The 144179-nt window shown below is 34.5% G+C and overlaps 1 non-coding gene and 2 pseudogenes across 1 annotated transcript; all 3 read left to right on the forward strand.

The window, feature by feature from the left end:
• The first annotated feature begins 21212 nt into the window (after positions 1-21212).
• Positions 21213-57839, forward strand: LOC129502382 (uncharacterized; annotated as a pseudogene).
• Positions 57840-60610: 2771 nt separating this feature from the next.
• LOC129502590 (peptidyl-prolyl cis-trans isomerase A-like) lies at positions 60611-61079 on the forward strand (annotated as a pseudogene).
• Positions 61080-65301: 4222 nt separating this feature from the next.
• Positions 65302-65408, forward strand: LOC129502682 (U6 spliceosomal RNA). Its single transcript, XR_008663006.1, has one exon. It is a non-coding gene; the product is annotated as a U6 spliceosomal RNA (small nuclear RNA).
• Positions 65409-144179: the final 78771 nt, after the last annotated feature.

The following is a 144179-nucleotide window of genomic DNA, read 5'->3' on the forward strand; positions in this document are numbered from 1 at the left end:
AACTTTAAAGAACATCTAAAGAGACTCTTGTAGGGGTACTTGTGTGGGCTAAGCATCTGCCTTTGGCTCAGGTCATACTTCTAGGGTCCTAGGATCAAGCACTGCATTGGATTCTCTACTCAGCAGGGAGCCAGCTTCTCCCTCTCCTTCTGTGCCTTTCTTGTGCATGCTTGTTCTGTCTCTCTAGTGCTTTTTCACTCTCAGATAAATAAATCTAAATTAAAAAAATACAGAGACTCATGTAATTAAGCTGAAGTCCTCTATTATAGATTTCAGAAATACATTTACAAACATGAATGAATATCCGTAATTTTATCAGCAAGAATATAATAGAATCACAGAGACATGGATGAGTATCATCAATATGGCTAGCTAGCTAAAACACAGATACAACATAGGGCACCGGGGTGGCTCAGTTGGTTAAGCATCCTACTCTTGATTTCAGCTCAGATCTGATCTCAAAGTTCTGAGAACAAGCCCCGTGTCAGACTCATGCTGAGCATGGAGCTGCTTAGGACTCTCTCTGTCCTTTACACCTATCTCTAAAATGAATGAATAAATAAATAAATAAATAAATAAATGAATAAATAAATAAATTTAATTAAATGAAAGGCAGATATTACTTGACATTTTTTTCTCAAGGCAGTTCAAAGTTCTTTAAGGAAATTTTTGATAAAATATCTACAATAAGAAGTTATGAATTTATTAATAACATAAGATATATGGGAAAATGCACTATTTCTTTCTCCTCCTCCCTTAAGAGGATTAAAAAATATATATTCCCTGCTCATTGTGGTGTGACTTGCAATACCTTCCCATAATAGGAGTATACTTCTCGGTGAAACAGGGGAGACCAATGGAACCTAATCAGAAGTGATAATATGGTTATTCTTAGCAGAAATTTTAGGAGCCATTACTTTTTTTCTCCAGCTTTCTTTCTGTTATTCCTTGTGAAAAATGTTTATTATATGTGGAAGTTTCTTCAGTTTGGATCCTGGAATGAGGGCAATAGAGGAGAGCCAGGCAACAGAGATACAGCTGATATGGGACTATGAGGAAGACATAATCCCTTGTTTGTGTAATGTCATTATTTTTTTTAAAGATTTTATTTATTTATTCATGAGAGACACCGAGGGAGAGAAGCACAAACACAGGCAGAGGGAGAAGCAGGCTCCATGCAGGGAACCCTACATGGGACTTGATCCCAGGTCTCCAGGATCACACCCTGGGCTGAAGGCAGGTGCTAAACCGCTGAGCCACCCAAGCTGCCCTGTGTAATGTCATTATTGAGTTGCTATTACCCAATAATTTTATATTTTTAAAACACTAAGGATTATATATACAAACAAAATAGAAATGAAAGAAACCATAAAGTGCAATATTGTGTTTATCTTCTGACTACCACAATGTTCAGACTGAGAAAAGATAAATCACATATTAAAAACAAAGAGACTCTAGGGATGCCTGGGTTGCTCAGTGGTTGAGAGTCTGTCTTTGGCTCAGGGTATGATCCCGGAGTCCCAGGATCAAGTCCCCTATCGGGCTCCCTGCAGGGAGCCTGCTTCTCCCTCTGCCGGTGTTTCTGCCTCTCTCTCTCTGTCTCTCTCTGTGTCTCATGAATAAAAAAATAAACTCTTTATATAAAAAAAAGAACAGAGACTATTGGTAAGTGAGGAGCCATTAAGAGACCATGTATATTATTTTAAATAAGTCATATTTCCTAGCTTGTACAGGAGATAGCCATTTTTAAGTTCTTAGGTAGAAAAGTAGGAGTGGAGTCTAAAAGCTAGAATTAAAGAGATTTTGTCTGAAGTTGTATTTTATTTTTTAAAAGATTTTATTTGTTTATTCATGAGAGACACACAGAGAGAGGCAGAGACATAGTCAGAGGGAGAGGCAGGCTCCCTGTGGGGAGCCTGTTGCAGGACTTGGTCCCAGGAGTCCAGGATCAAGCCCTGAGCCAAAGGCAGACACTCAACCACTGAGCCACCCAGGTGTCCCTGAATTTGTATTTTAGAGGAGGAAATGGATTATCTTTAAGTCAATAGTAAGTAAAAAAATTCTAGGGACGCCTGAGTGGCTCAGTGGTCGAGCGTCTGCCTTCGGCTCAGGGCGTGATCCTGGGATCTGGGATTGAGTCCCATATCGGGCTCCCTGCATGGAGCCTGCTTCCCCCTCTGCCTATGTCTCTGCCCCCCTCTCTGTCTCTCATGAATAGATAGATAAAATCTTAAAAAAAAATCTAAGTTCATTATGTATGTCCTGTGGTTATTTAGCAAATAAATATGTAATTAAAAAAGAGGATAAATTCATAGAGGATAATTGAGACTTAAGATATTACTGTTGAGATAGAGCTGTTCCATTTGTGAATGAAAGAAACCTGAAATATATCTGAATTTCAACAAAGTCAATTGAAAAATATAAATGTGTTTAAGTACCAATTGACCATAAGTATTATATATTGATTTTCTAGCCACCTTATAACCCTACTCAAAAGCTGGATATTGAATTTGTACATTGCTATTTAGATGTTAGTATAGCACTCACCTTCTTAGAGAAGCTTTCCATAACCACCCATGCTAAACTTTCCTCCCTCATGAACTGACATATTATACTATTTATATATGTACTTTTAAAAAACCATCTTTATTGAGTTATATAATCTACATACCATACATCATACCATATATTTTATCTACTTAAATTCTAGAGTTCATTTTTATTAGTATATTCATATATATATATATATATATATATATGTAACCATCATCACAGTCAATTTTAGAATATTTCATCACCTCCAAAATAAACTCTGTATTCTTTAGCTATACCTCCTCTAGCCCATATAGACATAGTTTTACTTCTTCCTTTCCCATATGGATGCTTTTAAAAGCCTTATGCCAAATTTTCCTGGCTAGAACCACAAGTACAATGTTAATAGAAGTGTGGAAAGCAGACATCCTTATCTTGTTATTCATCCTATGAGGAAAAGATCCAGTCTTTCACCATTAAGTAAGATGTTAGTTAGCTGTGAGTTTTTCATAGATGTCCTTTATCAAGTTGAGCAAGTTCCCTTCTGTGACTAATTTCTTGAGCATTTTTATTATAAAAAGTTGATTTTTATCAGATGTTTTCACTGTGTGTATTAAGATGATCATGTAATTTTTATTTTTAATTATATTGATTGAAGACTTTGCATTAATTGATTTTTAACTAGTAAATCTACCTAGCATCCCTGGGACTAATCACTTGGAAATAGTGTATAGTTTCTTTTGTGTTTTGATGGATTCACTTTGTTAGAACTTTGTTTTGGATTTTGTGTTCATATTCATAATATATATTGCATACTGATTTTCTTTCATTCTTTTTAAATTTAGACGCTTTGTTAAGAAATGTTCTTAACAAATTTTTAAGTGTGTAACACACATTTGATAACCAAAGACACAATGCTGTACCATATATCTCTATATTTACTCATCTTGCATAACCAAAACTTTATACTCATTGAACAGCAACTACCCATTTACCCCTTCCCCCATCCTGACAACCACCACTCTATTATCTGTTTCTATGAGTTTGATGAATTTAGATACTTCACATAAATGGAATCAGGCAGCATTTATCCTTTCATGACTGGCTTATGTTTTCATCATAATATATTCCAGAAATTCATGTCGTCATATATGGCAGGATTTCCTTCTTTTTAAAGATTGGATAGTATGCCATTGCATATATACACCACATTTTCTTTATCCATTCCCTTGTCAATGTATATTTAGGTTGTTTTCATATCTGGATATTGTGAATAGTACTGTAATGAACATAAGAGTGCAGATAACTCTTCTACGTCCTGATTTCAATCCATTTGAATAAATAACCAAGAGTGAGATTACTGGGTCACATAGGAGTTTGTTACTTTTTTTTGAGGAACTTTCAGATTGTTTTTCATAGTGTCTGTACCATAGTACATTTGTACCTTCAGTGCATAAGATTTCTATTTTTTTCTGTATCCTTGCCAACTACTCTCACTTTTTTCTTGATAATAGCCATTCTGACAGACATGAAGTTATATCCATTGTAGTTTTAATCTGCATTTCCCTGATGATTAGTGATACAGATCATCTTTTCATATACCTGTTGACAATTTATATGTGTTCCTTGGAGATAGGTATACTCTTTAGCCCATCTTTTTAATTGGGTTATTTGATTTTTATTTGCTATTGATTTTTTAATGTATTTTGGATATTAACCTGTTATCAAATATACAGTTCACAAATATTCTCTCCCACTCTGTACATTGCCTTTTCATTATGTTGTTTCCGTTGCTGTATGGAAGCTTCTTAGTTTGATGTAGTATCATTTGACTATTTTGCCTTTGTTGCTTGGGCTTTTAGTGTCATATCCAAGATATCATTGCTAAGACAAATGTCCTGAAGGTTTTCTTCTATGTTTTCTTCCAGAAGTTTTACAGTTTCAGTTCTTATGTTTAAGTGTTTAATACATTTTGAGTTGATTTTTGTGTATGGTATAAGATAGAGGTCCATTTTCATTGTTTTGCATGTGAATATCTATCTTACCCACCAATGTTTGTTGAGGAGACTTATCTTTTCCTCACTGTGTATTCTTAACACTCTTGCCAAATATCAATTAATTGTATATGTTTAATTCTGGGCTTTCAGTTTGGTTCCATAGGTCTCTGTGCCTTTTTTTTTTAAAGTCATTTCTATAAATTTATTACCACAGCTTTATAATATATTATGAAACTAGGAATTGTGATACCTCCTGCTTTGTTCTTTTTAAATTGCTTTTGCTATTTGGGTCTTTATGGTCTTATCTGAATTTTAGGATTATTTTTTCTATCTGTGCAATTTTTATGTATTTATTCCTGGCATTTTCCTCTAGATACTGTGCTAAAATATATTGAGATCTTGTCTGTCTGATTAACATTGTTTTCTCAGTCCTAAGGACAGAGCTGGAGAAACAGTGGGTTTCTCAAAAATATTTCTTGAATATAAGGAAGGGAAGCAAGAAAGGGAAGAAGGAAGGAAGAGATAGAGAGGATCATTGTACAGAAAGTCTCTGATTATTCTCATTAGTGAAGACGATCAGATAATGATATGATAAAGATTATGATAAAGACAATGGTGACAATGGCAACCAACAGTGATGATTGAATCAACACTGGAAAATGCTTAGGGCCCTTGGGAAGATCTAAGGATGGTTATAAATTCTAGAAAACTAAATGACAAATTTAGCAATCATGTAACAAATGGTATTCTGAGTCATTCACATGTTAAACTAATGTTTCTTGAACACAGGGTATGTGCCAGCTGCTAGTGATCAGAGCTAAAACTATACGTTAACTAACTTTTTAAGGAGCTTAGAAAATATGTCTCCTCCATTCTTGGCGGGGAAGAACTTAGGAAGGCCAGAGCCCAATAACTAAATAAGGATAAATGCAAATACCAATGACATGTTTCTAAAGTCAAAAAACTCATAAGATATGAAAATTTTCTGTCTACAGAGTTTGAAGCATAAGCCTTGTATTTTCCTAAAGCATTTTGTCAACCATTAAGATGTTATAATCTTTTTAACACTAAAGTTGTAAGTATCCTGTAATTATATTCCTTTTTTAAAGTAGTGTTTAATAAATTTATCAACAAGCTAATTAGTCCATATTTTTGAATTACTCAGCATACTCATTTAATACTATGTGTTATATGCCTAATAGCAAAAATTATTTTAATCACTACTAAATTATTATTATTTTTTTTTTACTTTATGCATTGTACTAAAGTTAAAGAACTTCACATTTGGGACGCCTGGGTGGCTCAGCGGTTGAGTGCATCTGCCTTCGGCTCAGGGCATGATCCTGGAGTTCTGGGATCTAGTCCCACATTGGGCTCCCTGAATGGAGCCTGCTTCTCCCTCTGCCTATGTCTCTGCCTCTCTCTCTCTCTCTCTCTCTCTCTCTCTCTCTGTGTCTCTCAAGAGAACTTCAGGTTTAAATTTGTTTTGAAAATTAAATGTTTTCCTAATTTTCTTATTCAAAATATCCCATTGTGTTCTAGTAGATACATATTGCATATGTGATATTTGGTGTTTAATGCATTTTTACTTACATTTAATTTAAAATACATGAGAAGTTAGTGTATCCCATGAATCATCACTTTGGTGTAATGAAAATTTATGCACTTCTCTATTTCAATTAATGAATGGTTATGTGAGGCAAAATAACGTCAGAACTTGTTGATTATATTTTAGAACCAGACCTAAACAGAATAGCAAACATGAACATGAAAAAAAAAAAAGTCTCATAGTGAGTACAAACATAATCTATTTAGAATAAATAGTTCAGGACACAGATGCTTTATCAATGGCTTTAATTAGAAGAAAGGAGGTTTGTAACCACTCAAAGTAAAATACGATGGCTTGTGTCATAGTGTTATAAAACATATTCTTAAGAGCACAGGGGGAAAAAGAATGAAAAACATGATGGACCTTGAATAACAGCTCAACAGTAATGTTTTATAATTGCCTTTTCATCCTTTCTATCAGCAGCAGAGTTTTAAAACATTGATCAAAGATGATGACTGTCACAAAGTGCTTAAAGTGCAGCACATTGTTAAATTTCCTCAGCCTCTGAAATAATTATAGCATGAGCAAGCATAAAAATGATTCCCCCACCTTCACCCGCCTTCCTCAAATGATTTTCCAGCCAAGGTAGATGGGATTAAAAGAAATCTGACATGAATGAGCTATATTAGAACATCAATGTCAAAAGATATATCACCAACACTTACCTCAAAAGGATAAAAATACCGTGAACATTTCTCATTAATGCACACCAGAATTCCGTCACTTTCCTTACTGACAAACACATGACTATAATAAAGGACACAAAGCGTACCCAATGGATGAGAAAGTGCAACACAGAAATGGAAAGTGTTTATTAATGATGTAAAGGAGATAGCTGTCTACTAAGACTTTACAGCTAAAGAAATGATCAAGGTAGAAAATCTTTTTATCCATTTGAGTATAGTAGGTAAAGGAGTTTTTCCTAATAATTTAGTAGCTTATGCTAGATTAATATTTTAAGCTCATGGTTTCATTAGAATTTAATTGTATTATTTTATTCATCATTTAATGAATTTAAATATAATTATTGAAATCTTACTAAATACCAGGCATTGCAGAGGAACACAGGTTTTTTGTTGTTGTAAGAGTTGCACATGTCGCTCTGTGTCATGTGCTCTTAGCCTATCTGATTTCAGTACCCACAGCTGGTATAGGTAGTCACACACCTTTGCCAGTTTTCTTTCTTTTTTAAAAAATATTTTATTTATTCATGAGAGACACAGAGAGAGATGCAGAGACATAGGAGGAGGGAGAAGCAGACTTTTCACAGGGAGCCCAATATGTGACTCGATCCCAAGACCACGGGATCACAACCTGAGCCAAAGGCAGACGCTCAGCCAGTGAACCACCCAGGCGTTCCCTTTGCCAGTTTTCTAGATCAAGTACTCACTCTGATGTCTCCCTGCTATGGAATGCCATTCAATTATAATTAGAGGAATTAGGAAGTAGATGGAAATTAATGCCCTTCAAGAGACTCTCAACCAATGGTATGAATGGATAGATGTTTTATTTCCCTGTATTCTCTGGAAGGATAATTGTAAGATGCGTTCCAGGTAGTTTCTCAAATGATTCCCTGAGAGAGGGTTGAGCCGTTATTGCTTACAACAGTAACTAGTTCATTAGTGCCCAGTTACTGGCCTTTTTTCTCCCTTCTCATTTTTCCTCCCACATTTGCTTCTCTACTCTCCCCCAAAACCTACATGTTTCTAAGTGCTTGTTTCAGGATCTGCTTCCAGGAAGAAACCTAAACCAAATCAGTTGGTAGTGGTAATAACAATAGAAAGTAGCCCCCCCTCCCCCAATAAGGAATTCTGAATTGGGCTCTTTGTATGTCAGAGGAAAAAAAAAAAAAAAAAAAAAAAAAAAAAAAAAAAAAAAAAAACATTGCTGGTGATAAATGAGTTGCCGGATTCTCTGGGTTTGCTCTACTACCATATTTTGTAAGGCAGGTTTACATAATAGCTCAGGCACTTGAAAGCTATGAGGGCAAGGTGTTTATAAGGCTTGTGGAAATGCTTACCTTCTCTCAGCTGTTTCAGAAGCCCCGAAGTAAGACAATGGCAGGCCCAAGTTAGCTAACTATCATCTCCTGACATGTTAGAAAATCTAGAGTTTCTTCTACTTCTTATAGTGTTCATTATCTGCAACTGGAAGACAGCATTGAAGAAGCAGGTCCAGGATTTACTTGAACAAATGTAAAAGATACAGAATGCTCAGCCTCTGGGGGTTTCCTGATATCAGGGCTGTGATAGTGAACATATAACACCCTCGAAAATTGGATGGAATTCTGGGAAAGATTGGTGAATGTTGCACCCCCCAGATTTCCTGATATCTGTGGGCTTTGTGAGCAGTATCATTACTTGCTAGAGGGAAATCTTGACCTTGATAGAAGATAATGTGAAGAAATCACCTGATGTGAGTGTATTGCAATATATTTCTCCTCCTTTAGGCTATCCACATACTTCATAATTTGGCTCAAATCTATGAATATGCTAAAATCTCAGTCTAAAAGGGATATACAGTCTCTACTATGAGTAAGCTATCTCATTAGAAGAGCTTCAGAACCAGGATAATAGGTAAATATGTAGCAGCAGAAACTCAGAAACATGTATAGGAATGGCTATCAAAAGTTTCACTAGATAGTAAGATTATATTTACCTGGAGACACACTCCAGTGGCATAAAATGTAATATGCTGTGTCAACACCTGGAGCTGATTTTAATCTGATGCTTAAAGGAGGGCTGCTTACAGTTTGCATGCAGTAGTACTTTACAGTCAGTGATATGGGGATGCCACAGTTACCTTCATGAAGTGTTAAGACTGTTTCCTTTGGAAAGCCCAAAGGACATTAAGTGATAGGATGCACTACAAAGAGTGCCATCAATGTATTTAAGAAGGCAATTAATTTAATGTTGGCAATTGTCTGTAGTCTAGAATTGACCATGAGTGATGTTTCCATGGTGCATAGTCTGCTAGAATCCCATTCTAGGAGAAGATAGGTAGTAGTAGCACTTAGAGGCAAGATGGACATAATGGTAATTGTGGGAACAAAATAGAGTGATAGGTTATTTTTACTCAAGGAAACCATGACTATGACTATTAGACCACAGTGATCTCAGTGGGGTGAGAGATAAGCAAGAAGATAAGCTATTGTTTGACTTATTTTGCTAGAATATGTTGACATTATTTCTTTCGATGAGAAATTGTGTTCCCTTGCCTAATTACCAGATTGAATCACTTAGATGCAGAGCCCACGGATTAAAGAAAACTCTAAATATTCCTGAGGAAGAAGCCTACAATGTCACCACATGTATTACATAGGAAGTACATATTTCCCCATTTCCTCTATAGAGGGCCTGCAACTCTTTACAAAAGAAATTGTATCTCATGGAAAGGGGAATTGCTTTGGATTCTTAAATATAGGATCTAAGCCAACAATGATATCAGTGGAACCTAAGTAGTATCACAGTCCCTGTCTAAGATTGAGCCTTAGAGAGGCCAGGTGCTATATGAAGTTATAGCCCAAGTCTAAAGAATCCACAGACCCAATTTCTGATTATTTTCTTGACTTTTAAGTATATATTTATGTTGGACATACCTAGCAACTGGAAGAACATTTGCACTGATTCTTTGGTTACAATAGAGACAAGATAGTATTTCAAAGGAAGGCCTTGAAATTACCCATTCCTGACTAAGAAAATAAATCAGAAGCAATCCTGTGTAGAATGGCAGATAATAATGCTGTTCTCATAGACTGAGAGAAGAGGTGGCAGACCTTGTCCCTTCTCAATTCCCTTTTTTCACCCCTTCAAAAATCAGATGAGTTCTGGCTAATGACACTGGATTGTGTTATCTTAGCAAGTAGTTGCCTCCATCTTAGTCACTGTGTTTAATGTGATATATTTTCAGAAGAAATCAGTACAGCCCCTGGCATGGTGTCTGTTTTATTGATTTAGAAAATGTACTGGAATCCAAATCAAAATTAGTTGTTACATAGTGAGAATAGTAGTGGGCTAGAGATATCTTAAGCACTATCCTCATAGGAGTAGTGAAATATATAGAACCCTAAATTTGGGGGCACATAGCAATGTCTTCTGGAAATCCATTCTCACCATTTCTGTGTAACATTGTATTGGAGATCCTAAACAGTACAAAAGAGAAAAAAAAAGTAATAAAAATGACTTTGTTCACAGAAAATATGATTGTATATGTGTAAAATCCCAAGAGATTTGCAGAAAAATCTAGAACTATTAAGTGGATTTACCAGAGGTCAAAGGACAGAAAAGTATACTGAGAAATTATTTGTATTTTTACTAAATATACACAATTAGATAATGTTTAGGTGAAGGACATTCTCAATGAAAATTACAAAACATTACAAAAAAGAAATTAAAAAGGAACTAAATAGTGAAAAGTTTTATTAGCTACATGAATTGGCAAACACAATAATTAATTCCATTATCCACATATGATCTTTAGATTTAACAAAATAACAATTAAAATAATAATAAGAGTTTTTGGTTGAAAAAACTTTTACAGGCTGGTACAAAATTAATATGAAAATGCAATGGAGGGCAGCCCGGGTGGCTCAGCGGTTTAGCACCGCCTTCAGTCCAGGGTGTGATCCTGGAGACCCGGGATCGAGTCCCATGTTGGGCTCCCATGTCCTCCCTGCATGGAGCCTGCTTCTCCCTCTGCCTATGTCTCTGCCTCTCTCTCTCTCTCTCTCTCTCTCTCTCCTGTGTTTCTCATGAATAAATAAATAAAATCTTAAAAAAAAAAAAAGAAAATGCAATGGAACTAGAATAGCCAAAATAATTAGGAAAAAGAAGAGCAAAGTTGGTACTTAGACTAAATATAATAAATATATTTAGTTATATCAGTAAAGTGAAATATTACTTAGTGATAACAACAATAAAATACCATTGATACATAAAACAAAGATGAATCTCAACTGTATTCTGAGCTCAAGAAGCCAAATACAAAATAGTACAAACTGTATTATTTTATTTAAATTAAATGATACAATATGATTCCACCTTAAATCTTAGAACAAGCAAAATTAAAATGTAGGGACAGAAATAATGAAAGTATGTTCCTGGGGACTGACCACAATGAGACACAAGATATTTGGGGAGAAAGGAAATGTATGCATGAGTATACTACTGTTATAACTCTTTGAATTATATGTTTAAAATTGCTGAATATTGTTTTAAGCAAATAATACTTCAAAGTTTATTTAAAATAAATAGACAATAAAATAAATGGTTGAAACTATACTACTGTGTAAGCAACAGAATCATTGGTTAATTAAGTTTTGTGAAAACGGAATTACTGAATGAGTATTAATGAAAGTGACAAGTTATTAAATGGATGTTATTAAAGTCATTTATGATACTTGAAATTTATTTGAAATATTAACTAGTGTCAATTTTCAACTAGAAATATGATTTAGCACTTTAACATTTCTTCCTCCTATTATTGAAATCCCTAACCTCACAATCATGCAGTGTGTATTTACACAAAATATTTTTTTTTCTGGAGAATGATATTCTATATATATAGAATCTCCCATATAACTCTATATCTCCCATATAACTTTGAAATATGAAGTTGAAATCAATCTATATAGGTTTACTCTCTACAAAGTGTAAGAAATTAGTCATCAGATGGTACAAACCAAAGATGGTATTGAAAACATGTCTGAGAGTATGAGAACTTAAAACATTCTAAATGTTGCAAATTGGGGGAGACATGATTACAATGTATGTATAATTTAAAAAGATAAAAAACAGGGATCCCTGGGTGGCGCAGCGGTTTGGCGCCTGCCTTTGGCCCAGGGCGCGATCCTGGAGACCCGGGATCGAATCCCACGTCAGGCTCCCGGTGCATGGAGCCTGCTTCTCCCTCTGCCTATGTCTCTACCTCTCTCTCTCTCTGTGTGTGACTATCATAAATAAAAAAAAAAAAAAAAAAAATTTAAAAAAAAAAAAAAAGATAAAAAACATATTTTACCTTGCATAAAGAAAGACCATTTGAATAGTATTGTGGGATTCTCAGATTGCAATACAGAACATGTATTGGTCATTTCAGATTCTCTCCTCTGGGATTTTGAAACATAAAGGAGTGTTAGAAAAGCATGGAGCTAGCTAGAAGTCGCTTTGATCTCTGCCACAGCAGCAACAGGTGGACCAGGCAAATTCTTTGCTGTGGTTCTTGCTGCCTTGCCTTGCAGAGCTTGTCTGGAGCCTGCCTGCTTCCTAAGCCTCGGTTCAGTCTGATATCCTTCCAATAAATCCGTTTTTGGCTTAAGCTGGTTAGATTCACTTCCTGGCAGGTACACTGGAATATCTCTTTACTAGATTACATTTTTAGGAAGTAGAAAATACATTTTATTTGTCATTTTGTTTCCAGTGATCCAATATAGGCATAATGCCTAATGCATGGCTTAATCTCCATAAATATTTGGTGGGTATAAATATTGAAGTATGTAAGACTGGTATGCCTAGAACTTTTTTTGTGGAACTGTAAATTCCCCTGTTTGATTGTAGTGTGAGTGCATTAAGAGGAATAATGGGATAAATAATTTGAATTGTAGGAAATAATCACAATGTGGCCATATTTAAAAGCCAGATTGAGAAGTTTGTGTTTAATTTACTGGCAAGGTTATGAGATGATTGTTATTTTTAAAGAAATACATCAGCAACTAAAATTAAAATAAAAATACATCAAAAGAAGTGTATAGTATGAATCTGAGAGAGATTTTTCATGAGGAAAATAACAGTTTTGGTTACTGTGTTTCTCTCTCTCTCTCTCTCTCTCTCTTTTTTTTTTGGTTACTGTTCTTCAATTAGATATCTCAACACACTGGAGAGAGAGAGAAAGAGAGGCAGGATTAGCACTAAGACATTTGGAAGTGTGTATCACAATGTAATCTAGAGTTTAGGATGAGCAAATTATAGACTATCCATTGGAATGACTTCCACATGTGTATCCATACAAGAAAAAAAAGTCATCCATTATTTTAGTGAGAAGTAATAAGAAATGGAGTTAGAGTGTGATGTATTTCTAAGCTGCGTATCTGACATAGCCCTTCTCTTGATAAGTAGGATTTAATGTTTTCACAAGATGCACAATAAAATTCAGTGTCTTAACATTACCAATTCATTGCCCCACCAAGCCTGTGTGTACACAGTAATCTGCTTTGAGTTCTAATACCAAACTATTTGATAGATAGGACTATTTGGAGTGTCTTAAGTGAATTTCCTGGTCAATTTCATTTAAAATGTTCAGTTTATAGGGTTAGATTTGTTCAGAGTGTTTCTTTCTTTCTATTTTCTACTGGCTATATGATCAGCGGTGATGTCTACTCTTTCATTCCTGATATTTTTGAGACACCTCCCACCTTTCATCCGCAAGTTACCTAGGGATTGTTTATGTTTTGGTATTTTACACATATCTCTCTGTTATTGATTTCTAGTTGAAATTTGTTATAGTCTGAGGACAAATTTTGTATGATTTCTATTCTTTTCAGTTTCTTAGACTCCACTTTTTGCTTTTGTTGAGCATAGAGATCAAACAAAAGTGAAACCTTACATTTTTCTCAGGTTTTTTCTACCCACACTCTTCCTTGGCCATGTATGGTGGCTTTTTAAATTCTCAAGTATACACAGGCACCTTTGAATGCCCCTCATGCCCTGTAGAAACTTGCTCCTAAGCTTTTCTTCCAAGGCTCAAGGCTGTTTCTTAAATGTCACAAGTATAATCTTTTGCCCCAGATTGACTATGGATGTTTTGTTTGCCTCACGATGTTTTTGAACAGGTCCTGCTGCTTTTCCACCCTGGGTGAGTTCTCAGTTAGGCGGAATAGGGACACATATCTTTTATCATTGCTACAGGTGGCTCCCAGATAATTTAGAGCAGACAAGCACAATAATCTATAAAAATGGTTGGCTCTTCTTCCTCTGGGTCCAGTGACCAGTGTCACACCATTAGAGGGGAACAGAGACTGCTGCCTTCAAGACTGCTGTGTCAAGCTATGGAGAGTTGAGGGCAAGGAAAATGAAAAGTACTGCTAGATTTTCCTACCATTTTTATGGTGCTTTTTTTTTTTCCAATCAGCATTTGCTTGGTTGCTGCAAACCCTTGACTGCTTTCCAGAGTTCTGAATAATTTGGCTCATTTAAAGTGATTATTGACATGGTTGGAATAAAATAAAAGTTTCTCCAGCTATTGTGTGTGTGTATGTGTGTATGTATTCTTTGAACACTTCAGTGGTTTTATCTTCCATTAGTTATTTGTCCATCAAACCTGAAATGAATGTGTCTTATTCAATCTTAGCTGCTTTACACCATAAGTTCTTATAAGTTTATTTAGAAAGCTTTTTCCTGAACAACTGGTGCACCCTGTATGTCTATTTTTAGATCATTTAGATCTTTGGTTTTCCTTCTTCCCTAGGTTTCATCTTAGGCATTACTTCACAGATGGGCAGAGAAGACAAATAAATGAACAGATGACACTTATGAAACTACTGGAGGAAAACATATATGTTATCCAAAAGCAAAATGAAGTTATTAGGGTCTTATCACTGCTAGAGATCTGTCTCTTTAGGATATCACCATGTTTGTCAATCTTATGTTCGTATTTCACATTATTTTCTTCTGTGAAGATTATAAACATTTATCAATGTTCACGTCTTAGCTCCTTTATTTTATATGATTCATTTGGTGATATGACAGTTTTCAAATCTAAATTGGAAAGTAACTTCTTCTGGCATTCTGGTTATAGTTATAAACATCAAATTCAAAACATATGATTAGTGGAGTCATGGCATATGCGCACTTAACATAAAATTCAACCATATATGCCATGCCAACTTAAAGACTTCTCTACCTGTTTTCTATTTCAATTGTTCTTTATTTCTTAAACTATTCTGGTTATACCTTCTATTCTAATTCAGTATGTTTTATAATTCAGGTTTATTTTTCTATTGATGAAGTATTAAAAAAATTTCCAATGTTTTAGTGTCTGTGTTAAGGTTAGTTAGTATTGTACATTTCAAAATAATCTTTGTATACCTTCAAAGATGTTTTATAATTTTATATAGTATAAGGACTTTCTAACAGTGTTTTCCCAATTTCTTCCATTTATCCCTGCTACTATTGTTGTTGTTTATTTAATTTTTGTATATGCACTAAAAATATAACACATTGTTACTATTTTTTTATTTAAATGACCAGGGGGGATTAAGATAATAATTATTTTCTTTTCTATTTCTAATACTTTTCATTTATGTCTGTAGATCTGAGTATCTGACCTGCATCATATTTCTTCTTGAACATTTCTCACAGACTAGATAAACTGGCAATGATTTTTTCATTTTCATCTGAGAAAGTCTTTTTTCCTTGTTTCAGCACTTTTTTTTCTTCTGACTTTATTGAGTTATAATTGAACTGCATGTATTTAGAGTGTACACTTGGTCAATTTTTACATATGTCTGTATTTATGAAACTATCACCACATTCTTATCTCTTAATTTATAGCTTATAGCTTTCATTTCCCTCTTTTTGATTTCTTTACTTGCAGTTTATTTGTAAAGAAACCAAATTGTTTACTCTAGAATTTTTCTCAACGAATTGCCTTTTGTTGATTGTAGTACAGTAGTATTTAACATATTGCCTTGTTTTCTTTATTTTTTTAATTGATAGTTAAATCTAGATGTTTTACTGGATTCAGTCCTGATGTTTTTGAGAGCATAGGCAAGGCTACTTTATAATCTTCCTTTTATACAGCAGGTTTTACCTTGAGTTGGCATTCTCCTTCATATTTGACAAATATTTATTCTAGGCACAAATTTCTGGGAGAATAGGATTTTTCTCTTAGAATTTTATAGTTTCACCCTATTTTCTACTTGTTTTCATAGTTTTGATGAGAAGTCTGCTGTAATTTTTGATATTTTTGTTCTCTATAAGGAATGTGTCTGTTTTCTTCTTACAGTTTTAAAGGGTTTCTCTGACTTTTCCAGTAGTTTGAATATAATATACATAGATGTTTTTGTTTGTTGTTGTTTTGGGGTGTGCGTTTTATATTACTTAGTGTTCTTTAATCTAGGATCTGTGGTTTGGAGTCTGTCACAAATATTTGAAAATTCCCATTTTTCTTTAAATATCTCTTCTGTCATCTTTTTTCTTTGTTAAGTGACATATGTGTTCCTTTTACTATTATCCTACTGCTGTTAGATGCTTTTCTATGTTTTCATTTTTTTCTCTTTGCATCTGTTTGTGTAATTTCTCTTGACTTGTCTTCACGTATACTGATTCTTTTGTTGACTGTGTCATCTACTGATTTTTGTTACTGTGTTTTATTTCTAATATCTTCATTTGATTCTTAGACTTTTTCTCTCTTTGTTGAAACTACCTGAGTACTGATGTGATCTAATTTTTTCATTAGAAACTTTCACATGAAAAAAGATAAATAAAAAATAAATAAAAAATAAAATAAAATAAAGAAACTTTCACATGTCAAATATAGTTACATGAAATTTCCTGTCTGTTAGTTACAACATCTTTTAATTTTTGAAGTTAGTTTTCATGATTGTTTTGTCTCTTGAAACTGTAAAAAACATTTTTATGTGCCTCGTTGGTGAAAGTTGGACAAGTTGCATAGAACATAAGATACTGAGGTAAATGATTTTTAAGATTTACTTTTTCAAGGTGTTCAGTGTTTACTTTTCTATTAATATACTCAGGTGTTGAACTTGTTTTGAAATTCTTATTACTGTGGTCACCCTGGGTGTACCAGATGCTTCAAATTCTTCTGGTAATAGTTGTGTTTATGGAGTGTCCTAATTTGTTAGAAGGTTTGTCTGAATGCCTGACTTTTGTTTGGCTCTGGGCCTAGGGTCTTTTGTGCTGAACCCTAGAAAAAAATCAGTTTCTTGCAGCTTTCTCAATTGTTTTACACTTTTATTTTTGCTGGACCTTGTTAGCACAGTAATAGGGATGGATGATAGAAATATTTGATTGTACTGCCTTAGCCTCAATCTTAGGCAGGCAATGAGAACCTAAGTCTTAGGAGTTTGGTGTGTACAAGTGCTCCTATTCCCCCTCAGGTGTAATACTAAGTCTAGCATATATTCTTGCCTATACCTAAGGTGTTAAGTTTTCTTTCTTTCTTTTTTTTTTTTCCATTTCTTATTTCCTCTCTCCTAGAAGCAATGGGTTTCTATCCGTGCTCTGAGGTTGCAGTTTTTAACTGTTCCTTTTGCAGATTAAGTCTTTTGTTCCAGAGGAGTATAGGAAGATGAGTCTGTGTGAGGTGTCAGCAGTAGCAGCCATTACCCTACAGTCCCCATAGGAGTTTTCTTAGAATTTTGCTTGATCTTGTTAGAATTTAGTAGGATTCCAGAAGGAAAAGCCCACAAGAGGGTATTAATCTCCATTTGTCTGCATCTGTAATGGGCCTCACAGGCTCATGCTAGCCCACACTTGGCCCTTAGCAATTAGTTAAAAATTACTAAGCTGACTCATTTTACTGGCTTATATGACATTTAGATACTTCTGTCCTAGATAACCAAATGGCTGAATCCTGTCTCTACCTTCAGTCACTTGTTGCTCTCCAGATTTTAGGTTAGTTGTTTGTCCTGTAATCTCCATTCCCTCATGTAAAGTAGTTCTAGATTTCCAGCTTTTTTTCTTGTTGTGTATAAACCATATTCCACAGCTCTCAACATCTCTGAGCTGAAACTGAAAGTGTCCTCTAAGACTGTTTTGAACCTAAATTTTATAGGAAGCTTTGTGATGGAGTTGAAACTGTTTATATTTTAGAATCCACATAGTTGATTCAAATTCTGACTCTTCCTGCTACATATTCATGTAGGCTGATCAACTCTAGGTTGATGACCTCTGATCAACACCAAAAGGAAACTGATCCTAACCTTGTAGAGCCATTGAGAGACATAAATGACAACAAGCAATATGAAGAATCTGGTACAGAGAAAGCACCCATTATATAATTGTTTCCTTCTCTTTCTTGCTATGGCAAAATCTTAACTTTACATTGTTTATGTGTCTGAGTGTTCTAACTAAATACTGAATTTTCTACAATTACAAATGTTTTTGTATTTAGATTAGACTGATTAACTTATTGCACAGTTTTTGGAACATAAAAATTTTGCTGAAGAAATATTCTCATCCAGTTCTGTTTAAAGCTATGGAGTAGGTGGTGCTTAGGAAAAGATTTACCAGATGTATTTTAGGTATAAAAAGCTCCTGCAAGAAGAGCATAGCATTAAATAGTTGGGAAAATCATGTACAGAAGAGTGAACCATTACCTCTCAAAGTAACTTGTCCTGTTTGGAGACCTTCAGGAAATGAGGAGATAACACAGGTTTTGTTGTTAGAAAACTTTTGTTTTTATCTTGATTTCTCTAACTTGTGTGAATTTAGACATATTAGTTAATCTCTCTGTGGCTTCAGTTTTTGTTTTTCCTGTTGGTGCCTTATAGAATTTTGAGAACTAGAAATATAATTAATGTAAAGTTTCTGGCACATAGAAATACTTAATAAATATAATTCTTAATTTTATATAAAATCTTGTCCTGAGTAAATCATATTCTTTTAGTAGAAAAGACTTTCCATATTTAAAAAAAATGTTCTATGCACAAAGGAGCTTTCTATTTACAGAATTTAGGAAAACATACATGTTTTGATCCATAGAAAATAGGTTCTGTGAATTCTATTCAAATCTTGTTTCCTGGGCCAACCGTCGGGGTGATAAAACAATTATGCTGAAAACTTATAACAGCCAATTTTGAAAACATAAACAAATATGCCTGTGTTTATATCTAAATTTTAAATAAAGCATTGAATTTAAAATCATATACAGTAGCTAGAAGTTTGTATCAAATAGATCTCCAGAATTTTATTAGCTAAAGTTCTAGCTAATAAAGACATGAAAAAAACTGCCAAAATATTCACTTTTTAAAAAATGGAAAGAGGAAGGGAAAAAAGAAATGTTTTGAACTTATGGAATATTTATATCACAGACTATGAAGTAGATTCTAGAGAATATTGAGCTGGTTTAGTCTGTGTCCCCAGACAGAAAAACTATTAGCATTTTTGAGACATTGTATTTCAATTATTTAATAAAAAATATTAATTTATCCCCTATCTATCAGTTCAAAACTCAATATTAAAAATGCTATTGCTAGGGTGCCTAGGTGTTTCAGTCAGTTAAGCGTTTGCCTTCAGCCCAGATCATGATCCCAGGGTCCTGGGATTGAGCCCCTCAGCTTCTGCTGAGCAGGGAGCCTGCTTCTCCCTCTCCCTTTCCCTCTGCCTACCACTCTTCTGCTTGTTCTCTCTCTCTCTCTCTCTCTCTCTCTCTCTGTCAAATAAATAAATAAAGTTGCTAAAAATAATTCTGTTGCTTTGACAAAAAACTTCCTTTTGGATCCTTCACATATAACTTCTTTCATTAAAATATTTCATTTATTTAGATTAATTATGACATGAATTCCAAAATTTTCTGGAGTTTATATTCAAAATAATTTATTACAAGGATTTTTTAAACTTAAACCTTGTCATTTTTTTGAATAATTTCTAGTTTTTGCCATCTTTTTAATTTTTTTTCATTTTCTAAACTTTAGTTATTGTTTTTAGGTATATTAAAACATTTATATTTGAGAAAGAAATAAAAGCAGTTTTATCCAGAGAAGAAGAAAAATAATTACTAAACGTTTGCTTAAACATTTATAAATTGCAGAGTGTTTTCTCTGTACTTATTCTAGGTGATTCTCAAAGCAGTTCTAGCAATGGATAAATAATTTTTTCTAAGACCACATAACTAATAAATGGAAGAACTACTTATTCTAAGAAAGAATTCAGATCTTAGCTCTGTCCACTAAATGTATCTACTCTGCCTTCCATAACTCTTTATATTTTCCCACTCCATATTGGATTTTAAAATTTAATCTTGCTCTGAAAACAAATATTTAACTTTTTACTTATCTTTGATTTTCAAAGTTTTGGTCATGATAGTTTTTCTTTGCTGCTAATATTGCTACATACTTTTCCAGAGTATTACTATTCATCCCAAAATCATCAAGGTAATATAAATTAAAACTTTTACCTCCAAAATATTTGAACAGAATCTTATTGATAAAACTCTTGGTTTTTATTTTTATTAAACATTCGTTAGCAGAGTGCTCCTACTATAAAAATCTTTTAGCCAGTTTTGTATTCTTTTAATTTGCCACATCCCTCCCTCCCTTCTTCCCTCCTTCCTCCATTCTTCCCTTTTTTGTCAAACAACATAACATTCATGTTTTCATACAGTATGACTTCAGAGTTCTATTCTGTAGAATAGGCACCTAGTAAATCAATCACTTAGCATTGATATCGCATTAGGGGAGTTTTGTGTTAGGGGAGTGAGGGAATATGGAGTTCCAATCCATGATGAGAAATAAATTCTGAGAAGAAAATTGTTTATAAGTAAAAATGTATGTCTTATATAGATATTCATTTTTGAAAGCTAATGTTTCATTTATTTATAATAAATATTGCTGAAATTAAAATTGACTTATTAGGGAAAATAAAGCGGCAGGGCCAACTTGGTTTACTTTATAGAGCTTCAAACACAAAATTATGATTTAAACAACAAGCATAGACTTCAGCCCAACCACAATATCACTTAAGTAACCCCAATTCTCTCTCTATAGGATTCACATAATGAAAATATGTGATTTTATTTTAATTGATAGTAAAATAGCACACATTTCATTAGATTTCTGTGAAATTCATATTTTTACTTCATACTGTTATGCATAACACTATCATAGATTTATCTTAAAAGATAAGTGGCATAGTTTCAGAGAGTTATTTGGAAATCTAATGGCCTATTCTAATTTTACTCGTGAGTGCATTGTTCTCATTCTCAGAAATGAATCTTTAAAAGAAACATATGTTCAACATTTCCTTTAGGAAAGGATGACAGCTAAATGTCTGAAAGAGGAAAGAGTGGATCAAAGAGGAAATAGAGAAAGATGTACTTAGTTGTTGAATAAGAGGCTCGCCATGAAATTTATCTGGAAAGCTCTCAAGGATAGACAGTCTAAAGAGGAGTTAATTAAAATAAATGTAAGCATCACTACCTAATTGTGATCATTTTCCTCCTGTATCTACTTGATCTCACTTTAATCCTAACAATCTAAATATAAAATAATGATCAGGTTGAGCAATTGCTTTGCCAATCTAATCCATCAATGACATAGAAACCAAGGGATCTGGAAGGGATTTTTGTTTTTGTAAAATAGATTGCTTCTTTACTTTTTAACCTGAAGTATAAATTGGACATGGACCCAACTCATTTTTATTTGGGAGATGAGTTTTCATATCTTTGCAGTGTTACCTAGGAAACCATATCCTTGCTACATTTAGACACCTGCATGATTGCTCTATGTATATTATCTCAGGTCACTTGTGAGGCAAATCAGAGAAAATCATCTAACCAAATAAGCTTCTGATAAATGGAATGATTGCAAAATATTTGAGGTTTTGTGTTAAGTATTTTTATATTATTCAGAAAAAGAAAAACTACATTTTTCCAGTATAAGTTTTTACATCAAAATTTGCCCCAAATAATACTTACTGACTATATTTCTAACTTTATTATCAAAGCACTATGACTAAAATTGGTGACACTGTTGTTGACTATAATGTTGATGCCAATTATGAAAAAGTCTAATTTGTTCTAATTTATAGGTTGAAGTCAATAATAATTTTTAAGAAATACTCTTGAATAAGATTTTGATAGTTTTAACATAAGCAAGGGAACTAAATCCCTAAGAAAAATTTAATTATAAAGGAATATAAATTTTATCTCAGAAATAGTTATTGTATTGTAAAACTATGTAGTGTTTTCTTACTTATCTCTCTAACTTGCTTCATCTCTAGGAATATTCATTCCAGTAAATCCTACCATGATTCAGTTAAATAGTACATCTTGTCAGTTGTATCCCAATAGATTCACACTTACTCAACTCCACAAAATAATCATATTCAAGTTACAGACAATTCATATTTTGGACTTTTCCAGTAGGATTTTAAAGGATATTCCTGCTTCTACTTTCCTAGTGTCTATTTCTACATAGCAGCAAGAATACTGTTTTCAGAAAGAAAATTAGTACTCCATCACTCACCTAGGTTAAATCTTCTGCTTCTCATTGTACTTAATGTATAATCCAAACTCTTTATGTTGGCTTGCAAAATTCTGTTTGATTTGTCCCTGGCTATTTCTCTGAATGCATCTTTTATTATGTGCTATCTCACCCATCATACGTCAGCCATGCTGGTTATTGGGTGGTTCACACAAAAGCCAATTTTCATCAGGGTGGGGTTGTTTTCAATAGTGATAGTGTCTGTCTGGATTGGAGGTTATACTTTAGACCTGTTTTAGGTCTGGTAATAGGAAAAAAGACTGAGGTGAAGATTTATTTGCAGATAATTTACCCAAGAGGCTATGGAAAGGATAATGGGGGAAAAGAGAGCAGTTGCAATAGAGATCTCATGCAGTTACTCAGATTAGTTGGGCCTTATTGATGCATGGATTAGACCTTTGTACCCAACCTGGACCAATCTTTGGAGGCAGGGTTCTCCTTGAGGACAGGCTGAAAACTTGAGCAAGTTATTTTCTTTTGGAAAAGACCAATGTTATCTTTTGAGAATAGGTTCTCTGGTCTTCTGATTGTTTTCCCTCACCCATCCATCCTAGGAAAATTTAGAAGAAGATAGCGGAATTATAACCCTGGATACTGCAGCTGATCTCAGGGTTGCAACTTACTCATATCACTTTGCTCCCCTACTAATTTAATCTAGATTCTCACCTTTAGCCACCACCTCTGCATGCCTGATTGGGTTTAGTTACCATATACTTCTTAGGCTGGTTGCTGCTCTTGCCCATTTAGCATAAAAATTTTGTAGAACAATAACAGACACCCCAATGGATAATCCAGATTACCTAAATATCAAACGTATTTCTTCCTGCCCCATATGTAACAACTTCCTTTTGCAAATCAGACCAACATGATGGTTTCTCTTTTTTTTTTTTTTTTTTTTTTACCATAGAAACTGTACAGATTACCAGGTGGCAGATATGGCTTTGCTTTTAAATGGACTATTGCCCTTTCCTCTGGCAAAATTCCACCTCTGGTAACCAGAAGATCTCTACATATGAAACTTAATTGTGGCAACAGAAAGTAAAACCCCTAAGTGAGTCACTGAGATGTTGGTGAAAGAGTCCATAGTTATGATTCTTGGTTCCCTGACCCATGTATTATTCATATTGTATACAAACAATATATATTTTTTGTGTTTTTTATTGGAGTTTGATTTGCCAACATACAGTATAGCACCCAGTGCTTATCCTGTCAAGTGCCCTCCTCAGTGCCCATCCCATCACCCAGTCACCCCATCCCCCCCACCCACCTCCCTTTCCACTACCCCTTGTTTGTTTCCCAGAGTTAGGAGTCTCTCATGTTTTGTCACCCTCTCTGATTTTTCCCATTCATTTTCTCTCCTTTTCCCTACAATATGTCTTTCACTAATCTTGATTTAAGGTATATATTAAATCCCAAAGGGTGATTGTTCATACTTATGAGGTACTATCTTCAAGCTGGAATCTTAGGTAAACTTTCAAAAGTGTATTCCATTTCCTCATCGGGCCAGTGCTTGCTGAGTGTGTGGTGGGTGATGGAATGCATGTCATGATCATTTCCTCACCGATACAGATCCTCTACTTGGTCTCATGTGATATAATGAGGGACCTCAGCAGATCACTACAGAAATCTATAGATAGTGATGCTAGCTGAAGTCCTATGAGAAAGAAAGACAAACCCATGTCCAGAATGTGAGTTAGTTCTAGTCATAATGAAAGGAACCTAATTGTGAAAGGAGCCTAGTATAAACACTTTGGCACTGAGTAGCTCACTGACATCTTCTAATAATGAATTCGTAACATGTTATATATTGGATTCTGTTGGATATTAGAGGCATTAGTAGTTATTATTAGTAGTTATATTAGCCTTAGTGAGTGGGACTAGCTCTATTACTGTCATCAGATTGCCACAGCACTGGAGTTGCTGAAGATAGGCTGACTGACCTGAATTTGTCAAGTCAAAACTTTATCAATTGGGAGATTGTTTTCAAGCCATTCTTGAGTGTGGTTTCCAGGGCCATGCCAGAGTATGGTTATAACACAGAAGAGTGCATCTTCAGTTTGCACGTACATGAACTGACTCATGTAAAACAATCTCATCCTTGTACTTCTTTCATCATCTGTTTTAAGTGCTCCCCTGTCACTCAAATACCACCCAGGAACCTCTTATGCCCTGAGGGAGAGGTGTTCAAATCACATGGGAGGACATTAGAGTCTTTATCACTTGCTTGTGCAGTTTATTTCTGCCCTATGGACCTAGCCATACCCTATACTTCATGTGATACTTCTGTCTTATGATGCGTTGCTCCTGGGCCTCCTCAACCTTTTGACCTGCTACCTTGGTAAGTCTGACAAAGCCTGTTCATGATAGGCATTCTTAATTAAAGGTCATTTGATATCTCTTAATCAGGTTTTGCATTTTTATTAGCGTACAGTAACATTCACATGATGGCATGACCTTGCTATAGAAAATTAAGGCTTTACTGTATGATGATCCTTCTCGTACTTGCCATACTTTATAACTGGTGTTATTTCTGCAGGGTCATATGGCCCAGAAGAAGACCCAAGAAGGTCTGCTTGAATCACAACCTATTTCTTCTGTAGATACCTTTTCTGCTGTGGGTTCCCCTAAAACCTGTCAGCCTTCCAAATCATCTGGGAAATTTATCAAAGTGGCAATACCCAGTGTGGAATATGCTGCATCCAGAATACAAAATTTCTACCAAGTACTGTGCTTTGTTTGTACTTATAAGTGGTACAAGATGCAATCTATTGTCCTTTACTTTTGAGAAAAATATACCCTAGGGCATTGGCTAACTAAAAACTTAATTGGTATGATAAGTCCTATAGCTTTTTTATTCCTCATTCTCTAGAACACATGGATCTTATCAAGTTCTCAAATATACTTGCTTTTTTTTTTGCTTAGTTGGTTTGCATATTATGTCATTGATAAAGTGAACCAATTTAATACTATTCACAGTATCTCAATGGTTTAGGTGCTCTGAAGTACTTTATGAGAGAGATGGAGTGAGTTAACATAGTCTTGTGGCATCTGATGTAAATGTGAACTGATTCTGGCCCTCTTTCACAGTAAAGTTTAAGGAGAATGCATTGACTAGATAAATTACTACATACCATGTACCTAAGACCATGCTTATATGCTTTCAAAAAGATACCTCCTCTTGAGGCATCTGGGTGGTTCAGTCGGTTAAAAGTCTGTCTGCCTTCATCCCAGGTCATGATTCTAGGGTCCTGGGATTGAGCCCTGCATCATATTCCTTGCTCAGTAGTGAGACTGCTTGTCCTTTTCCCTTTATCCCTCTCCCCTCTCATGCTCTGTCTCTCTCATATATATAAATAAAATCTTTAAAAAAAGAGAGACATACCTCCTTCTAGGAATATTGATATTATTTGCTTAAATTTGATGTAGCTGACTGTCATTCTGTAGGACCCATCTCATTTTTCTAAGTGCTAGCATGAAGATATAATAGAGACCACAATCCTAGAATTCTTTAGATACTTAAAGGTGGCATTGACCTTCCCTATATCCTCTCACTATTCCTCTTAAATATATTTTACATTAATAAGTTGGCTGGGAGAATGGCTTTACTTACAAAAGGCTCTTAACTACATAGCTCAAGGAACCAACCTGGGGACTGGTTTACTGACTAGAATGTCCAGTTAAATTCTACACTCAAGGATTGGGTGGGAAAATGAATAATTTGTGATAATGAGTCTGTGAAGTTAGTTGATCTCATTATAGGCCAGACCTGGGCTATTTCTGTACTTACTACTTGGTCCCCATTCTAGCAAGGATTGTGATGCTTCAGGTACCATGTATATGCATCAACTAAGACTCTTACCCTCAGTACTTCAGAGATTTATGTATTCCCCTACCTTCATGTATGATCCTGGATATTTTTGGAAACAGGCTAGGTGAGTTATTACTATTTACACAAACTGTGGCTTTTCAGTATCCTTCCTTCTGTATCTCCCCTTTAATCAAATAGTTCTGGCCTGAAAACCAGCCCAGGACCAAAAAGTGGTCACAGCATATTTTTTTAAATATTTTATTTATTTATCCATGAGAGACACAGTGAGAGAGACAGAGACATAGGCAGAGGGAGAAGCAGGCTCCCTGCAGGAAGCCTGATGCGGAACTCGATCCCAGGACCCCAGAATCTCGCCCTGGGCCAAAGGCAGATGCTCAACCGCTGAGCCACCCAGGTGTCCAATCACATCATAATTTTGCGAGTGACTATCCCAAGCCTCCCAGTTGTGCCCTCTTAATTCATCTTGCTTGTTTAGTTTAGCCTGATTGTACAGATTAAGCCATCTCTCCTGCCCTATGTATCTTTTCCCCAAGGATGCCATATCTCACTCTAAAGCGGGATGCTAGCCTCTACCCTAGTTTTACTATGACATTGTTGCTTTTTTCAGTAATTGTAACCATCTTGTTTTTGACTATTAAGAATCATCACATGGTCGTCTTTCAGGGAACTCTCATTACCATTCCTATTGCTGTCTAGGAACCCAATTCTGTAATAGCTTTTCCAGCTGTCAGACCTGAACTCCAGAGTCTTATGGAGAAACCACTGCTTAGTTTCTCAGAAGTACATGCCTATTGACTGAGTAATTGGAGTGTCATTTAGGCTTCCTTTACAGTTGACTAGTGGTCTTCAGCCTTACATAATATCCATTCCAACATTCCATTTTGCTGAGCCTCTCAATTCCTTTTACACTGCTTGCATTGCAGTTATGGCTTTTATTTTTCATTTAATGAGGAACATCGACTTTTTCAGGCTTTAAACTGGATCCCACTAGGACAGCAAGATCTCTTGTATCCTTGACTGAGTTTTACATACAAGTTTCTTAGGAGATTATTCCTAATTTTACCATCCTCCTCCTTTATTTGACTCCATGTCATGATAGTCTTAACAACATATTTTCTGCATCCACTCTCTTTTGGAGGCCCTGACTCCTGGTAGTACATCTGACAAGGCTGTATAGCTTTTAGTTACAGTGCTTTTACTCCATTAGTAGGTCAGGTGCCATCCTCTCTGAGTTATGCCGACACTGAATACTGGTTATTGCTGTCATGGACAGAAGTGCAGAAGTGGAGGCTCTGTAGGACACATGTTATCTTTTCAGAAGCAACTGGTAGATTTTCTTCAAACAAGGTGCTTGTAAAATGTGGACATGGAGGTAGGCCAGAGGACTATGGTAAGTAATGAGAATTTCCAAGATCTGAGAAATTCTGTAGTCTCAGAGTTCAGAAAGTATATGGAGATTCCAGATGTTCATACATATTGGTACACATGTCTCCATCCCAATTATAAGAATCCCATACCTTCTTAATTAAGGCTTGGATCATGGTGTAATGGAATTGTTAGAGTGGGATTTCTTGTCTTCTCAGAAGCTGTGTTACCATTATAACTAAGTGCTGATTTTTGAGCCTCAGCTTTCTGCTTTCTAGCTACAGGAAACAAAATTCTCCATTTATGTTGCCAAGAAGGCATGATGACTTTTAAATACATTGTCTTAAAATAATGAATTAATTATTTTGATCTCTTTCTCTAACTCATTAATCACCCCTAGAAATACCTCTAAAAATTATGTTTCTCATAATTATTACTACCATGAACCTCTCAAACACCTAAGATATTGATGCATTCTTTTCACCCATATAACATTCCAGTTCACCATTGGTAAGAGTATTAACAACAGCACTGCTATATCATGCGGAGGTTATCAGTACTCCACCTATTCCAGTATTTGGAATCCTCATTGCCAACTGGCCAATGAATAATTCATCTCCAAATTCCCATTTTTAGAGATTGCTTCTTCCTCCTGTAACCATTTATCATTAGCCTGGTTCTGCAGAAAACTAAATCCTAAGGATACTGGGGAATATTCTAAAAAATAAAAATAAAAATAAATAAAAATAAAAACCTTTAAGAAGTTGAAGAAAGCAGGACAGGGCAGAGGGAAAAGTTGACATACAATGCAGTTGAAGTAAGATTCTCAACCAGTCACATGGGTTGATCTGAAGCTGGAGTACTTCTTCAGGGATATCCTGCATCAGATCTGAGGTGTAGGTGGTGGTCAGAGAGGCTTTGTACACTTGCATCAAATAGCCATTGGAGGTAAGTTACCCGTGGAGAGGAATAGTAATTTTGGGAGGGCAATTCTTTTTGCTTAATAATAAGTCTTGCAGAGATTCAGCTATGACTCATCAGCAAACAACACTTTTAGTCCTGGGGGTAATATCTGGGTGGTGTGCCACAGTATTTTCAACAGGACCCATAGTAAAATAGTTCTACCACAGTTATGCCCCATATACCCTTATGTATTTATTTCTTCCCCTCTTCTACATACAGAATCTTGCAGAATAAGTCTTGCCATTTTTCATGTAGAATATCAGAGAACTTGTGAATTCTGAAGACAGATTATTAAAAGATGAGAAAATGTAGTAAGGGTTACATTAAGATATCTTAATCTTTTATTCTAGCTCCCCAATCATAGAGGTCACACCTTTCCCATGGAAATGGAGAAATATGGTGTTAGCAAATAGATGTTGACTGAAAAAAAATGGAAGAATGGGGAATGGTATTCCATTTTACATTATCTGTTTTTTTTTTGCATTAACAGTGGACTTAAACATAGTACATTAGAATCTTCTCTAGTGTATTTTAAAATATACTAATACCTAGGTCCATCACTGGCCAATTAAATCAGAATCTCTGAGAGTGGTGCTCAGCAACCTGGAGGTTGTAAATGGTTACTAATAATTCTAAAGTTCAGTCAGTATTGCAGTTTATTGGGCTTATTGGTTAAGCTTCCAATAAACTAATCTTGCTGCTTTCCTTAGAAAAGACCAGTAATTCTATGTCTATATGTATACTTCTAGTCTGCTAATATCAACCACTGGTTCTTTGTATATCTTTCTGGAATCACTAAAAGACAGTTTTTATTTTGTCTTTGCTGGTCTACAACATGGATCAAGGATATAATGTTCCCTGATGAAAATGTGCTTTTTTTCTATATTCTATCTTGAATTATTCCCAAACAGAAGTTATGCATTGAATCTAAATGACAGAATACAAATTCTACAAATATTTTAAGATTATTAATATTAAATAATTATGATAAACACGTTGTTTCCATATCTTAGCTATTGTGAATAACACTGCAATAAACATAAAGAGTGGAGATATTTCATCAATATTTTTTTTAAAGATTTCTTTATTTACTTTACACAGAGAGAGAGCATGAGTGTTAGGGGAAGAGGGAGAGGGAGAGGGAGAGAGAATCTCCAGCAGACTCTATGCAGAGAGCAGAGCCAGACATGGGGTTCCATCTCAGGACCCTGAGATCATGATCTTCAAGGAAACCAAGTCTGACACTTAACCTGCTGTGCCACCAGGTGACCCTTTCTTCAAGATTTGATTTTCTTTGGAGATTTATCCAGAAGTGAGACTGCTGGATTATATAACATCCTGTTTTCCATAATGGCTGTACTGATTTACATTTCCACTAACAGTTCCTTTTTCTCCATATTCTCACCAACACTTACCTTGGATTCTTTGATAGCTACCCTAACAGATCAGGTGACATCTATCTCATTGGGGATTGATTTCCTGATAATTAGTCATGTTGAACACCTTTTCATTTGCCTATTGGCCATTTGTATTAGTAAATAGATGTTGGGAAAAAATGTCTAATTGGGTCCTTTTCCACTTTTTATTCATATTATTTTATTTTATTGCTATTGTATTATAGGAGTTCCTTATATATTTTGAACTCTTTATCATATAAATGGTTTGCAAATATTTTGTCTCATTCTGTAGGTTGCATTTTTACTCTGTGGATTGTTTTCTTTGCTGTGCAGAAACTTTTTGGTTTCATGTAGATCTACTAGTTTATTTTTGCTTTTTTTTGCCTGTGCTCTTGGTGTCATATTTTAGAAATCATTGCCATGACCTATATCAATACACTTTTTCCCTATGTTTTTTTTTTTCTACAAGGTTAATGGTTTAGGTCTTATGTTTAAGTGTTCAATCCATTCTGAGCTGATTATTATTATTTTTTTAATTTTAGATACTCACACTGGTATCTTATTGTGGTTTTAATTGGGTTTTATCTATTGGCCAGTAAATTTCAGCATTTTAATGAGTTTATTTTTCCATCCATAAATACAATTTTTGGTGAAGTATATGGTTTTTTTGTGCATTTATTTAAGTTGTTTGGTTGCTTATAACTGAAGTTTGAGAGTTCTTTACATATTCTGGATGTAACTCCTTTATTAGGTATGTGCCTTGCAATCATTTTTACATGTTCTAGAGCCTGTTTTACCTTTTGATATTCCTAATTGTGTGTTTTTAAAAAATCTATTTATTTGAAAGAGAGAGAGTGGAGGAGGGACAGAGGGAGAGAGGGGGAGAGGAGAGAATCTCAAGTATGCTCCCCACTGAGTGCAGAGCCCTAAGATGGGGTTTGATCCCAGGACCCTGGGAACATGACCTGAGCTAAGATCAAGAGTTGCACATTTAACTGACTGAGCACCCAGGTGCCTCCCTAATTGTGTTTTGTGAAGAGCAGGCATTTTAAATTTTGATGAAATCCCATTGACTAATTTTTGATCATAAATTATAAGGAACTTCCAAGTCTCTCAAAAATGTAAAAGTTATGTATATATTCCATTATATGTATATATACATATCTGTTGTTAAGAATCAATATGCAAAAAATGACAGGATAGTATATTTTGAATAACTGAAGATTAAATCCAGAAATTTGGGATTTAAATATTGTTTTCAAAATCAATTAAACTGCATTAAGAGCATATGATAATTAAAGAAAAAAATTTCATGATCATCTTAATCATCTTCAAAAACTACAAATAAAGAACTTTCTTTATCTTATCCTAGTGTTTACTAAAAATAAACATCACATATTCAGTTTGCCTCATGGCAGTACTTACATTCATCATTGCACTGGAATTCTGAGAAGTGTAAACAGGAAAATATAAAATAAAATACAATCTATGTAGATTTAAAAGAAAAACATAAAATTTTTTAAATCTATAGACAACATAGTGTGGACATTGAAAGATCAAATAATCTTCCAAGAGACTCTTAGAATTTATATATATATCAAGCAGTTTTCTGAGTGTAAAAAAAGGAGCAATCAAAATCAATTTTAATTTTAGGTATTAGCAATTGACAATTAAAACTAAAAGTTTAAGGGGATCCCTGGGTGGCTCAGCAGTTTAGCACGTGCCTTGAGCCTAGGGAGTGATCCTGGAGTCCTGGGATCGAGTCCCACGTCGGGCTCCCTGCATGCAGCCTGCTTCTCCCTCTGCCTGTGTCTCTGCCTCTCTCTCTCTCTCTCTCTCTCTCTCTCTCTCTCTCTCTGTCTGTCTCTTATGAATAAATAAAATAAAATCTTAAAAAAAATAAAAGTCTAAGAAAGGATTTAATTTACTATGGTATTGAAAATAAAGTCCTTAAGAACACACCTTTTGAAATATGCAAGTCATCTCTACTGGAGACTGTACAAAATCACTGAGGCAAATTAATATAGAAAGCTCAAATGGAAAGCTAAGCCTTGTTTGTATAATGGAAAACAATTTTTTAACACAATGTTAATTCTTCCCAAATCAATTCATAGACAAGACAATCCAATTCAGTATCACTGTTTTTCATAAATTAACATTATTCTAAAATTTTATCGAAATGCCAAATGCCCACCATAGCTAAGAAAATAGTGGTTAAAAGAAGATTGTTGGAAAAACTTACATGATGAGATATCAATAAATCATGAAGTCATAGCAATTGCTGATGGTGTAATATCAGGACAAACACAGATAGGTAAATGAGACAGAAAATAAAAATCTATAAATCATGCTGTGTCAGCTAGATATTGAAAAGTTAAAAAAGAACATCGACTTCTATCGCATACTATAAACACAATTAATTTGAAATATACTATGGACATAAAAATGAAATCTAAAGGAGTAATGTATCTAGGAAAAAATATAGAATATTTTATGCCCATTAAGTTGGCAACATTTTCTGAAACAGAACACTAAAAGCATTACTATCAAATAAAAGGGCAATAAACTGGACTGTATTGAAATTTAGAAATTAGTTACCTCAAATGTACCATTAAGAAAATGAAAAGGCAAGCCAAGGGAAGTTTTGACAGTATTGTCTGGCAAAGGCCTTGTGTCCTGAATATACAAAGATGTTTCATCATTAATACATTCAAACAACCCAATTTTTTAAAGAAATGGTCAATATATATGGAAAAAGTATTTTGTGAAAGACAGTATCCATGTAATTAATATGAAAAGCCATTCTACATTATCTGAGAGAACAGGAAAAAAACATATCAAACCATTAACAAAACCAAAAGGCAACCTACTGAATAGGAGAAGATATTTGTGAATGATATAATCAATAAGGAGTTAATATCCAAAATATATAAAAAACTTATACAATTTAACACCCCAAAACCAAATCTAATTAAAACATGGACAGAAGACCTGAATAGACATTTTTCCAAAGAAGATACACACATGGCCAATAGACATATGAGAAGGTGCTCAATGTCACTCATCATCAGGGAAATGCAAATTAGAACTACAGTGAGATACCACTTCATCCTTGTCAAAATAGCTAAAATCATAAACACAAGGAACAGCAAGTGTTATAAGTATGTCTGGAGAAAAGGGAACTCTCATGTTGTGTTGATGAGAATGTAAATTGGTGCAGCCACTGTAGAAAACAGTGTGTTCCTGAAATATTTAAAAATAGAATTACTGGGATCCCTGGGTGGCGCAGCGGTTTGGCGCCTGCCTTTGGCCCAGGGCGCGATCCTGGAGACCCAGGATCGAATCCCACATCGGGCTCCTGGTGCATGGAGCCTGCTTCTTCCTCTGCCTGTGTCTCTGCCTCTCTCTCTCTCTCTCTGTGACTATCATAAATAAATAAAAATTAAAAAAAATTAAAAATAGAATTACTATATGACCCAGTAATTCCACTATAGGGTATTTAACCCAAACAATGAAAACACTAATTAAAAAGATATATGCACCCCTATGTTTATTTCAGCATTATTTACAATAGCCAAAATATGGAAGCAACTGAAGTATCCATCCATAGATTAATGGATAAAGAAAATATAGTGTGCACACAATGTAATATTACTCATCCATTAAAAAAAATGAGATCTTGATATTTGAAACAACACTAGAAGAAATGCTAAGTGAAATAAGCCAATTGGAGAAAGACAAATTCAATGTGATTTCACTTATATGTGGAAGTTAAACAAAACAAATGAACAAAGAAAAGGAGACAATAAACAGATTGCTGTTGTGGAAAACAAACTGGTAGTTACTAGAAGAGAGGAGGATCAGGGGATGGATGAAATAGATAAAGGGGATTGTGAGTATTTGATTAGTACTGATGTATAGAATTGTTGAATCATTATTAAAAAAAACATGTTAAATTCAGGATGAGATCCTAATATGCACACAAAAAAATCTAAAATTAAAGACTGACAGCAGCAATGGGGTAGAAGGTGGAGCAATCAGAATGTTCATACATTGTTGGTGGGACTGTGAATAAGTACAAACTCTTCAGAAACTCTTGGGCAGTATATTTTGAAGCTAAGTTCATGATTTCACTGTGTCTCAGAAATTGCACACATTGATTTATACCCAAAAGGAAGTGCCGTTTCCTTCAAAAGATATACACAGATGTATCTTCAGGTAGTGTTATTCATAATAGCCCAAAACTTGAATCAAACTAAATGTTTGACATGAGATAATTGAGAAATATTTATAAGATTTAATACCACAATACTAATATAATATCAAAAATTTAAAAAAAATTTAAACTGTCTAGCTTCTAAGTTTTTGAGATTTTTTTGATCATTGTTGCTGCAATACGTTTTGGTTAAAGTAATATAAATGAATTAATATTTATCTTATAAAAGAAAGATAAAAGAAATATTAATTTAAAGCTATAGTATATATAGTTCCTTCTAACAATATTTTATTACTGATTTCTAATTAATTTCTGATTTTATTTTTTTCAATCATAAGTTACTTAGACTATATTGCAAATAAAAATTTAAATTTTTGTGTTTCGTTTGAACTATTGTGGTTTGTTTTTATTTAATATGACTAGTAGGTGTAGAAAAAAGTGATCCTCGGTGCCTGGATGGCTCAGAGGTTGAGCATCTGCCTTCGGCTCAGGTCGTGATCCCGGGATCCTGGGATCAAGTCCCACATCAGCGCCCCAGAGGGAGTTTGCTTCTCCCTCTGCCTATGTCTCTGCCTCTCTCTGTGTCTCTCATGAATAAATAAATAAAATCTTTAAAAAAAGAAAAAAAGAAAAAAGTGATCTCTTTCTTAGGTTATGAAGAAATTTTAAGGCTTTTGTGGGGTTAATTTTTAGAAATTACATCAAATACATAATTTTCTTTTATAGTTATAAAGTGCTCTCTTGATGGATGTATGAGTATGCATATATCTTATTTGTATTATTCAAATCATCTTTATTTTGTATTTTATCATGTTATGTTATATTGTTTTTAATAAATTGGACAAATATTTTAACCCAACCTCAGTTAAACATTTTTGTATTTCTCCTTGTTTTGCTACTAAATTTGCTTTACATATATTTGAGGCTGTTTGCTTATACAATTTCATAGCTATTCTATATTCTTGGTGAATTGTATTTTTTAAGATTTTATTTGTTAATGAGAGACAGAGAGAGAGAGGCAGAGACATAGACAGAAGGAGAATCAGGGAGCCCGGTGTGGGACTTGATCCCAGGACCCCTGATCACACCCTGAGCCAAAAGCAGATGCTCAACTACTGAGCCACCCAGGTGTCCTGGTGAATTGTACTGAATCCTTTATTCTGTGTCCTTTTGTCTAGGTCTCCCAAAAAGTATCATAAAGTACAATTAAATGTGTAAGGATTATGTTAAGGGAAATTCCTTGTTATAGGAAAAAGAGAAAAAGCTGGAAAAGGGTGGAGAAAGGGTCCAATAATATTCACTTCAAATTTTGAGTGAAGGAAAGAGGGAGAATGTTGGGTGAAAGCATCCTAGACTGAGCAGTCTGGGGAAAATTCTGCAAATCCATTAGAGTCCTTGAACAAAAGGAAACTGACAAAGGGATCCTGACTCTCCCAAGAATTCATCTACTCTGGTATATCAGATGCATTACAGTATGACATTGTTTCTGTGCATATGAGGTGATGGAATCTAATGTGGGAATACCCCTTGGTCATTTATATTACCTACAATAGTGTCAGCAAGGCATGTTCACATGACTTCCACATCTTTTTTTTTTTTAATTCTTTTTTAAAGATTTTATTTATTTATTCATAGAGACACACAGAGAGAGAGAGGCAGAGACACAGGCAGAGGGAGAAGCAGGCTCCCTGCAGGGAGCCCGACGTGGGACTCAATCCCAGGACCCCAGGATCATAACTTGTGCCAAGGCAGATGCTCAACCACTGAGCCACCCAGGTGCCCCAGGAATGGAGTATTTCTATAATACATGGATAGATTTTTATTTTGCTTTAGTAAGAAGAGTTTAGAATAACTCATGTAATGTGGGTATATAACTCTATTTGGCTCAGTAAGAATAAAATTATTTTACACTGTCAGATTTTAAATCGATTAGAAACAGGAGTATCATTACCTTGACCTTCTCTTTAAATATGTCTTCCACCTAAAAAGAAAACTTAAAAAAAAAAAAACACTAGCATAGCTTTCTAAATATTTGCAAAGTTAATGAAGTGTACATTACAAAAACTGATCAATATTCTTAAAATTACTTTGAAAATACTCAAAACAATGAATGTAATCTTTATATCCACCTGGTGCATGACTCCTTTGGTTTATTTTTTTTTTAATTTATGATAGTCACACAGAATGAGACAGAGAGAGGCAGAGACACAGGCAGAGGGAGAAGCAGGCTCCATGCACTGGGAGCCTGACGTGGGATTCGATCCCGGGTCTCCAGGATCGCGCCCTGGGCCAAAGGCAGGCGCCAAACCGCTGCGCCACCCAGGGATTCCCCTCCTTTGGTTTATAATATGACAAAGTACAGAGAACATAGCTTTTTCTTTTGTTCTGAATAACTGGAAAGTAATAGTGTCAGGTTGTCAGTCTGAAAATTGCACCCAGAAAGACTGCTACCACAGTGTAATTAAAAAGATTATTGTCATATTTTCTTTCTTTGTGTGTGGTCTTTACCATGAGTTTAGTTATTGACATTTTGTGCCAGATAGCAATGCTATTTTTGAATGTCATCTCCTAATAATTAAGATATATTGTCAAATTACTTTTTAGTTTCTTTTGATACCAAGTGGATTTTCTCATTTCTGTTTATTTTCACTTTTCTCTTTGTGAAGGTAAACAACTCAATATAGTCTGTAGATTACTTCTAATTTATTTAAAAAATATCAGAGACTAAAACACAGATTAAATATCTAAATATAGTCTTTACAAGATTAGAAGCCTTTCAATCTAATATAATTATTATAACTTTTGAAGATCAGTCTTATAGAATCTAGAAGGCATCAACAATACAAACAGTAAAAAAAAAAAAACTAGCTATAACAGCATAAAAAGACAAATACTTTATCCATTGATTCAAAAGAATACATTGAACATCCACTACATGCAATATGCAATGTAATTATTTGGGTAATAAAAATGACACATGACTCATATAATGGGACACAAAAATAATTGCAAAATATGATTTTGACTATAATTGCATATGTAATGGAAATCTCAAAGATTTAAAGAAGAGAAAATTTTGTATGCCAAAAAGGGCCACATTAATAGAGAAGATTTTATCAATCAGTAGAGAGGAAAATACCAAAACATTTTACATCTAATTTCTAATACTATGGAGTCTTAGAGCAGCAAAAACCCTGGAGTAAGATGCTTAAATTCGGGATAAATAGGGTAGCCCCGGTGGCTCAGCGGTTTAGCGCCGCCTGCAGCCCGGGGCGTGATCCTGGAGACCTGGGATCGAGTCCCACCTCGGGCTCTCTGTGTGGTGCCTGCTTCTTCCTCTGCCTGTGTCTCTGCCTCTCTCTCTCTCTCTCTGTCTCTATGAATAAATAAAATAAAATAAAATCTTTTAAAAAATTTGGGATAAATATTGGATAAAGCCAATTGACAATTTAACAGTTTCTTACTGTTATATCCAATTTAAAAAAATAGTTTGAGACCTATTATTATGATTTTCTCTGTTAAACAATACTAGTTATAGAAAATGTAGTTTGTCTTGATGGTTTTTTATTTTTAGAATTTCTTTTTAAATTATGTTTTTTCTAATATTATCCCTAAGTATTAGATTTCTATTCTTTCTACTTATAATATTACAAGTTCAAAAGGAATAAGGGCAAATATATGCAAATGTATAAAAAGAAGAGGAGATTTGGCCATTTGCAACAACATGGTTGAATCTAGAGGATATTGTGCTAAGTAAAATAAATCAAACTGAGAAATACAAATACCATATAATTTCACTCTTATAGGGAATCTTAAAAAAAAACAAAAACACATAATAAACAAAAAGCATAATCAGACATAAATACAAAAAACAAACTAATGGTAAGGGAATGGGCAAAATGGGTGAAAGGTAGTGGCAGTACAGGCTTTGAGTTAGGAATGAATAAGTCATGGGAAGAAAGATATAACATAGGAAATATAGTCAATGATATTATAATAGCAATATATGGTGACAAATGGTAGTAGCATTTGTGAGCATAGGATGATGATGTATAGAAAAGTTGAATCACTATGTTGCACACCTGAAACTGATGTAACATGTGTCAAATATACTCAAAATTAAAAAAATAAAAATAAAACCAGGTGGCTCAGTGGTTTAGCATTTGCCTTCAGCTCAGGGAATGATCCCCGGGGTCCAGGGATTGAGTCCCACATCAGGCTCCCTGTGGAGAGCTTGCTTTTCCCTCTGCCTGTGTCTCTGTCCCTCTCTTTTAGTGTCTTTCATGAATGAATAAATAAAATCTTAAAAAAACTAATATTTTAGTTATAATAATAAATATAAATGTTAATATTTTGATTATGTTGTATTTTTGTTTATTTATTTTTTATTAGCATCGATTTGAAAATCCATTTTCTTGAATTCCTTGCTTAGTATCTTATTCTTTACTCAGGCATACTAAGCCATGTAATTTTACTATAATTCTTGTCTTCTGAGTTTGTCAGAAATACTGAAATAAATTTAATCCATTACAATATGGAGATTCCTCAGAAAGTTAAAAATAGAACTACCCTATTATAAAATAACTGCACTATGTCTATTTACCCAAAGGAAACAAAAATACTGATTTGAAGGATACATGTACCTCAATGTTATAGCAGCAGTGTCAACAATAGCCAAATGATGGAAAGAATCCAAATGTCCATTGACTATGAATGGGCAAAGAAAAATATAAAAATATGGATTATTACTCAGCCATCAAAAAAGAATGAAATTGTGCCATTTGCAATGATGTGAATGAAGCTAGAGAGTATTATGCTAAGCATAATACTAGCAAATATGTCAGTCCCAGAAATACATATACCATATGATTTCACTCAGTGTGGAATTTAAGAAACAAAACATGAACATAAGAGGAGAAATGAGGGGCGTCTGGGTGGTTCAGCGGTTGAGCATCTGCCTTTGACTTAGGTCATGATTCCAGAGTCATGGGATCGAGTCCCACATTGGGCTCCCTGCGAGGAACCTGCTTCTCCCTCTGCCTATGTCTCTGCCTCTTTCTGTCTCTCATGAATAAATAAATAAAATCTTTAAAAAAAATAAGAGGAGAAAAGAGAGAAAGGCAAACCAAGAAACAGACTCTTGAAGAAAATAAACTGAGGGTTGCTGTAGAGATGGTGAGCAGGGAGATGGGCTAAATGGGTAATGAGTATTAAGGAGGGTACTTGTTTTGATGAGCAATGGATGCTGTATGTCAGTGATGAACCACTAAATCCTACACATAAAACGAATATTACACTGTATATTAATTAACTGGAATTTAAATAAAAAGAAGAAAATAAAAATCAATCCATTGCTATCAATGACATGAGTCAGGAAAAGTGTTTTGTTTGTTTGTTTGTTTGTTTTAACCTTTTGAAACATCAATAAAATAAATTGACTCAACAAGGAGACTTTATCTCCTGTAAAATTGGAAAATAAAATGTATTAGCTCATATATATGCTAAAGAATTATTTGCAACAATGAATTTTAATTTCATAGTTTCTGTACGCTAAGTGGCTTTTATAAAAATATAATTTCTACCTGATGATGCTCTTTAACACAGAGGGTTTTGTTTTGTTTTCTATTCTTTTTTTTTTTTTTCTTTTCATCCTCAGTGGAAAAAAACTGAGAGCTTTTCCTCTCTGGTTAGGAACAAGACAAGGATGTCCACTCTCACCATTGTTATTTAATATAGTACTGGAAGTCCCAGACTCAGCAATCAGACAACAAAAAGAAATAAAAGGCATCCAAATTGGCAAGGAAGAAGTCAAACTTTCACTGTTTGCAGATGATATGAATGGCTACATAGAAAACCCAAACGGCTCCACCAAAAAAATTGCTAGAACTGATACATGAATTCAGTACCATATTAACAAACCATGCAATGGTCTGCTTGTGGAATGAGATCTCTCCCCATTCCTAATGGACCCGAGGTCCTACAAAAAGTTATGGATCAAGAGATGTGATGTTGCTAGAGTTTGTCCTGGTCTTCTGGGGGGGGGGGGAGCTCGCAGTGCCAGGACAAGTTCCTGTTTGACTGGGAAGGATGGATCTGCTGAAAGTGCATTTGGGGACTGGGGCTTGGTGAAGCAGATTAGGTAAGGAATATAAGCATTGAGCCACTGATTTTTAGAATTCCAGGCTTTTAAGTCACATTGTTTGTAAGATCTCACAAAATTTGGCCCCTCTTGCTTTCAAAACAAATATTATGGGGAACTGTCCTCCCCATTTATGGGCCTCCAGTGTAAAAATCCATTTTCTACCATTCTCCACACCACTGGCTCCCTCTCCACCACAGGTTTCCAGCATACTGTTTGTTCCCAGGCCATATTTTCACCCTTCCTAAGTGGCCTCTTCTCTACCTTTAGATATAATTTGTTCTATCAGTCTTTGGGTTTCCCTAGGTTATTTATGCTGATGTGAGTTTTATCTAGTTGTATCCATGAGGCATGACAAACTTAGGGTCCTCCTACTCTGCCATTTTCCAGTATATGATCCTTTTAATGTGTTGTTGAATTTGGTTTCTTGATATTTTATTTAAGATTTTTTGCATTTATGTTCATTATGAATGTGGATTTGTAATTTTCTTTGCTTAGGGTTTTTTGTCTGGTTTTTGTATCAGGACAATACTGGCCTTGTAAAATTAGTTTGGAAGTATTCCTTTCTCTTCTATTTTTTGGAAGAGTCTGAAAAGGATTTGTATTTATTTTTCTTTTAATGTTTGATGGAATTCACCAGTGAAGATGACTGGTCCTGGACTTTTGTTGGGACTTTTGTTTGTTGGAACTCTTGTTTGTTATTGATTCAGTTCCCTTATTAGTAATTGATTTGTTCAGATTTTTTATTGCATTTTATTTTGGTCTCAGAAGTTTGTATGTTTCAAGGAATTTATCCATTTCTTCTAGGTTGCCCAGTTTGTTAATTTTTCATAGCATAGTTGCCCACAGTAGTCTCTTATGATCTTTTTATTTCTATGGTATCATTTGTAACATCTTGTCTTCCATTTGTGATTTTATTTATTTGAATCTTTTTATTCTTGGTGAGTTTACTTAAAGATTTGTCAACTTAGTTTATCTTTTTAAAGAAGAAGCTCTTAATTTCATTGATCTTCTCTATTACGTTTTTTAGAATTTATTTCTGCTCTAATCTTTATTTCCTTCTTTGGAAATAAAGACATTTATTTGTTTTTATAAAGCCCATTTGGACATTGGGCTTTTTTCTTCTTTTTCTATTTTCTTAAGATGTAAAAGTAGGTTGTTTATTTGGAATTTTTTTTAAAAATTAGTTTATTCATTTATTTATTTAAGAGAAAGAGAGCGTGAGTGGGGGTGAGGAGCAGAGGAAGAGGGACAAGCAGACTCCATGCTCAGCAAGAATGACATGGGGCTTTATCTGACAGCCCTGAGATCATCACCTGAGCCAAGATCAAGAGTCAGACAATTAACTGACTGAGCCACCGAGATACCCCAGGTTTTTTGAGATTTTTCTTATTTCTTGAGGTAGGCATTTATCACTATGAGCTCTCTTAGAACTACTTTTCCTATATCTTACAAAGTTTGGGATATTATATGTCCATTTTCTTTTGTCTCAAAAGTATTTTTTCTTTTTTCTTTTGATTTCTTCTATGACCCATTGGTTTAGTCTCCACATATTTGTGAATTACTAGTGTTATTTATGCGATTAATTTCTAATTTCATAGTATTGTGGTTGGAAAATATGCTTAATATGATTTCAGTCCTCTTAGTTTATTGAGACTTGTTTTGTGGCCTAATATGATCTATCTGGGAAAATGTTCTATGTGTTCTTGAGAAGATTATGTATTCTATTGCTTTTAGATGGAATGTTTAGTATGTATCTGTTAAGAAGATGGATTTTTTAAATTGATTTTTTAGTCTGTGTGATCTGTTCATTGATATAAATGGAGTATCAAATTCACCTACTATTATTGTATTACTGCCTATTTTTCCCTTTAGATTTGTTAATATTTGTTTTATACATTTAGGTGCTCTTATGGTAGATGCAAAAATATTTTAAAATGTTATATCCTCTTGTTTGATTGACCCTTTTATCATTATGTAACACTTATCTTCATCTCTTACTATAGTCTTTCTTTTAAGATCTATTTTTTCTGGTAAGTACAGGTATTCCAGCATTCTTTTGATTTTCATTTGCACAGAGTAATCCCTTTCTTTTCAGTCTGCATGTTTCCTTACATCTAAAGTAAGTCGCTTGAAAGCAGCATGTAGAATGGGTTGTATTATTATTACTCATTCACCCATTCTATGTCTTGGAGAATTTGGTTCACTTATATTAAAGTAATTATTGATATGTATGTACTTATTGCTATTTTGCTAATTGTTTTGGTTATTCCTGTAGTTCCTCTCTGTTCCTTTCTTCTTTCTTTCCTTCTTTTTTGTGATTTGATAACTTTCTTTAGTAGTATACATATATTCCTTGATCTTTATCTTCTGTGTATTCACTATTGTTTTTTTCTTTATGGTTATCATGAGATTTACATATAACATATATAAACATAACATAAAATATAATTATTTAAGTTAATAGCAATTTTTAAAATTCCATTCAAATCTCAACATTTTCATTGTTCCCCATCATGTTTTATGTTTTTTGTGTCACATTTTATAAGTTTTTATCTTGTTCATTAAATAATTATCAAAATAATGGTTATTTTACTACTTGTACCTTTTAACTTTCATCTTTTAAAATTTCATTTTTAAAAATATTTATTTATTTGTCTATTTATTTTAAAGATTTTTATTTATTTATTCATGAGAGACAGAGAGAGAGAGAGAGGCAGAGACATAGCAGAGAGAGAAGCAGGCTCCATGCAGGGAGCCCAATTTGGGACTCGATCCTGGGACTCTGGGATCACACCCTGACCCAAAGTCAGACGCCCAACCGCTGAGCCACCCAGGTGTCCCTATTTTTATTTTTTTTTAATTTTTTAATTTAAATTTAATTTGCCAACATATAGTATAACACCCAGTGCTCATCACATCATGTGCCCTCCTTAATGCCTGTCACTCAGTTACTCCATCTTCCCACCCACCTCCCCTTCAACAATCTGTTTCCCAGAGTTAAGACTGTCTCTTTTTATTTTTTTTTTTTAAGACTGTCTCATGATTTGTTTTCCTCTCTTGATTTTTCCCCAGTTTTCTCTCCTTAACTTATGGTCTCTTTCACTATTTCTTATATTCCACATATGAGTAAAACCATATGATAATTGTCTTTCTCTGATTGACTTAAATCACTCAGCATAATCCTCTCCAGTTCCATCCAAATGGTAGGTATTCATCCTTTCTGGCGGCTGAGTAATATTCCACTGTTGATATAGACCACAACTGCTTTAGCCATTCATCTGTTGAAGAACATCTTGGCTCCTTCCACAATTTGGCTATTGTTGACATTGCTGCTATGAGTTTTATGGTGTAGTTGTCCTGTTGTTTCACTACATCTCTATCTTTGGGATAAATACCCAGTATTTCAAGTGGTGGGTTGTAGGGTAGCTCTATTTTTAACTTCTTGAGGAACCTCCATAATGTTTTCCAAAGTGGTTTCACCAGCTTGCATTCCCACCAACAGGGTAAGGGGGTTCCCCTTTCTCCACATCCTCCCAACATTTGTTGATTCCTGTCTTGTTAATTTTAGCCATTGTCGCTCATGTAAAATGGTATTTCATTGTGGTTTTGATTTGTATTTCCTTCATGATGAATGATGTGGAACATTTTTTCATGTACTTGTTAGCCATGTGTAGATCTTCTGTGAAGAAATGTGTGTTCATCTCTTCTGCCCATTTCTTGACTGGACTGTTTGTTTTTTGGGTGGTGAGTTTGATAAATTCTTTTTAGATCTTAGATACTAGACCTTTATCTGATGTCATTTGCAAATATCTTCTCCCATTCAGTAGGTTACCTTTTAGCTTTGTTGACTCTTTCATTTGCTGTGCAGGAGCTTTTTATCTTAATGAAGTCCGAATAGTTCATTTTTGCTTTTGTTTCTCTTGCCTTTAGAGATATGTTGTGGTTTTTTTTTGTTTGTTTTTTGTTTTTTTTTGTTGTTGTTGTTGTTGTTTGTTTGTTTGTTTGTTTATTCATGAGAAACAGAGAGAGAGAAAGGTAGAGGCACAGGCAGAGGGAGAAGCAGGCTCCATGCAGGGAGCCCAACATGGAACTCGATCCCGGGTCTCCAGGATCACACCCTGGACTGAAGGCAGCAATAAAGTGCTGAGCCACTCAGGCTGCCCTAGAGACATGTAGGGAGTTGCTGTGGCTGAGGTCAAAAAAGTTGCTGCCTGTGTTCGTCCATAGGATTTTGATGGATTCTTGTCTCACATTTAGATCTTTCATCCATTTTGAGTTTCTATTGAGTTTATCTTTGTGTATGGTATAAGATAATTATCTAATTTTATTTTTCTGCATGTGGCTGTCCAATTTTTCCAATACCATTTATTGAAGAGACTATCTTTTTTTCAATTGGATATTCTTTCCTGCTTTGTTGAAGATTAGTTGACCATATTGTTGAGAGTCCTTTTCTGGGTTCTCTATTCTGTTCCATTGATCTATGTGTCTGTTTTTGTGCTGGTACCATGCTATCTTGATGATCACAGCTTTGTAATAGTTTAAAGTCAGGCATTTTGATTTTCTTTTTTAGCATTCCTCTGGCTATTCAGGGTCTTTTCTGGTTCTATACAAATCTTAGGATTATTTGTTCCAACTCTGTGAAAAAAAAGTCCATGGTATTTTGATAGGGATTGCATCAAATGTGTAAATTGCCCTGGGTAGCATTGACATTTTCACAATATTTATTCTTCTAATCTGTAAGCATGGAATGTTTCTCCATCTCTTTATATCTTCCTTAATTTCTTATGTAAGTGTTCTGTAGTTTTTAGAGTACAGATCATTTACCTCTTTGGTTAGGTTTATTCCTAGGTATCTTATGGTTTTGGGTGCAATTATAAATGGGATTGATGCCTTAATTTCTCTTTCTTCAATCTCCTTGTTAGCGTATAGAAATTCAATTGATTTCTGAGCATTAGTTTCGTATCCTGCCACATTGGTGAATTTCTGTATGAGTTCTAGCAATTATGGAGTAGAGTCTTTTGAACTCTCCATATACAGTATCATGTCATATGCGAAGAATGAAAGTTTGACTTCTTTGCCAATTTGAATGCCTTTTATTTATTTTTGTTTTCTGATTGCTGAGGCTAGAATTCCTAGAACTACATTGAACAGTGGTGAGTGGGCATCACTGTTGTGTTCCTAACTTTAGGGAAAAGCTCTCAGTCTTTCCCCATTGAGAATGATATTCACTGTGGGCTTTTCATAGATGTCCATCTCAGACATTTTACATAAATCCATCACCATTAGATCTGTGGCAGGGTATTCTGATTGTGTGTGTGTGTGTGTGTGTGTGTGTGTGTGTGTGGTGAATTCCTCCTTCTAGTCATTTTATCCAGTGCAGAATGGCTGTACAAGTAAACGGAGGCAAAAATATCAACCACGCACCAAAAAATACACACTAGACAATTCTGAAAAGGTCAGAAAACAGAAAATCAAAGAATAAGGTCAAAGAAAAAGAAATAAAAAAAGAAACAAAAACAAAAACAAAGAGGAGGATGGGCAGGGGAGAGAGAATATAATCTCACAGATTGGACAAACACAGCGATCCACTCAATTCTGAGTGTATTTTGGTCCCTATTAGAAGATACTAAATTCCAAAATGATAAAAAAGCAATATATATATATATATATATATATATATATATATATATATATAAAATATATATGTTAAATAATATATATATATTTATATAATAATGTATAAAATAAAATTGAATATGGTGAAAGGAAGCCAAAAGTGAAGAATCTATCTATAACATGCAATTGTAAAATATGAAAGTTAAAAAATAAAAAACTTAAAAATAAAGAGTTGGTAAAATAGGAAGCTAGTTGAGATGGGGAAAAATTGAAAAAATAATGGAAAATTTTAACCTGAAAGATAAATGAATCATATGAGAGAAACCTCGAATTCTGTATACTATTTTCTCCCAGTCTTGGAGATTTCCACTCCTATTTGGTTAGTAAACGTACTGTTCACCTGTTTTTCCAGCTGGTCTTCTGGGGAAGAGGCCTGCTGCATTCTCAGGTGTCTTTGCGTGGGAGAGGTTGTACCACCCCTTGCCAGGTGGCAGGGCTCAGTACAAGCTGTTTGCTGTGTGGAGTCTTTGTTCCCTGAAGGCTTTCCTCACCTATTTTGAGGGTGAAAGGGGGAAAAAATGGCCACGCCCAGATGTCCAGCCTGGAACTAAGTGATGGCAGTGTGTGCAAAACTCTGAAGAGTCCTATGGTGCCTGCCCACTCAGACCCTCTCTGGGAGCAGATGGGGGGACGCTGATTTGTGCAATTTGTGGGGGTGGCAGGGAGAGATTTCGCCTGCTTGTGTGTGCACCTGTTACACCTCTCCTGGAGGGAGCAGAGGGATGCCCCATTTCTGTCCCCATTTCTGTCCTTGCCCCATTTCATATGTATTCTTGCCCCATTTCTGTCCTTGCAGGGCCCTGGCACAGAGAGCATTCATCCCATCAAGTGGGCACCTGCTCTGCCTCTTCTAGAGGAAAGGGTTTCAGTTCTTTGCGGGGACCCAACATGGAGAGAAGTCACCCCGTCTGGCCACGGTTTTCGATTTATGACACATGAAACTGAGCCTTCTCCCAGGCTTGCTGACCTAAACCCTTTTCCTGCTCCAATGTTTGGGAACTCTGCCAGCTCAGGAACCCCTGTTCTTTCTGTTCCTTTGGCAATAGAGACCCCACTGTCCCTCGTGTGGTTCTGCACTACTTCACTGCTGAGCAGCTTTCAGGCAGGGAAGTCTCTCACAACAGATTTCTAAAGGTCCCAGTTTTGTGCCTCAGGGCTGTATCACTTTCCCGCAGCTTACTTCCAAAGGCTCTCTCCCCACCCCCACCCCAACTGTTTATCTTCTGATGTATTCCCTCAGTTTCTCTTCTGTACACTCCTACCTTGCAAAAAGTGGTCACTTTTCTATTTGTAGGGTTCCAGCCATTCTTTCTTTATATCTCAGGTTGAAATTCATAGGTGTTCAGTATGGTTTGATAGTTATCTAGCTAAATTTAGGGGACCAGATGAAATAGGGACCCCTCCTCTTCTGCCATCTTGTCTATCCTCTCCAGAGCACACTTTCTAGTAGCCTTAACCTTTGTTTTTGATTTATAAAGGATTAATCCACTGTTTTTAGTATATATTTACCTTTCTAGTGAGAGTTTTTCTTTTATATGTATTCTTGTTAGAACCCTTTCTTTATAACAAATTTTGTTCATATTTATAACAACCTTTTTAAAAAATTTATAACAAGCCAGGTAAAAGTAAATGGTGGAAGTGAAGAATAAATTTCATTAAGACCATATGCTTGGACTACTTTCAATATATGTAGTGAAATTAGTCAACAATCTATAATTGGAGGAAAATTATAATATAATTTTCCATATTTACAATGAAATATGGAAAACATGATTCTTGCTATTCAACAGATGGTTTGATTGGATTATGTCATAGGAAATATGAATCTTACACTTGTAAATTATAAACATAAGTGAAAAGAGACAACAGCACTACCAGATACCTTCCATTAAGCAAATATGAAACACAATGAACTCAAATAATAGTGAATACAATTTCAGACAAATTAAGATCTGACAATGTTAAGTAACATTATTTTTTTTATTTTTTAATTTCAAGTTTGTTATTGCCTTAATCTAGAATTCCTCAAAATTTTAGTTCCATATCATCAGCAAGTTACAATTAGCTCATAGACTCTATTTTCTCTGCTATTCATTTGTTTACTTTTATATCTATCTATGTGTTTTGGCTTGTTAAAAAAATTGCAGCTATACGGTTTTTAAGGACAAGGGATTATGTTTATAGTGTGAATACCTAACATAGTGTTTTACATTTTTTAGCTATTCAAATACTATTTGTGTGAATAAATTAAGCTATTTATTATTTATTCTCTGCATATCACTTATATTTTCTACCCTCTTGTTGCAGGGAATTATACTGCTGCAAGATTTATAGTCAAAATATATTTTTTTACATCGATAAGCTTGGTTTCCTATCTTTGTATAAACTAATAAAGAAATAAACATAATAACTGTGGAGGCCGAGAAAATTAAGGCCATTCCACTTTAAGTTCAGCGATAGTACAAGTACAGGCATCCCAGGCCCCTGTGAATAAGAGCTGAAATTTACATTACTTCATTTACAGGAAAAAACAGTTTACAGCTTAACGTCCCAGAAGCCTCTATTAGAATGAGAACAGAGCCCAAGCCAGTGGCAGGAAGCCCCATATTAGAATAAGAACAGAGCTCAATGCTCTTGAAAGCCCCATATCAAAATGTAAACAGAACTTGAGAAATTCCTCCACCCCTTCTAGAGGTCCCCTAGACCAGCCCTTAAAACTAAGCTAAAACCCACCTCGGGGTCCAAGTCCCTGCCCCACTGTGTCGAGTACACTTGGACCCAAGCTGGAGCTTGTAAATAAACCCTCGTGTGTTTGCGTTGGTGTCGGCTCCTTGGTGGTTTCTCGGATTCGCAATCTTGGGCACAACAATAACAAAACTTCCTTAGCTCTATCCCCAGCAGGTACCTGACTAAAGACTTAAAAACTGTAGATATTTAATATTACTCATATACTATTTGGTATTACTATTTCAGTTTTCCACTCTGCCAAGTATTAGCTTAAAAATGAATTATTGAAACTAAAATCAACTGTAATGTTGCAGCTATTTTTGGTACATTAAATGCCAAGTGCCTATAGGTGACTCCATTAGAAAGGATGGATAGGGTTTCATTTACAGCATTGGCTAAATGAAATTAGCATCCTTACTATCTTTAATGAACATAATGTCTATCTTTTATTATGCTAAATTTAACAACCACCCTTTCTTGAGTGTTTATTTTTATTTTCAGAAAATTAAATGAAGTAATGACTCAGTATGTAGTATTTAAAATATGAATGTTATATGGAAATAATCTGGTTCATATAAATGAGTGCTTTCTAAAACTAAATATGTTTTCTTAGAAACCTTATTTTAAAAAAGTAACAGTTTTGATGGTAAAATTTAGTCAATGTAGGAGTCTTCTATCTTTGTAGGGTTCCCACATGTGTGTACATAATTAAAATTGTGTGTATTTTTTCTGTTTGAAAGAATTAGTCACTTTAGTCAGTCTGATAATTTCTATATTTTTTTGTCTTCAGCTTTTAACACACTGTTATGCATTAATATTTTAAGTGTAAAGTAAGTCTGTTTTTCAGGATTTGGATAATGTGTTATGCTTTTGCATAGCATGATCCTAAGTATTAATAAAGAGGAATCAAATTCAGTTTCAAGGCCATCATTCAATAAGTGCAGTATCTATCAATTAAGTCCCTGACAATTTTAGAATCAAAGACTGCTCAGATAAACCAATCAGAACTGATTTATTTGCCATTAAAAATTTTGAATTATGTTGTTTTTTAATAATCCTGTCTCCTCTAAATTTGCTTTACAATGCTTTTTATAGCAGTTTCTGAAACTATTACATTTATGTATGGTATATCATCATCACCATTTCACTGATAGGCTAGAAATCAATGTTTTATTCAAGTGATTTTCTTAGATTTTATGTAATGATTTACTGAAAGACATGAAAAGACTGGATAAGAACCATATTAATTTTCTTATCTCTCATGTATTGCTGTTAAATTTTGAAAGAATTTTAAGAAACTAACTCGATTAGATTTTGTTTGTTTAAAATATATCACAACTGGTACATACAATAGTAATATTGTCCCAATGCCTAATTTGATTTGGGAGTCCATGTATGAGTAAAAGGCAATTAGATCAAATTCGATCTTACAAGAGGAAAGACAAAAAAGTTTAAGTTTTTTAGTGTCATTCGTAGGGATATAATCTCTGATCTAAAAAGCATTTTGCCAGATGACTGAGCCCAGAATCTAGCATGCTGATTATAATTGCTAATTATTTACCAAACATTGCTAATTGCTAATTGCTAATACATTGTACCAAACCCATATGAAAATATAATATTGAAATAAAGAGAATGTCTCCAAAGTACTTGTCCCAGAACCCATGACCTCAAAATCACCCAGAATCTGATGGGTAATATATGTGAAACTTTGATATGATAAAGGATTATATAAACAACTCTAAATTTTTATTGTTAGGTCCCGCCTTTATTATTAGGTCCCCTTGCGCCTTATACTCCTCCTTGCTAAACTACTTTCATTGGTCTGCTCCCTTTTGGCATAAGGTTAGATATCACTTTTTCAGGCAATCTTTCCAGACCTACAGAGATACACTGGTAAACTGTTTCTGTCTAGCATGTCTTTTTTTTTTTTTTACATTATATTGGCATTTATAATTTATTTCCTTGAGAGTAGCAACTGAGATCTATAATATAATTCATATTTTAACCTAAGATTAGGTATTCAATACATGTTCCTTGAAAGAATGAGTTAATAAATGAATTAATGGAAGAAAACACAAATTAGTTAAGTGAGAATGAGTCACTTAACTGAGTCTGTATTTGGAAAATACCAGTATCAACTGGCTAAGAATTAAGATTTGATTCAATGGCATCAGATTCTAAATGAGAAAATAACACAGTGCTTCTGTAGACACTCAAAAGTATAACCTTTATATTACAATTATAGGTGTTTTAAATCAGAAACAAATGGGAGGGGTAGCTAAGGAAATCTATGTGGCATAGAATGCTTAGAAATTCTTACTTTTAAAAAAAGAACTTGAATGAATATTTTTTAACAATTTTTATTTATTTTTATTTTTAAAAGTGATTTATTTGAGAAAGAGAAAGAGCATGCCAGTGTGCATGAACATGACTGGGTGGAAGGGGCAGCTAGAGAGGAAAAGAGAGAATCTCAAGTAGGCTCCCCAGTGAGCACAGAGTTCAGAGGTGGGGCTTGACCCCAGGACACTGAGATCATGACTTGAGCTGAAATCAAGAATTGGATGCTTAACCAACTGAGCTATCAGGTGCCCCTTGGATGAATGATTTTTTTTTAAGTATAGTTATTCTTGAGGAAAAATATCTAGTTATGAATCATTTCAAATAATTTAGATATGGTCATAAAGATAGAATAGAGTTGGAGTGAAAATCTTTGGAATTCACTGAAGGAACTGATTTGACAACCCTTAAAGAATAAAGGGACCTCAAAACTAACTAGAGAAAGCTGGAAGTCAGGCATAGACATAGGTAAATTTAGGAAGATTTGTGAAAACATTAAAATTATTTCCTTAGGATTACAATCAATTTCAGACTTAGTTTTCTCAGAGAAAATTATGTTGCAAACAGCCCAAGCATCTGAAAGTGACTTTGGTTTTATTAGAGTAATTACAATACCTGTAATAGAACTTATTTTTTTGTATTTAATACATTTAAAAATATACTCATGTATATACTTATTATGAACTCACAGTACTGGACCTATGTTTACTTTTTTAAGAAATTCTTCAATTAGTATCAATTAGTATCAACGTAGCATTGAAAAAGTTCAAGCTGGTGATCTCTGTCCTAGAATTAGGATAAATGTCTAAGGGTTTCTCTAAATCAAGTGAAATCATTGTTTACATGCTACTTATAATCTGTTATGCCAAAGAAAGCTACCAAGGAACACTACTGTTATCCTAAAATTTCACTGGAAAATTACTTTTATAAATGCATATATATTTGTATACAAATATAGTTCAATCATGGAAGAAGTCAAAGGTTCATATTTATTGTGATAATTTATTCTTATATAATTCAAGTTTATAAATTGTCACTTTTTGTGCAATTTGAAACATTTTGAATGCAACATGTTTTGGCTAATAGGCCTTTATTTTCTCTGATGTGAACACTAAACATTGAGAAAATGGTTTTGTTCTTAAAAATCATATGCTATATAGTTATAAAATTAATACTTGAATTATATTTTAGGTCTCTTTTCCAAATAGGAGAAGAATATGACATCATCATAATTATTTATAAGATATATACATTAAATGTTGTGGAAAATCACTCAACTCAGTTAGCTAAAGTTATATAATAAAAATAAAGCACCTTGCTAGAAATATAATACCGAATAAATATAACACATTTGGAAAATGGATCTTCGATCAAGTCTAAAAGCAGACATTTTAATTTTTCAAAGAAAATGAAACTGAGTTTAGATGGTTCAGAATATATTTATCTTACAATTTAATTTATAACTTAAGATCATTTGTGGATGATTCATGACAGAATCCATGACCCATAGCAAAATTACAAGTTTGGCTTATCTCTGTTTAAACCAAGAGCTTCATTCATTTAACAGTTATATATTGTCATATACTGTGCTGGGCTCATTATACACAAAATACATAATAGGTAGGCAAGATTATCCCAATTACTAGGGAAAAAAAGTGCTCAGAAAAATTGGATATCTTTCCCAAAGTAAAATGTTCAATAAATGGCAGAGTTGGAATTTAAATGCAGGAATTTTTGTCCTCAAACTTAAGGCCATTTTCTCTCTACTAAACTGCCTGTTTAGGATCATATCTTATTTTTTTCTTTCCCAACTCATTTTCTACTAAAGCAATGTAAAAATATACTACTTTTTTGAAAATCTCATGATCTTTCATGCCTTACTCTCTTTTTAATTTTTTTTTTCTTTTTTTAGTTTATGTTCCTTAGGAACATCTAAGGAACTTCCTTCCTTAGGTTCTTTCTACTTTTAAACACATGACAAACTTCTATTTTCCTGCAAGAGTATCTTCATATTACAAATTCATAATAAATCCCTTCTTGACTACCCCATTTTTCTCCAAAGGGGCATTTGCTTTCGAATTAACCTCTGTGCCTTTTTTGTTTTCTGTACTTTGTATGTGTGCATCCTATTTTTAAAACTTCACATGTATATCTAAGTTTTCTGATAATGTGTTAGCTTCTTCAGAGATTATGTATATTATACTCATATTTGGATCCACAGTGCCTAGTACATTGTCTGATATATAATAGGTGCTGGATAAGTATTGAACTAAAGTAAAGGCCTTTGATGTTGGTTGTTTGTTTTGTTTTTATAATCCTTTGATGAGGGAAAGAGGCCAAATGTAAGTAAGAGGGGAATATCACTGTTTTTGACTTTAGATGATTGGAATTATGATTCAAAATTTTAAAGTTTGACTATTTCCTAGGATACTAAACTTGAAATCAGAAGTCCTAATAAATAATTACTTTTTCATATGTAAGCAGTGGTAACTTGGGTATTTTATTTCTCTCTAAGCTATAATTATTTCACCCATAAAATGTGACTTATACAATTATTTTTTTATTTTTTTAATCTTTTTTTTAAAGATTTTATTTATTTATTCATGAGAGACACAGAGAAAGAGAGAGAGAGACAGAGACACAGGCAGAGGGAGAAGCAGGCTCCATGCAGGGAGCCCAATGTGGGACTCGATCTCAGGTCTCCAGGATCATGCCCTGGGCTGAAAGCAGCACTAAACCACTGAGCCACCAGGGCTGCCCCTACAATTCTTTTTTAAATCACATGGGTATTTTGGAGAATCAAATGAAAATGGAATAATGCATATGAAAACACTTGCAGAGTGTAAATCATTATACATAATACTCCTATTATTACTTTAAGGAGAGAAAGTGAACCAAGAAAGATTAGCAAAGTATAGTGAGGTTGGGCTACCAGTCTAGTTGTTTTGTATAATTAGGTGCCATGGACTGTCCTAACTGAATTCTTAGGAAGTCTACCAAAGCTTCAGTGATGAAAATTGTCAGGTAACTGTGTTTCACCTGCTATGTAGTTGTTAGTGGCATTCCATAGACTGAATTTCATCGTCATCTGTTTAGGAATCACATCTAAAGTAAAATGAGATGTAAAAACCATGACTATTATTTGTCTCTTATTTCCAAAACTGACCACCAAAAGGTACTGAGATTTTTGAGAAGAGAAAAAAAAAGTTAGAATAATTTAGGATCATCCCATCCCATATCCTCTTGTGATGATTCAAAATATCTATATTCAAGTTAAATATTTATTCCTTTTCAAAGTTTAGCAATTTTCAGAAATTGAGTTTTATTTTAAGCAATCTTAACACAAGCTACTATCTTACAAAAAAGCAGTTTGGGAAAAATCTGTCCTAGAGATTTTTTAGCAAATAAACAAGACGATAAGAGAGGAGAGACTGACAATTTGAAGATCAAGTATAACTAAGAGTTCATCTCCAGCTAGATTCAAATTAGGAAGGATGAATAGTGAGATTTCCTGCTTAGAATTATTTCATTATTCCTCTGTGGATGCTTCAGTTTTTAGTAGTAGTAATGAAAGTAGCAGTGTGATCTGTCAATCAAGTATATTCAGCAGAGTCATCTCAAGGTCTAGGCAAGCCAATAGCTATACATTTTATGACTCTATTCATCTCTTGATTACTGCTTTACTAGTGAATGAAAACAAACTGTATGCTGGGATATAATGGTAGTTCAAGGGATAAGAGAGAGCATACTATTGCACACAGCTAGTATATAATGATAGATACCCTTAGGGAGTAATTGCTTCATATTAATCCATAAGTAAGCAAAACTTGTCTAAATAGCTCTTTAAAAGCAAAACTAATTCATAATTAGGAAATGATGGAGTTCTTAACTGTCATGTATAAGAAAACCCATGAGCAAGCTCTATTCTAAGTAGACTTTAAAAAAAAAAGCAGTTGATATTAAAACAAGACAATTCATTAAATTTCACAAGGGAACTTGCAGTATACAGATGTAGGCCAAAACAGGGGTCTTTAAGTCAAATGTGAAATTATTTTAAATTAATTCTTGGCACCAAACTAAAATGACTTTTGAATGGTAATTATTTTTTACTTTCATTATCAATGGTTCTTAAACTTTAATTCTAAAGTGTGATACAGCAAAGTTCTTAGTATGCATTTCTAGTAAATGTCGGCTCTCTTCTAGCATTTAAAATCTCTTAACAGGTCTTTCCTTTTCTGCAGAATTTCACTAGCTGAATGTTAATATTTCTCTTGGTTGTGGAAAGGAATATATTAAAATTTCTTTGCCTATTAATGTCTTTTTAACAGAAGTTTAATATTTAGATAAAGCATTCAGATTCTATGCCTGCAATAACATTAGAAGCTTGATAATTTATTAGACAAGGTAATATAAAATGTGTAATTTTGAAAAATCCAGTTTGAGGAATAATATAAACTTTCATTTTGAGATTTACATTATTTATAATCAGTTACTTTGTAAGTAAAAACTGAAAAAGATATTTTGATTTAGATTTTCTATAATTGTTCCATAGGAATTCAAAACTTATTGAAAGATAAAATATTTGGGAAGAATGAAAGGAAGATGGAGAATAAAAATGATAAAAAAATTAAAATGATTCTAAGATTGAGGAAAGTTCTAGAAGGAATAATTAAAGTAATGTCATCTTGGAAAAGAGGATGATCAGTAAACATAAATAAGATTTTATTAAAAACACATTATGCTAGTAATATGACACAATGTTTTTCTCTAAAATCTTATGACTAAGTGTACCTGGGTGGCTCAGTTGGTTAAGTGGCTGCCTTTAGCTTGGATCATGATCCCAGGGTCCTGGGATGGAGTCCTGCTTAGGGCTCCCTGCTTGGCGGGAAGTCTGCTTCTCCTTCTGCTCTTCCCCCTCTGCTCATGATCTCTCTTTATCACTCTCTTTCTCAAATAAATATATAAAATCTTAAAAAAATAAAATGCTAAGACTAATAACAGTCATATATACATTCACTTGCAAATAGTCATCTGTGTTTATTATTTCCAAGCCCTCCCTTAGATCCTGTGAGCACAATTAAAATAAACAAACAAGAACAACAACAAATCAGCAAATGAAACCTTTGCTCTCATGGAACTTACATTCTAAAGAAGAGGACTAATTGACAAACAAATGTAGAATGAAAAAAATGAAGAAAGGTAAAGAAGGAACCAGGAAATATCTGAGTTAAAGTAACCAGGGAGTGTCTGGGGAAATTATACTTCTTAAAATAATTGGATTTATACTAACAATAATAAACTTGGCAGATATAAATATTAGATCTTGTGTTTGAGAAAAATCAACTTTGTAAGTATAGGATTATTGAGGCCTGACTAAACAAAAACTTTATTTAAAATACTTGAAAATTTTAGATGACCACAAACTTAATATACTTTTGAATTTTGTCAGAGTAAGAAATAGTTATATTAAATTAGGCTGTACTATAATGAGAAAAATTATTCAGACGTTACTTTTTATGGTGTTTATTATGTCAGAAAATATGTTCAATCTTAAAAATGATATTAAAAGCGGTCACTAAAATATTGATATTAATCTAGGAAGGAAAAGTAACTCTAGAAGAGTATTTAAAACTTTGAATGTAGTCTCCCAGATACACTTAATACAGTTAATAGGTATATTAAATATTCATTTCCTCCAAAGTCTTCTTAGGTGGTCAGGAGAGATATTTATGTCATTCACCTACACACATTGCTTTTAATCAGTGATTTGAGGCTTGCTGGACAAGCCCAGTGGGTAAAGGGTTATAAACATTTATTTCCATAAATGAGGCATTGTTTTGGGAATAAGATGTGAATATGAGAAAAAAAAAAGTAGATCATTAAGTGAGGATTTGAGGTGATAACTCAAAAAAATCAATAAATCTGAGTGAAAAATTATAATAAGAACACCTTTGGAGACTGTATTTACTTTTGAAAGCAAAGATTTCAAATAAATGCATGCATTTATTTGGGAAATTATTACAGACTTTGAGGAATGGCATATGGTCAAGCAATAAGTAGCAAACCGGAAAAAAAAAAAGAGAAACTCCCTCATAAATGTTGAAGTTAGTTCTCCTGCGTGAGGGGGCCACATGTTAAGAAACTGCAAACAGTCTACAGGTGCCAAGACTGGTCCCTGACTAGTAGCCAGGAAGAAGAGGGACACCTCACCCTTATGTTCACAAGAAATGAGCTCTCTGTCCTCCACGCACTGGGAGCAGCTCTGCTGCCACAGCCCCTTGTCCCCTGAAAATGTACACCTGTGTAAAGTTCATCTCTACCCTCTTCTTTATCAGGAACACCTCTCAGCTGTGGAGTTGATCACTGTCTGCAGTAGTGCTAAACCCACTGGAGACACTGACAGATGAGAGCCTTGGTAGCTTGGCAGCCTTACATTCCCTGACTTCGCTTATTCCTAACCACAGCTTCTGAGCCAGCACCATTTCAAGGGATATTGACACAGCAGCCAAGTGCATTGGGACTGGGGCTGCCAATGGTACGGGTGGCTGACTCTGGGGCTGGAATTGGGACTGCATCTGGGAGCCTCATCATTGCATATACCAGGAGACTCTCTGAAGCAACAGCTCTTCTCTTACACTATTCTGGGTTTTCCCTTCTCAGACGTCATGAGGCTCTTTTGCCTGATGGTGGCCTTTCTCATCCTTTTTGCCATGGGAAGAAGCTATCTCCACCCCCCCATAGGTCCTTCTCCTGTGTCTTATCTGCCTTGTATGTTCATTTTCCTATACCTCCTCAAGCAGCCTGAGGAAAGTGATTGGCTCAGGGTTTGACAGAGGGAAGACAAATACTGTATTAATAAGAAAAAAAAAAGAAATGAATTCTGCCAACAACCTGAAGTGTTAAAGTAGATTATTCCCTAGTCTAGTTTCCACATTACTGTGACTTTGTTAAATTAATGTTTATAAAGTAGAGTCTGAGAGTGTCAGATGGTAATCAGTGATTTAACAGAAGACCACAAGAGAAAGTGAAATAGAGATGTTTATTATCCACAGGTCCTAGACAAGATATAGGTTACACCCCCATGCAGGGAATTCAAGGCAGGACCTGTGGCACATGCCATCATTAGGGTCTAAGGGTTGCATGCTTTGGGGTTCCCAGGCTGAGGTGGATTGGTCAGTTCAAACCAAGAGAAGCAGGGTTTTGGTAAGATTCTAGGGGCGGGGTGTCTTATCAAGGGGCTCACAGTGGTAAAGGCCTAGGAGTCAGGAGAGAGTGCCTATAAAAAGGGATGTTGGAGGGACTCTTATCAGGAACTTGTGACTCTAAGGGCTGTTGTTTAGAGCACATACTTGCACTCACCAGAGAGGCTAGTGTCAGTTCAAGGCCTCCAGTCCACTTGGCCACAAAAATGGATGCCAAGGTAGAATAATGTGGACTACTTTAGCTAAACTCTCAGTAGAGATGGCCATTTAGCCCCTGAAAAAAGGACCCACCTAAATTGCCTATACTCCCAACCATGGAAACTATCACACAACAATTGTGTGTTATATTATGTTTCTAAGTTTGTGTCAATTTGTTATTCAGCAAGGAGAATCAAATACAAACCATTGGAACAATTTCAACAGCAGGGTGGTGTAGTGTTGGTTATATAACCTAAGTCAAACCAAATGGAACTCCATTCCCTTAGCCAGAAAAAAATTGATTTAGAAATGAACATGTGAATCAAGCTGAGTTGATCAAAATTCTTTCTAAGGCATTTTCTGCTACGGCAGATAGAACATTTTTTGCTAGAGATTTTTTTTTTTTTGCTAATCATCATGCTACCTGAAAAGAGAAGCAAAAAGCAAAACTAATGTTATATTTCCTCAACCTAGCTATATATAAACAGTCTCTAATAAGCTGCACTTCTTAGAATTCCATAGGTCCATAATAGATAGGAGTTGCTAATGATGAATGGTGGCTAATACAAAGACTAAAGATTGGGTCTATTATTCTTCCCTACCAAATCCTTCATAATCACTAAATTCTGGCCAAGTTTAACTATATGCCATTTCTGTAACTCATCACTTATACTTAACTTCTGTGCCTTTGCTCACAATATTTCTTTTACTACAATGCATTTCCCTGCATACACTTTCCTTGGCTTTTTATATCCAATTCCTATCCATTCATCAATGATGTAGGTTGAAGTTGCTTGTCGTAGAATATCTTTGTTCAAAAAGTCAAAATAAATTTCTAGAATAATCTTATCTTGGTCATGCAAACTAAATTCCACATTTGGAATTTATTAAAAATGTCTCTGTGGCTTAGTACATGATCATTCTGTAATAATTCATCAAGCTTACTTAAAATGAATGTGTATTCCGTTTATAGGCTTTCTCTTTTTTAAAAAAAATCACTTACCTACTTAAAGTCCTACTTCTAGATTTTTAGTCCTGGTATAAACAAATCTATTCTAATTTAAATTTTAAAAATGTTATTTCTAATTAATGTTGATATTTTTAAGAGGATTAAATTTAAAATTTGGGGAAATGTGTGATTATAAATATAGCTTTAGTCAGGGAAAATGCCAGCATCTTGACTTCTAAGAATGAAGTCTACCATATACTGTCCTACTGGAATGAGATGTAAACTACTTCCTCTTGCTTTGGCTAGTCATTTCACTCTTGATACAGAATATTCTACTGACTCATGATCTTGGGACACTGGTGTTTAACTCTGCTTAAAACACTGAGTCTGACAGTTTTTATATATAGCTAACAATCTACGCATCTCTTTCCATACTCTAATTAATAATTTCACACTTGTAGGGATCCCTGGGTGGCGCAGTGGTTTGGCGCCTGCCTTTGGCCCAGGGCATGATCCTGGAGACCCGAGATCGAATCCCACGTCAGGCTCCCGGTGCATAGAGCCTGCTTCTCCCTCTGCCTGTGTCTCTGCCTCTCTCTCTCTCTCTCTCTCTCTGTATGACTATCGGAAATAAATAAAAAAAATTAAAAAAAAATTTCACACTTGTATAAATTTATGCCTCATTCTCTAGACTGTAAAATTTTTTGCATGACAGGGATATTATCTGGTATACCTTTATTATATATTTTCTTAGTCATGCCCTAGCAATAGGCACTTAGTTTTTACTGAACACATTATTGGTACATAAAATAATAACAAAAGTAGCAGTATTAACAGCTCAGAACTGAATACTCTAGTGAAAATGCTTCTACTTGGTGGCAGCCTATGGGACTTGCCATGAATTTAATAAGAGCAGTGAATTAATCTGCTGAGGAACAGGAGGGAAAATGTGTACTATGATGATAAGTTTGCAGTGTACATACTTACTGATTTTTTAAAATCAGACTTTAGGACCTTCCTTAACTGACATATTTAACTTGATCACAACGTATGCTCCATAAGGGTGGGGACTTTGTGGTTAGTGTTTTTCTGTCTATCCTCAGCATCTATTCTTTGCATGTATTTGGCCCTTGATAAATATTGGTTACATAGATTGATTAATAATTACAACAATTATTAGAAATATGAATTAGAAGATAGTTATCTGGCCTTGCAGACAGTGGTGCCCTGGAGCCATCTGCACTGCCCAGCCATGGTCAGCCCCATCATGTTTTTTGACATAGCCCTGGACAGCGAGTCCTTGCACTGCATCTCCTTCTAACTGTTTCCAGACAAAGTTCCAAATACAACAGAGAACTTTGGTGCCTGAACACTGGGGAGAAAAGATTTGATTATAAAGTTTCCTGCTTTCATAGGATTATTCCAGAATTTATGTGCCAGGGTGGTAGTGGCAAGTCCATTGATGGGGAGAAATTTGATGATGAGAATTTCATCCTGAAGCACAAGGCTCCTGGCATCTTGTCCATGACAAATGCTGAACCCAACACATATGGTTCCCAGTTTTTCATCTGCACTGCCAAGCCTGAGTGGTTGGGTGGCAAGCATGTGGTCTTTGGCAAGGTAGAAGAGGGCATGAATATTGTGGAAGCCTGGAGTGCTTTGGTTCCAGAAATGGCAAGACTAGCAAGAAAATCACAGTTGCTGACTGTGGACAAATCTAATAAATTTGACTCCTGTTTTATCTTAACTGCCAGACCATTCCTTCTGTAGCTCAGAGAGCACCCTTCCACCCCCATCTCCTGGAAATAGCCTATAATCTTTGTGCTCTGACTGCAGTTCTATGAGTTCCATATTTTCCTTACTCACCTCCAAGTCTAACTGGATTGTAGAGTTAAGTTTATGATGGTGAAATAAAAATGAAACAACAACAAAATGAAGATAATTTGCTAAAAATGTGTTCCTGATTTGTTTCATCAACCTCTGGCTGTCATTATAGCAAGAAAACCCAGTAAATTTAAAGAGCATATACTTTATGGGCAGCGCGGATGGCTCAGCGGTTTAGCGCTGACTTCAGCCCAGGGCCTGATCCTGGAGACCGGTGATCAAGTCCCATGTTGGGCTCCCTGCATGGAGCCTGCTTCTCCCTCTGCCTGTGTCCCTGCCTCTCTCTCTCTCTCTGTCTCTGTCTCTGTCTCTCATGAGTAAATAAATAAAATTGTTTTTAAAAAAGAGCATCTACTTTTATTTGTTTATAAAAACTCTCAGTTTATATTAAGAAACGTTCAATCCTCACCCTGAGTTCTAGCATTTTTATATCTGTGTTCCACTTAGTCTTCAACATAACATGTCCAATCCTCTTTGATATCATCTTTCACTCAAAATGAATTGACCTTCTTGTCTTCCTCATTTTATTACAGGCACTACAGTTTTTCTAACCACCAAATCCTGCAAACTTATGACAATTTTAAAATGTCTTCTTGTTTCATCATCTCCAATTAATTGTCTTAGACATTGAGGACATCTGTTAACCACATTTATTTTGATAACAACCCAATTGGACATGGCAGAAATCCATATACAGATGGGGAGATGGTGAGTCACTCCCAAGAAGGTTTAAATAACCATTATTCAGGGCCAGATCCTTTCACAATTTCCCCATTAGCTCTTTCTATAGCATTTACTCTATTTTATGTTTTTCCTGACATAAACAATGCATTTAATATCCTATATTTTAATTTTATGGATCTGTGTTTTAGTTGAATTGTGTCACTTGTGCTTAACATGTTTTGAGCTACAGTAAGCCCTTTGATGTCTCAGCCTATGGCTTCTGTGGGGCCACCCCATAAGGTGGCTCTTTTTACCAACTCTGAAAGGTGAATAGCTATAGCATATCCTATTTACTATATTCCTTCTGGACAGTTCCTTTCAGGGCAATTACCATTATCATTTTGAATCTGCCTAATGATCACAGGTAAATCTCTAGCAAGCATCTACAAGATTCTATTACACATTTTTCTGCTGTGCTGTATTTGTACCTCAAGAGCAATTCTAACTATTAGGCTAAGGAGAATTATCACTAATCCCCTTGAATCCACAGTCAAGGTGAAAAGACATGCCAACAAACACCAATTTCAGGAGAATCTGGTGGAGATGTGTAATGGGAACCTATGATACCTATAAGGAGTACCAAAGACAATGTTCAAAAGTCTGGAAAGCTTCTTTTGGGAGGCAGGGCACTCATATTTTTATTGATATATATTCACATAACCTAAAATTCACCACTTAACCATTTTAAATTGTACTATGTAGTGCTATGTAGCATATTCACAATGTCGTACAACCATCACCAGTACTTAAGTCCAGAAAGTTTTCATCACCCCAAAAAGAAATCCCATACCCGTTTTAAGGAGTCATTTCTCATTTTCCCCCTGTCCCGTTTCCCTAGAAACCACTAATCTATTTTCTGTCTCAATGCATTTGCTTATTCTGGACATTTCCTATAAATAGAAACATATGAGTAGATTAGTCTTTATCTAGTAAGTTCAATGTTTGGCTTCCTTAGGGACAGTTTCTATTTATTGCTACTCCCCTCCTGTTTGTGGACAATACTCTCTTAATTATTAGTATGCATCATATTTTTTGTTGAAAATTGAAAAATTTTAACATGATAACGTGGCAACTCTGGAAATCAGGATGTCTGGAAGCCACTGCCCCCAAGCCGCCCCCCCCAAGGTTTTATGTTGTTCCTTATTGTTGCTATTGTATGGAAATCTGGTGGCTTTTCTCAAATAATTTGTGAAGCCTATATTATCTGTCAGGTGTGGCCACTAATGTTTCTGTAAGTTTAAGTGGGAGTCAGAGGCTGGACTGAGATTCGCTTAAACACCTGCAAACAATAAACTCCCAGTCTTTGCCAGTGGCCTGGGTGTGTGTTGGGCATACCTTCAACACTCAGCTAAGTAGTTTACAACTCTGCCTTAGCCTTTACTTCCTGTGTAGATCCTTAAGATCAGTCAGAATGAGAACTTGGGGACTTCTTAATTCTTTCTTGAGCATGTGCTCTCTGGGAATTCACATGACTTTCTAGATTTCTGTGAATATATTGGAGCTTTTAAAAATATGTGTTTCCTGGGGCACGAGGGTAGCTCAGTTGGTTAAGCAACCGACTTAATTTAGGCTCAGGTCATGATCTCAGGGTCCTGAGATCCCCACTTGGGCTCCACATTCAGTGGAGAATCTGCTTCTCTCTCTCTCTCTCTCCTTTTCCCTGTTTCCCTCCCCTCACTTGTGTGCGTGCGCTCTCTCTCTCAAATAAATAAATAAATCTTAAAATAAAACATGTATTTCCTCAAAGCATCTCATTCCCTGGTCTTGTCTCCCAAGCTTTTTAATTAAAAAGTGATTTTCTCCAAGTGTTATCCATTGTTTCAGACAGCTAATACACCTCCCTATTAAGTGTTTTTGACAAATGCCCCAGAAGGCTGCCACAGCACTGGTACAGTTCTAAGGTAAGATAAAGGCAAAGCCATCAGCTGGTCTTCCAGGGAGCCATTTGAAAGGTCAAAGCAAATGGCCACAATTCTTTGTTAATGAGTTCTTTTCTGTTCCCTCTGGTACTGGTACCAATCCAAGAATTGTGGATTAACTGGGGAATGTGAAATGAAAACAGCTTAAGTTTGGGGTGCCTGGGTGGCTTAGTCAGTTAAGCACCTGACTCTTGATTTCAGTTCATGTCATGATTTCAGGGTTGTGAATTCGAGCCCTGTGTCGGGCTCACACTGGGCATGGAGCCAGCTTGGGATTCTCTCTCCCTCACTTTTCCTCCCCTCCATACCCCCCCCAAAAAAAAGAACAGCATAAGTTAAAACATCACAAAGCTCTGTTTTTACCAAGATTCAGATGATTTTTCTTACTTAAATCTTACTCTCATTGTTGCAAGCTGTTGGTCTGTTTCCAGAATTCAGAAAAGGTTGATTCTGACAGTTTTTATAAGATTCCATTGCCTTTATGGAAGGATGAACTTTTGGATTTCTTTACTCTGCCATTTTCACTGACAACACTAGAAAAACTTTTAAGATGATGTTACAATTAAGCTGGGTTTTAAAAATCCAGCAGGAATTAGTCAGGTAGAAAGTTGAGAGAATAAACCAGATAGAGCATTTAATCAAAAGGCCCAGAAGTACAATGAGAAGACTAACATATGCTGGGAAATGACCCTAGTTCAAAAAGGTTGAATTATAGAATATGATTTAGTAAAAATATATGCATTTTAGAGGAGGTAGGATGAAGTTTCACAGTTCCTTATACCATAATACAATACTTCGACTTAATTTGGGCAATGCGTACTGGATTATTTAAGGCAAACGTGTTAATAAAGCAGACTTGTTAAGTCATTTCTGTAAGCATTATGGAAAATGATAGTTTGAGATTGAGTTTAGGCAAGGGATTTAGTAAAGAGACTAATACAGGCATTATAAGCATAAGAGATGATGAATGAAACTGAGGGTGTGACAGAAAATGGAGTGGAGAGAGTACTTAGAAACTTAGTACATAGAGTGAGAGATAGTAACATCCAGTTGTTTCAGTGTATGGAGAGAGGGAAGGCATGGCAATGAGGAATAAGTGTAAGGAAAATGTCTAGAATGATGCTGATATTTTGGCTTCAGAAAAGTGAGAGGGCATTGATATTGTTCACTGAAATTAAGAAAATTCAGCATGAAGTAAATTTGGAGAAGAAAAGGAAAGCTATCTGAATTCAGATTTGAACATTATGAGATTAAGTTGTTCATGAAACATGCAGAGGCATATCCAATGGACCCTAGAAGACACAGGTTTGATGTTCAAGAGGGAATTTGAAGCTGCCAAAGTTGATTTTGGAGACTAACACATATCTGTGATAAGAGAAATTGTGGATAAAATAAAATCATTAGAGATAAAAATATAGTGCTCACTTTGGCAACACATATACTAAAACTAGAATGATATAGAGAAGATTAGCATAGTCCCTCTACAAGGATGACACACAAATTCATGAAACGGTCCATATTTTTAATCCGTGGATATGGTATTTTGTGATCTTTTAAATAAAAGAAAACCTTACAAAGAAAAAAGGGAATAAGAATATAGTGAGAGAAGATGATTAAGGCTACCCTAGAACTCTAACAATTGAATAGATAATTTATTATTACTATTCCTAGCCAAATTGCATCATACAATAAGGTCAATGAATAAATTTATTCACACTAATGTATGAAGCAATTACACCATTCTTTCCAAACTTTAGAACTAGTAAAGTTTTCATATAGGCAATCTAGAAAATTTTCTGATGGGAGATTAAGTCTGAAGGGAGTTTTGTCCCAATATTATAGAACTATAGTTCTCATTTATATGATAGAACAGTTTACCTGGGACAACCATTGTTTTGTTCTTTTTTTTTTTTAAATCTAGGTCATCAGTATGAATTTAATTTTTAATATTGTGAGCTGCAAGAAAATTAAACTCTTCTAAGAAAATAAGCCAAGAGAGTCCCGAAATATAATTGAGAGGAAAACGGCTCTTGGAAAATGTGAGGTAGGGTTAAATCTCCCAGGATTAGCCTTAATCCCAATTTTAATGCATCCTAACATTACAGATTAAAAAATTACATCGAAAGACATAGCCCAAGCTTTGACTAATAAATGATAAATTTCTTTCTATTTAAACGTTCAGGTTTTTGTGGACAAGAACTACACTTTAGATTTTTTTTAACTAGCATCATGATTACATCTTGTAATATTGCAATGTATGCCACAAAATACTATATATTTGAAAACAGAAATATGTTACTTGTACTTAAATAAAGATTGTAAAGATGAGTGTGTCTAGTGTCTTAAAAAATAAGCCTTATATATAGCCACTAAATTTTGGTTTCCTGTAATTTTCATGTGTCACACAATAGGATACTTTTGATTCTTTTCAATATCGAGGGTATAAAATACCCTCAATTCACCATGCAAAACAAGCAGAAGGTCACATTGGGTATTTGGAATATAGCTTGTTGACTTCTGATCTAGGACCTAAAATCTCCGTTTTTCTTTTCTTTTTTTTTCTTCAAACTGAATATATGCAAGTAGCATATGCACAGGCTAGGATCTAGCACCTAAAATCTCCGCTTTTCTTTTCTTTTTTTTCTTCAAACGAATATATGCAAGTAGCATATACACAGGCTAGGATTGAGTTTTCTGGATTCTGAACACTCCGAGGTTGGAACAGTTTGCTTCTCCCCACCCCACCCCCCACCTGGCATCATCCTATTCCTCTTATTTGACGTGAAATAAATGATTTCGTTGTTTTTCTTATTGTGCTTCATAGGCTCAAAAACGTAGTTTTTGAAATTACTGCGTACATTATGACTAAATAAAAATATCGATGACATTTTTGTTCTGGCTGGGTACTAGACATTATCCAAAATCAAATGATTCAGATTTCTTTTTTCTGAATATCTTTAATGTAGCAATATTATGAGAAGCCCAATTTATTTACTGATATTGACTTAACCCACAATGTGGATGCATAATCAGTTTAAAATTTCATATGCATTTTAATTGTTCACAAAGGAGCATAGTAACAGAGTTTATCACAGGGTCAAAATAAATAAAGCACATTATTTGTTCTGTGCTTACAAAGCTTAGGTGTTTAAAGACCGGAGAGGGGATCCCTGGGCAGGCACAGCGGTTTGGCGCCTGCCTTTGGCCCAGGGCGCGATCCTGGAGACCCGGGATCGAATCCCACATCGGGCTCCCGGTGCATGGAGCCTGCTTCTCCCTCTGCCTGTGTCTCTGCCTCTCTCTCTCTCTGTGTGACTATCGTAAATAAAATAAAATAAAGACCGGAGAGGTGTTTTTTTTTTTTTTTTTTTTATGGCTATAAAGCACAATTAGCTTATATCTGTCATTACTTAATAAATACATATATAAAAAAAACAGATAATTGTATTGATTTTATTTTGGCTACTTAAATAGTGTACTAAACATTGAAACATTTGTTTCCCTGAATTATGTGTTTAGTTGTGCTAACATTTCTATATATTTAATTATATAGGTGATAATACTTTAACAGACCTTGATATATTAAAGCATAATGGTTAAGAGCACCAGGTCTGCAATTAAGCAAAATTATAGATCTCAAATCTACTTCTTACTAGCCATAGGATCGTGTTTTTTTTTGTTTTTTTTTTTTTTTTTTTTTTGCCATAGGATCTTGTACAATTTACTTATATGTGACTTGGATTCCTCTTCTTTGCATAGAGGCAACAATTTAGCTCAGAGAACGTTAACATTTAGAAGAGTTAATATGTACAAGTTGTTCACAACTGTTTCTGTTAAATTTTCAGGACAATACATGTGAACTTTTTACATATATTTAAATAAGTTGATAAAATATAGTCATAAACATGCTTATTTTTAGTTATCTATTTCATCCCACCCAGCAAGTATAATATAGGAGAAAATAATTAGGATCCATTAGAGAAGATTTCAGGCAAATTATTCGATGCATTAGGAATATTTTTACATCATACAAGTAACCTACATTGAAAATGAGATCTGAAGGAAAATTCCTACCAGCAGAAAGCAGTTAAAGGCACTGTGGAATTTTATTCCAAATCCTTTTAAAAAGACATACTCATATCCATCCATAAGCATGCTTTTGTTTGTATTGAGTTTCTTTTACCTTCAAATATTTTAAGTTAGAAGACTGATCTGTCTTCTTTTGATGTGAATAAATCCCCTTTGGTTGAATGCTGCCATCTCCTTGGTTGTGGAAGCATGTTAATGAGAAGGTTATATATAAAACTCTAAATTATCTTGTATCATGATCAAGAATATATAGTGGTCACAAAAGTGGATAGAAATAATAAGGTGTCAAAATAGAATTAAAAAGGGATGGGCAGCCTAGGTGGCTCAGCGGTTTAGCACCACCTTTGGCCCAGGGAGTGATCCTGGAGACAGGGCTCCCTGCATGGAGCCTGCGTCTCCCTCTGCCTTTGTCTCTGCTTCTCTCTCTTTGAGTTTCTCATGAATACATAAATAAAATCTTAAAAAAAAAAGAAAAAGGGAAAGCATGAACTTTTTATTAGAAAATATTGCCATATATCTTTAATCTATTAATGAAGATTCATTGTAAAGAAATTTATAGTTTGGAATCTTCCAGAACAAGCATAAGGCAAATAAATACCTCTTGATAAAAAGCAAATAATCCCCAAATATTTTATTTCTTTCTTTTTTTTTTTAAGTTTTATTTATCTATTCATGAGAGACAGAGAAAGAGAGAGAGAGAGAGAGAGAGAGAGGCAGAAACACAGGCAGAGGGAGAAGCAGGCTCCATGCAGGGAGCCTGATGTGGGACTCAGTCCTTGGACTCCAGGATCACGCACTGGGCTGAAGGCAGGCACTAAACCGCTGAGCCACCCAGGGATCCCCCCAAATATTTTCATATACAGCTGGTTGCGTTTTGTTGTTGTTTGGGAGTACCTTGCTGTCATTGTTGCCATTGTTCTTTTTAAGGGACTATAAAATATTTGGCAGTGATTGGTTTTCAGTGTCTAAGATAAATGTACCATCTCTAAGGTAAATCTCTCCTAACATCTTAAAATTAATTCCTATTTTATAATTTTGAGAATATCAATTCATACATTTCAAAATCAATTTTTCTTTAAAGGCGTAATTGAATGGCATCAAACAATTGCTATTTAATCATATCAGTGGTAAATTTTGACAAAACATTTTTCGTGACAGCTTATGAACCCATTTCCCAATGTAAGAACTATTCATTAATAATGGCTTATCTATATCTAGATGCTACATTGTCATCACTTATCTACCTCTCCCCACACCCAAATAACCATTTTTTTAAAGATTTTATTTATTTATTCATGAGAAACAGAGAGACAGAGAGGTAGAGATACAGGCAGAGGGAGAAGCAGGCTCCAAGCAGGGAACCTGACATGGGACTTGATCTTGGGTCTCCAGGATCATGCCCAGGGCCAAAGGTGATGCTAAACCACTGAGCCACCCAGGCTGCCCCCATTAATTTTATTATATTGCTTCTTTTTATATTTTCATCAAATTATATAATTTGTGCTAGTCATTTGTAACTTAAAAAAGTTATGCCATAATGTACATTTCAATTTTGCTTATTTTACTCATTATTTCACCAACCTGTGTTGTTATATGTATAAGCATATATAGAGAAAATAGTGTTTATTTTTTTCATTTTTGCTTTAAAAATATTCTTTTTTTTGATTTGTTGGTTGTTAGAAATTTTATTTAAAATTAACATTTGCTATGCTTATTTACAGAGAATTTCTACCCAAGAAAGCATTTTATAGCTTGACTTTTTTTTGGCTATATGCTGCTAAATGCAGCAAGGTAAACTGATTTCTAATCTAGTTTTAGAGATGATATATTTATTATAAATAAATAAAATTCATTCCAAGAACAATTGATAAGGTTCTCCTAAATCTACATTTCTTCCTTATTGAATTAGATAGGCAACCAAAATTTCTTTTGGTGGCTTTAGTTAATGGTCTCAGTGGGAAGAGAATAATGCAAACCTAAGTGTAAAAAATGCACTTTTACTAAATTAAAAAGAAATTTAATACTGTTCAAAATACCAAATTTAATAAGTCTTACCAAAAGGTTTAAAACTAGGGTTGCCTGGGTGGCTGGGACTTCTGGGTGGCTCAGCGGTTTAGTGCCTGCCTCTGGCTCAGGGCGTGATCTTGGAAACCCAGGATGGAGTCCCACATCAGGCTCCCTGCATGGAGCCTGCTTCTCTCTCTGCCTATGTCTCTGTGCCCCCCTCCCCCCCCCGTGTCTCTCATGAATAAATAAATAAAATCTTAAAAAAAAAGGTTTAAAAGTAATGTAACCATTTCTTTTAATTTACATCTGACACTTCAATATAAGATTTGGCTCAGACGCATGGTTCATTTAATCAAGTAGGCTTTTGTCAACACAAGTCCACTGACATCTAGTTGTTTATATTATACAGAGGTCTCAAGTTTTATAGCCTAAGTATCATCTGGGAGATTATTTTTAAAAGTGAATGTTCATGGATTTCATTTTCAGATTCATTTCAGTAGGTCCGCATTAGGGCTGAAGTTTGAACTTTTGGCTGAAGTTTGATCTAGAATCTTTAAATGCAGATTTTCCACCCAACCTACTTGAAAACCACTGTGGCTGGTCCTTTCTCTGGAGTTGCTATAATTCACTTGTATCTCTTGTGAGAAATGAAGCACATAGTTCAGTATTGTGAACTGTTTTTTTTGGTAAGGAAATAACATAATTTTATCAATGGTCAGAAAAAGGTTTATATTGTTTCTATTCTTTTCTGATGTTAAATTTTATTTTGTAAACAAAATATTAAGCACATGAATTCTTAAAGAATGACTTAAATACCTCCCATATCCTTCTTAGATGTCAAATTAAACTTAGAATGCTTCATTTATATCTTCTTTTTTCTTAAGTTTACTTGTGTTTGTCCATAGAACCGCCATTTTTGTGTAAATCATTCGCATTGATTTTTTTTTTTAATTAAAAAATACTGAGTACTTACAAAATACCATATATGGTTCTTGAGTTGCTAGGATTACAGATAAATGAATTCTTCTCCTGGAGTAAACTACCTGTTTGAGTCCTATCTAGTAGAGACAGAAGAAAGGCTGTAGACATAAATTACTACATATCAGGTCGTAATAGGAATTTTAAAGAGTAAAAATTGGTTGGATCACAAGTGGTGTAAAGGGTAGCTATTTTATAGAGTTATCTGTAGAGGACTCTGTGGAAGTGACATTTTAGCAGATACCAGAATAAAGTGAGGACAACCACTATAGACATCTGGAGAAAATATTCAAGTCAAAGGAGTAGCAACTGATAGCCCCTAAAGTAGAAAGGAGCTTAATGATCAAGATAATGAGAGAACATTGTGAAAGTAGCAGAGTTAAGGAGGAGAAAGCGATTTTAAAAAAATAAATGAATAAGCCAGTGACATATCTGGTTACCTTATAGATCATTTAAAAACTTTGGCTTATGTGACACCGGGGTGGCTCAGTGATTGAGCATCTGCCTTTGGCCCAGGGCATGATCCCAGATCCCGGGATGGAGTCCCCCATCAGGCTCCCTGTGAGGAGCCTGCTTCTCCCTCTGTCTGTGCCTCTGTCTCTCTCTTTGGTTGCTCACGAATAAATAGAATCTTAAAATAAAAGTAAAAAAATAAAGACTTTGGCTTAATGTGTAGAGCTGGGAAGCTACTTGATTGTTGTTAAACCTATCTGATCTTTCTGGTTCCTGGATGGAGAACAGGCCCCTGGGGCAAGGGTGGAGGCAGGGACACCAGTTTGGAAGCTATCCCAATGACCTACATAAGGGCTGACAGTGACTTAAACAGGGGGTTGTTTTAGTGACTTTGAGAAATAATAGCTGGATTCTGGGTTTATTTTCAAGATAGATTGGACAGAATATGGATGAGAAATAGGAAAGAGATGAGTGGAAATGACTGAAAAATTTGGGCCTGAAACTGAAAGAATAGATTTCTATTTACTGAGAAATATCAGATCGCAGCAGAAGCACATTGAAGGTAGATTTAACCAAAACATTTACTCTGTGCATATTGAGATACCTGTTAGACATTGAAGTGGACATGACTGTGAGAATTCCCTCCGGCTTGCCCATATTATGTTTATTAGTTACCACTGGAATTTAGTGTCCTCCACAACCTTGAATATTTGAATGCGATAGCTGTTATTGGCAGTGTATACAACCAGAAAATACATGGTATCAAGCCTGGATCTGAGATAATCATCCTTTAAAATTGTGTACCCAAATAAGTCTGTATTAATGTCTACCTTTTGTTTCTGCTTCTAAATAATCTTTCTACCAATAAAAAGAATGAAACATCTGTCCCTCATTTTTTTTTTTTTTTAGATTTTATTTATTGATTCATAGAGACGCAGGCAGAGACACAGGCAGAAGGAGAAGCAGGCTCCATGCAGGGAGCCTGACGTGGGACTCGATCCCGGGTCTCCAGGATCACACCCCGGGCTGCAGGCGGTGCTAAACCGCTGTGCCACCGGGGCTGCCCACATCTGTCCCTCATTATTCTCTTACCCTATCCCCAGCCCAGCACACATATATCCTAACATACACACCCCACAAAAACACCACTCCAAACTTGCACCGCCGGCATACCCCAACTCCAACACACACACATACATACCCAACAACCCCCCACATGCATTCTCACATATATTAAACTGTTATTATCTACAATTTCATTTTGTTCATAAATAGATAATTTCTTACAAGCTTTTAAATTCTATTAAAGATCAATTAAGTAGATATATAATAAAGTAGGACTTCAAATTATGTTTGTATTTATACATAAGTTATTGTTGAAACAAAAAAGGAAAGCAAGTATTAACCTGGAATTTGGGGATTTTTCTCAAAAGCATAATATTTATATTTTCTATTCTCATCTTTATAAAAATGAAACACAGTTTAATGTTCAAAAAACAAATGTAACTAACATTTTGTTTTAGTGATGAAAAGGAATAGAGATAATTCTGTCAACATAATATGGCTATAGAAGTGTTTTGCTTGTAGGCAGAGCAATTTTTTTTAATCTAGGTAATAATAATTAACATTTGCTAAAACCTACTACACACAGGCATTGTGCTAAGGGCTTTGTGTGAGTTATTAAATCTTCACACAGGTCTTGTGAAGCTGATTTCATGATCATTCATTTTCTAGATTAGAAATGGAAGACACTGAGCAGCAAAGAAACTGGAATGTGGTAACACAGTGTAATAGGTACACCTTGAACATGATCCCACTTCTATCTTACTCTATCATCTGTTTTTATAAGCATGAAGCCACACAAAAGTGAAGCATATGAAAAAAAATACCTCTGTATGTACAATTTTGATACAGAGCTTTATATGAGAGAATCCAATAGACTAGCCTTATTTCGATGGTTGGTATTTGGACAACAGCAGGGTTGCCATCCCTGGGAGAATTATTTGCAAGGTAGACCAACAGTTGGCACAGGTCACTTTGCAGATAATGATTTGAGACTCAGCACTCAATAATCTCTTCCTTTACTACGCAAATGAGGCAAGAAAATAACTGGGACAGCAGTTTCTTAAGGATTTTTATATAAAATAACATAATTTATAACCCACATTAGGCTTAAAATAGCATTCCCTTGTTCTGGTTTTCACTCAGTTGTGGAATGCGTCGAGCTCTCCTATCCCGGTTTTTGCACATGTTTTGTCTTCTGAGGATGCTCTTCCTTGATTTCTTTCATTTTTTAAATTAGCCTTCTAAGCTCAAATGTCATGTCTTCAGAGAGAAATTTTTTGACTACCTGATCAAGAGACTTCCCCTTACCGTGCGCATTATTAACTTTTTAAAATATCATAGTCTTGTGTTTATTTCCTTAACAACACTGCATGCATTATTTATAAATTTATTTCCCTGTGTACTTATTGATTGCATGCCTCTGTCTCTAAAAAATAAGCTTACTTCACTTTTCAATGCGTAACACTTGCTTGTCACAGCATCCTGCACATCACAGATGATCAATAAGTACTTATTAAATTAATGAATCAATAGTGCCACTGCTCTCTCATAACCATCCCACCCAATAAATAGAATTTTCCTCACTTTTTAGTGCCTGGTGTTCAAGAGTACTTTCTGTGATTGACAAATGTGGGTGAGAATGTAAGAAATTAACCAAGCTTTCTACAGACTAGGTTAGCTCACTAACCATTTGCTGCAAATAGATTTGGAGTTTGTATCAAAATTATTCCAAATTTTCTGTTAAAAATCTTTCTTAAAAGCCTTATTATCACATCACACTTATAATAATTAAAAGAAGGCCTGCCATATGGGACCTAGTAGATTTCTTCAATCCATAGACCTGCTCCTGTATACTATAAATTTCTTTCTCTCTTTTGATTTCCTTTTGGCAGACTGAGGAAGTATGCACTTATTCCTAGGGTGTGGAGAGTTTTTATTATGGACGCATCTCTGCATTTATTGAGATGATCATATACTTTTATTTATAATGCTAATACAACAAAATTGATTTTTAAATGTAAAATGAGTTTTTCATTATTGAGATAACTCTCATTCGATCATGCTTTCTGTATAATAGGACAATTTGCTAATATTTTTTTAAAGAGTTTTGCATGTATGATGATAAGAAATTATTCTTTGATTTTATTTTTTGCCATATTTTCATGTCAGATTATATTGGCCTCATAATATGAATTGGGAATTGTTCCAATCTGATGGATTTTCTGGAAGAGTTTGTTTAAGACATCTGTTTTTTTCTTTAAAGTATTAATAAAATTTACCAGTGAAGTAATCTAGTCTAAGAGTTCTCTTCATAGTTTTGTTGTTGTTGTTGTTTTTAATATTTCATTTACTTATTTGACAGAGAAAGAGACAGCACAAGCAGGGGGAGCTACAGGCAGAAGGAGAGGGAGAAGCAAGCTTCCCATTGAGCAAGGGGCCTGACATGGTGCTCCATCCTAGGACCTTGGGATCATGACCTGAGCTGAAGGCAGATGCCTAACTGACTAAGCCACCACACAGCCCCCCCCCCTTCATTGTTTTCAACCTTGTTGATTGATATAGAGCTATTTACACTTCTTATTTTGTTTGGGCTAGTTCAGATAATTTGAGTTTTGTTTTATTTATTTTTTTTTCTACAAAAATTTTGTCTTTGATATTTTCAAATTTATTGACATAATGTTTGCTTATGTCCTTAGCATCTTTTTAATTACTGTGTTATCTGTACTGGTGTCTGTACTTTCATTGTTGAAATTATAAGTGGTTTCTTTCTTCTTGATTTGTCTTGCATGGAATTTGGTTAGTTATACTAATCTTAAAAAAAAAAGTTAACTATATTTACTTCCTATCCCTTGAGATAGTGCAAACCTGCTCTATTAATGATGACTCAAAGCAGTGATCTATAATGAGATGGACAATGCCTGTAATGAGCACGTTAAAGTGAATGCACTATCCATTCTCCAAAGCTCACGTTCCATAGGAAGTGTTTGGAGGCCACTCCATTTACCACAGTAATAAGGGTTGGAGTGGGTAAGACAGAGACCAGCATAGTGACAGTTAATTGGTGGCTTCCCCAAGTTAACTGAAAACAATTATTCTAATAACTCTGTGCTGAAAGGAGAATTAGGGGACTATCTAAATACTTTAAGGGCTGCTGGCCACACGGTTCAATCTGACATGTATTTCTGGAAATCTGAAGTGATATTATGATGTTGGCAAACAATTCTCGATGGTCCTCTCAATTTTTGCTTACCTTGAATCAACTTTTATTCTGTAGTATGTTTCCAAATTATGTTTGTATAGTAAATGGCCTTAGAAAATAAAGATATTGTCCCTTTCCAGGGCACAGGGCACAGACCTAATATATGTTATATATATATATATTTTTTTTTTTCTTACTGTAATGATAAAAGTATTGTCCTCCTCTGGGAAGGTATTTGAGCAAGTTTCCTAACAGCCTGCTCATTGTAGATTTGGATTTTGAAAGCTGAAGTCCCTCAGTTTTTTTTTTTTAATTTTTATTTATTTATGATAGTCAGAGAGAGAGAGAGAGGCAGAGACACAGGCAGAGGGAGAAGCAGAAGCAGGCTCCATGCACCGGGAGCCCGATGTGGGATTCAATCCCGGGTCTCCAGGATCACGCCCTGGGCCAAAGGCAGGCGCCAAACCGCTGTGCCACCCAGGGATCCCATGAAGTCCCTCAGTTGTGATGCAAATTCACTCTGTGCAATATGTGTACTGGGTCACTCCATATGAACCCTGACAAGTATTTTTTTTTAATTTTTATTTATTTATGATAGTCACACACACAGAGAGAGAGAGGCAGAGACATAGGCAAAGGGAGAAGCAGGCTCCATGCACCGGGAGCCCGACGTGGGATTCGATCCCGGGTCTCCAGGATCGCGCCCTGGGCCAAAGGCAGGCGCCAAACCCCTGCGCCACCCAGGGATCCCAACTCTGACGAGTATTTGAGAACAGGGACAACTGATGTAAACATGAAGCACAAGATTCTTTCTGTGCTGAGTAATGAAACACTTAGTCTTTGTCTTTGACCTGAGTTTTATGTCTTTTGCTAGCATCCATGCACTTATGACAGGTTGACTTGTTAGCTTGCAAATAGAAAACCTCAGATACTTTGTAGTTCTTGTCAATTATCCCCTACCCCCTTACATATTCAGGACATAAAGGGAGCAAGTTTTAAATTGAATTCAGAGTAAGTGGACTGTGCGTCCACAGACCCACTCAGGGATCATTTCTCTAACCACTAACCACTAGATGTATAATCAGAATTAACTTACTTGGCAAAAGGCGTAAACACTACATTTGGTCCTTCACCCGTGTAGTGGGGATTAATTCACAAGGCCAGACCTTGCAAAAATCAGACAGAATATGGAGAATGAAAATTATATGCTATTACTTCAAGAAAGTAGTAACTTCAGATACTCGACCAGATGCAGTATCTGCACTACAGAAAATTAACATGATCTCAGAAACATGGCATGAGGCAAAGTATGATTTATATCATTAATTTATTTAGATGTATGTTAGGAGAGAGAATCAGGATGAGTTTACAATCACTTGGAAGAAGTAATGGTGTATAGTTACAGTTTGCCCAGGACTATGTTAATTCCTTTGCTCCCTTTCATATCATCCAAAGAGATCTAGATTCTTTGGACATTCCGTGGAATATTACTGGTATGCTGAATTGATAATATCACAAATAAGATTGGATGAGCAAGAACAGAGGCCTTGGTGAAACATGTGGTCCATGAGGTAGAAACTAAAGATTCAGAGACTTCCTACATTGGTAAAATGTCTAAAGCCTAATGCTTTTAGCATTCTGGGAAATCCTCTCCAAAGTGAAAACAAATTATTTCATCTGACTCTCCACCATGAGGACTTTTTAGATTTATTTCTCTTACTTTATAGTGATTCCAGAAATAAAAATGTCTTATTAGATTTTGTCTTCAAATAACATTATACTATTTCATGAACAATATAAGGAACTTACAATTGTGTAATTCCATTTACTCTTCTCTCATAGTTTGTTCTCTTTATGTCATATATTTTACTTCTTCATGTACTATAAATCTCACTGAATGTATAAAATTACCATAAAATAGTCTAATATTTAATAATATATCCACTGAATGTATAGCAAAATGATGGTCCCTTGGCCTTTGTCTCCTGTTTGCCCAAGACTAAGTTCCATTAAAGGGGAGAAATGACATTGTAGATGTTACTAAGGTTATTGATCACTTGACTTTAAAATAAGGTTATTCTGGATTATCCAAGTGGGTTCAATGTAGTAATATGATCCCATAAAACTAGAAAATGACTAAAGAAGGGGAAGTTAGAGAGATTAAGACCACAAGAAAAATTTGACCTTCATTGCGGCTTGAAGATAGAGGGGCATTGTGGAAAGCGTGAGAAGGAAAAAAAAATTCTGGCATCAATCACTGCACTTAAAAGTGGATCCTAAGCATAGAAAATAACTGTAACCAGGCTGATAACTTTATTTTAGCTAAGTGTGACTAAGATCTATATATTACATATCAGGTTTTTGACCTTCACAGCTGTTAATATAATAAGTTTATATTAAGGGGCTGATAATGTATTATACATTGATAGAAAGCTAATTAAGTATAAACACATAAATACGTCTATTACTTATGTATATTACTAATTATATATTATATACATTGTATATAATTAAATACATGTGTATGTATATTTGATAGGTAAATAACATATCATTTTCTATTGGTTTTTACTCCTTTTATTCTGTGACTTAATATGTTTTCTCAAAATTCAAATGTTGAAACCTAAGCCCAAAGGTGCTGGTATTAGGGGATTGGGGCCTTCGAACGGTGTTTAGGTCATGAGGGTGGAGCCCTCATGAATGGGATTAGTGCTTTTATAAAAGAGCCCCCAACACTTTCTACCAAGTGAAAATACAGCAAGAAGTCACTAATTATGAACAAGGAAGGGGGCCCTTACTAGCGGGTGACCATGCTGGCACCTTGATCATGGACTTCCTGATCTCTAGAACTGTAAGGAATTTCTGTTGTTTATGGGCCATCCAGACAATGGCATATTGTTATAGCAGTTATATGAACAATCTAAGACATACTCCTTGTAGATGTAGGTTTCTGGCTTTTATCACTTTTCATTAGCTTGAAGAATTTAATATTTATTGAAGTGTATATTTGTTAAAATTGCAATCTCTTAGATACTGTTTGTCAGAAAATGGTTTTATTTCACCTTCAGTTTTGAAGGATATATTCACTGAATATATAATTCTAGGTTGAATTTTATTTTCATACAGCATTTTAAAGATATCTTTCTCCTGGGTTAATTTGTCATGAGAAGTCAGCTGTCATTTGTATCCTTTTTTCCCTTTGTGGAATATGACATTTCCTTCTGCTGCTTTAAGAATTTTCCCATAACTGTGATGCTTTTAACATTAATCTGCAATATGCCTATCTGTACATTTTTTATCTTCCTTAGGGTTTCTTTAATCTATTAGTCTTCCACTAGTTTTTTTGGAAAATTCTCACACATCTTCAAACATTACATCTTGTCCATTATTTCTCTTCTTTGGAGATGCCAATAATATATATATATATATATTTTTTGAAGGCCTCTAAAAACAACATTTACTGTCTTATTAGGGACTAAATGAAGAGACAAGTTCCCAGGCTGATCCTTTAGCTTTCCTAAGGCCATATGGTCACGGCTCATGGTTCAAAAGTAGCATGTATCCAGGGTGGGGTAGGGGAGGACAGCATCAACCTGGAGGTCCCCACCACCACAGATCTCCGTCTCTGGATGGATGTGGCTAAAGACTATATATATATATATATATATAATATATATATATAAATATATATATATAAATTTGATTTGTGCCATATATCTCTGACCTTTTCTATTTTGTTTTCACATTTTTTCACTTTAATTCTATAATGAGGTCTCTGGATGGATGTGGCTAAAGACTATATATATATATATATATATATATATATATATATATATATATAAATTTGATTTGTGCCATATATCTCTGACCTTTTCTATTTTGTTTTCACATTTTTTCACTTTAATTCTATAATGAGGTCAGTAGAGACTATCCAAACTTATCTTCAGTGTAGCTATGTTTTGTGTGCTGTTTCCAACATGTTGCTAGGTACATAAATTTTTTTTTATTTCTGATAATTTCTTTAAATTTCTATCATTTCCACTTTATTCTATTTTTTTTTAATTTTTATTTATTTATTATAGTCACACACAGAGAGAGAGAGAGAGACAGAGGCACAGGCAGAGGGAGAAGCAGGCTCCATGCAGGGAGCCCGACGCGGGACTCGATCCAGGGTCTCCAGATCATGCCCTGGGCTGAAGGCAGCGCTAAACCGCTGAGCCACCTGAGCTGCCCCACTTTATTCCATTTTTAAAATAATTTCTCCCTATAGACATTTTCCATTTGTTCATGTGTATTCTCAGTCTTTCCTACTAAGTCATTTAACACATTTATTGTATTTTATTTTAATGTTCTTATGTGATCATTATATTCCAAGGACCATATCTTGGTCCCTTTCTATTGACCTTGGGTTATATTTTCTTTCTTTTTTGTGTGTCTCACAGGTTTTAAAAATTTTATTCTTAACTATACTAGAATTACATTGAAAAAAAATTGAAAAAAAAATTCCCAAAATAGTCTTAAAAACTAAGTAGATACTGAAGTAAAGCCTAGGCTTCATTGCAGATTTATTTAGAAGCATTTCAACATTGGCTTCAACTGTTTTAGTGTCAGGATCTGGGCTTGCTCCTCAGCAGGGCTTGGGTTCTGAACACCAGAAAACTTTGGTGATCTTTGTGCATTTGATATAATAATAAAACTACTCACCTTACTAAAGCTCTTATGGTTCCTCCTACTTTAGAGTAGGATGCCTACTTCTTGGCGCCTTTGGAAATTTTCTTTGCACATAAGGCCAACTTCCCATCCTAGTTTTTTTGCTGTCAGGCTATCTCTCTTGACAATCTGTTCAACATCAAACTTTTGACCTATCATGACTTGAATGATTTTTTTCTTAGCTCTCCTATACTTTAATAGGCTTCTACCCTTTACTTTGTATATAGGTTTTAAGGTGGTCCCCATGCTCTCCACTTCCTGCTATTAATGCCTTTGTGCAATTTTCTCTGATTCAGTATGGACAGGACCAGTAATTTCTTCTAGCCAACGGATGTGGCAAAGGTGACAAGATAGGTATGATTATGTGCACATGATTGCATACAAATATGTCACCTATCTCTGGACTCAGTTTTTCTTTCTCCCTCCTTGCCATTCCTTCCTTTGTCCTTTCAACTCACCACAAGAAGGCTTTTAATAAATAATCTGATGTTAATCCTCCAGGCATATGGTAGTGAAATATGCCAGTGAGTCGAGGGACCTTGGATGTAGATTCTTAGTCAAGCCTCTGGTCTGATCCCAGTACTGGGGGAAGCTTTACTTTAAACTGCAGCTTTGTGTGGCCATCTGTAAAGGGCTGACATAAGCCATTCCTGGATTCTAGAAATGAATCCACAGGAACCATGAGATAATAAATATGTGTTGTTTTAAACCTCTATGTTTGAGGTAGTTTGTTATGCAGGCATTTTTGGAAACTCGGTGTGCCTTGTCAGTGATCTTCCTCAGCTCTCTTGCTCTCTCATCTTTCTGTGTATTGTTACCTCCATGAATTTGATACAGACTTATAAACAGTTTGATTGGTGAAGATTTTCCATATGTCTTAGGATTATCAAATTTTAGAGTTTTAATAAACCATGCCAGCTGAAACAAATAATATTCAGAAATTTGGTAGGTAATTCCTTCCCATTCTTTTTGCCATATGCCTCTTGTGTCAATTTTTAAAAGGAGATTTATTTGAGAGAGAAAAAGTGTGAGAATGAGAGAGAACGTTGAGCAAGAAGGGACAGAGGGCAAGGAAGAAAGAGAAGCAGATTCCTCTGAAGAGCAGGGAGTCCAACTCAGGGCTCTTATCTCAGGACACTGGGATAATGACCTGAGTTGAAGGCAGACACTTAACAGATTGAGCCACCCAGGCATCCCTTCCTTGTGTCAATTGACTTGAGAGCAAGTTGGTCTCTTCTCTACTAGGAAGGATTTGCTATTTTCTGGAATTTATTCACTTAACATTGATACCGTATCTTCCACAGAAGTTACAATGAGTAATGTTTAGTTGTCATAGTCTCATTCCACAGTAAATCTTCAAGATTTATGATTAGGATTACCACCATTTGATCCTTTAGGTTTTTTTAGGGGATCATACCTCATATTTCTCTGTTAGACAATATCATTTTTTCATTTTGTTTAAAGATTTTACTTATTTATTCATGAGAGATAGAGAGAGGCAGAGACAGAGGCACAGGGAGAAGCAGGTTCCATGCAGGGAGCCCGATGTGGGACTTGATCCCGGGACTCTGGGATGATGCCCTAAGCCAAAGGCAGATGCTCAACTGCTGAGCCACCCAGGCGTCCCTTTTTTTTTTTCATTTTTTTTGATTCAAGTATAATTAACATAATATGTAATTATATTAGTTTCAGGTGTACAATATAACAATTCAACATTTATTTACATTATTCAGTGTTCAACATGGTAAGTACACTCTTACACCCCTTCACCTATTTCAGCCTTTCCCCCACTCATAGGCAATATTATTTTTTATTTACTATTTTGACCAGGGCAGAAGGAGAGTTTTGCAAACTTCAGTTTGGCTTTCTACAGTATTACAGCACTTATTCCATAAGTTAAGGTCCAAATGTGGAAATTACTCTGTCAAATGTGTCAATCTCAATTACACCCTCAGGGACTGGGGAAATGACTGCTGAGTAGAGATCCATGGCTCAATGGGCCCACTATGTGCTACATTTTGGTTAGATATGCATATATTACCTGGCCATTGTAAGGCTTTATTTTAACAAAGGATTCAGCAAATATCAATGTCAAGCCAAACTCTGTGTCCAATAGCCTTCAAAATGACTTGATATTCTCCTTTCCTCAGAGTACTGTCACCTGAGTGAATGGTAGTAGGTTTTGTTAGTAGAGGATTGGTAAAAACATTATGGCTATATACTTTCAATAGTTGCATACTTGTTACACTAAATGCCTGGTCACCTCTTCTATTAATGGATTCCAAATCAAAAAACAGGCTGAAGTCTGGGTACTGAGTGAGGCATTATGACTTTTTCTTTGGATGACTGCTCTTAGTTTCCTCCTTTTCCATTAAAAATATATATATAGAGATATATATTATTTATTTGTTTGAAAGAGTGAGCAAGAGGGACACAGAGAGAGAGAGCACGTGCATGCATTCTTCTCCACTCTTATCTTCTTCTGATTTACATTCTTATATAGTGGAACTCTCGCTGATAACTTGTCTATTAGGATGCCATATTCTATTAACCTTCTTTACAACTTCCTGCAGGTCAGGCCCTCTTGTTTGCTCTTCTAATCTGGCTTGATATTTTGGTATTTTTTGCAAACTGCTTTCCGATGATGAAGTGCCACTGTTGGTTAATGCATGAATTGCTTTGGGATACATCAGTACATGACTAATAATGAGCCCAGCTTTATAATCACCTCTGCCATCATCAAACCTGTTATACAATAGAAATTCTATGGACTATTTGCCATGTAATATTAAGGACATATTTATACTAGAAAAATTCAGGGACACCTGGGTGGCTCAGCGGTTGAGCGTCTGCCTTTGACCCAGGGTGTGATCCCCGAGTTCTGGGATCGAGTCCCACATTGGGCTCCCTGCATGGAGCCTGCTTCTCCCTCTGCTTGTGTCTCTGCCTCTCTCTGTCTCTCTGTCTATCATGAATAAATAAATAAATCTTTTAAAAAAAAAGAAATTGTGTATACTAGAAAATTTCACTATCTGAAATTCAAACTTAACTGCAGTCCTAAATTTTTTTTTGGAAGCTGTAAATGGAGAGCTGCTACCAAATATTTTGTTGATGTCTCTGTCACTTTCACCAGTTTATTCCTGCTGGTCTTGATAAATGATGCGTTCATTTTATCTCCTCAAGGAATATCATCCTATGGGGATCTTATGGCCTCACATAACATATCCAGTCAGCAGGCCAACCCACCTGAGCTTTTGGATAGCATCTTTACTATCTGTCAGGATACCCCAGACACTTATTTATACTTTGCTTAACTTTGGCTATTACTTTCTTCAGGTTTATAAGAGACACCCTAGCGTAAAGTTTGCCCCATTCCTTGAGGTCCTTGCCAAACTATCATTTTCTATTCCAACAAAACACCTCATGCCAACTAATTCTTATTCAATTTTATGTTCCAGTCCCATTGAACCCTCAGTTAGAATCTCAGTGATATCCATGGCTTATAATGGGGTATGCTGGCTAGATTTTGCAGTTCCTTTGGGATATAATTACTTTATACTCTTATCAGGTTCAACATGTCCCCAGCCAGCTTAGATTATATAAACCTTGTTTTAGGCCTTGTAATTAGGAAATTAGCTCCTGAGAGAGTCACCTGATTCTTTGTAGAAAAAAGGCCTTGAGTGTCTTCCTGCATGGGGGAGACACTTCTCCTCTCCTCCTCCTCCTCCTCCTCCTCCTCCTCCTCCTCCTCCTCCTTCTTGATTTTATAATAGCCAATTTGACAAATGTGAGGTGAAATGGTTTTGATTTGCATTTTCCTCATGATTAGTCATGTTGAGCATTTTTTTTATATGCTTGTTGACTATCCGTATGTCTTTGGAAAAATGCCTATTCAAGTCTTCTGCTCATTTTTAAGTCAGGCTATTTGATTTTTTGACATTAAGTTGTGTAAATTATGTATTTTGCATTAACCCTTTATTGGTTGTATCATATGCAAATATCTTCTCCTGTTCCATGGCTTGCTTTTTGTTTTATTTATGGTTTTCTTTGCTTTGCAAAAGCTTTTTAGTTTGATGTAATCCCATTTGTTTATTATCCTTGCCTGAGGAGACTGGTCCAAAACAATATTGCTTAGACTGATGACAAAGGGATTTCCTCTATGTTTTCTTCCAAAACTTTAAAAATTTAATCTATTTTAATTTATTGTTGTATATGATATAATGTTGTGCTTGAATTTAATTCTTTTGCATGTATTGGTCCAGTTTTCCCAACACCATCAATTTGAAGAGATTATCTTTTCCACAATTAATATTCTTTCCTCATTTTCCATAAATTAATTGACCATATAGTCATGAATTTACTTCTGAGCTATTTCATTGATCCCTGTAGCTATTTTCATCCCAGTATCATACTGTTTTGATTGTTATAGCTTTTCAGTATAGTTTGTAACCAGAGTATGGTACCTCCTTCTTTGTTCTTTCTCAAAATTGCTTTGGCTATTCAGGGTCTTCTGTGGCTCCATATGTATTTTAAGATTTTTTGTTCTAGTTCTTTGAAAACTGCCATTGGTATTTTGATATGGATTCCATTTAATCTGTAGATTGTTTTGGGTAGTATGGGCATTTTAACACGAATTCTTCCAACCCATGTGCATGAAATATCTTTCTGTTTGTTTATGTCAATCTTCATTTTTTTTTCATCAGTTTCTTATAGTTTTCAAAGTATAGGTCTTTCACCTTCTTGGTTAAGTTTATTCCTAGGTATTTATTCTTTTTGATGCTATTGTAAATGGGGTTGCTTTCTTAATGTCTCTTTCTGATAACTTTTTACTAACATATAGAAGCACAACTGATTTCCTTTTTAAAAAAAATATTTTATTTATTTATTTGAGAGAGAAAGAGCATGAGCATGGGGAGGGGCAGAGAGAGGGGAAAAAGGAGACTCCTTGCTCAGCAAGGAGTCCGAATTGGGGCTTGATCTCATGGGATCTCTGGGATCATAACCTGAGCTGCAGGAAGACTCTTAATCAATGACTAAGCCACCCAGACACCCCAAAGCACAACTAAATTCTGTATGTTAGTTTTTTTATTCTGTTAGTTTACTGAATTCATTTATTCTAATAGTGTTTTGATGAAGTTTTTAGGGTTTTCTATATATAGTATCATGTCATCAGCAAATAGTGACAATTTTACTTCTCCCTTTCCAATTTGGATAAATTTTATCTTTTATTTTTTCCTTTCTTAACTGCTATCACTAGGAATTCCAATAATATGTTGAATAAAAGTGGTAAGAATGGGCATTCTTATCTTGTTCCAGATATTAGAGAGTTTTCAGGTCTTTACCATTGAGTGTGATATTAGCTGGGGTTTTGTGATATATGGACTTTATTATGTTGAGATATATTCCGCTATACCTATTTTTTGAGAGTTTTAATCATGAGTGAATGTTGAATTTTGTCAAATGGTTTTTCTGAATCTATTGAGATAATCATTTTTATTGTTTTTTTTAAATTTTGTGTATCATGTTGATTGACTTGTGGATTAACGCTGAAATGAATACCATGTCATCCTGATGATTAATCCTTTTAATGCATTATTGAATTATGTTTGCTAATATTTTGTTGAGACTTTGGTATCTATGTTCATCAGGGATATCGGCTTACAATTGTGTGTGTGTGTGTGTGTGTGTGTGTGTGTGTGTTGTGTTTGGTTTGGTTTTGGTATCAGGGTAATACTGTCCTCATAAAATGAGCTTGGAAGCCTTCCTTCCACTTCAAATTTCTGAAAAATAATTTCAGAAAGGTGCTAACTCTTATTTAAATGTTTGGTATAATTTACATGTAAAGCTGGCTAGTCTTGAGATTTTGTGTTTTGAGAGTTTTTAAATTACTGCTTCAATTTTAGAAATCCAATAATGTAATCAGTCTTTTTAGATTTTTCTATTTCCACAGTTTTTCTCCTTTTAATCTGTCTTTCAGCTAATTTGAGTGACTGTTGCTTCTTTACCAATTATAGCTTTATCCTTTCACTAATTTGCCTTCCCTATTTATTGCATTTATGTCATTTATTTTTATTTATATCTTTTGTTTACTATTTATTATAAATTTATATATTTATTACTAAAATAATATTTATTATTTATTTTATTTATATTTACTAAAATATACAATAATAAAATTACCCCTACTTCTTTTTTTTAAAAAGATTTTATTTATTTATTCATGAGAGACACAGAGAGAGAGGCAGAGACAAAGGCAGATGGAGAAGCAGGCTCTGTGCAGGGAGCCTAATGCGAGACTCAATCCCAGAACCCAGGGATCACACTGGGAGCTGAAGGCAGATGCTCAACTGCTGAGCCACCCAGGTGCCCTTGTCCCTATTTTTTGACAACATCCATTAAAGAGTTAAGCCACACTTACGTCTTCCCTTATATCACCTAACAAAAATATAGATCCTATAATAAATTCTCTCTAATACCATATAATTAAGATATTCCAGTTTCCTGTGATATGGTTTTTCTTTTACTGGAATGCATAATAACCCACATTTTCAACTACCTATGTGTTCCTCATGACTTTTGACAATAAGATATTGACAAGTGGGAGAAGATAGGAGCAGTCTGAGAAAGCTTTTGGTCCACAATCCTTGTGAGAGGAGAGGGTAAGGGAAGGAGGATTGGCTAGCAAGAGACTAAGAATCCAGTGTAGTTATGAGGAAATCTGATTTAGGCAAATGGCGTAATTAGAGAAGTTTCTAATTTTGATATTCCAGAGGGATTTATTAAATAAGAATTACAGTAGAGTATTAAAATGTATAACTGATATTCATAAGAGAATGGGGATAAAGTTTTTAAAGAAAAAAATAAAGAGAAAAGGAATATTTGGTATGAACTTACTTCAAGATTATAGCTGAAACTATGTGAGGTTAAGTAAGATACTCAGTATAGAAAGAACAAGTCACACAAAAATTAGAGACAAGCATGGAAAAATAGTAAAGGTAAAGATGAAGCAAGAGGAAGAGGTATTAAGAGAAATCAAAAAGGAGATCAAAAAGTTGGGAGAACAAGAGCTGATACAGAATCCTACAATGATTGTGAAAATATATAGATGAGGTAAAGGAAAAAGGTGTCAAATTCTTGAGAAAATCAAGGACAAAAATTAATTTATTGACTAGAGAACCATTGGTATTCACTGAGTAATGTCAACATGGAGATCAAAGAAAGGATGATATATATTTTAGGGAGAGAAAGTGTCTTCTGAAGTTCAGTTAGAGTCCACTTGGATTAGTAACTGGAGATTCCTGGTTTCTCTCCAGGGAGGCTAAATTGTAATTAATTATGAGTAAGTTTGTGGAACGGTAGGTGAATCCTATAAATTAAAGTGTGAGAGCCACTGGAAATATCCATTTTCTAAAGAAAATTAGTAGTAAATAACAAACTACAGATAGGATAGGCATATAAACAACAAAATATTTAATAAAGTTAATGAATAAGAGAACATTAGGAGAAAGAGGGATAATGCCCCTCTATGAAGAGGAACATGAAATAGAAAAGTCTGATAAATAACCAATTAGGAACTCCAATGGCAGCAGAATAGGGAATGAAGAATATATATTTATAGGTATTCTTGCAATAGAGATAAACCAACTCCTTTTGAAGGGCAATATAATGGAAAGAACAAGATATGGTGAAGATAAACTTTTCAAAGCCTAGACAGTTGAGATAACACTTGCTATTTCTTCTCAACAAAGTCACCAGTATATTACTGCCTAAAATGATAGAAGTACCAAATATTTCTAACTTTTGGTAGTTTTTCATTAGGCTGGGTAGATAAGTGTATTAAGAAATTAGAAGCTATGAAAACTCCCAATGAAAAGCATACTTGTATGTGGTCTGTATGGAAAGCATACCAGACTTGTGATTATATCTCATATAAGAGAAATATGTGACAAGGACAAATCGATCTGCAGAAGGGCTCCTACTTGAGTGTATATTTCACTTCCAAGTCTTTTTCTTAGGAGAAAGGAAGAGAGGAAAGCATTTGGGAGCCAGTATTCGGCATGTGTCACTTCAAATATGCATGTCTCTATACAAAGAGTGATATTTAAATGTTATAAGACTCATCAGTGAAGGCTACAGTTTATCATTTTAATACAGTGAAGAAATATTATTGAATATTATTCTGCTTGTTTTACAGGCTAAAGAACAGTAGTGATTTCTTATAGTGTTATATTTTGGATAAATGCTTTGGGTGTATGTGTGTGTATGTGTGTTTGTGTATATATTGATACTAATTGATAAATATATATATTTATATACTATAAATACTGATAAATAAATAAATAAATAAATAAATAAATATAAATAAATACATAAATAAATAAATAAAGCCACATTTTCAAATACAGGAAATCTAGTTGTATATTTAGGCTGATATTTTGGAATACTGGAAACAAGTTTTTCCACCATGTGGTACTCTTGAAAAAAATTGAAACAGAAATTTTATAACTAAAGAAAATATTTTCAATGCCTTTAGTCTAGAGAATCTGTGTTATCTAATAAAGTCACTGTTTACTGGAATAAACATGATTCTGAAATAAATGGTGACAGGAAAGATGACAATTGCCACAGTTACTTTAGAAATAGTGTATGAAGATATAATGAGAACAGGGATAACAACCTAAATTATAGTATTGTTCCTGAAGGTGTATACATTGGGGTTTTCAAAAATGGTGTACAATGAATACACACATATCTACTTTGTTTGATTCTGTTTTTTAATATAAATAATGTTGGTTTTATGGAAGAAATTAATTTGGTTTACTTGACATATGCAGTTTTAAAATGAATTAATATTTATTTTATATTATCTTTTATTCATTTTAAAATCTTTAGGTGATTATTTTATTAGAAAATATAAAATCTAATTTAAAAAAACTCTTTGTGTTTAAAACATATTTCAAATAAATTTCCACTGAGGAAGAACTTTAAAAATATTCTACAAAATCATACTCAACATGCTTGGAAATGAGATGTTCAAAGAAATAGTAGGGATCCCCGGGTGGCGCAGCGGTTTAGCGCCTACTTTTGGCCCAGGGCGCGATCTTGGAGACCCGGGATCGAATCCCACGTCGGGTTCCCGGTGCATGGAGCCTGCTTCTCCCTCTGCCTGTGTCTCTGCCTCTCTCTCTCTCTCTCTCTCTGTGTGACTATCATAAATAAGTAAAAATTAAAAAAAAATTCAAAGAAATAGTAAAGGCTGTATTTGGATATTACTTGGCTTAAATCTTCATTTTTTTCCTGTTTTATAGCAATGGAATCATATACAACATTTATTACAATCAAAACGATCAGTCTTGACCTTCCAAAATGTCATTTTTATTCTAAAAAGTCCAAAACAGAAAAATCAGAGCACATTTTCCAGGAAAAACACCTAATTTATGAACCACTGGACAGGTACAATCAAAAATAGTTAATATAATGATATTAATACTGAAAAGGACAAGAATATGCTTTATTTCAGGAAAAGCTCATTTTTATGACAGAAGGAAATGTGAAACCCAGCTTACAAACTTAAAAGAGAACTTTGAAAATGGCAAATGTTCAGAGTTCAATATTTTTCTATTATTGAAATATTTTTCATATTTTATCTTTATTCTAGGATAAATTAAGTATTAATTGCTTAATGACAAGATATATAAGATGAACTGTGACCTAAAACTTACTGTACATTGCTTTGTGAGAAAAAATTTTATCTACCAAAATAATAATTGTCCTCATTGTGTATTTAAAAGTGTTTTTTTTTAAATATATTTCCTGTGAACCTCATTCTTTAATGTGATAAAACTACAGTTTCTAAATAGAGATAGCTGTAAATGCTGAAATTATTCAGAATAACCCAACTTAGAAAATTCTGATTGTGGAATTACCATTTATATATTATTATATCAGCATTTCTCACTTTCTCATATAGAGACTATTCGTTACATACTAATTATAAATTACAAATCTGACCATACTTCTAGGATTCCACTCTGGTAATTGAAGATATATAAATTAAAAAAAATCATAGCAAAGAAGTGGAGATAGATGAAATACTTATGATTATGGATACATACAAAGTATGAGTACTAAAAGAATTTTCATGGTATATTCAATTTTAAAATATGCCTAAAATGTAAAATAAAATTTCATAGCTCCATAGTTACTTGTCTAGTGAAGGTTTTAAAAGAGGTTTTGAATTCCTAAATATTGTCTGAAAACACTTAGTATTTTGTAATGTGATTACTGAAGTCATTTAAGTGGTGTCTTTTCTCCCATGAATATACTTCTTTTCTCTGTTATTCCTGAACATATTTCTTCTGTTGGTTTGAATAACTCCTTCTATTTATTTTCCACAGTTTGGCAGTGTTTCCAAGGATATCTGGGCAGAAATTTCAGTTCTCTTGTCTGGAAACTTTCCAGGATACAATATGTTTTTTTTTTCTTTTTAATTTTTAATCGAATATCAAAGATGTTTCTGCTTATATATTCACCTAAGTGGTATAACTGTCACATAGCAAGGAATTTAAAATGAAGCTTTTAAAAGTACCAAATACTTGTCTAGTTTCATGACAAATTTATATACAAAGATTTCTGTGCTAAGAGAAAAATAGAGGGATGAAGGTAAGCCCTGTATAAATGATGAAAAACTTTTATTACTAAAATCTCAAACGTGAAAATGATGCTTATATAGAAAAATCAGTCTTTAAATAATATGGTTTACAATTCTGGTTCTAAAAGATTTTATTGGGGTACCTGGGTAGCTCAGTAGGTTATGTGTTTGCCTTCAGCTCAGGTCATCATCCCAGGGTCCCAGAATTGAGCCCCATGTCTGGCTCCCTGCTCAGCAGTGAGCCTGCTTCTCCTTCTGTGCCCCTGCCCCCTGCTTGTGCTTTTTCTCTCGCCTTCTCTGTTAAATAAATAAAATTTTAAAAATAAATAAATAAAAGGCTTTTTTTTTAAGATTTTTAAAAATTCATATGGAAGACACACAGAGAGAGGCAGAAACATAGGCAGAGGGAGAAGTAGGCTCCATGCAAGGATCTCAATGTGGGACTCAATCCTGGAACTCTGGGATCACACCCTGAGCCGAAGACAGATGCTTAAAGCTCAACTGCTGAGCCACCCAGGTGTCCCTAAATAAAAGGTTTTATTGGCAATAACCCAATCATAGTTTTGAGGGAAATGTGAAAGATCAATAACTTTAAAGTTGTAGATTATAGACAATTAATATATTATCTAACAAGATTTCCCTTTTTGTTTCTCTATAGCTTCATGTACATTAAGTACAACTTTGTTGTAAATATTGAATAGCTTATTTGCTTAAATAAGTTATTATATAATAATGGATTATATTATTCTAATATTTATATAAAACTCAGTAGTTTGGCTATTACCATGTAATTTGATATTAAATACTTGTCATTCATGGATTTTTTAATAAAAACTTTTAAGAAGCTACTTGTTGTAAATGTCCTACAAATTAAAAGAATGAACATATACAAAATAAACCATGTTGTATTTTTTAACACTTTTACTAGTTAAAAAAATGACTCAATGTAAAATAAGTAGTTTGTCCAGAGCATTGAATCCAGAGTTTCTTCTTGACAACATGAAACATACATAATTACTATTTCTAGCTGTAATAAGTAGCTGACTACATAATAAGATAAAATTACATGAACAGTTTCCCACTGGTCTGCATAGGAGTTGAAATTGGCTTGTTCAGAATACATTTATGAACTCTTAACTATTGTCAGAAAATCTAAGGAAAAATGGATGCCAAGATGATCAGAATAAAAGAGTTTCTATCCACACTATCTTTACAGACTAACTGCCTAAGGTAGAGACCTCTTTGGTCCTTTTAAAGCATACAATACATTTAGTCAATACATATAGCATTATATTAACAGTGTAGCATGGAATCATCTCTGTATTCTTTTGAAAAATATTAACTGAGTAGAAATAGATATAAAAATAATGTTTAATCACTCTAGTAGTGATTATAGTAACTTAAATAACATTTCGAGTATAAACATGGAATATGTTAAATTTATTATTTTACATGTTAAAATTTAAAAATTTGTTCTTGCTCAAATACTGCAAGAATGGTGTGTTGGAGCAAGTTTCTTAGCTCAATATTGAACTTGACCACTATCTTCTATGGAGGAATCAAATGTTTCAACATGATTCATGAATTTGGCATTTATCTCAAGCATTGTAGTGTGTCTAACATGTATTTTTAAAATGCTTTAATTGAGATAAAGACACATAACATACAACTTGCCATCTTGACCACTTCTGAGTATATAGTTCAGCAAAGTTATGTATATCTACAATGTTGCACAATTTCTAAAAATTTTTCATATTGCAAAACTAAAACTCTATCCATTAAACAATGGTTTTCTCTTTCCACCTATCACCAGCTCTAATAACCCTCATTTTACTTTCTGTTTCTATGAATTTGACTACACCAGATACCTAATAGCAATGGAATCATCATCCTTTTTGTGATAGGGTTACTTCACCTAGCATAATGTCCTTATAGTTAATCCAGGTTTTAGCGTCAGGATACTCTTCCTTCTTAAGTCTGAATACTATTCCCCTGTATATATGACACATTTTGTTTATCCATTCATCTGGATAGTTGACAGATTGCTTTTACCTCTCGGGTATTGTGAATAATGCTGTTGTGAATACGGGTGTGCGAATATCTCTCCAAGGCCTTACTTTCAATTCTTTAGAATATATACTCAGAACTAGAAGTACTGGATTACATATAACATCAAATTTTTAAACAAACATAAGAGCTACACAAGAACCTCATTTCTATCATCATCTTCCTTTACTCATCTTTTTTTCAATATCTTGCGCATCCCAAGCTTTTTTCCTTCTCCAAACCCTAGAGAGATGTGCTGAAATGTTTTCCTCTTGCTCTTCCTTTCTCTTATATTTGGATTCTCCATTTAAAAGCCATCTTTTCAGAGTCTCTCCTCCCCAGTTTCAAAGATCTATCATTTTCCTATGATGATGCTCCATCTCATACTAGTCTTTGTTGTAGCCCTTTACTTCTTTGGTTCACTTTTTTACCCAAAATATTTCCTTTTCTAATTTATCTAAAGTGCCATGAGACAAGCACCATATCTGTCTCATTCACTGCTGTGCATTCTTTCTGTTTACAACTGTGTACTGCCTGCTGGCTACCTAATGAATGAAAGAATATGATTGAATGTTAGACTTACACTAACTAATAATTTTGAATTCCAAGGAGAATGATTTCAAGTCAATTTTAAGGAGGGATTGCTTTGAGAAAGGAGTTCAATTAAAAGATTGTCACTCCACAGACATTATACAGTCTTTACAAGTCAAACATGAAATGGGTGGTTTGGATTATTATATTAAAATATCCTTTTTAGGACCAATTTTTTTCACCATGTTCTTATGATGCTTCTTTTGTACTTTTGGAAGTAAATATAAACAGGTCATTAAGACCCTTTGTTATTCACACTAGCTATAATTCTATTAATTGTTAGTGTGCACTCAAAGTTTTATAAACCTTAGCTGTTAATTCTGTCAAAAATGAGGCATTTTCTATTAAATAATTTGTGTTTGTCTATTTGGTGTAACATAATGAAAACTTTTTTTTAATAAATTAATTTTTATTGGTGTTCAATTTACCAACATACAGAATAACACCCAGTGCTCATTCCGTCAAGTGTCCCCCCTCAGTGCCCGTCACCCATTCACCCCCACCCCCCGCCCTCCTCTCCTTCCACCACCCCCAGTTCATTTCCCAGAGCATAATGAAAACTTTATGGAATCTTGAATAATACAAAGCTCAGTTTATTAGGCAGTTCTTAGCTCTGAACTTTTTGAGTCTCAATATCCTCCTGTGTAAAAATAAAGCGAAAATAATGGTTTCTCAAAGTTAAGATCATCATTAGGTAGAATAGCCTATGCCAAAGGGCTTCGCACATACACCCAATAAGTATGACTTTTGCTTCCTCTTCTTTTTTTAATCAAACTGTTATGTATTCCTATTTTTAGATATGTAGAAAAATATTCTAACACACATACCTATTACTTTATTTAAAATCTTATTTTTACAACTGGTTTTCTTTCCAAAGGGATATAATATAACTTGCAAAAAGGACAGTTACCAGTCATTAATGGGATAATGCAAATAAATGCCTAGATGAAAAAATTTTGTTTAAAAAAGAAACATTTGCATGATTGATTTAGAGGAATAACTCCAATATTGTTGTCATTCAAAGAGAACAAATAGAATAAACAAACAAAATGTGGTATGTACATACTATGAAAGGTTATTTAGCCTCAAAAGGGAGGAAATGCTGACACATGCTACAACACGAATGAATGTTGAAGACATTATACTAAGTGAAATAAGTTGATCATAAAGGACAAATACTGAATAATTTCACTTACATCTATGAGATACCTAGAATAATCAAATGCATTTAGACAGAAAAGAGAATGGTAAGTATGAGGGGAGAAAGGGCATGGAGAATTGTTTAACAGGTACAGAGTTTCAGTTTTGCAAAATGAAAATGTTCTGAAGATGGATGCTAGGGTAATGGTTGTACAATAATGTGAGCGCACTCAATGCTACTGAACTATGTGTTTAAAAAAGGCTAAAATGGTAAGTTTTATGTTCCATATATTTTATAGTTTTTAAAATATTAGAAAGAAGATGCAAAAATCTAGTGAACAAAATTGTAAAATAATTAGAAAAAAATCAATAACAAAGCAATAAACTTTCCTTAACTCTAAATATGTAGAGCACAATAAGGCATATCATATATTACTGTTATGTTCAGGTAGTGCCTAGGTTAAGAATGTATGTGTTTAAGAGTACTATGATGATTTTGATGAATAGCTATATTAGGACAAATGTGATAGTAGGAAATCTCCTCAAAAGCATGTCTATAATGTTAATATTATTTTTTTCAAAGATTTTATTTATTTATTCCTGAGAGACACAGAGAGAAGCAGAGACATAAACAGAGGAAGAAGCAGGCTCCCCACAGGGAGTCTGATGTGGGACTCGATCCCAGGACCCCGGGATCACAACCTGAGCCAAAGGCAGAAGCTCAACCACTGAGACACCCAGGTTTCCCTATAATATTAATGTTAATTAACATTACGAGAGTAGAAATTTACCTGACATGGCTATAACTTCAACATTAGGGCATATTGCAAAAACTACTCTGAGTTTAGTCTTACAATACTGGTATGATGTACCTTTCCAAATTGGATGTTTTCTGTAGAAAATAAGTGTACATATGCAATACCAGTTTATTAGATATTATAACCAAGAAATTCTTCAAAAATTGAGTGGTGAGGAAAGAATTAAGTTTATACTTAAATTAAAACACATAGTTTTTTTTTTTGCTTCAAATTTCAGTTATTTACTGGAAAGAGAAAAAGGGAACCATGTACTCCTTATGCCAACACAGAATTCCTTGGAGATTGTACCTTTTGGAGTTGGCAATTAGAAAAGCACAAGAACCAGTTGGGAAGCACCTGCTACTAGAATTTATAGACAATTTGTGCCAAGCCATAGAAACAACGATAGCTATTAGACTGATTTGGTTGAGAATGGAACATTTTACTACAATGTTAGGGACTAAAGCTGATTACTAGCAAAGGTCTTTAGTGTGCAATAGGAGCTATGTGATCTCTAAACCATCACTGTTTCAGGATTGGATACAATAATTTTTGGTAAAGCAGTACTTTATTGAACAAAACTGTTAAGTGCATTGGAAAACATTCAGCAAGTTTGGATCTTACCCTAATCCTCAATGACACACATGTAGTCTACTAATGTTTTTGAGATTTGTAAATCAGTGCTTGTTAAACTGTTAAATGTTAGTATAAAACTTGTCTTCCATGAATTCTTTTGTTTTCCTTTCCTGCCTAAAACTCACCAATTATAAATTATCCTATAATTCTCCCAATCTTTGATCTCCTTACCTTTAGCATTAGCTCTTCAGCCTGTAGTTCTGCAGTCTTTTATCTCCTTATGTTTAGTTCTTCATTCTCCTGTCAGTCAATCCTGTTCCATCCTTGTGCATATCTGCAGGGCTTCAGCAAGCATGCATGCAAAAATGACGCACACACATACACATGGAGTTCTGTGCAAATTGGCAAGCAAAAAGAAATTAAAGAAGAAGTCAGATTTCTTTAAAATTAAGTAGGAACATAAATGGGAATAGCGAAATTCAGTTTTTATTTCTAAGCCTTTGTTTCTCGTGTGCTATATGATCTTCTGAGCTATTCAAACTACTATATTCTAGTTCTTATAGTCATGAGAAAAAATCATACCAGGATTGCAAGCTTTTAATGAATATTACCCTAAATTCTCCAAAATGACAAAAATTATAAAAAGTATAATGGCCAATAATGTGTTTATAGCTAAAATTTTTCATATATTAGCTATTTCTTACAAGTCCCTATGCTTTTGATGTCATATCTCAACACTGCTAGATTTCTTGTGTCTATTTTATTAGCCTTGCCAACTCAAACCGAATTTCCACCAATTAATGATAAAGAAGAAAAGATTATATTTCTTGCCCATTGCATTTGTTCCTCCAGTATACTTCCTATAGTATTAAAGAATCAGCAAGCCACTAGAATCCCTTTGCTCTTTTCACATTTAATTCTTTTCCCAAACCAAATGGTTTTTCCCATCCTCTGGACTTCTTTACTCCTCTGCAGTAACAGTCTCCATTCCATTGGACAGTGAGTGGTCTGTTGTTTACAAGCCAGATTTATTAAGCCACTAATTTATAGCAAGACACTGCAAGGGAATTCCGACTTCTACTCTCTTGATCAGTAAAATAGGTATTCATCCCTTACTTGTGTTTTGCTCTCTTGCTTGGTAACAGGCAGGATTGAAAAGCAAAAGGACTAGGGAAAATAAAAATGATTGCCTGGGATAGGTTACACAGTTCCTGATGATACAGAGACTCCAGCAGTGTGCAATTTGAAATTCACAGTAATGGACATTTCACTTTGTGAGACTATTGTGGAGAGAATATGCTATTATAGAGGAGGAGAGCTAAAAATAATCCATGGTATTGTGTTGGTATCTGTGTGGCAATTCTGCTGTTTAAAAGTTCTGCCACTTTGTATGTGCAAACCAATTAGATACAGGAAGCTTTTTTGGAAGGTATACAAATTCTAGTGAGTCTCATTTCTTTTTAAGAGGCATAAGAAGAAAAAAAAAGGCATGAGAAGAAGAAAGGCGTGAAAAGCCACTTGGAATTTTCATATGTGGGTGACAAGCAGCCCAAAAACTAGCAGAAGATATCAATTTCCAACAATTGTCCTTGTTAAAATGTAATACACATAACTGTGCTAATATAACTGTGTTAATATATTTAGTTTTGTATATAATAACATCTTTTAAGAAAATGATGAAAACAATAGCTAAAGTTCCCTATTCCTGAAAAAACCCCATAAGAATAATTTATGAAAATATGTATCCTCTTAAATATTCCAGTACCTGATAGTTTTTTTTAAATAATTAAATGTTAGCATTTTAAATGCAAACCCTATTTTCAAAAGGTTTATGACTTGGCTGTAAAAATTAGCACCTAGCTAGAATTTGGCATAGTCAATATGTAGTGGAAAGCAGTGATATTTCAAATGCATTTTTCTTTAATGTATCATGGACTATATTTCAAAGAGATTGGCTAATTTAATTTCAGGACAATTCATTGCCTCTCAAGGTCTCCATCAGCTACCCCACATAAGCATACTCTACTCCAAACAGAGTGTTCTGATACACAAATTTAGGGAACACTGAGAAATCTCAGCAGAGTGCAGAGAACAGAGGTATAACTTAATCTGAAAAGCTGCTGCTTCATGTCCTCGATTGTGTTCTTGTATTGGGAAATGTAGGATTTGGGGGAAGAAATTGAAAACCTTTATCAAGTTCCATTTTATAATGTGAACAAAACATTACAATTCATAATTTTCAAGTGAACTAATGTAGATACACCAGTGTAAAATAAGCAGATTAAAATAAAATAAAATAAAATAAAATAGAATAAATAAAATAAAATAAAATAGCAATCAATATACTGTTCAATGTCCTGTCCTTCAGTTGAAGAACAGATAATCAGGGCAGACCGGTGGCTCAGTGGTTTAGTGCCACCTTCAGCCCAGGGCCTGATCCTGGAGACCTGGGATCAAATCCCATGTCAGGCTCCCTGCATAGAGCCTGCTTCTCCCTCTGCCTGTGTCTCTGCTTCTCTCCGTGTCTCTCATGAATAAATAAATAAAATCTTAAAATATATATATAATCAAAGGCAGAAAGGGAAAAAGCACTGCCAAAATGGGTGAAAAATGTACCACAGTTGTATGATAACAGGAATGTTGGATTGCAAATCAACAGATGTGGATTTGAGAATCTTACTGATTGTGACAGCAAAGTAAATTCTCTTCCTTCTTTAGGACTTGAAGGCTTCAACTGTGAAATAAGGATTTTGGAACCCTTATCCCCACTAAATCCTATCCAGAAAATCAATTATTTAATGTTGAGAAATACCTATTTTTCTTTCATTTTTATTTATAAATGCTAACTTAAAATCCTTTAGCTTAATGACCAATTAAGAATTTTATATTTATGAAATAAACTCTTAGAAAATAAAAAAAGCCTCCTCTTTGCAGATCAATTATCCTTTAGTTTTCTGTTTTCAGTCATATGAATTATAATAGGTGGAAGTGAATGGTGAGGATTCCATAACACTGAAGGATAATACAGAACATAACAGTAAAAAAATGCTGTTTTTTTTTAAATAAGAGAAAAAATGTATAATTAAAATAAAGCCTTTCCTTTGTCCTTCTAACAGATAAATAAAATATTCTGAAAACCTATTTTCACATAAAATAAATGTGCTGAAGTCATGGAGCACTTGAGAATTTTAAACGCAGGCAGCTGGGCCATTCATGCCTATAATCATTTTTTGGCTGTACCTTTTGGCTAAGCCATAATGTTTTCCAGTTAATAATTATGGATGTTGCTGATATTACTGTTGGGACAATTAGATATCTATATTTAGAATCTTATTTGATTGTCTCAATTGTCTCTTTATTAAGTATACTGTATTTTCTCTAGTAAGAATTTAATACAATTTTCCATATCAGAATACAACATTTGGTCCATTTGTAGAGAAGACCAAGCCTCATAAATCTGTTTTCCTCTCCATCATCTCAGAATTCCCAAATGTGCGCCTCTTGCAGATGCAATCACTGGAGCAAAGAAAAAGGTGGAATTTGGCCTTTAGCTGGTTTTGTGTGGTTCTTTCTTTTAGGGCAAGCCATTTCCTTTAAAGGACTTTTTTAATGCTTTGCTAATGTTTATTTTGAGTCTCTCTCCTTTTCTTTCTGTTTATATTCAAATAAGTTGATGGGGAAAAAAATCTTTCTAAAAGCCAAAAAAAAGATCAGTAAACATAATATCACAAGGCATAGTTTTATTTTCCATGGGCACTACTGGTTACTGAGTAGCAGATCTGTAGATCTGCTGTTCAAGTGGTTTCTGCCTTTGCCAAACTGGATAAAAGTACTAGATCTAGATCAAAGGTTATATTTCTTCTTTCTATGCTAGAAGTGGGCCCAAAGGCCAAAATGTAATAAAATAGAAATGTATACCTCATCATCTAAAACCAGAGAAACTGTTAGATTGCAGATGGCAGAAGTTTAAAGAACTATTAAATTGTTGTGCAAACTAATTTGAAAAGAAGTAGATGAATAGCTTTGGTGAACACCCCTCTGCAAATTTGCCGTTAACTATCAAATTATATTAATTTTGTGGCAAGTCATGAATATGCTAATGAAGTTACAGGTGAGCTAATAGTACATAGGTCCTAAGGGTAAGAGAATGTGACAAATACGGGTTTGTTGACTAATTCAAAAGCCTGGAAAGTAAAACAGCTATGACAATTAATAATAAAATAATATAAACCAACTATTTATTGAATACACTTCTATGAAATGACACCAATTATGATGTTTCTGAGCTCTTATATCAAATATGTATAAGAAATAATTATATAACATTTTTTATGATTTTTTTCACAATCATTAATTAGAAATATACAGGTTAGATTTCAGTTCCATGAAATTAAAAAGCTTAGAAGCTTTTACATTTGTTCCTATAAGAAAAAAAAGCTAGATAACCTGAAAATCAGTAGTTTTTCTTTAACCCATCAGAGAATTGACATTTTAGGGCAAACTTCCAACCCAAAATGAGACAGATCTACCTAGAGAATTATATCTAAGATCTGATTACCTAGAGTAATGTGTGCTGGAATCATAATGAGTGGGACTACTTAAGTAGTAATTTTGAAGAACTGCTGAACTACTATGAGATTGAGGTCACAGTCTTTGGGAGGTCCCACACTTTTGTAGGCTTTACCTATTCTCAGGGTGAAGTCTGAGAAAGATGTTCTTATATCTTAGCGGGAAGAGGGGAAGATTAATCCTTGAAAAATATACCCAGAACATCCTCCATAACAAAGACCTAACACCCAAGAGAAAAAGCTTTCCCAAAGACTACCTCAAGTTGGTGAAAGTAATTTCCCCCAGTCTAGCCTCTTCTAGCTTTTCTGCTTAAACACAAAGTTTAGAGAAAGAATATAGTCCAAACAAACAAAAAAGATTGTGAACACTAATCAGGAAAGTGAGCAGAGGGCCAGGGTGATGAAGAAGAGCTATACCACTGAAGAAATATTCATGCGGATCATAGCTCAGAGACTCAAAGACTGACATTTAAACATTAGATTATAGAATGCTCTCCTCTTCCACTCTGCACTATTACACCAACAGGGCTTTGCATAAAACAGTAAAAATCTCTATTATTAGAGATATAGAAGGGGGAAATAGATCAATTATCATTAGAACAAATATAACTTATACACCTTACAATCCAGTCTTGGAATAATTGACTTCTAGAGTTAAGGGATCTTTGGGTTTTTTTTTCCTTGTCATCAACATCAAGCATTTTCCTTCCTTTAACATGATTAGAAAACCTGGACTCTAATCCACTGATACTGAAATTTTCTTTTTCAATTTCCTTAAACTTAATAGGAGAGCCTTTGCTTGATGTACTGAGGCTCTTACTGTAGTGAACAAGCATATTTCTGAGCTAGAATATGAAAATACATTTAAGTGTTTCTCTTGCCAAAACCCTGGAATCCATAAGGAGTCTTGATCCATTATAAATGTATCTAAAGAGAGAATGGCATTTTAGAATTCAAAATCTGTGTACTGGGTATGCTTATTACTACTGGAGTGCCATTGCTTTGAAGTCTTTTCAGTGTACAGAGCTAGAGAATATAAGAATGTATACTAAATCAAGCAAATAAATGCCTACATTTATGTATCTATGTGCATATATATGTATATATACATACACTATATTATGAATGACATACATTTATTATATATTCACATACATGTATATATACATGAACATATTTAAAAATGCAAGCACCAAACTGAATTTGAGCAACAAAATAAATATGATAGTACTTGATTGTAATCAAGTATCATTGTAAAAAATAGTGAATCTATAAATATATAAATAAATATTACCCTTAAAATATATATTAACCACCATGGAAAGACAATAACTTTATAGTGGAGAAACCAAGAAGGTCAACAGCATGGATAATAAGACACAGCAATTAGGAACCATGTGATGTGATGTTTTCAAAAGAACTCAACATTAGTTCTGTGACTTTATTGACAAAAATGCATAATTTCAGTCTGGTCATGAAGAGGCCTAAGACTCAACCAGATTGACATTAAACAAAAAATTATCAATGTTATTAAAAAATGACAAGGTCATGAGAGACAAGGAAAGCCTGAGGAACTGTTTCAGACTAAAAGAGACTAAGGAGAAATAATAACTAAATGCAATATGAGATCCCGGAACAAAAATAACTTTAGAGGAAAAACTGGTGGCATTGTATAAAGTCTTTAAGTTAGTTCATAGTATTGTACCAGTGTTAATTTCCTGATTCTGACAATTATGCTATGGTTAGGTAAAATAGAAATATTAGAGAAAGCTGGAGGCGAGATACATAAAATCTCTGTAGAACTGTAGAATTCATCAACTATTCTCTAGATCTAAAGTTAGTTCTAAAAAACTTTTTAAAAATCTAATTGTCTTGGGATTCAAATTTTATTAACAATCATCAAAACTGTGAATAGCTTTAAATATCTCCCATACCAAAATTTGGAGTGGGATCCAGCTCTTGATTCCATGTTCAATGATCTTTTCAATACTCTCTGTTCTTCCGAATCTTTTGGGGATATTTTTACCCAAAGTACAGTTGATCTGGTAATACATTGAACTTAAAGTCTATTGTTAGACAACATAAAATATGAAACTATTTTTTTAAAAAAGTCTCATATATCAGTATTCTTGATTCCTCTAAAAATAATCCAGAAAATTATCCACGTAATTCTAGGGTTATTCAATTAGTTATTCTCTGCAAAAGAGATGAGAAATCCAAGATTTATTTTTAAAAAGGCAATAGGAATAGGTTGTCTTTTTATTTATTTTTTTAGAGAGAGAGAGACATTAGAATTAGAATAAAAGCATTTAGAGTATTTTTATGTTTCTTTCCTATCCTAAGTATGTTCTTAAAATTGGTTGCCTCAAATTATCCATGCAGTTTTATAATGACCTTTCTTCTTCTCTGAGGACATTACAAAAAATCCATAATAATATAATACATCTTTTAAAAAAACATTATTAATAGAGAACAAATAATAATTATGAATATATACAATAATATTTCTGCCAACCTTCAAAATCTTCCTTGTCATTCTGTAAACCATAGTTAAAATCATATTTCCTGGTACTAAATTATTAAATAAAACTATCAGGAATTACAGGATATTCTCATTGACTTTGTTCTTTGATTTGGTTGCAATTTCCAGGGCCACATTCTTTTTTTTTTTTTTTTTTTTAGATTTTATTTATTCATGAGAGACACAGTGAAAGAGAGAGGCAGAGACATAGACAGAGAGAGAAGCAGGCTCCATGCTGGGAGCCCAATGTGGGACTCCGTTCCAGGCCTCCAGGATCATGCCCCAGGCCAAAGGCAGCCGCTCAACCACTGAGCCACCCAGGCATCCCTGTAGGGCCACATTCTTATTTGACTATTAGGATATTATTGAAATGCCACCAGTGACTACAAAAACATGCAGAGGATTTAGCTCACTTAGTCACATGCGGAATTTTATAGGCGGTTCTCTAGCGATACTGCTATTAGTATTGAACTATTAAAGTTTCATAGCATTTAATGAGAATATTATATAGCTGTGGTATATAGAAATTAATAATTGATTTAAAAATCATTATTTGGGGAATTATCAGCAAAATACTCATTAAGTTAAAATTCTGTGCTTGATAATATTAGGCTAAAATTTCAAGCTTTTATCATTTTCCTGAATCTTCCACAGTAGCATCTACAGTGTCATCATTTAAATAATTGGTTTTGCATGAGCTTCATTCCTATTTTGATTAGGTAATTGTGAAGATTACAATTGTCATTTTAACCTAAAACTTGAAGTTACTTGTAAGAAAAATCCTGGACAGAAACACATAAAGACAAACCCATTTAAACAACACATTACTTTGAAGATCCCACAGAGCTGAACTCAATAGGAGCTATTGGTAATGCAGACCCTGGGGACATCCTTATTAATCTACCCACCAAGTGGATTGTGTGTGTTGTGTGATCTCTGTGGGTTAGCAATAGCCAATAATTTAAAGCTAATAGAAGAATCACTCTAGACCTTTACAATTCAGTCACCTACCCTTTGTTGGCATTTAAAATGAAATGAACCAGTGTAGAGTTGGTGAAATGGACTTGAGATTCTCCAAGGGGATCCATGATGTTGTCTTGTCGTTTTGTATCAACAAATTTAAGTTGAATATGAATCTTTAGGCTGTCAAAGACTTCCCCTTTTTGGGGTGGTTGATATAAGGGACATAATATCAAATGTTTATTGAGTGCCTATAGTTTTCAGTCTTTAGATGTAGGAAAATAAAGCAAGATTCCCTGCCTAAACTAAAATATATTCCAACAGAACAATTACCAAATGGCTGATGTAGTTAGTGGTGAGGATGATAGGATGAAAAAATAAAATGCAGGTTTTAATAGGATTGTGTGGTGACAGATGATAGTTAAACTTGTGGTGAGCATAGCAAAATGTATAGAGAAGCTGAATCACTAAGTTGTATGTATACCTGAAACTAACATTGTGTGTCAACTGTACTTAGTTAAAAATAAATTGTTTTGATAAGCACTGAGTGTTGTAAGTAATGAATCACTAAACTCTACACCTGAAACTAATATTACATTGTATACTAATTATTGGAATTTAAATAAAGAGTTAAAAAAAATAAAATGTAGGTTTTGTAGCTAGTCAAGTATGGCATGGCCAGCACATCAGGAGACAACTGCCATTGAGAAGAGAGTAGCTCTGCTCACAGATTCCAAGAGAATGGGGCATCCCACACCTGGGACGTCACACAGGGGAAGCACTAGGCAGCACTGGGGGTCAAGGAGAAAATTTAGACAACTTTTGTCATAGTTTCCATAGGAAGAAGTGGGTAAGGCATAGTAAGTGTATTGAGGATTGGCTAGTTTGAGTAAGTGGGACGATTAGGGCAGAGGCATCGTATCCCTGAGTGTGAGAGTCCAGTAGAATAGATAGAGAGAGTGTAAGTTCTGGACTGGTTATTTTGCATATGAGAGTCACACTCACAGAGAGTCTTCTCTAAGAATTAGCTAAACCTGGGGGATGTAGTCCCTCCAGTGTCAGCAAGACCTCAAATGTCAAAGTATCTAAATTACAGAAAGAAGAAAGATGTCCCTGATACACCCTTTTATAATTTTTTTTTAATTGTAAATTTTTATACATCATTGCATATCAATTCAAGTACTTTGAAGCATGCTTTTCCTTTCAGAAATCTTGTTGACTTCTTCCTATGAGATTATACAAGTTTAAGAATTTGGTGAACCTGCCTTTTATTGATTCCATCTGACTGCCAAGCATAGGCTTTCACATCTGTTTGTAGCTCCCTGGGTACTTTCTGGACCCTACATGGAGATAAGTATGGAACAGTGGAAAAATCATCTAATTACAAGTTAGGAATAGCAAATTGTATATTATGAATAATGTAAGGTTTTTACTTTTGCTTTGCTTTGCATATAGTGGATGTCAGCTTATTTTTAACAGCTTATTCAAATTCAGCTGTTTTTTGGGGGGGGTTGGTTAATTTGCATGTTTTGAATTATGTTTGAGTTTTAGAATATTCCAAAGAGACATTTTAAAATTTTGTTCTCTCTCGTTATGTTTGTTCCATGTTTTTCCTTTTTTTAAAATGAAACTATTGATAGTTTCCTCTAGTTTCCTCTAGTTTGTTAGATATTTTGCTTTTTAATGGCATTTAAAAATATATTTTTTATAAAATTAATAGAATCTATTTTTTCAGCCTTTTTCTTTACTTCTTAAGTCAGCTTAAAAGTCATTCTATACTTCAAATTTATAAACTTATTTAACCAGACTTTCTTCTAAAAATTTTCCTGTCATATTTCCAGCATAAATCTTTGGCCATCTAAAATTGAATTTAAATTTTTATCTTTATTAGGTAGTAAAACCCAGAGTATATTTGGGATTGATTATAAACTCTATTTTCTCTATTTTCTCTCTAGTGGCAGGTTTGTTTGTTTTTTTTTTGTTTGTTTGTTTTTTGTTTTTTGTTTTTTGTTTTTGTTTTGTTTTTTTTTTGTCAGTAATGACTTAGTAACTAGCAGATCCTTTATTTCTCTATTTTTCTTTATCCTGTTTATAACCTGATTCTTCTTACATGGTTTATTTCCAGACAAACTTTAGTATATTTTCATCAATTTCCAGGGGAAAAAAAAAGAAAAGGTTATTTTAATTGGGATTAAGTTCAAAATATTTGTAATTTGGGGAGAATTGATACTCATGTATTTTGTATTTTAACCCCAAAACATTACTTAAATACTGTTTTTTAGTATTTAATGGGAAGCAATAAGATGTCCCTCCAATGATCTCTACCTTATTGTATTGATACTTTTTTCCAATTCCCTCTTTAGCATGCGTAGGACATACATGTGCTTCTAACCAAGAGAATTTCACAAGTGATGGAATGTCACTTCCATGATTACCTTGGTAAGACCGTAATTTCCATCTTGTTGGAAGACCCTCGTTCTTGTTGGCTTTGATAAAACACATTGTTATGTGCAGTACTCTCTAGAGGCCCATCTGGAAAGAACTAAATGTGACCTTTGACTGAGAGACAGAAGAAACTGAGGATTTTAGTCCACCAGTCCAAAAGAACTGAATTCTGTCAACACCAAGTGGTCTTCAATGAGATCCTTCTCCAGTCAAGTTTTGAGATATGACTGCAACCTAGAGAGAAACATCATATATAATCAAATATACAAATATATGAGTACACTAAATTTGATGATAATTAAATTTAATACTAATACTTTAAATTTTTTGTATTGGCACTTTTAAGTTAAATTAATTAATTGGCAATTTTCACACTTTGTTTTTTCTCAGACTTCTCATCAATGCTAGACTGTCTAATAACCGGATGAATGGCAAAGTTTTCTTTTTTTCTAATCTTAAAAGTTATCTTGTATATTATTCTCTTCATTACAACTTGAAAAATTCGTGCAACTTCCTCATAGAAACTCTATCAGAAGCAAATACTATAAGCTTTATACATCTCTTTAGTCAGAGCTTATCATTGTTTGACATTCAATAAATGTTAGTTTTATTAATGATAGGATTTTGGCAGTCTTAGCAATTTTTCAGGGTGTTTAACTATTTAGGTTTGCTATTACATGATGATATTTTTAAAATTTGTACTTTATATTTGATCTGATACTTCAAATTATTTGCATGAGTGTCCCAAAGTAGTCTGACAATTTAGATTTACTCTGCATATATTGTGACTTTTCTCATTCTTATTTATGTGCATGTGTGCCTGCTCTCTGTCTTCTTTTTAAATAGGATGATTTCTTATATATGTTTATTATTCTACTCATTCTCTGTTTCCTAAACCACTTTTTCTTTTATGTTATCTCTAAATAGATGATTAATTCAATTTTATTCTCTTATGTAGCATTGAAGTAGATTATAACTGATTATTTTTCCCTAAAAACAAAATTAAATAACCATAAGCTTATGTATGTGTTTTTTTTATTAAAACATTTTTAGATATTTAGTAATTTTGGTTACATTTTCTATAGTTGATACCAACATTATTTTCAATAGATTTTCTAGGATTTTTTTTTGTATTTTTGTGTTTTCTTTTTCTTTCATCATCATTGCTACATTTATTTGTATTGGTCAAAGTACTATGTTATTTAACACTTTCTGAAGTTTTATTTGAGATTCTCTTTGCAGAATAATATACAACGAACGTTTTAAAATGTTTATAACCCTTTGATAAGGAGTTTATTTTTTCACGGTGTAGAATTCAATATAATTTTCAAACCTACATTATTAGTTAAATATCATTCAATTCTTCATATCCTTTCTTTAAAGTATATTCTTTCACACAAACTGATAGAGCAAGTGAATTTTTTATTTCTATTGTGTTTTTGTAGACTTTGACTTTTTATTTCCTATATTTTATAATAGTAGGTTAGTTTTTAAGAATTATGACATTTCTAATCCTCACTGTGAACTTCATTTTGTATTATTTTATAGTACCCTCTCAGTGTCATTTAATACATTTCATTTATATGTAAACTTATTTTATGTTAATATCTTGAACTAGATTTTTTCCCTAATGCCTGCTCAGTAGTTTTTACCCATCTTCTGCTGGTGTCTCCATATTTTCAATCCTGAGAGAAAATATAGAATGGTGAAAAGTATCTAAATAACCATCTAGATCCTTTACCCATTGAGGCTAACATGTTCTGAAGCTATCCTCTCAATGTTCCAGGCATGGCAGTTCTTATGGCAATTACATTAAAGAGACAAACAATTATGAGTTTCCCTGTGGTATAATTCTATCAGGACAAGTACTTATGGGAATGGGAAGCACTTTGTAGGAGTGAGATCAGCATTATTTTAAGCACTAAAATGCAACTTACTGAGGCTAAATAACCCAAGTAATAGCATTCACAGAATATCCTTGGGTTTGAGGTTAGCAAATGTTACCAGTGTTTTGGCTATACAACCTTCTATAGAATCACAGCAGAAATGTGTTACCAAAATAATTCTCAGAAGACAGAAATTAAAGAAGTAAGTTTTAAACACTATGTACCTTTCCTAATATTTAGACTTCTGACTTTTTGATGTAGTATGGAAAAACAGTAGATACTCTAATCAAAGTAGTTGTTTTCTAAAAATATAAAAACTATAAATATTCTTTTCCTCTTTCCCCTTTCCTTAAAACTTTACAGTAATGTAATGTTGCTTGGATCTTTAAGAACTTGACATAGAAATCGCTTTTATGATCAAGAGTTCATGGTGATCTCATCCATACTATACTCAAAGGTCAATGAATGTAGTAAACAAGTCGCCAGTAATTCTCTTCCTGTATTCTAATTGCCTAATACTTTGCATGGTACATAATAAGTGCACTATTGTTGTTCAATAAGTATTTTACAATTTGAATCAATGAATGAATGATGCTGACTACCATCATCCAGTCTAAATTAGAAATTTGTCATCTCTAAATAGTGAGACAATGTCTTATGAAATTAGTTTCTAAGTTAAAATGAAAAGAAAAAGAAATGTATAGGTAGTGACAATTAAGTGCTTATATGTGCCAGGACTCGTGCTATGTGCTGAAGATCCATAATAAGCAAAGCAATCAATATACTTCATCTTCATGAATTGCTTTCTTCTTCTCCTTCTTCTCATTCTCCTCTCCCCCTCCACTTCCTTCTCTTCTTCTTCCTCCTTCTCCTTTTTAGAAAGCTTTGTGTGAAGTTGAGCCACTCTATTCAAGAAAAACATGTATATTGCTTTGTTCCATTAGAAGACAGAAAGTTAAATAAAATTTGAGAGCATACATTTAGAAGTCAGTAAAAAATTAGAGGCTGCCATTTGTTGAGAAGAGCTATTTACTAGTAAGTTTCTTTACCTGAGAGGCAATTCAGAATTCTCTCTAAAGAAAAAGAGGGATGTCTAGGTATGCTACCATCTTCTTAAAGGTAATTCTGTACAAAGTATACTTACAGGATATATAAGTAGGCAAAATCTACAGTCCTCTTTGATTCTATTAAGAATTGAATAATTAATGATGTCCACTATTTTAGAAATTTCCACCAAACCATTGTCATAAAAAATAATGAGCTAAAGGACCTCATTTTTATTAGCAGAAAGTTAAAAAAATCAAAGTGCCAATGAAACTCTGAATCTTGAGATTCTAATAAAAAAAATGTACTGAAGTTAGTAGAATTACTTGAATGATGTGGAAAACAATAGAAAAGCACTTTCATAGATTTAAGTTACTTATATTGTTAGCAGAGTAGCATTTATTGAGCAACTGTCAGTATATTTATGGCTAAATTCTACATAGAAATATTTATAGCTCTGAATTGTTTTTAATTAAACCTAATAGATTTATCTCTTTGTCTATCACCTCCACTGTCCAAAGAACAAACCAAAGCCTAGGTCTTTCATGTCAATAATAATAACAAAACAATAATAATAACAATACTTATAACCACTTACTATGTTTATGCATTTGTTGACGCATTTTACAAGCATTTACAACACCCATAACTATTATATGAGGTGGTATAAAACCTGACTTCCATTCCAGTACCTGGACTTAAAGTCCGTGCTTTTAACCACAATAATATGCAATATACAATAGCACATTGTAGTCAGTTAATGATGGTCTCTTTTAAATGTTTTGTGGGAAAATGGTTACATTTATTAAAATCTATGTATAAATAGACACGAAAAATAAAAATACAATCTCTTCTCTCTAGGCTTTCACAATGTTGAGCTAGGAATATATGTGCATAATACATGTTCAAAGGTTCAAATCTTTTTGTGCTTTTTTTTCACCTTTTCTGCTTTTATCGGGTGTTGATTTATTTTTTGTGTGTATAAAAGCATATTTCTAACACTAATTATGAGTATATTCTGAGGATTTTCCCCTATAAAGACAAATATCTTTTTTTCATCAGGCACCTGTCAGGCTGTAAGATGTAGTAATACTATTTAAGCATAATATTCTTCTTGAATTAAAAAAGAAAACCTTACAAAATAAAAAAGAATATCTTTTGCCTGGGTGCTACTATAGTATAGTCTAGATGTACCATAGTAGTACTTCTTTTTAGGCAGTAAAAATGAGAGAATTTAACACTTGCTCTATAAAATATAAATATGATATTGTATTAAGATGTTTGTAGTTTGAAGGATGCCTAGGTGGCTCAGTGGTTGAGTGTCTGCCTTGGGCTCATGGCATGATGCTGGGGTTCTGGGATGGAGTCCCACATCGGGCTCTCTGCATGGAGTCTGCTTCTCCCTCTGCCTGTGTCTCTGCCTTCTCTCTGTGTCTCTCATGAATAAATACATCAAATCTTAAAAAAAAAATAAAATGTTCGTGGTTTGTGTTTTAAACTTATTAAATTACCATTAAATATAGCATGATATTCTTTACCTGAAGTTTTTTTGTTTTCAGATAAAGATTGTATAACACAGTAACATGCATTTAAATCTAGATATAATGTGTATCATATCTTTAAGATTACAATCTTTCATACATACGTTTTAGGTTTATACACTTAAGTTTCTATCTATACATTAAGATTTTGCTTTAGGAATCTTTGTCTACTTTCCTTTTCTCCTTCTCAGAAGAGATTTTATTGCACTACTCCCTATTCACAATTAATTTAATTATTTCTATGCATACTCAAAGATAGATGCCCTGAACATCTAGTTCAAAGTCATACCAGATAGGGTGACTACATAATTTTTGTCTACGCTGAGCCACTGTTGAGGCTTAAGAGTGCTTTTGAAAATTAAAGACAATAAGTGTGAACCAGTGCTGTTCTAGGTAAACTGAGACCTAAGTTCATCCCATGTACAAGTTTTCCAGCTCTGTGTAAGCTAACCTGCCATAGAGGCAAAGTGCATTCATAGCTCTCACATTTTCCATCTTTTCTGGATATCTAATGGGGGCAGTTAACAAATTTGGCCTCTGGGATCCCTGGGTGGCGCAGCAGTTTGGTGCCTGCCTTTGGCCCAGGGCGCGATCCTGGAGACCCAGGATGGAATCCCACATCGGGCTCCTGGTGCATGGAGCCTGCTTCTCCCTCTGCCTATGTCTCTGCCTCTCTCTCTCTCTCTCTCTCTGTGACTATCATAAAATAATAATAAAAAAAAAACAAATTAAAAAAAAACACAAAAAACAAATTTGGCCTCTAGAGGCATACGGATATTGTGTGTACTATTAAGAAAAAATATTTGCTAAGTAAACAGTGATTTAATGCCAATTTATTGTATTATTCTTTAATATTAATTACATTAATGAAAATATTTAACATATACTTGTCATAAAAAAGTAAAAATTATAAGGGAAATGAATTAGTTGATTTATTCCTAAAATTATTTTTGTGTTTAAGACTACAACTCTTCTGATCACTTTTTAAATCCATAATAGATACCTCTGTTTTCCTACACAGCATCATTGAGTTCACCATGAATATAGGTGATAAAACTCACTGTAAAATGAAACAAACAAAACATTTTTATACCATAACTGAGAGTCAGTGAGGTTGATTGCGTAGGACAGCTTTGCAATTAAGTACAATTAAGTGTGTTTTCAAACTTATCTCATTGGTATGTACCATCAGTATAAAGTTCAAAAGGTGTAAAGGTAGAATGATTGCACTTTTACAACTACATTTGAGATCAAGATACATATTATTATGAACATACAGAACCTACCTTCATGTTTCTTCTTACTCATTACCTCCAAAGAGTGACAATCTGACTTCAATTGCCTGTTTGTGTACATATACAAATCACAGGTAGATATGTGATTTATTTAAGTATTTATTTAAGAGTAAATTAGATAAATCATACTAATTGCTTATAGCTTTCAAAGTTTATGAGATGAACTTAAAAGTTGTAAACTATACCAGAAGGGGTTTATTTAACCAATCATCTAGGTTGGAAAATATACAATATCTTCTCTTTTTTTGTTTAGTTTTGTTTAATATTTTTGTCTACAGGATTTTGCCATCCATGTGTGAAAGTTCATTCTTTTTCATTGCTGCATATTGTTCTTTAAATGAATATATCATAATTTATATGGATGTTCTATTAATGGACACATGGGTTGTTTCAGGTGCATGGCTAATGTTATTCTTTGAACTTCTTAAAAGTCTTTTGAGCACGTGTTCATATTCTCACATCAAGATGTGAATTCTAAGTCCAAAACATTCTAATGGTGGTTGTTGTGAATTATTTAATTATAAGCATTCTGTTGGTTACAAAATGGTATTGAAAGGTATTTATTAGTAAGCTTGAGAAAAGACAAGACCCATGGTTAAAGGAAGAAAATCACCTTGTCCTTGTACGTTCTCTGCTAATATCTTTTATAAAAAGTTTACAATAGGTAATTATTCATTGACGGGGGCTGAAATGGGCATTGTAGGCTGTTTAGCAGCATCCTTGACATCTACCACTAGATGCCAGTAATGCTCGCCTTCTCCTTCCCTCCAAGAGTGACAACCCCAAATCTTCTGTTACTGCCAAGTCTTCTGGGAGGCAAAATTACCAAAGGTTAAGAACCATTGATGTAGGGATGCCTAGGTGGGTCAGTGGTTAAATGTTTGCCTTCCAGCTCAGAGTGTGATCCTGGAGTCCCAGAGTCGAGGACCACATTGGGCTCCTTGCATGGAGCCTGCTTTTCTCTCTGTCTTTCTCTCTCTGCATCTCTAATGAATAAATAAATAAAATCTTAAAAAAAACACATTGATATGAAGGATTCAATCAACCTTATGTTCCAAATCAAGAAACACAAGTCATTTTTTTGTATATTTTTTATTGCGGTTCAATTTGCCAACATATAGCATAACACCCAGTGCTGATTCCATCAAGTGCCCCCCTCAGTGCCTGTCACCCAGTCACCCCAACCCCCCGCCCACCTCCCTTTCCACCACCCCCTGTTCATTTTCCAGAGTTGGGAGTCTCTCATGTTCTGTCACCCTCACTGATATTTCCCACTTATTTTCTCTTCTTTCCCCTTTATTCCCTTTCACTATCCAAATGAATGAGACCATATAATGTTTGTCCTTCTCCGATTGACTTACTTCACTCAGCATAATACCCTCCAGTTCCATCCACATCGAAGCAAATAGTGGGTATTTGTCATTTCTAATGGCTGAGGAATATTCCATTGTATACATAGACCACAGCTTCTTTATCCATTCATCTTTCGATGGACACCAAGGCTCCTTCTACAGTTTGGCTATTGTGGACATTGCTGCTTTAAACATTGCGGTGCAGGTGTCCTGCCGTTTCACTGCATCTGTATTTTGGGGGTAAATCCTTAGAAGTGCAATTGCTGGGTCGTAGGGCAGATCTATTTAACTCTTTGAGGAACTTCCACAGTTTTCCAGAGTGGCTGCACCAGTTCACATTCCCACCAACAGTGCAAGAGAGTTCCTCTTTCTCCACATCCTCTTCAACATTTTGTGGTTTCCTGTCTTGTTAATTTTCACCATTGTCACTGGTGTGAGGTGGTATCTCATTATGGTTTTGATTTGTATTTCCCTGATGGCAAGGGATGTGGAGTATTTTCTCATGGGCTTGTTGGCCATTACTATGTCTTCCTCTGTGTAATTTCTGTTCATGTCTTTTTTTTTTTTATAAATTAATTTTTATTGGTGTTCAATTTACCAACATACAGAATAACACCCAGTGCTCATCCCGTCAAGTGTCCCCCTCCGTGCCCGTCACCCATTCACCCCCACCCCCCGCCCTCCTCCCCTTCCACCACCCCTAGTTCATTTCCCAGAGTTAGAAGTCTTTATGTTCTGTGTCCCTTTCTGATATCTCCCACACATTTCTTCTCCCTTCCCTTATATTCCCCTTCACTATTATTCATATTCCCCAAATGAGTGAGAACATACACTGTTTGTCCTTCTCCGATTGACTTACTACACTCAGCATAATACCCTCCAGTTCCATCCACGTTGAAGCAAATGGTGGGTATTTGTTGTTTCTAATGGCTGAGTAATATTCCATTGTATACATAAACCACATCTTCTTTATCCATTCATCTTTCGATGGGCACCGAGGCTCCTTCCACAGTTTGGCTATTGTGGACATGGCTGCTAGAAACATCGGGGTGCAGGTGCCCCGGCGTTTCATTGCATCTGAATCTTCGGGGTAAATCCCTAACAGTGCAATTGCTGGGTCGTAGGGCAGGTCTATTTTTAATTCTTTGAGGAACCTCCACACAGTTTTCCAGAGTGGCTGCACCAGTTCACATTCCCACCAACAGTGTAAGAGGGTTCCCTTTTCTCCGCATCCTCTCCAACATTTGTTGTTTCCTGCCTTATTAATTTTCCCCATTCTCACTGGTGTGAGGTGGTATCTCATTGTGGTTTTGATTTGTATTTCCCTGATGGCAAGTGATGCAGAGCATTTTCTCATGTGCATGTTGGCCATGTCTATGTCTTCCTCTGTGAGATTTCTCTTCATGTCTTTTGCCCATTTCATGATTGGATTGTTTGTTTCTTTGGTGCTGAGTTTAATAAGTTCTTTATAGATTTTGGAAACTAGCCCTTTATCTGATATGTTATTTGCAAATATCTTCTCCCATTCTGTAGGTTGTCTTTGAGTTTTGTTGACTGTATCCTTTGCTGTGCAAAAGCTTCTTATCTTGATGAAGTCCCAATAGTTCATTTTTGCTTTTGTTTCTTTTGTTTTCGTGGATGTATCTTGCAAGAAGTTACTGTGGCCAAGTTCAAAAAGGGTGTTGCCTGTGTTCTCCTCTAGGATTTTGATGGAGTCTTGTCTCACATTTAAATCTTTCATCCATTTTGAGTTTATCTTTGTGTATGGTGCAAGAGAGTGGTCTAGTTTCATTCTTCTGCATGTGGATGACCAATTTTCCCAGCACCATTTATTGAAGAGACTGTCTTTCTTCCAGTGGATCGTCTTTCCTCCTTTGTCGAATATTAGTTGACCATAAAGTTCAGGGTCCATTTCTGGATTCTCTATTCTGTTCCATTGGTCTATGTGTCTGTTTTTGTGCCAGTACCACACTGTCTTGATGACCACGGCTTTGTAGTACAACCTGAAATCTGGCATTGTGATGCCCCCAGCTATGGTTTTCTTTTTTAAAATTCCCCTGGCTATTCGGGGTCTTTTCTGATTCCACACAAATCTTAAAATAATTTGTTCTAAGTCTCTGAAAAAAGTCCATGGTATTTTGATAGGGATTGCATTGAACGTGTAAATTGCCCTGGGTAGCATTGACATTTTCACAATATTAATTCTGCCAATCCATGTGCATGGAATATTTTTCCATCTCTTTGTGTCTTCCTCAATTTCTTTCAGAAGTGTTCTATAGTTTTTAGGGTATAGATCCTTTACCTCTTTGGTTAGGTTTATTCCTAGGTATCTTATGCTTTTGGGTGCAATTGTAAATGGGATTGACTCCTTAATTTCTCTTTCTTCAGTCTCATTGTTAGTGTATAGGAATGCCATTGATTTCTGGGCGTTGATTTTGTATCCTGCCACGCTACCAAATTGCTGTATGAGTTCTAGCAATCTTGGGGTGGAGGCTTTTGGGTTTTCTATGTAGAGTATCATGTCATCGGCGAAGAGGGAGAGTTTGACTTCTTCTTTGCCAATTTGAATGCCTTTAATGTCTTTTTGTTGTCTGATTGCTGAGGCTAGGACTTCCAATACTATGTTGAATAGCAGTGGTGAGAGTGGACATCCCTGTCTGGTTCCTGATCTTAGGGGAAAGGCTCCCAGTGCTTCCCCATTGAGAATGATATTTGCTGTGGGCTTTTCGTAGATGGCTTTTAAGATATCGAGGAAAGTTCCTTCTATCCCTACACTCTGAAGAGTTTTGATCAGGAATGGATGCTGTATTTTGTCAAATGCTTTCTCTGCATCTAATGAGAGGATCATATGGTTCTTGGTTTTTCTCTTGCTGATATGATGAATCACATTGATTGTTTTACGAGTGTTGAACCAGCCTTGCATCCCGGGGATAAATCCTACTTGGTCATGGTGAATAATTTTCTTAATGTGTTGTTGGATCCTATTGGCTAGTATCTTGTTGAGAATTTTTGCATCCATGTTCATCAGGGATATTGGTCTGTAATTCTCCTTTTTGGTGGGGTCTTTGTCTGGTTTTGGAATTAAGGTGATGCTGGCCTCATAGAATGAGTTTGGAAGTACTCCATCTCTTTCTATCTTTCCAAACAGCTTTAGTAGAATAGGTATGATTTCTTCTTTAAACGTTTGATAGAATTCCCCTGGGAAGCCATCTGGCCCTGGACTCTTGTGTCTTGGGAGGTTTTTGATGACTGCTTGAATTTCCTCCCTGGTTATTGGCCTGTTCAGGTTTTCTATTTCTTCCTGTTCCAGTTTTGGTAGTTTGTGGCTTTCCAGGAATGCGTCCATTTCTTCTAGATTGCCTAATTTATTGGCGTAGAGCTGTTCATAATATGTTTTTAAAATCGTTTGTATTTCCTTGGTGTTGGTAGTGATCTCTCCTTTCTCATTCATGATTTTATTAATTTGAGTCTTCTCTCTCTTCTTTTTGATAAGGTTGGCTAATGGTTTATCTATCTTATTAATTCTTTCAAAGAACCAACTCCTGGTTCTATTGATCTGTTCCACAGTTCTTCTGGTCTCAATTTCGTTGAGTTCTGCTCGAATTTTAATTAACTCTCTTCTTCTGCTGGGCGTCGGGTCGATTTGCTGCTTCTTCTCTAGCTCCTTTATGTGTAAGGTTAGCTTTTGTATTTGAGTTCTTTCCAGTTTTTGAATGGATGCTTGTATTGCGATGTATTTCCCCCTCAGGACTGCTTTTGCTGCATCCCAAAGATTTTGAACAGTTGTATCTTCATTCTCATTAGTTTCCATGAATCTTTTTAATTCTTCCTTAATTTCCTGGTTGACCCTTTTATCTTTTAGCAGGATGGTCCTTAACCTCCACGTGTTTGAGGTCCTTCCAAACTTCTTCTTGTGATTGAGTTCTAATTTCAAGGCGTTATGGTCTGAGAATATGCAGGGGACGATCCCAATCTTTTGGTATCGGTTCAGACCCGATTTGTGACCCAGTATGTGGTCTATTCTGGAAAAAGTTCCATGTGCACTTGAGAAGAATGTGTATTCAGTTGAGTTTGGATGTAAAGTTCTGTAGATATCTGTGAAATCTATCTGGTCCAGTGTATCATTTAAAGCTCTCGTTTCTTTGGAGATGTTGTGTTTAGAAGACCTATCAAGGGTAGAGAGAGCTAGATTGAAGTCACCAAGTATAAGTGTATTATTATCTAAGTATTTCTTTACTTTGGTTAATAATTCGTTTAAGTATTTGGCAGCTCCCACATTCGGGGCATATATATTGAGGATTGTTAAGTCCTCTTGTTGGATAGATCCTTTAAGTATGATATAGTGTCCCTCTTCGTCTCTCACTACTGTCTTCGGAGTGAATTTTAGTTTATCTGATATAAGGATGGCTACCCCTGCTTTCTTTTGAGAACCATTTGAATGGTAAATGGTTCTCCAACCTTTTATTTTCAGGTTGTAGGTGTCCTTCTGTCTAAAATGAGTCTCTTGTAGACAGCAAATAGATGGGTCCTGCTTTTTTATCCAGTCTGAAACCCTGCGCCTTTTGATGGGGTCATTAAGCCCATTCACGTTCAGAGTTACTATTGACAGATATGAGTTTAGTGTCATCATGATATCTATTTAGTCCTTGTTTTTGTGGATTGTTCCACTGAACTTCTTCTTAAAGGGGAATTTTAAGAGTCCCCCTTAAAATTTCTTGCAGAGCTGGTTTGGAGGTCACATATTCTTTCAGTTCCTGCCTGTCTTGGAAGCTCTTTATCTCTCCTTCCATTTTGAATGAGAGCCTTGCTGGATAAAGTATTCTTGGTTGCATGTTCTTCTCATTTAGGACCCTGAATATATCCTGCCAGCCCTTTCTGGCCTGCCACGTCTCTGTGGAGAGGTCTGCTGTTACCCTAATATTCCTCCCCATGAAAGTCAGGGACTTCTTGTCTCTTGCTGCTTTAAGGATCTTCTCTTTATCTTTGGAATTTGCAAGCTTCACTATTAGATGTCGAGGTGTTGAACGGTTTTTATTGATTTTAGGGGGGGATCTCTCTATTTCCTGGATCTGAATGCCTGTTTCCCTTCCCAGATTGGGAAAGTTTTCAGCTAGGATTTGTTCAAATACATATTCTGGCCCTCTGTCCCTTTCGGCGCCCTCGGGAACCCCAATTAAACGTAGGTTTTTCTTCCTTAGAGTGTCATTTATTTCCCTTAATCTGTCTTCATGGTTCTTTAATTGTTTATCTCTTTTTTCCTCAGTTTCCCTCTTTGCCATTAACTTGTCTTCTATGTCACTCACTCGTTCTTCCACCTCGTTAACCCTCGTCGTTAGGACTTCTAGTTTGGATTGCATCTCATTCAGTTGATTTTTAATTTCTGCCTGATTGGATCTAAATTCTGCAGTCATGAAGTCTCGTGAGTCCTTAATGCTTTTTTCTAGAGCCACCAGTAGCTGTATAATGGTGCTTCTGAATTGGCTTTCTGACATTGAATTGTAATCCAGATTTTGTAGCTCTGTGGGAGAGAGGGCTGTTTCTGATTCTTTCTTTTGAGGTGAGGTTTTCCTTCTAGTCATTTTGCTCAGTGCGGAGTGGCCAAAAACAAGTTGTATTGGGAAAAGGAGAGAAAGAGAGAGAAGGAAAGAAAAGAGAAAAAGAAAAAAGAAAAAGGAAAGAAGAGAAGAAAAAGGGAAAGAAAAAGAAAGAAAGGTGAAAAAAAAAGGGGGTGGGGGAAGCAATCAGAAATCAAAAAGAAAAGAAAAAAGAAAAGAAAAAAAAAAACACGGGGGAGTATTTCCGTAGACTTTAAGTCCCTTGACTTCCCCTGGAACTGGTCCGTCCAGCTGGTCTTCTGGGGGAGGGGCCTGCTGTGCTGATTTTCAGGTGTTAGCACTTGGGGGAGCTGCTCTGCCCCTGCCTGCTGCAGGGCTCAGCGGGGGTTGTTTACACCGTGAGGTCTCAGGAGGAACAGTTGCAGTTGCTATGGCAACTCTGGAAGCCTGGATTCAGCCTCCGCAGGAACTACGGGGCTCGGGGCTCTCGGCTCTCCGTCCGCACGGCCTGGAGGCTCCGGGGCGGGGCCGCTGATCTGCTCAGCTCGGGGCAGGAGCGTCCTTGCTGTCCTGGGCCCTCCCGGCCTCTGCCTGTCCCGGGGGGAGGCCGGATCCTGGGCTGTGTCCCGGCGCCCTGTGCTCCGGGGCCTGTGTTGTTGGATTTGCGCTCCCGCCCCGCAGCTCCCTCCCTGGAGCCGCTCCCGAGCCCCTCCGAGCTGCTCCGGTCGGTCCCTCCGTGCGAGCTGCAGCCCTTAGGGAGCTCGGCGCACTCTCCCGGGGCGCAGGTGTCTGTTAGTGTCCCCGGGAGCCCGAGGGCATCCCCGCCCTCCTGGGTCCTGCTCCAACTCCCTGCGAGCCCCTTTCCGCCCGTCCGGGAAGGTTGGTGCAGTTCCTGCTCCTCCGGGACGGGGCTCTCCTGTCCTGGGGACACTCGCCCCGGCCTCAGCCCGGCTCCTCCGGGGCCCCTCCCCCTCGGAGGCCTTTTGTTCCTTTATTTCTTTTTCCCCGTCTTCCTACCTTGATAGAAGCGCGGACTCTTCTCACTGTAGCATTCCAGCTGGTCTCTCTTTAAATCTCAGGCCGAATTCGTAGATTTTCAGGATGGTTTGAAGGTTATCTAGGTAATTTGTTGGGGACAGGTGATTTGGGGACCCTGCTCTTCCGCCATCTTGCCCCTCCTCCCCTCTGTTCATGTCTTTTGCCCATTTCATAATTCGATTGTTTCTTTGCTGTTGAGTTTAATAAGTTATTTGTATATCTTGGATACTAGCCCTTTATTTAATACGTCATTTGCAAATAACTTCTCCCATTCTGTAGGTTGTCTTTTAGTTTTGTTGACTGTTTCTTTTGTTGTGAAGAAGCTTTTTTTTTTTTAAGATTTTTCTTTATTTATTCATGAGAGACAGAGAGAGAGAGAGAGTCAGAGACAGAGGCAGACAGAGAAGCAGGCTCCACGCAGGGAGCCCGATGTGGGACTCGATCCCGGGACTCTAGGATCACAACCTGGGCTGAAGGCGGCGATAAACCACTGAACCATGCGGGCTACCCAGAGGCTTTTTATCTTAAGTCCCAATAATTCATTTTTGCTTTTGTTTCTCTTGCTTTTATAGATGTATCTTGCAAGAAGTTGCTGTCTGAGGCCAAGTTCAAAAAGGGTGTTGCTGTGTTCTCCTCTAGGATTTTGATGGATTCTTATCTCACATTGAGATATTTCATCCATTTTGAGTGTATCTTTGTGACTAAAGAATGGTCTGGTTTCATTCTTCCACACATGGCTGTCCAAATTTCCCAGCACCATTTATTGAAGAGACTATACTTTTTCCAGTGGATAGTCTTTCCTGCTTTGTCAAATATTAATTGACCATAGAGTTGAGGGCCCACTTCTGGATTCTCTATTCTGTTCCATTGATCTATGTGTCTGTTTTTGTGCCAGTACCACACTGTCTTGATGACCACAGCTTTGTAGTACAACCTGAAATCTGGCATTGTGATGCCCCCAGCTATGGTTTTCTTTTTCAGTATTCCCCTGGCATTTCAGGGCCTTTTCGGATTCCACACAAATCTTAAGATGATTTGTTCTAACTCTCTGAAGAAAGTCCATGGTATTTTGATAGGGATTGCATTAAATGTGTAAATTGCCCTGAGTAGCACTGACATTTTCACAATATTAATTCTTCCAATCCATGAGCATGGAATATTTTTCCATCTCTTTGTGTCTTCCTCAATTTCTTTCAGAAGGGTTCTTTCATTTTTAGGGTATAGATGCTTTACCTCTTTGGTTAGGTTTATTCTTGGGTATCTTATGCTTTTGGGTGCATTGTAAATGGGATTGATTTCTTAATTTCTCTTTCTTCAGTCTCATTGTTAGTGTAGAGAAATGCCACTGATTTCTGGGCATCGATTTTGTGTCCTGCCACACTGCCGAATTGCTGTATGAGTTCTAGCAAACTTGGGGTGGAGTCTTTTGGGTTTTCTATGTAGAGTATCATGTCATCTGCGAAGAGAGAGAGTTTGACGTCTTCTTTGCCAATTTGAAAGCCTTTTATTTCTTTTTGTTGCCTGATTGCTGAAGCTAGGACTTCTAGTATTATGTTGAATAGCAGTGGTGAGAGTGGATCCCTGTCTTGTTCCTGATCTTAGGGGAAAGGCTCCCAGGGTTTCTCCATTGAGAATGATATTTGCTGTGGGCTCTTCATAGATGGCTTTTAAGATGCTGAGAAATTTTCCCTCTATCCCTACACTCTGAAGAGTTTTGATCAGGAATGGATGCTGTATTTTGTCAAATGCTTTCTCTGCATCTATTGAGAGGATCATATGGTTCTTGTTTGTTCTCTTGTTAATATGATCTATCACATTGATTGCTTTACGAGTGTTGAACCAGCCTTGCATCCCGGGGATAAATCCCACTTGGTCATGGTGAGTAATCTTCTTAATGTATTGTTGGATCCTATTGGCTAGTATCTTGTTGAGAATTTTTGCATATGTGTTCATCAGGGATATTGGTCTATAATTCTCTTTTTTGGTGGGGTCTTTGTCTAGTTTTGGAATTAAGTTGATGCTGGCCTCATAGAATGAGTTTGGAAGTACTCCATCTCTTTCTATCTTTCAGAACAGCTTTAGGAGAATAGGTATTGTTTCTTCTTTAAATGTTTGATAGAATTCCCCTGGGAAGCCATCTGGCCCTGGACTTTTGTGTCTTGGGTGGTTTTTGATGACTGCTTGAATTTCCTCCCTGGTTATTGGCCTGTTCAGGTTTTCTATTTCTTCCTGTTCCAGTTTTGGTAGTTTGTGGTTTTTCAGAAATGCATCCATTTCTTCTAGATTGCCTAATTCATTGGTGTATAGCTGCTCATAATATGTTTTTATAATCGTTTGTATTTCCTTGGTATTGGTTGTGATTTCTCCTTTCTCATTCATGATTTTATTAACTAGAGTCTTTTCTCTTTTGTTTCTAATAAGGCTGGCTAATGGTTTATCTATCTTATAAATTCTTTCAAAGAACCAACTCCTGGTTTTGTTGATCTGTTCTACAGTTCTTCTGGTCTCTATTTCATTGAGTTCTGCTCGAATCTTTATTAACTCTCTTCTTCTGCTGGAAGAATGTTAAATAAAATAGGTTTTACTTGCTGTTCTTTCTCTAGTTCCTTTACGTGCAAGGTTAGCTTGTGTATTTGAGTTTTTTCCAACGTTTTGAGGGATGCTTGTATTGCATATTATTTCCCTCTAAGGACTGCTTTTTCTGTATCCCAAAGATTTTGAATGGTTGTATCTTCATTCCCATTAGTTTCCATGAATCCTTTTAATTCTTCTCTAATTTCCTGGTTGACCCTTTCACTTTTTAGCAGGATGGTCTTTAACCTCCAGGTGTTTGAGTTTCTGCCAAATGTCTACATGTGATTGATTTCTAGTTTCAAAGCATTATGATGCAGGCGGTAATCCCAATCTTGGTACTGGTTAAGACCTGATTTGTGACCCAGTATGTGGTCCACTCTGGAGACAGTTCCATGTGCACTTGAGAAGAATGTGTATTCAGTTGCGTTTGGATGTAAAGTTCTGTAAATATCTGTGAAATCCATCTGGTCCAGTGTATCATTTAAAGTTCTTGTTTCTTTGGAGATGTTGTGCTTAGAATATCTGTCATTTGCAGAAAGCGCCATGTTGAAGTCTTCCAGTATAAGTGTATTATCTAAGTATGTCTTAATTGATTGATATACTCAGCAGGCCCCACATTAGGGGCATAAATATTCATGATTGTTAGGCCTTCTTGTTGGATAGATCCTTTAAGTATGATATAGTATCCCTCTTCATCTCTTACTACAGTCTTTGGGATAAACTTTATCTGATATGAGGATTGCTACCCCTGCTTTCTTTTGAAGACCATTTGAATGGTCAATGGTTCTCCAACCTTTCATTTTCAGTCTGTAGGTGTCCTTAGTTCTAAAATGAGTCTCTTGTAGACAGAAAAGAGATGGATCTTGCTTTTTTTTTTTTTTATCCAATCTGAAACCCTGTGTCTTTTGATGGGATCATTAAGCCCATTCACGTTCAGAGTTACTATTGAAAGATATGAATTTAGTGTCATGATCATACCTATGCAGTCCCTGTTTTTGTGGATTGTTTCTTTGGACTTCCTCTTTCTTTTACAGAGTCCCCCTTAATATTTCTTGCAGAGCTGGTTTGGTGGTCACATATTCTTTTAGTGATCTGTTATGATTTTATATTTTTATATAGTAGTGTTACATTTCCTTTCCTACTTTTCTCTCAATTTGTGATTTCAGTTTTCTATGCCTGACTAAATTAACCAGAGAATTGTTTAAAATCTTAAGGGAACAAACCACTACTAAAAGGAGATACTTGCAGTATCAATCTGTAATTGCCCCAAAATTAGATTTTAAGTAATAGTGTCTTCATCAAAATATCTCCAGGGAATATTTGCCTTTCCCAAATTCAAAGCAAATTGTTTTCCACAAATTATCTACTTTAATGACTTCATATTAGTAGAATCTTGTGTGGTATGTCTTTTTAAGTTCCCCCTTGATGTTTTCCTGGTGATTCTACAATAATGTGTGAATTATTTTTTTTTCTTCACCAATCTTGGAGAAAATGGTAAGTGGTAACCCCCAGAATGTCTTTTCCTAAAACCTGGTTTTGAATCTTACAGATAAATCTATGGAATCCATGAAACTTTCCAAGTAGCAAGTTAAATGAGCTCCTCTAGCTTAGCATCTGAAGAGTTTCAACATTATACAATCTCATCTCAACACTTTTATAGAAATAACTTCTCAGAGTTGGCTCTTCACAGAGTAGACCTATTTTGATACCAGTAGAGTTCATAGGCTAATTTCATAAATTTCATAATTCATAAAATCTCAATAATCTTGTAAGTTCATAGTGAATCTATTTTGAATGGCAGTAATGCTAAAATGATGGCACTCATTTTGAGAAGAACTCTTTTTAAAAAAACTATTAGGTGTTGGGGATCCCTGGGTGGCTCAGCAGTTTAGCGCCACCTTCAGCCCCAGGCATGATCCTGGAGACTCGGGATTGAGTCCCAAGTTGGGCTCCCTGCATGGAGCCTGCTTCTCTCTCTGCCTATGTCTCTGCCTCTCTCTTTCTGTGTGTCTCTCATGAATAAATAAATAAAATCTTTAAAAAATATATTAGATGTGCCATACTATGTTTGTGTATTATTTTAGAACCACATTTTGTCCATATAACAATCAAGTATCTTCTAACCATAAAAATTTTCAAGTTGTTGTATTTTTTTTACTACTAGATTTCCTCTACTATATTTGGCATCTGTATTTGTGTTCTTCTTCAATATTGTTCCTGAAATTTCAGACAAATGATGTCTTCTTTCATCTGTAATGTTTCATCTAGAAGGCTATAATTACATAAACACAGTAGTCAGAGGATATTCTATTTAGAAGACCATAATTGATTTAAGATACCAGGGATGCAGAATGCACATTTAGAAGGATAGCATTTATATAGAAAAGGAAATGTCAGACTTTCCTCCAAATTAGAAATTGTTGTAGCAGCTTCACTTTAAATAGGAGGATATTTTATAACTGAAAGTTAGGAAGAACATGTTTTAAAGAGAACACACTTAACGTCATGTCTCAGATATTGCACTAGAGAGGTATAATATTGTTATGGATTTAATAAAAGCTCAGCTTTCAAAAGACTGGTAGAATTCATTTTTTTTAAAGATTTTATTTATTTGAGAGAAAGAAGGAGCGTGAGTGAGAGAATGAGAGAGAACATGAGCAGGGGGAGGGGGCAGAGGGAGAAGCAGAGTCCCCATTGAGCAGGGAGCCCAATGTGGTGGACGCAATCTCAGTAGCTCTGGATCATGACCTGAGCTGAAGGCAGACACTTAACTAACCGAGCCACCCAGACGCCCTGTAGAATAATTCTTAAGCCGAGTTTCTGCTACAATTAAACCAAGTACTTAAAACAATTTTGATAATTTTTTTTGTCTTTGGATTACACTATAGTTAGCTCAAGTGAATCACTGTCTTTGTGCCATAAGAAAAAAAGAGGAACTTTGATTCTGTGCACACCAATATCAGAAAAGACATAAATAGTAAAAAATTATAGACTTTTAATACTATTTTTAAAGTTTTACTTTTTAAAAGTGAGTCAAAGATACCTTTATACTCCCCTGATATCTATATCAGATAATAACAGCCAAATGATGTTGTGTAGCAAAATACCTAATTTAGTCTTCCCAACTTCTTGACCAAGTACTTACAATTGCCCATTATCCATTGACTTCTCTTACCAGATGTTAGTCAGGCTTATTTCCTCCCCACAGAGCCTTGAACTATGATTTGTTCCTAAGCTTAAGTAAGCACTAAGATATATAGCATCCCTTAACAACTGATTTCAAGAATTGGCTGACCACAGAGAAAAACATTTTCTCTTAGATACCTAATCATGCTTTCTGTTCACCCCTACTAGTTGATCCCTCCACAACAAAGTTTCTACTAGCTCTACTTACCTCTCCCTATTAAAAAAAAAAAAAAGGGCTTTTTCCATTTAAGACAATTGCACATCTTGTAGTCAGAGCATTCTCCCTCCCATGACACTCTTTTCAGAAAAGTTTCTTTCTACTAAAGGCCAAGTTTATTCATTTTTATTTTCTGGCATGCAAGTATATTTAGTTAAGGTTTATGTTTATTAGACAAACCACTGTTTTTATTATTTTCATTTTTACCCATTAAGAAAGTGCATTTGGAGGAAATAAAAGTAAGTTAGCAAAAATTACACATATAATAAAGTTCATACTAGAGTTTTAGCATAGGTCTGTATTACGCAAAATTCTCCCTTCTAGCCTTATATTATACTGCCTCAAATGTAACATAGAAAGATGTGTACATGTTTAAAAACATTTTTTTTAGACTTCCATTCTGCTTATCATCCTTCCTCAGTTATGCTGAGCCACCTTTAAGTAGAATTATTAGGCACATGCAGTTTTTTTTTGGCAATTGGTCACATTTTGCCCTCAAAATATCAAGCATAAGTTTATATTTAAGCTAAAATGTAATAGCTGTATCATGTGCTCAGGTACATGCCAACCAATAGAGATCACATGTCCCTGTCTCCTGGTGGCTTGCCTGATTTCTCTAAGATACCCCATCCTCAGCTTGTGGGGTGGTTTGGATCTAGCCTGTCATCTGGGGTCTCCTGCATGTCATCCCTCAGAGCCCTGAAGTATGATCTGAAAATCATGTTCCAGGAGTTTATTAAAACTTAACAGGGACTTTAAAAGACAATTCTGAAACCCAAATGAATGCACCTGTGAATTCCATCATCACTGAATAAAATTTCAGGATTCTGAGCAAATGAGACTTTTGAGAGATGTGAGACTTCAATTTGCTCTGTTCAAAACTACCACAGAGGAATTTTTTTAAAATATCAAATTATCTGTAGCTTTGCTGAGGTATCTATCTGTTAATCCCATCACTTTATGGTTTCATTGTAGGATAAATGATTTAGTGCCGTGTAGATTTTTAGCTTACATAGAAATCCAACAAAGGTGGCTTTTCTGATTTCCTAGTAAGTTTAGGAAAATCTATGAACACCATTACAGTTTTTTATTGTTCTTTAATGTATTTGTCTACAGATGGATTTAGAATAAGTAATAAAAATTTCTTTAGAACAATTCAATGTTAGCTGATGAAATTATCAACCCCACACTGTATGGTTCTCAATAAGTGTTATTTCCATGATATAACCATATTATTTGTGGGACGAGCTTGTTTCAGAATAAAGAGGAGATTTGAGCACACGAGGAAGATTTATTCTGAAAACAATATGAAAAATGATTCTGGAATTCTAAGTTTAAGGCATTAGCTATGATTGTGCCTCCATAAAAAATAAGAGAAGTGAAAGCCTACCTTTACTCTGAATAAAGAGGCAATCACTGATGCATGCTATGCACAGCCATTAGCAATGGAAAATTACTTTTTCAGGTTATGTAGGGGAAAAAAATCAAGCATAAGTTTATATTCAAGCTGAAATCCTACAGCTGAATTATGTGCTCAGGTGCATGTCATAGTAGTGTGCTCTTTTCTTCTGAAATATTTTACTGGTATCCTCCAGGATTTGTGCATTGTCAATGAACTATGGAATTATAAAGTATCTGAAGTAAGAATGATGCTAAAATTAATAGAAACAACTGAAATGGAAAACAAACCAAGTTAAATGAAAAGAAAAGGGGAAAAGAGAGAAATGAAGCATTCAGTGGTGGGATTTCAGCTAATAAATAACTTTTAGGCTGATTTTGTATGTATTTAAACTGATAATTTTTGTTTTGCTAAATTTGAGATAAATTTAGTATTTTAATCCTATGGTAAAAATAGAAAAGTATTAAATATATAAAATTTATTTTGTCTCAAGGAAAGAACATACATCTATTACAATCTATATTTATACCTATATATTTCTTTTTTAAAAATCGTTTATTTGAGAGAGAGAGAGAGAGAGAGAGAGAGAGAAGGCAAAAAAATCATTTATTTGAGAGAGAGGGAGGGGCAGAGGGAGAAGAAGAGAAAAATCCCAAGCAGGTTCCATGCTGAATATGGAGCCTGATGTGGGGCTCAGTCTCACAATCTTGAGCTCATGATCTGAGCCAAAACCAAGAGTCAGACGCTTAACCAGTTGAGCCATCTAGGTGCCCATGTACTTGTATATTTCTCTATATAATGTAGTATATGTTATTTTATAAGATAAAAGTAAAATATATTTGTAATATCATATAATTGTATCATATTATTGTAGGAAATAACTTTTAATTTGCAAAAGTTGTTATATGTTAAATACTGAAAAAAAATATGTTTTGTTATATTTTTGACTTTCCTTCCCTATTTTCAATATCTCCACTTTCCACAGTTTCCTCTTGTCTTTATGTACCCAATTTTGAAGTTTTTTTTTTCCCCAAAAGACTAAAACTTATAATGAATAGAAAATACTTAACCCATGGTTTAATACATAGAGTTTGCTAATAAATCATAGTTATTAATAGTAGTATATACTAGCTAACTTCCAAACTTCCTTAAGCCTCAACTCTGTACCTTAAGCTGAAGTGATTAAACACTTGATAAGTAAAACTAAAAACCCAAAGTAATTATTGTAGAATAGGAGTGGATTGGGATAGGGGGTTGGTACTACATTAGCATCTTACTTTTTGTGTAGGTGGCCCAACATTACTCATAGAACCACTGCCTTGAGAAAGCAAAAAGTTAGCAAGTTATCTTTTTAAAATAAAACAGAAGTATTAAGCAAGGACTGATATCAGTGTTTCAACTCTGTTACAGTAATGGGTATAATTATTGCTAACCTTTTTACATTTTAATCTGTCTCTTTCCTCCATGGTCTGAACACTGGCACTGCACTCTTGCCAAAATCATATATAAAATTTTTGTTTTTTAAATTTTTATTTATTTATGATAGTCACACAGAGAGAGAGAGAGAGAGAGGCAGAGACACAGGCAGAGGGAGAAGCAGGCTCCATGCACCGGGAGCCCGACGTGGGATTCGATCCCGGGTCTCCAGGATCGCGCCCTGGGCCAAAGGCAGGCGCCAAACCGCTGCGCCACCCAGGGATCCCCAAAATCATATATAAAATTTAAACTGATTAAGGTGATTCTGGCATCATCTCTTTGGATTCATATCCATGGCATTATTCTGGGTTAGCTGTGTTTGCTAAAAGTCCTCTAAATTTGCCTCAGTTGTTTCCTTTGGGCATCAAGCCTTGACATAAATGTATACCCTAAAGATACATCCTAGAGCTTTTATAGACAGTGTTTTCTATTAAATGCAGCATGGAGGATGATAAAGTATCTCAGATAAATTCCTATTAAGCTTTTACTTTGGTGTCTTTCATCTAAGGAGAGAGTAAAAAGATTGCAGAAAGCAATTTCCTTGTACCACCCCATGGTATTTCTGGTCCAATGAGGGATTAGTTGCCTACTCAAGTGATTAAGTCTCTAATTTGTTAATTCATGTTCTTTTTTTCTTTTTTTTTTTCCACTCTTACATTCCCTAGGCTTTTCTTAGGAATGGCTTAATTTACATTGAATTGGCTTTCTTTATAGAGGTTGGACCTCCCAGTAGCTTTTAAAAAATATTTTACAGCTGTGTAGGCCTCTGCTAATTGATGTTTTGCCCTTTTCCTAAACAACCTTAAATATTTGGATCAAGCAAAATTTAAAATATTCTGAATCTAATATTGAATAATTATACAGAGGTAACATCTTAGCACTGTTTTTATGTTTATTAAAATTAGCTTACTATATGCAATATTCATAATTTAACAAGGAAATTACAATTTATAAGATGAAAAATGTGCATAACTAACTGTCTTAAGGTATACTTGGAGTAAGCTATTTCCTCAAATGCTTTGAATGCTTTGATTGATCCACTGCTGTCTATGGAACAGTCCCATACCTCATTGAAATTTGTTGAATGTACATTGGGTAGAACTGTAGTAGTCTGCATTTGAGAATTAAGCCATGAACCTTCACATTAAGAATTTAAGATTTCTGCTTTAGAGACCAATCCAGTGCTTATTAAACTATAGTTGAATGAATTTAGAATTACCTGGTTAATTGATTGAATATGCTTCAAAAACCACCTTCTATTTATCTTCTATTTGTCAATCATTTTGATTAAACTCTGAATATTTAAGAACCATTTGAAAGTTATTGAATTTCTATAATCTGTAGTTAGCATTGATGTATAACTACATGAATGATTTCATTTGTTTATATTTTATTGTATTTTTAAAATAGGTATAAGGAGGCATATGTGAGGGAATTCAGAATACTGATAAGAGAGAACAGATTAATAAGGCAATGGGAGCAGATACAGTTTATTGTCCTTCTACCTCAAATTCCTAAAATGACATGCACATAAATGTCAAATGTACATGAATATGCATATACACACAGAAAACTCTTCTTTCTATGTTACAATTACATATATACATTACATATTAACATATGTATGACATACATATTATGAAATCCATGGTTGGCTTGAGAAAAATAGTCACCAAGAGAAAAAATATTGAAATTAATTCCAGATAGACTAAATGTGTACTGCACCCTTATTTGGAAATAGGGTTATTGCAATTGCAATTAGGTAAGATGAGTTCATACTGGTGTATGGAGTGCCCCTAATGTAATATGACAAGTGTCTTTATAAAGAGGGAAATTTGGATGGACACACACACACACACACACACAGACAGACATGCACATATAAATGCCATGAGAATATTAGAGTTATGCTGTAATAAGCCCAAGGACTACAAGAGGCTAGGAGGTCTGAACATATCTCTAGTACCATCAGAGGGAGCATGACCCTGCTAACACCTTAATCACAGACAGGGATTTCTAGGTGACTCAGTGGTTTAGCGCCTGCCTTCGGCCCTGGGCATGATCCTGGAGACCCAGGGAGCCTGCTTCTCCTTCTGCCTGTGTCTCTGCCTCTCTCTCTGTGTCTCTCATGAATAAATAAATAAAATAAAAAAAAAAATCACAGACTTATCCTCCAGAACTATGACATGATAAATACCTCTTCCTTAAGCTATTCAGTTTGTGTTACTTTGGTATGGCAGCCCTGTGAAACTAATGCAACTCTACAGACAAATAATGACCAGTGGCTATGTGTATAAATATACTAATACTATCAGAGATAAATATCTGATATTGTCCCTCAAGATTTTAAGTGTTCAAGGTTAGATTGGATAATATGCATGGTTTTTCTTATTTCTATGTTTGTGTGTTTTAATGTTTCTAAAATGAGTATTTATTATCTCTTTGATTAGGAAATAATGCTATTTTATTGTTACCGTTTATGAGGAGATTAGAATTCAGATAGTCAATAAAACCTTGGCTTATTATTTATTAACTAGGTTATCCTGCTCAAATTAGTTAACTAGGCCTTATTTTTTCATTTATAAGCAATGGATAAGAATGACTACATTGAATGATTGTTATTAATACTAAATTAAAAAAAATCTGTGTAAAACACAAATCCCAGTATGACTAAGTATGAAATACTCAATTAAAGTCAAGTAAAATATGTAGTAGTATAATTATCATTATTAAACAACACATATAATATTACCCTAATTTGCTCTAGTTTGGCCTAAATATGTTGGTTCATATTATGCTGAATCTATGGAAACATTTTATTAGTGTCCATATGACTATGTATTAGGAAAAAGCAACTTTTCAAGTCCCTAGCTCATTTGAAACATATTCATAATCAACAACCAAAAAAAATGAATAATCCAATTAAAATGGGCAGAAGCCATGAAGAGATGTTTTTCCGAAGAAGATATATAGATGGCCAACAAACATATGAAAAGATGCTCAACACCAGTGATCATCAAGGGAATAAAAAACAAACTACAATGCGATACTACTTCATACCACAATGTCAGAATGGCTAAAATCAACAACACAAGAAACAACAGGTGTTAGTAAGGACATGGAGAAAGGAGAACACTCTTGCACACTAGGTAGGAATGCAAGATGTTGCAGCCACTTTGGAAAACAATTTGGAAGTTCCTCAAAGAGTCAAAAATAGAACTATCCTAAGATCTAGCAACTGCACTGCTAAGTATTTACTTAAAGAATACAAAAATGCTAATTCAAAGGGTACATGCACCCTGATGTTTATAGCAGCATTATTAACAATAGACAAATTATAGAAGGAGCCCAAATGCCCATCAATTGATGAATGGATAAAGAATAAGTGGTATATATACACAACGGAATATTACTCAGCCATAAAAAGGAATGAAATCTTGCCACTTACAATGACATGGATGAAGCTAGAGAGTATTATGCTACATGAAATAAGTCAGTCTGAGAAAGATACCATATGATTTCACTTATACTTGGGATTTAAGAAATGAAACAGAGAAACATAGGGGACGGAAAAGAAAGAGGCAAAGCATAAAATAGTTTGTATAGCAAACAAACTTATAGTTTCCAGAGGGAATGGAAGGGGAATGGGAGCATGAGTTACATAGACAATGGGGAATAAGGAGTGCACTTGTGAATAGCACTGGATATTTTATGAAAGTGTTGAATGATTATATTGTACACCTGAAACCAATATTTCATTGTATGTTAACTACTGGAATTTAAATAAAAACTTAAAAAAACACATTTATAACAAAATTCACAGATATCTTAATTTAAAAACAAATATTAGTATTCACAATATTACTAAGAGGTATATTCATTTTAATAACTACTGATTTTTTGGCTGTTATTTTAGCTCAAAGTGACAATATATGATGACTCCATTAAATTTGGATCAATTTATGACCTCAAAAGACCCCTTGAAATTTCCCAGCAATTCTTCCATATTTCAGAGTCAACCTAATTTATCAGTCTGTGATGGCTATTTCATATGCTTTTACTCCTTCAATTAAAAGCAATCTCTACTCTGTTCATCTTTATTAATGACCATCCTTATTATTTCACTGGGAGGAAAAAAGAGAGAGAGAACCGCCTTACCTTTCAACTTTCAAATGGACAAGCTGGCTCTTCTATAGTCTTCTATTCCCTGTCTTCTCCTTATTACTCTGCATATACTACCTCTTCTCTTAACCAAAGCTAAACCTCCTATCCATACCATGAAATCCATTTCTTCTCACCTATTCTAGGTATTTGTTCCCCAGAGTTTTCCTTATATTTTTACATTTTGACACTTGCTAAACCTAATTGTATATATTGATGCTGTAATGTCTCCCATATTTATAGAATTTCTATGTACTCCATGAAAATACTTAAGTGAATGAATGACTTAACCAATGGTTCCCAGAAGTGTACTTTATTTTGTTCATATTATGAAGATACTTTTATCATCTATCCCTTATTCCTTCTACTTGCTTTTCACAGAGCAACTAATCTTTAGAAAAGGAAATACAGTTTTCTGACTTTCAGGTCCTTACTTATAGAAAGGCTCCCAATCAGGTATTAAGCCTGAAGTAGAAGGTGGATAGTGTCCATTAGTCTTCTTGAGCAATTCTTTTTTAATTGAATGTAAGGATTTTGCGTTTCTGACTCCATTTTTTACTGTGGACATAAATTCTACCAACAAATAAATCACCTGAGGATGATACAGACCATCTTTACTTTGCACAGTAGTGCAGAACAATAAAAATGCAAACTAAAGATATGAAAAGTGATAATAATCAATGGGAAAAACACAATTTTCTATGAATTTAAAAATTATTACATTAAAAACACTCTTACTGGTACACATGTATAGTGAAGTGAAAAGTAAAATGAATATTTAGTTTACTGTAACTTAAAACATTAGAGGCATTTATAATTAAAATTTTGGGGAGTAAAAATCTACCAAGAATAGTTTGAACAATGCTTGTCTTTCCATTGTATACCTTACAATAGCGTATATCCTTTATTTGCATTGGAGAAATGTCATGATAATTTCTAAGTTCAGATAAACTTCCAAAATTTTATCCTTAGAACTTGAAATGTCATGAAATATCTCCAAGATATTTATTTATTTATTTATTTATTTATTTATTTATTTATTTATTTATTTATTGTTTGGCTTCACAGCCTTTGAGAGAGCTTCATTATTTTTGTCACAGCACTCTTTTAATTTAGGTTGATAAGTTCACCTCACTAAATTCCTTTGGTGAATACTGGAGTCTCTCAAACTGTAGCAATGCCAACATTCCCACCATATGCTCTTTTTTCTATAACTCCATTTAAATACTATTCAGATTTCATATCTAGCATTATCACTTTTTGTTTCTTGTTCACATTCCTCTTTTGATTATTAATTTGGTAAACTGGCTTATGAGTTTATCACATGGAGATAAGAATGCAGTACAGCCACAACTTTTGCTGTCTATGCATGAACTAACAGAACAGTAACCATTCATGATCAGACTTCAAAGAAGTGATATAACTGATCACTGATCATGATGTACATCTGTCATATACATAGTGATTTGTGGACAAAAGAGCTAGAAGGAGAGTTTATCATTCTGAAATTATTCACAATGAATATAGTCTAGTAACTGAAATTTAAATACTATTGTTGAGGTATTGACATTATTTAAACTGTGATAACACTTCATTCTCATTAGTTTCCATGAATCTTTTTAATTCTTCCTTATTTTCCTGGTTGACCCTTTCATCTTTCAGCAGAATGGTCCTTAACCTCCACGTGTTTGAAATCCTTCCAAACTTCTTCTTGTGATTTAGTTCTAATTTCAAAGCATTATGGTCTGAGAATACGCAGGGGACGATCCCATCTTTTGGTTTTGGTTAAGACCTGATTTGTGACCCAGTATGTGGTCTATTATGGAGAAAGTTCCATGTGCACTTGAGAAGAATGTGTACTCAGTTGTGTTTGGATGTAAAGTTCTGTAGATATCTGTGAAATCCATCTGGTCCAGTGTATCATTTAAAGCTCGTTTCTTTGGAGATGTTGTGCTTAGAAAACCTATCCATTGTAGAAAGCGCTACATTGAAGTCACCAAGTATAAGTGCATTATTATCTAAGTATGTCTTAACTTTGGTTATTAATTGATTGATATATTTGGCAGCTCCCACATTGGGGGCATATATATTGAGGATTGTTAAGTCCTCTTCTTGGATAGATCCTTTAAGTATGATATAGTGTCCCTCTTCATCTCTCACTACAGTCTTTGGGATAAACTTTAGTTTATCTGATATAAGGATGGCTACCCCTGCTTTCTTTTGAGGACCATTTGAATGGTACATGGTTCTCAATGAAACGCCGGGACACCTGCACCCGGATGTTTATAGCAGCAATGTCCACAATAGCCAAACTGTGGAAGGAGCCTCGGTGTCCATCAAAAGATGAATGGATAAAGAAGATGTGGTTTATGTATACAATGGAATAATACTCAGCCATTAGAAATGACAAATGCCCACCATTTGCTTCGACGTGGATGGAACTGGAGGGTATTATGCTGAGTGAAATAAGTCAATCGGAGAAGGACAAATATTATATGGTCTCATTCATTTGGGGAATATAAAAAATAGTGAAAGTGAATAAAGGGGAAAGGAGAAAAAATGAGTGGGAAATATCAGAAAGGGAGACAGAACATGAGAGACTCCTAATTCTGGGAAACAAACTAGAGGTGCTAGAAGGGGAGGTGGGAGGGGGTGGGGGTGACTGGGTGACGGGCAGAGAGGTGGGCACTTGATGGGATGAGAACTGGGTGTTATTATATATGTTGGCAAATTGAACACCAATAAAAATAAATTTATTAAAACATAAAAATAAAAAATGAAATAAAAAATAAACTGTGATAATACACAAAGCTAAGATTGCCTCCATTCAGTTGTATTCTTTTATACATTTGAAAGTGTTTTTGCATAGGGATAATACTGCAAAGGTTGCAGCTACTTCATAATAAACCTAAAGCACAAAAAAAAAATAAAAAAAAAAATAAACCTAAAGCACATTGTACCCTCCCAACATTTCAACTAGTCACAACAGACAATATTGCTTTTATAGCAAGGCATCTTAATTTTTATTCTGGGTTACAAAAGTATGTTCTCCTATGACAGTATGTGTCTACCATCATGCATAAAATTGATAGAGTTGTAAGGTGCAATATGTTATGCAATTTCCATATTCCTATGCAACCTTATTACTCATTGCTGTGCACAAAGAAAACAAAAAGTCACTAAAGATGGCTGAAATTTAGGACTAGGGGATGATCCAAAAATGAGTTTAAGCCTTAGGTCCACATTGATACAGTAAAAACTCTATAGTTCACCCTTATAAATGTTGGATTATTCAAATATCTCAATTTTGTTATAGCATGCCTAACTTTGCCATTACTGTTCTCTATTGGAATGTCTAGAAATCATAAGCCCAAATATGTGCATAAAGTAATCAGGATATATAGCTTAGTCATAAAATATCAACATTTAAAATATTTATTGGTATTACCCCATAAATTTGTCACCTTATTTGTTTTGGTTGGTATCAGATTATTAGGTGGCTTTGGGCAGTTTACTATTTTTCCTCTTAGGACATAGGTCTCCAGTTTTGAAGATAAGTAAGCAATTTGTCTGAATCCCCAGAATGCTTTTTTTAGCTTTTTATCTTTCTCTAATATTATAATCTTCCTCAGGCAGTAGGAACAGTAAAATTTTTATTCTTTGTCATCATATCACTAGACGCTCCCACACAGATAGACATATTAAAAATATAAATTAAATGGTATATACTTACTACCATTTGCTGCTGATTTATTTATTTTTTAAAGATTTTATTTATTTATTCATGAGAGACACACAGAGAGAGAGGCAGAGACACAGGGAGAGGGAGAAGCAGGCTCCATGCAGGGAGCCCGACATGGGACTCGATCCTGGGTCTCTAGGGTCAGGCCCTGGGCCAAAGGCAACGCTAAACTGCTAAGCCACCCAGGCTACCCTGCTGCTGATTTAGAGAGGTTGTTCATAGGTATCCTTTGGAGGAAAAGAAGAAATAAAAAGGGACATGATAGAATAAAGAAAAAAAAAGGAAAGAAAGAAAAGAAAAGGAGAAGAATGTAGTACAGTTAATCTCAAGTTGTTGGGATATTAACATAAACAAAAAGCAAATTAAATATGCTAATTTGGAAATACTAAAGCTCCATCTCTCTTTGTATGCTACATTTTAGAAGTTTTGGCTAGGATAATATAAACTGTGGGGTGTTTGTAAAGGGATAAACAAATAGACAAAATAAAATAGATACTCAGAAAACAGAGGCATTCCTGATTTTGACTAAAGTTCCACTGTGGAGTAAGAGTGAAACAGTTGGTCTTTCCAAAATATGGTCCTGAGTCAACTAACTATGCCATGGGAAAAGGGAAATAAAACTTGACTCTTTCCTCAAAGCATCCACAGCTAGTTCATAATAAATTGTAGACGTGAAGTATTTAACATTATAGCTTATAGAAAAACTTATAGGAGAAAAAATCCTTGACATATGGCAATACTTCTTAAACAGGATATATGAAGTTCTAAGTTAAAAAAATTAAAAATATTATCTAAAAACACCTCTGATTTAGGAACTATCAAGCCACAGACTGGGGTAAGATATTATCAACACACAAGCTGACTTTCATCCAGGATATGAAAATAACTCATTCATATCAATGAGAAAAAATAATTAAATTTTAAAAATGAGGAAGAGGATTGAACAGACAGTGCTTAACAGAAAGCCAGTAAATACATGAAAAATTGATCAATTTCACTGATCATCAAGGAAATTAAATTCACAATGAGATACCACTACATACCCACTAGAATAGTTAAATTAAACACTGATAATTCCAATTGCTGGGGCTGATATGGAGCAACTGTTTTATATCATTAAAAACACATGGTGGGTAAATTGGAAAATAAGCACAGGAAAATATCCTCAGTACCATTAGTCACCAGGGAAATTCCAATAAAAAACACAATGATAATTAAACAACATGGCAAAGGCATAAAACAGGCATATAAACCAATGGAACAGAAAAGACGGCCCAGAAATAAACCTATACATTTAGTGTCAACTAATCTTTGTCAAGGGTTCCAAGAACACACAATGGGGAAAGGATAGTTTCTTCAATAAATGGTGTTAGGAAAGGTAGGTATCCACATGCAGAAGAATGAAATTGAACCACAGTCTTGCATCACTCATGAAATTTAACTCAAAATGGGTTAAAAACTTAAATGTAAGAATTAAAACCATAAAACTTCCAGAAGAAAATAGAGGGGAAATTTCCTTGAGATTGGTCTTGGCAGTGATTTCTTGAATAAGACATTAAAAACACAGACAACAAGAGCTAATTAAACAAATGAGACTCAAATCAAGCTAAAAAGCTTCTACACAGCAAAGGAAACAAATTGGAATGGGAGAAAATATTTGGAAACTATATATATGATAATGGTTAATATCCAAAATATGTGAGGGACTCAGAACTCAACAAAAAACAAAAACAACAACAAAAACAATCCAAATAAAAAATACACAAAGGACCTCAATAGAGATTTTTCCAAAGGAAACATCCAAATAGCCAACAGGTACATGAAAGAGTCCTAAACGTCACTAAATATCTGGAAAATGCAATTCAAAACCACAATGAGATATCACTTCGCTCCTGTTAGAATATCTTTTATCAAAAGGATAAGAGATAACAAGTATTGGTGAGGATATGGAGAAATTAGAATCCTTGTAATGTGTTGGTAGGAATGCAAATGGTACAGCATTATGAAAAACTGTATGAAGTTTCCTCAAAAAAGAAAAAAGAAAAAGAACTACCATATGATTCAGCAATCTCATTCTTGGGTATATATTATAAGGAAATAAATATATCAAAGAGATATCTGGACTTTTATGTTCATTCATTATTCATAAAATCCAGGATATGGACACAAACTAAATGTCCTTCAGTGGGTGAATGGATAAAGAAAAGATGGTATGTAAATACAGTGGGCTATTATTCAGCCATTAACAAGAAGGCAATCCTGCTAATGGTGACAACATGGATGAATCTGGAAAGCATTATCTTAAATGAAATAAGCCAGCCAGAGAAGAAGAAATACTATATGATATAACTCACTTGTGGAATAATAATCATTATCATTACCATCATCCCCATTACATAGGAAACAAGGAACAGAATTCTTGGTGGCCAGGGCTTAAGTGGGATGGGAAGGAAGTGGGGAAATTTAGGTAATAAGGTACAGCTTTTAATTATCATTTCTGAGGCTCTAACACACACCATGGAGACTGTGGTTGATAATATGGTATTGTATACTTAAAATTTTATAAGAGCAGATCTTAAACGTTTTATTACCAAAAAACCCCACATAAAACCATATGAGATAAGAGATGTTATTTTACTTTTAAGCATTTCACCATTATATTTATATCAAATCATCATACTGTACATTTCAAATATATACCATTCTGTTTTTAATTATTGCTTAAACTGGCATAAAATACAATTTAAAAATAAAATAAGGCATAAAATGTTTCAGTTATGCAACTTGAATTAATTCTAGAGATCTCTATAGCATATTGTCTATAATCAACGATACTGTACTTTGCACTTAAAATTTTGTTATGAGGGTAGATCTCATGTTAAGTGTTCTTAACATATGCAAAAAAACCCAAACCAAAACAAAACAAAACTAAAACTAAACCCAACCAAATGACAGAAGAAACTTTTGAAGGTAATAGCTATATCTATAATCTTAATTGTTGTGATAGTTTTATGGGTATAGGCATATGTCCAAACTCTTAAAATTGAATGCATTACATACATGCAATTTTTATACATGTTATACCTCAGTAAATCTGTTTAAAAATAAAAAGTCAAAGTTGGACAATAGGAAGTATTGACAAGGAGGTAATATTTTTCTGCTTTTATTTTTATAGATTTTTTGTTTTTTTCTATTTTTATTTGTTTTTATTGAAGTTCGATTTGCAAACATATAGAATAATACCCAGTGTTCACCCCATCAAGTGCCCTCCTAAAGAGGTAAAATTAAATGGAATCCCATATATTGTTAGTGGGAATGGTAAAAAAATCTGTACTAGTATCTTACAAAATTAAATATATACTTACTATACAATCTAGCAAATTTACTCCTAGGTATTTACTTGAAAGAAATGACTGCACATGTACCATGAAGTTAATACTTGTAGCAGTTTTATTCAGAATATCCCCAAAGTAGAAATCACCTCAAAACCTATCAGCTATTAAGTCAAAAATACATTTTTTATGTCCATAAAATATAAGACTAATTGCCAGCAGAAATTGACATTTGCAGCAACATAGACCAATTTAAAAAGCATGCCAAATGAAAGAAGTATGAGGTTACATTATTTCTATTTTATGACATACTAGAAAAAGCAAATTTTCACAACAGAAATCACTAACATACCACATGCAAGGAATTACTGACTTCTCCCCTGCAAAAAAAAACACAAAATCTCAGATATATCTAAATAAATAAGTAGCTTTCTAGTTAGTATTAATCTAATTAAAATAAAAAAATCATTTGAGCATTCAGATGAAATGATTTATTTCTTAAAGTAGAACGATGAGTCTGCTCAGAATTTTTTACATCAGTATTTAGCATATGAAAACATTAGTGTAGCTTTCATGTTAAAACTTTTAGCTTAAGAAGAGATTGCTAAATATTTTATATCTAGCCAAACTGTCCATTGTTTTTAAATGGCTATCAGAAAATTTCAATTTTTTAATATATCAATTATACCTCAATAAAGCTATTTAAAAATAAAAAGTAAAAGTTAGACAATAGGAGGTGTTGACAAAAAGGTAAAATTAAATGGAATCTCATGTATAGTTAGTGGGAATAGTAAAAAGTAATTTTACCATGAACATAAGAAGTAACTTTACCATGGATATTCTTAGACAACAACTAGAATATGCCATTTAGCCAATCAAGAGATGGCAGAAAATTACCATGTAAGGATTAAGAGTCAACATGGAATACAATTAAAGTTAAATATGAAGCAAATATGGAAATTAGAGTGATAGAAAAGGATTTAAACAATTTATGCTATGAAACTGTAGAAACAAAGTAATAGGAAAAAAAGGAGAGGAGAAAAAATGTGAGATATTCATAAATATGTATCACATGAAAAGTCTTCAATGAGTGGTATTAGGTGGAAAGAGAAGCAAACAACAATGGTAAAGATCTTCACAGGGTGTACTGAAAGATCGCAATGTATGCTATGATCCCAATGAAACATATAAGGAACATGACATTTATATTTTATGAAATAATTTTTATTATAAATTAGAAAACAAAGCCATAATTTAATACAATTTTACTGAATGATGAATTTCTGAAGATCAAAGATAATTAACACATTCATATTTTACTTTTTTTCTTAAATAATAAATCCCTTTTATATATATTATCAGTTTTATAATGTAATAGTTCAAACTCAATTGCTGCCCTTTAGGTATTTTTTAAATTGTAGAATCAGAGACTTTTTAAAATTAGTATTTCTCAAATCAAATTGATTTGATAGAAGAAAATATCTCTGCTCATATCAATATCCATTTATATTAATGATATTAAATTATACATATAATTATAAAATCAAGCATCCACAAATTAAATACAAATTAAATGCATGCAGAATTACAAAATAAATACAATTCCAATTAATAAGTTTATTATATAATAAATGTATTAATTAATGTAATTAATATTAATAGATTGATGACAATATTTATCCAATGAATTTTAGTGGGGTAAATTATGTTGTTTTGGAAAAGGTAAACAATTTTAAACATTGGCTCATTTTTAAAAATGATTCATTTATTTATTTATTTTAGAGATAGAGCAAGTGGTGAGAGGGGCAGAGGGAGAAAATCTTTGAGCAGACTCCCCACTAAGCATGAAGCCAGATATGGGGCCTGATCTCATGACCCATAAGGTCATGACCTGTGCCAAAAATGGAGAGTTGGAAGCCTAACCGACTGAGCCATCCTGGCACCCGTTGGCTCATTTTTTTAGTGAACCAAAGAAATAATAGCAAACACCAAAATGAATATGTTTACATAATTAATTAAATATTGAATGAATATTAAATAAGTGAGCAATAAATGAAATATATTTTATAATTATTAATATCATCCCAATTAATTATAATTGATTATAGTTAAATAATTATAAACAAGCTACCCATTAGTAAGTTTACTATTACATTTACTATGAATGATCATAACTCGATATGTACAAAACTGGACTCTCCTTATCATATCAACTTTCATTTTGAATATCAGCTAAATTGAAGCTTCCTTTGCATTTGGCACAATTATTCTACCGTGTGAAGTATGTACTTCTATTACACCTTTTCATTATACCTTTATTCAGAGTTTAATGTGATGTCTGGCTTGTCATTTGGTGTTGCTATATCTTTTTTTCAGAAAGTCAACATGGGTTTCAGAGTTCATAACGACCAATTGTTTCTTTTTTCACATTAGGACAAGCCAAAATTAATTTAATGAGATATACTTATCAAAAGATAATAAATGCTGCCACTTTAAATACTTAACAGTGGAATTCTAAATCCAAATTTTGGCTATCAGATTGAATAGTATTGAAAAGACATGGAGTTGCTATCCAGGGGATTGAGAATAAATGACAGTTACCAAGTTATCATAAAATAATAAAAGATACAGCATCTTGAAAATGTATTCTAGATTGAACGACATTGAACAATATCTTATCTAAGGTTAATCCTAAATGTGAAAATTTATAATTATCTCTATTATTAGTTTTAAATATCCAGAGTTTATTTTTTAAAAATAATAGTATTCAAAATTCCAAAACAGTTTGGCTGCATGTAGGGTCTCTAAATATTTTTAAAATATTTAATGATGTCTCTCCATTTTCAAAGCTATACCTTTAAAATCCTCGCTGACAGGGGCTCTGAAACTACTCTCAAATAGAATAATAAATTGTACTTACTCCTGGGTCTTTGGTGTCACTATTGTCCATATTCAGAAAATCCAACTATTGAAGAAGGCTTTCCATCGGGACTCATTATTAAGCCACTAATTCTTCATCCTCAATGGTTTATATGTAAAATTATTGTACTTAAATTGCTGAAGTATTTGCAAAACTTTATTATGCTTCCTTAGACAAAGTCTATATAGCAATGGACATGCAAATATATTAAAATAAGTGATCAACTTTTTTACGTGGAGGAACAGTAGTAAAAGCATTTCACTGGGACCTGAAATTTTACCTCTCACATAATGTTAACATAATTCCAGAGAAATTAAATTAAATTAATTGTGCAATTCATTCTCCTAGTATATAATTGCAGAGATATTGTTAAATACTTACAGGTAAATAAACCTCTGTCTTTACACAAATTTAGAGAAAACAACATTTGCAGGTTTCCCCCTTACATGTATAAAGAAATGTTAGAGAATAGATCATGATTCAGTATTATTACACCATGGCTTTTTAAACATTGTTATTGCTTCATAAAAATACATTTCAAAAAGTTAAGAAGCAATTCAGCTTGAAATCAGTGTTCATTAGTGGCATGCTCAGTATTGTAGCTGAAATAGATGCTCCATGAAAATGAACAAAAAGAAAATAGATAATAAACTAGGAATAGAACATCTTGTGAAGTATACCACCAATTTGAAACCTTGGTAACCATTCAAATTAATTTTTCTTCTCACTATAATCTGAGAATATCTAGAAGAGTAGGTAATAATTCAAGGGAGGTCTTTTC

Source organism: Nyctereutes procyonoides, unplaced genomic scaffold (assembly GCF_905146905.1).
Source record: "Nyctereutes procyonoides isolate TBG_1078 unplaced genomic scaffold, NYPRO_anot_genome, whole genome shotgun sequence".
Lineage (NCBI taxonomy): Eukaryota > Metazoa > Chordata > Mammalia > Carnivora > Canidae > Nyctereutes > Nyctereutes procyonoides.